This window comes from Danio aesculapii, chromosome 2 (genome assembly GCF_903798145.1).
Source record: "Danio aesculapii chromosome 2, fDanAes4.1, whole genome shotgun sequence".
NCBI classification, from domain to species: domain Eukaryota; kingdom Metazoa; phylum Chordata; class Actinopteri; order Cypriniformes; family Danionidae; genus Danio; species Danio aesculapii.
In genome coordinates, this window is record NC_079436.1 from 26,383,184 (window position 1) to 26,527,362 (window position 144,179).

Consider the following 144,179-nt stretch of genomic DNA (forward strand, 5'->3'; position numbering starts at 1 on the left):
ATACATCTACAATACTGCAATACATAACAAAACTAAAGTGCACCATTAATACTTATGTACCTCAGTGCAATAAATTATTTAACATGTATTAAAGTGGCAGTACTGCATTATAATAGTTGTAGTCTTTCAGTACCATTTCAGTAGTTGTACTACATTAAAGTAGTAGAATCACTCCAGTATTATTGCAGTAGTTGTACTGCAGTTGTACTATAGTAGTTCTTCAGTTGTATTGCAGTTGTTGTACTGCATTTGTACGGCAGTTATATTGCAGTAGATGTACTGCAGTTGGCTGTATTGTAATACTTCAGTTGTATTGCAGTAATACTGCAATATACTTAAATAATGCAGTTTTTTCATGAACTGCATTATTTCAGAACTGCAAAACTAAAACTGAAGTATTCCTTAAAAACTGCAGTATTCTTACTTTTTAAAAACTGCAGTATTTTTTTGTAAGGGATATGTGTTTTCCTCACAGCCTTATTTTAATTTGTATCAAAAAATTGCATCTGGCGCTGCTCTGAGCTCCATAGGAACAAAAACTTGTTTAGTTACAATTTTTTTCAAAATATCAGGAGCATATTTGTCATTCTTTGCTCATTTCATCTTTTGTTGAACACAAATAAAGCAACAGTATTTTGGAGAATGGTAACCAAACGGTTTTGTTATTCACGGTCATTGATATTCATTTGATAATTTGATGTATGCAATGGCTCAATTGAAAAACTGTTTAACTACCAACATTCTACAAAATATCTAAATAATATCTATAATTTTTATAACATTTACTTATGTAAGGACAGAATTTTAACTTTTGAGTTGACTTATTTACTTTAACCCATATCTTTTGCAAAAAAATATATATATATGATCACACTTTTTTCATTAAGATTTCATTATTTACTAACATGTCATTTAAATGCATGTACAGTGGGGAAAATGAGGATTGAACATATCGCCATTTTTCTCAGAAAACATATTTCTAAAGGTGCCGTTGACTTGAAATTTTCCCCAGATGTTGGTAATAACCAAAATCCATATATGCAATGAAAACAAATATAAGTCTACAAATTAAGTTATGCGTAATAAAATGAAATGACGCAGGAAAAAAGTATTGAACACATGAAGAAAGGGAGGTGAAAGCCCAGACAGCAGCTGAAATCTCTCAGTAGTTCTTCAGCAACCCTCTGCCTTTCGTCATTGTAAATTAATATTAGCTGCTTGAGTCCAACATCTACATTACCAGGATGATGAAGATGAAACCAGGGTGGACATTTCAGCAAGACAATGATCCAAAACAGCCAAGGAAACTCTCAAATGCTTTCAGAGAAAGAAAATCAAGCTGTAGAATGGCCCAGCCAATCACCTGACTTGAATCCAATAGGGAATACAAATTAAAAAGATCAGATTTTATTGACGAAACCCACAGAACCATCAAGATTTTTACACTGTTGAAGTATGTGAAAAATCACACCTTTTGTTTTGTTTTGTTTTGTTTTGTTTTTATGTTTGTATTATTTGGGTTTTTACCAAAATCTGGTTCAATTCCATGTCAACAGCTACTTTAGAAACATTATTACCAGGAAAAAACATGACTTGCTCAATACTTATATTCCCCGCTGTAGGTTGAATGAAAATACATGTTGAACTAACCTACTATGTAGAAAATCATTAGTAAATGATTAGTAAACATTAGTAAACAAGCTGTGAGTTAACATGAAGAACTTATTTTTCATTCCCTTACGTTAATAAAAATAAACAAGTACTGTAATATATGTATTGTTCATTGTTTGTTCATGTTAGTGAATACATTAACTAATGGAGCCTTAATGTACCAAAGTGCTACCAAAGATATTTTAAAGACCAAACATTTTTAAGTTCATACAATGGAAGTCAGTTGGAGCCAAAACAAAAAAAAAAAAAATTAAATATTTGAAGATTATCTGTGATCATTTACTCACACAAGGATAAAAGTTAACAACAATAGGATGAACTCTTTTCTTTTCACCTATATCTTGAGTCTTGTGCCTGTATCTCTGTGTACACACAGCCTCCAACAGTTCCCTGAGGTAAAGCTGAGGTACAAACACAAACACATTTGTCTCAAGGCTCAGTACATGTTGAATCAGCCTGAGACATGATCTCTCTGAAAGCAAGAAAAGCGAACACATCACGAGTCCAGCATCTACAGAGAGCGCACTTCAAAAACCATTATGAAATGAAAAGGTTTGTGGATGTGCGAGAGATTCTGCGCCGAGATCACAGGAGAACGGTGTTTTTGATCAACAAAGAAATACAAGAGCTTCAAAAGACCTTGATGGACGTAAACCTGATAAGCGGATATTTTCACCAAGCCAGCGCTTCTCATCTGAGATCAGTGAGTATTGCTTTTTCTACTTGTAACGAATCCAAGAAAGCAAGAAAATGTGGATATATTGACTTGAATTTTGAAAGCGGCAACCCAGTGAAGTCCAAACGCACGTTTAACCAGAAGCATGACGGTTCAGGTGATGAAACCTCTGCTGAATGTGAGAGGAGTCTGTCAGAAGTCAAACTCCATCCGCTCACTCCAGGACTGTATAAAAAATGCAGCTCTAATAACTGTAAGGATGCTTTAAATGCCTCATTGTCTCATACGGAGTTACTCTCAAGTGAATTCAATCAAAAAGATGAAGATGAAAGTGATGGATGTGCTCAGAAGACCTTTGAGCAGCCTTCAATCATCACGGAGACTGATCTGAAGAGCAGCTCTGCACATTTCATCCTTCACAGAAGACCAAAACAAGCACGGCAAAAACTACAGAAAGTAGCTTTTCATGAACATCCTGCACGTCCTGCACCAGGAATGAAGACCCATGATAAACAGCAGCAAGACCAAGACAGCAAGACATTGTCAAGATACTTGAAAAATCAGCATGGCAGAAGTTACATATCGAAGGCCACTATTAAACACGGCATTCATCTACTCATTGGTGAATACAATAACTCTCAAAATACTGATATTTTGAACAACAACAAGCAAAGAGTTTTGCAAGAAAAGGTTTCTGAATTTGTGTCAGAGATTTCAGAGTTTAAATGTGATGTGCAGGAGTTTGGTCTGGCTGTTTTGTCCTAATATTTTACAGACTATCCTCAGAACGAATGCAAATAGACCCTTAACCATCACCCTGAAACAAACTACAAATACGGAACAAAGGAATAATAAACAATAGATAAATAATGCAATAATTTAATAAATTACTGCTTTGTAAACAAAAAAAGCTACAGTATCACTTTATTTTGATGGTCCCTTTAACGCATTTCATTGAATTTAACTTATATTGCATCTACATGCCAACTAATTCTGATTAGATTATAAGTAGACTGTTAGTTCAGGGTTAGGGTTAGTGTAAGTTAGTCTGTTAAATGTGTTGAAGGAGCAGTATCAACAGACATTAAGCAGATAGTTTACTAATACTCAAATGAGAAATAATTGGCAAATACTGTAGTTGCAATGCAACTTTTAGTCAACAAAATGTGCTATAGGGACCATCAAAATAAAGTGTTACCAAATTAAAAAAATTGACTCAAGTCAAAATTATAAGGCAACTTGCTGCACAGCATTTTTGAGTTGACTCAACTTTCAACCCAAGTACTGCATTTGATTTAACTCAACTCAAAAAAGCTCTGCAGCAGTTCAGAGAAGTTTATTTCCACAAAGCTTTAAGTAAAATAGAAAGAGATTAGAAAAATAAAGTGTTAGTACTGGTTGGAGCTGATAACCTCCGACTTATAATGTCATTGGGCTTCAGGTGTCCCAAGATCAAATACGGCCTTGCAGACCTTCTTTGATCCCATCCTCAATAGTCACTTTCACACAGTGATACCGGTTAATATCCGGTAAAATTTCTGGAACAACATTCAAAAAAGTGCTGTTCACACAGGCAAGGACATTATGAATTTTTTCTGGAAAAGACCATTCACACATCCATTCCAAAATACAGGTAAATTCTGACATCATTAACCAGAAATGAGCTCTAAATGGCTGCGCTTGTATTTGTAAACATTTGACGACATTACAAACTCTGTGGATGGTATTGTGAACAACTTCGATGAAAACATATGGAGGAACACTTTCGCATCTCGAGATGTTTATAATATGTGTGTGTGCTGGCGCTCACCGGCTGCTTCACGTGCACACGCGTCAAGAAACTGAAGGAAGCAGAGCTTAAAGGTAAACAAACAACAGCTTATCATAAGCATTTTATTGAAAATGTTTTACACAGTTGGCATTAAGAAGGAACATAGAAACGTTATCTGACTAACATCTAGCTGCTAAATGTGTCTGGAAAAAATATTCAAAGGCTTTATTTTCATAAACAGCACATATGTGAATGTGTATGAATGTTCTGGTTGGCTGGAATAGACTTCTCGCGTCAGCTCGTTCTAATCGTTTCCTTCTGTGTTCACACAGAGCAGCATTCCGGCAAATTACAGGTAATGTTAATGTTCTTTTTCCAGATAAATTGCCAAAACAAATTTAGGGCCTGTTCACACATACAGACCTTTCTGGAAAATTGCCGGTAATTCCCAGTCTTTATGTGTGAAAGGGGCTAGTATCTCTGAATCTTCGCCACCTGTCTAATATCACAATGCAATCTCACATGTAACTATTTTACTTATTGTCACTTGAAAAGAGGTTAATTCATACAAATTTATACAATTTAATTAATATTTTTCATTTCAAAGCATGCCCTTGAGCCCCACCACTAAACAAATCCCTCCCTCATTGGAGAATGTATACAATTATGAGATTGTAGAAATGAATACGAATTAGCAACTAAATCAATTCATAACTTTTTGATTTAGTTTCTAATTCGTAATTTGTATGAATTAACCACTTTTCAAGTGACAATAAGTAAAATAGTTACACTTCCTTGTGAGATTGATAGCAGTGTGAATGTCTCATGCTTCTATTCGGTTTGGTTCTTCTGATTATCATGTCATCGATGTGCATTGACGATGCTTTCCATCCACAAATTTTATTCACAACACAAGAATTCTTGTATTAAAATTTATAAATATATTTAAATGTATTATTCATAATACAATTTTGTAGGGCTGTCACCTCACAGCAAGAAGGTCACTGATTCGAGCCTCGGCTGGGTCAGTTGGCTTTTCTGTGTGGAGTTCGCATGGGTCTCCTCCGGGTGCTCCGGTTTTCCCCACAGTCCAAAGGACATGTGGTATAAGTTAATCGAGTAGGCTAAATTGTCCATAGTGTATGAGTGTGAATGAGTGTGTATGGATGTTTCCCAGTGATTTGTTGCGGCTGGGGCATCCGCTGCGTAAAACATATGCCAGATAAGTTGGCCGTTCATTCCGCAGTGGTGAACCCAGATTTATAAAGGGACTAAGCCTTCAATTAAGCTGAACCGATACCAAATTGTCCACGTCTGCATCACGGTTCATCGAAGAAACAATTAATTTTGACACCCCTACTAAACAAATGCAAAAAATAAATAAATTTTAAAAAATAGCATTAATAAGTCAGAAGATAGAAAATTTAATTTAAAAAAAAGGTCTGACTTGAAAATGTTGTAGTATTGGAACATTATTTTAGAAAACAGAAAAAAGAATAGAAGGTCAAGTGCTGATGAAAAAGATAAACCATTAGACGATTCTTGAGAAAGACTATAAAGACGCAACTAACAACTCAGACAACAGAAGCTATCAAAATCAACTAAAGCGCACTAAATTAATATTATAGCAATAATATGTTTAATAAATTACAGTAAGCCATCATTTTCTCGCATGGGCTATATGGGGTGTTAAATCTTTAAGCAACTGATTTGCAAAGCTTTCTTCACTGTTATATGAAATTCATCATCTTCCAAGGGATTCGGTTGCCTTTTATCTGATTCACAGTTCATGCACAGCTAAACACATTGCCCTACATCCAGATGATCAATCAAACAATCAATACCATTCTACGTTTTCAGGCTTGCAAAAGAAGCACGTACAGACAATGAAAAATGTCTACTTGTTTTTACTTGAACATCAGATAGGAATAGTGTTATTGGGAAGTTTCCCAATATGACTTGCAGATTGTCTTGCTTTAATTTTGTTGAGAATATGTCACTATTCATGCACAAGATGCCAGGGTTGGACTTTTTCAAAGGGTTTTTACAGCAGATGAACAAAATGTCTTTAGAGCATGGTTCAAAATAAATATAAAGACAGTGTAAACTGATTATTTCATGTCTTACTAATAGTAATCACAATCAAGTAAATCTCATGTTAATATAAAGCAAGCTAAACAATGTCAGGTGAGTAAGCATAAGCTGTAAATTACATAGAGAGCAAGGCTAATTCATTTGAAATGCTTGCTTTTCACATCAGCGGATCTTCACATTTTTGACTGTGCAAGACAATGTGAAGACATTTTACTATAAAAAAAAACAGTAAATTGATTGAGGGTTGTCTGCATTTACACTTTTGAATTACATTATGGTGCACTGAACAGTTAAACAAAGCTTTAAATTATGATTTAATAATCGTTTAAATTATGGTACAAGTAGGTGCCAGAAAAATATTTTAACAATATAATACTTTATATTTTCAGCATCAATATATGACGAAGCAAAAGTCAAGGTCCCATGATGCAATTTGAAAGCATAATTAAAAGAAAACCTCTGTGAATAACTTATAGATATTTTTATGCATCTAAGCTGATATTTACTTCTGGTTCTTAAACATAAACACAATATAATGTCAATTTAACATTGTGGGTTTAATGTAATTGCATTTTTATTAATTAGTAATTTTAGTAATTAAGTAACTAATTGGTTAGGACAATAATTCAATTATTGCCCTAATTACAGTTTTTCTTTTTAGGTACTTTAATCATCTGTAACATCAGCAAACCAGTAAACAAATGTACATAATCACTTGTGTAATTGTACTAAAGGACTTGCAATTTGTTAAAAATAAAGAAATTTTATTTTATTGGTGTGGTGTTTTGTACTGTGTTCTGAGAAATGTGCCAAAGCAAGTGATAAAAACAACATCACTACATTTAAATGTTTTTAAAGACTTTTGTGGCCCCCGTGGAAGCTTGCTGGGGCCCCCTAGAGGGCCCCGTCTGCCTTTGAACAAATAAATGACTATTCATTCATTTTCCTTAGTCCCTTGTTTATCAGAGGTCTCCAGCATATGTTTTACGCAGTGGATGCCCTTCGAGCCACAACCCAGCACTGGGAAACACCCATACACTCATTCACACACACACACACACACACACTCAAACAGGGACTCTCCTAACCAAGGACAATCTCCTAACCAGGGACAATCTCCTAATCCAGAAGAAGCACACTCAAACACTACGGTCAATTTAGTTTATCCAATTTCCCTGTACCATGTCTTTAGACTGTGGGGGAAACCAGAGCATCTGGAGAAATCCCACGCCAACACAGGGGAACTTGCAAACTCCACACAGAAATACCAACTGGCCCAGCTGGGACTTGAACCAGCGATCTTCTTGCTGTTAGGCGACAGTGCTGACCACTGAGCCACCGTGCTGCCCCAAAATTGACCATTATTTGACTGCAGACCATTTTCAGATGCAACCTGAGCTGCAAGCAATGCTTTTAATGCACACACTTAACCCCACCCCTAACCCTGCCCCTCATAGTGATGTCAGTAGCTCTGTTCAATGCAATATGTCTAACATTGCATGTCTGAGATATTGCGTGTCAGCTTGCATATGCAAGTCTGCAGTCAGATACTATTGGATCAAACAGATTTCTTAATGCTTGTAAATTTACATGTCAATTGTAGGAATTTCTTTATAAAAATAAATATATTTATCAATACGTTTCAATAGGTTTTGGCATTGTGAAGAAGCATCAAAGCAGCCCAGTAATATGAATATGATTGGTAGTGTATTAATAGGGTTCATTCTGAATCTCATATGAACAAAAATAAAATTAATCTATGGCTAGAGCAAAGCAAACATTACTTCAAGCAATCCTGCAGGATGACACCTGTTACACAAACACAGAGAGTGAATGTGTAAGAGATTGGGTCTCAGTCTTCTCATCTGTCAGTTTTATACCACATAGTGCATGTACAATCAATTTTGTGCCAGACTCCATGGGAAGATACATCTCTGTTTTAAGGGAAAAAGAAGCCTTATAGTGGTACCGTCTGCTTTCTGCATTCTACAAAATAAAACAGATGATTGTTCAAATTTTCCATCACAGTACCTTGTTAAAGAATCTGTTACAGCACTGTGGACTGATTATATCTGTGGATATTAAAGGTTATCAGTCATAAATTTCTATTGCAACCATTTTAATTGATTTCAATATTAAAATTAAATTATTGTGGAAAAATAAAATGTTCCTATATCAGCCTGCATATGCTTACCCTTAAAAAATGGCGTATTGATTACCATTTGTACTATATAACCACATTCACCAACTATGGTGAATGCAGCAAATCCATGATTCATTTATGGTTGGCATAGATTAGCATTTTAAATCTTCATTTAATAAAAAAATGTTCTGTTTGTAACAGAATATGAATGTTTATTGCCCATTGAAACTAAAATGCTGATTTTGTTCCTTACAAAAAAAGAGTGTGGGACAAAGTAAGAACATTCTTGTAGAGTTCTGTAGGTTCTATTTGATAACCACAAATAAATAAATAAACCTTCCAAGAACTTTGCTGGGATGTCTTTTTCTTTTTTTCATCACATCTTAAAAATAACCTCTAGAGAAGGTTCCAGGAACAATCTCCTAACCAAGAAGAAACATTCTATTTATTCATTCCTGGCTATGAACAATCTAAGAACCAAAAATTGCTTGCTGGGCACTAAACATTCACTACACAACCTTCCAAAAGGCTTGTGGCCTATACAAGTTTAGGAACCACAAATAATAACTTGACTTCTAGTTGACTGTTTGGTATCAGAAATGGCTTAAATGAAAGGCAAAGGCTTCTAGCTTACACTTATTTTACCAAAATAAAATATGATCATGCCTTGATTTTTTATTATTTAATTAGGACTGTAAGGTCTGACTTTGCTTGGACAAAAGTCTTGTCACTTAACAGAAATAATGTGCAGTGTCGAATATAAAGTCATGCAGTGCTGAATAATTTGCCCTCTCCTGTGGTTTGTAATGTAATGGGCAACACAAATGTCTTGATACCTCAGGCTGTTGATGTTACAATCTGCTCTGCAGATCTCACGCACACCCTCATACTAAACGTAACCCCAAACCATGATTTTTTCCTTCACCAAACTTCACAAATTTTTTTGTGAGAATTTTGGGTCCATGCGGGTTCCAATAGGGCTTCTGCAGCATTTGTGATGATTGGGATGCAGTTCAACAGATGATTCATTAGAAGAATCTACCTTCTGCCACTTTTCCCAGTGATCAACTCGAAGTCGAGTTATTTTTTATTGCTCTTACACCTGGAATTGACAACAAGAGTAGTGTATTAATGATTATATTATATCAAAAATATTATTGCGCTTACTATATAAGGGCGCATTACTAAATTTTCACTAAGGCAAAATCTGTTTATTGTCAGTAAGGTAATAAATGGAATTTACAAATAATGACTTGAAAAATTACCCTATTGTTATTAAGATAATAAATATTATGAATTCCCTGACCAGCTTGACCATGATCGAGAAACTTTTTTTAGTCATCTTGCAAAACTAAATTTGTTTCAAATAAGCAACATTGACCAAGCAACGGCAGCTTGAGCTGTAAATGGTTGTGTTTGTGCATGTGTGAGGGGCTCATAACAGCAACATAAGTACCAGGAGACAGTGGTGACATGTGGCACATCTACTCTCACACTCTGAACAGGTTGGTAATGAGAGCCAGTGGGGTTTCAGCGGCGTATCCTAACAACCCTCGTGTTTGTTTCTGCAGATCTGTCAGGGGTCTGGAGATCACTGCGGCTCTCCTCATCAATTCACACACTCTGAATTGATTACCTCTTCACTTCTCCAACTCTGCTCTTGTTCTTGAAAGTTTTACTGCTTTTATCCCCTAAGAGATGAATACAAATTTAAAAGCGCAATGTAAAAAGCATATTTTGCATAGAATTTTTGTAAACAAAACACTATCAGGCAATAGAATTGGGAGAAATATCCATACAGCATAGTATTGTACTAATTTCCAAGCCAAAACTACATGAATAATTGCATAATTTGAAGATGGAAAAAGATAATATATTGTAACAGCCAAATTGTAATAGCAATAACCAAATTGTATGGGTCAAAATGTTTGATTTTTCTGTCACACATTTTACATTCATTAGTTAATGTTAGTTAGCGAATTAACTAACATTAACTAATTATAAACAATACTTTTACAGCATTTATTAATCATAGTTCAACATTTACTAATGTATTATTAAAATACAAATTCATGCTCATTACCAGTTGTTAACGCACTGAGAGTTAACATGAACTAATAACGAATTACTGTATTATCATTAACTAACATGAGAAAAAAAACAATTGTTTGTTGATGTTAGCGAATACATTAACTAACATTAATTAATACAACCTTATTGTAAAGTGTTACCGATTTTTCCTCTACGCCAAAAATCATAAAAGTATTAAGCTCCTATTAAAGGCCACCTATGATGAAAATCAACATTTGGAAGCTGTTTGGACACAACTGTGTTTAGGTATAGTGTCCACAGTCATATTAGAGTGATAGAAACACAAGTCTCTTTTTTTATTTATTTATTTATTTATTTTTTTTAAATGTCCTGACGTTAAAATAGGACCCATATGCCAGTGATTTTGAGGCCCCTCCACAACGTGACGTGCGGTTTTCCCCACTAATCGAATTGATTGAAAGGTGCCATGTCTCTATAATAACATGTCCACAGAAAATATTTTGCAAAAAGAAATTGGATTAAAACATGTTACAACTCTCTGTGATCAGCTGCACCTCAATAATCTTATATTAAAAAATGTTAAAACAGCATGTTTGTAAGAAAGAGTCAAACCATTATTTAATTTTTAAACCGATTTAATCACCACGGCTGCATGGTGTCAACAAATGCGCATATGCGTGTGTGTTCAAGTGTACTGAAAAAGGCATTTGTATGAGACTCATCATTTCAGAAAGGCTTGAATAAACTCCACCACAAATACATCAAATAAACTTACTTGGTATTTTTGACTAGTGACCTTATTTCAGCTTTATCCATGTCTGTCTCTATCACTGACTGCTGTTTATCTGACATAAAGCATGATGAGAAGCAGACATGCACGTGGGAGCGGTGGGCTTATTTGGATTTAGAGCCACCAGCAACAAAAACACTGTAGTCAGATTCTACATTATATATTAAATTATCTGATGGGTATTTTGAGCTGAAACTTTACAGACACATTCTGGAGACACCAAAGGCTTATATTACACCTTGTAAAAGGGCTAAAATAGATGTTTGTAAAACTTTTTTGTAAAGTTATTTTTGGTAAGTTTATCAAAACCTATTTTTTTATTAGTAATGTGGGTTGCGAAGCACTTCATTTTGACAATTAAAACTTTTCTTAGTAGATTCTTTTTAACACTCGGATTCCAAATAGTTTTATCTCGTATTCATAAATAGAAAGAAATTCATTACTAATAATAAGTGTCATCTTTGAAGTACGATGCTAATATCACCTCGTGTAGACTCTATATTCCCCACCCCTAACTATACAGTAGGTAATTAATTCAATGTTATTTTAGATTTTATGTACAACCTAAGTGTGCCAAGAAATTATCCCTCGCAGCAATAAAACCTTCACATCCAGCCTGAACTACTGATACAAAACAAGATGTTCCATCTGTTGCTGTTTACACCAAATTCTGACCTTGCATTTTAAATTTTGCAGAAACAAACTATAGGCTCATTAGATCAGGAAAACTTTTTCCAGTTTTCTGTTGACCCTTTTTGTCTAGAGCAGGGGTCACCAAACTTGTTCCTGGAGGCCCGGTGTCCTGCAGACTTTAGCTCCAACCCGAATCAAACATGAACAAGCTAATCAAGGTCTTACTAGGTATACTTGAAACACCCAGGCAGGTGTGTTGAGGCAAGTTGGAGCTAAACCCTGCAGGGACACCGGCCCTCCAGGACAGAGATTGGTGACCCCTGGTCTAGAGCATTCAAAGTCTTGTTTTTCTTTCTATTTGGCAAGAGTGCAACCTCTTGCTCTTCTTCTGCTGCTGTAGCTCATCTGCTTCAAGGTTTGACATGTTGTGCATTCAGTGATGCTCTTCTGCAGACCTCAATTTTATCGAGTGGCTAGTTGAGTTACTGTTGTCTTTCTTGAAGCTCAAACCAGTTTGGTTCTTTTCTTACTCTGGCATAAACAAGGCATTTTACCAACAGACACTCACTGGATATTTTCTCTTTCACGACATTCCTCCATAAACCCTAGATATAATTTTGCGTGAACATCTTAGTTGATCAGCATTTTCTGAAATGCACAGACCAGCCATGATATCAACATATACCCTATTCAACTTCACTTCTGTGTCTTCATTGTGACGACGTCTACATGCCTAAGCATATTCAGCTGCTGCCACGTGATTGGCTGATTAGAACAGACATACCTAACAACAACCAGCGACAGTGAACATATTTGATACAAGCATCTTTAACCTAGATGTGAAGAACATCATGCACCAGCAGGCCATCGAAATCACATCACAATCAGTGTCAAAGCTCTATGGGTGACGAACACTTCATTTGATGGAGGAACATCAACAGATTAACACCTGACAATGAATGATCTGAATTACACAAGTGCAGCAAAAATCACTTGAATTTTTGACATTAACGACACGTTTATTCCATCAACACACAACAGGTGGTATAAATGCCAGAATGAGAGAACTATTCAGCATTCTTAAAGCAAAACTGCCTCCCAAACCTTAAAAATAACAACCGTTCCAAAGCAAATATGGCTTTTAAAACGGCTGCACAAGACTTTTTGTGAATACCACAGACCAACAAAACCTTGATGATTAATGTGTACACACTACAGTGTAAGAAATTGGACGTAAAATTAATCTTATGCATAAGTTTAAAGTGTAACGCAACATGTATTAGTCTCACTTTTGAAAAGCCATCAGAGATGAGTTTGTCACTTCTCTCCTCATTGACTAAATGCTTTTGGTTGATACCAAAAATTCATATAAATAAAGGTTATGATGCACAGTGCGAGCTGTAAATACCAGAATTACCCCTTTGAACAGCCTCTTTAAAGAAAGCAAGCCCACTAACAGAAGCAAGTCCTGTAATTTAGATGAACCAAAGCACACCATGTTAAGGGTGTTTCTAAAGTCCTTGGTCCCTCTAAACGGTGTGCCGATGGGGAGTTGAAGGTGACAGCTTTTTCACGGTTTGCCCGTTTTAAATCGGGGCTGGTGGTGCAGTATAAGGAGAAGCGGGAAATGGTCATGCTGAAAATTTAAGCTCAGCTCAGCAAGTCTGGTTGGAGGCCAATCCTTTGAAGCACATCCTCAGGCATGCAAAACACAGGGTTAACCGGCTTGATCTCCTCATCTCCAAGCAAAGACAGACCGGCTACACCAAACAGAGTGTGGAAAGGATCCACCTTGAAGGAAAGGAAAAAGACGAATGGATAATACTGGTATGAACTGCAGAGACTGATAATGTTTTTAAATAGTTAAGTCCTAGTGAAAAAAATGCATGAAATTTTTGCAGAGGCACACATTTTTTTTGTTTTTGCAACAAACTCCTGCGAGAACTTACCATGTCTCCAGGTCTGTCAGCAAAGCCTCCGGTCTCTTCATCCTGGCAGGCAAGAATAAAATTGCGCAGTTTTGCTTTATCAATCCAGTGAATTCTGCCAATGATTTTCAATGAGGCAAGAACCCACCAGGAATAGCAGACATCAGGCAGCTGAAATCAGGAAAAAAATGTTTACATGTGCTTTTGATCTACAGTTAAGGTCAGAATTATTAGCCCCCCTGAATTATAACCCACACTGATTATTTTTTTCTGCAATATCTTTTTAATGGAGAGAAGATTGTTTCAACATTTCTAAACATAATAGTTTTAATACTTCATTTCTAATAACTGATTTATTTTATCTTTGCCTTGATGACAGTAAATATTATTTTACTAGATATTTTTCAAGACACTTTTATTCAGCTTAAAGTGACATTTAAAGGCTTAACTGGGTTAATTAGGTTGACTAGGCAGGTTAGGGTAATTAGGCAAGTTATTGTAGAATGATGGTTTGTTCTGTAGACTATCGTAAAAATATATAACTTAAAGAGGTTAATAATTTTGACCTTAAAATGTTTTTTTTTTTATTAAAAACTGCTTTTATTCTAACCTTAATAAAAGAAATAAGACTGTCTCCAGAAGAAAAAATATTATGAGACATACTGTGAAAATTTCCTTGCTCTGTTACACATCATTTGAGAAATATTTAAAAAAAAGAAAAAAAAACATTCAAAGGGGGCTAATAATTCTGACTTCAACTGTATATATTATAGATAATATGCACAAGAGGAAGACTAGTTAAGCTTCAAAACTAAATTCTAATGTATTTTAACCCCATACATTAGAATGTGTCCTGTTTAATTGTTTTTTTTTTCTTCCTTTTTTCTATGATGTACAGCAGACTAAACACTAAATGCCAGTCAACGTTCACTTTTTCAGGAATATTTAGAGCAAGATCTCTTGATGATATATTAAGACACTTTAAGGAGCACAGTGGGACACCAAAATACTTTTTGATGCACATATTAAGGCTTAATACTTTTCCACTACGCTTTAAAACACTAGGGTTTTACCTATTTATCAGCAGGACGTTTTAATAATTTAAAATACAATTCAGTATGATTGTTGTTTTTTTTTTACTTCTTACTTTTTAATTAGCACTGTTCAGGGTTTCTGAATGTTTAGTTAAATTTTTATACATGTAACTATGCAACACTGATTATTGATGGAACATTATTTCACCCGCATTTTGACTTTTTATTTCCAATATTAGTATATATAATAAATTTTTCATTTTTGTTCTAGAATTGATCCCGAAAATACACTTGGGATGCAATTATATTATATGATATGATACAGCAGCATCGAAGAACAATATTTGGTCACACTTTATTTTGATGGTCCATTTGTTGAATTTAAATTACAGTAGTTACATGCCAACTAATTCTCATTAGATTATAAGTAGACTGTTAGGTTGGGGTTAGGGTTAGTGTAAGTTGACATATACTTGCAAAGATTGTTATAGTCAGTTAAATGTCTCTTAAAGGAGCAGTATCAACAGATATCAAGCAGACAGTCTACTAATACTCAAATGGACCATCAAAATAAAGTGAAATATTTTAGAAAATCATTTTATTTGTGATACCATTCATTTTGATCAATTCTATATATTTGATTTTACCTTCTCTGGCCTCCCATTCAGCCCCCCTGATGGCAGTTGTCTTTCACAGAGCCACCACCCCAACAGATCTGCATTGACTTGATGAAGCTGCCCAGTGACGGACAAGAAACCTGTGCAGCAGTAAATCTAGAAACACAACGAGACACTTAAATCTAGTCTTCTTTATTTCTATAGCTGGTCATACAATAACGACTGTGTAAGCAGATGAACAAAGCCAACCAGGAAAATAGTAGAATCAATTATGGAAACAACTGAGATTCAGCTCTAAATGCCAACAGTGTCATTATTTAGCTCAAGTCAGTTCAGATAACAGGTGAAATTCATCTATTTAAAATGAGTACAATGGATTAGCAGTCCTACAAAAGCAGAAATATTGTATGAATGACAAACATGTTTGGAAATTAACAGGAGTTTGAGGCTAAAATGCCACCGAAATGAACTAAAGCACCTCACAAATTCAAGATAAGTGAACAAACAGATTAAAGTCATCGGCACCAGTAGCCTAGTGGTTAAATGTGCCGACATACAGTATGGCACCATGGTGCTTACGGTGACCCGAGTTCGATTCCTGGCTCGAGGTCCTATGCCGACCCTTCCCCTCTCTCTGCTTCCAATGCTTTCCTGTCTGTCTTCCACTAACCTATCTCAATAAAAGTTGAAACCCCGCAAAAGATTATTTAAAAAAAGCATTCAAGTAGTACAAACAGATTAAAGTGACATGATAATTTATGAAAAGTGTATAGTCGTCGCTACATTATATTTAGCTTTTTTAAAGTATATTTTTGCAGTGTTGAGTATTATAATCAATCACACATATGCTTCTGTTAAGCTTATGAATAGATTAGCCAATTAATAAATGGATTAGAAACTAAATTAGAAAGTTTTGTTTTTAAAGTATGTTGTAAATAATGTTTAATGTTGTAGGTAATGTTTTAAATGTTAACGTTGTAAGTAATGTTTTAAAGCAATCCAAGTAAGGAATTTTCAGCTTTGTTGTTATAATGTTGTTGCTTTTTTTCCAAAATAATAAGAAATTTAAAGCTATTCCATGCTAATTTCATTTCATAAACTAACATGTTTTGTCTGTAGACAGAATTTGGCATGCTTTTTCTTAAAAATAAAAATGCTTTTATATGCATTAGAATATTCAACATTAATAACCATCATTTCAATAAATCAACAATAAAGTTTTTGTCATAATACTGCGTACTCTGTAATTGCTTCTTTTAAATTTATAATTTAACTTTCTAAAACCTTTTGTTTTTATTGGTAATTTAAAGTGAACAGTTAATTGAAGTACTTCGTTGCGTTAAAGTGTATGCTATGAAAACATAAAATCAGATAATTAACATGTATATATTTTTTTAATTGCCTATATACGGTTAACAAAATTAACCTTGAAATATTTAATGCTGACAAATATCGCTACTTAATAGAAAGGTTTATTTCTGGCACTGCAGGACATCCCAAACACACCAAATAAGGGCACAAAACAGCTCAAATATCTCACCTGACCAGCATGAGACTCTGAACCAGGCCTGCAACCAAAGCCACCGTCAAAGTTCATACAGGACAGCACAAACTCTACGGCCTTGTCTACGTTGATCACATCCAGCTTGCCCTACACAGAAAATTGTCTTGTTAGAAAAATATAAAACAGAAAGACTCCAAGAAACATCATAAAAAGGTCTCTAGAAGAAATATTTGGAAATAAAGTAATGCATACCAGTAGTGCCAACGTTGCAACTGCACAAAAGGAAAAACGTGTATCTATTTCACCTATTAAAGAGAAAAAAATCACTAAGAATTAGGGCAGCATGATATTGCAATAAAACTGGCTTTGCAATATTTTGTTGTTCTACAATATATATTGCGTTATGAATATAATTTCACAAGATAACTCTATAAGCAAAGAATTCATAATTTTACATTGATTGTGATGATTTTGTAGGGGAGTGAATCTGCATTCAAAATAATAAACAAATTCAAAGCATAAATTAGGCAAATAGAACAAAGATATAAATGAAATAAACTGTGATTTATGGTTTGCGGGAGAGTCTAAACTCTCAGAAAAAAAGGTACATGGTGGTACAAATAATGTTTCTTGAGGAACAGTTTTGTACCTTTGTAAAAATTGTACCTTGAATGGTACAGAAAAGACCGCTTATGATACAACTCCTTCTTTATTATAATACATATGAAAATAAATATTACTGGAAATGCAAAGTAATGTAATGAATAATTTCCATATTAAAACATGAATCAACATGTAAAAAAATATGTTTAAAGAAAGGGCGTCACGATGACGCAATGGGTAGCACAATTGCCTCACAGCAAGAAGGTCGAACCGGCTGGGTCAGTTGGCATTTCTGTGTGGAGTTTGCATGTTCTCCCCGTGTTTACGTGGGTTTCTTCCGGGTGCTCCGAATTCCCCGACAAGTTCAAAGACATGCGTTACAGGTGAATTGGGTAAGCTAAAATGGTCCATAGTGTATATGTGTGAATGAGTGTGTATGAATGTTTCCCAGTGATGGGTTGAAGCTGGAAGGGAATCCGCTGTGCATAACATATGCTTGATAAGTTGGCGGTTCATTCCGCTGTGAAAAATTAATGAATACTTAAAGAAACTCATAAACATTAATTATTAAGTTCTATAATAGAAAACAACTGGTAAAACAAAACTATAGGTATTGTAAACTAAACATTTTTAATAAATGTTTGGTAAGTATTTTTGACACTGTTAAGGTACAAAGAGTCTTGTCACTGGCGGTACCTTTATGGATCAGATTTGTACCTTTGATGAAGGTACAATATTGTATCGGCAGGTTTTAAAAACAAAGGTACATTTTGGTTTTCCATGGTACAAATCATGTCCTTAAAGGTACAAACTGCAATGGTACAAATTTGTTTCTTTGTCATAAGGTACAATTCTGTTCCATAAAAAGCTACTGCCCTAGTGACAAGGGTTTGTACCTTCTTTGGTACAACATTGCACCATTTTTTAGAGAGTGTAACAGTATTAAGTTATAAAAATTAAATAATCAAATGTAGAATAACACTGTTTATAGAAGTCAACATTTGAAGTGGATAAATTCATCAAAGATGTTCTAAAACTATTCAACAACATCCATTCTTGTCTAAATACAATTTTAAAAAACTTTTTTGATTAGATTTAAATGTTGACTGCAATAATCTTTGTTATAGAAATAATTGAATACAATTAATCTTTGTTAATTGTTTGTTAACAAATAATTTTTAAAGTGTATTCGCTTGAAATCGTTCATAATCACAAACTTAAAAATGTCACTCTTTTAGGATTAAACTTTGATCTGAATTGTGTTTTCTGGTTATTTATAATTCCAACTTAACTTTGCAGATTTTGCGATGTCACTTCCACATTTGCACATAACCATGCTAAAAAGATACACTGTGCAGCCTTACTAAGATTATAACATTTTTCACACAAACACTGATTAAAAAAACTACTTAAATACCCCATTTGTCCCCTGCAAACGAGCCATCTTCTTGCTGCAGTCCTTTAACATATTCCACCACTTTATCCACATCAATGACATTAACGCTATCATACAAGGACAGAATCTAAACAGAAAAAAAATAAATATATTGCATTTTAATTTTCTGTGAATGGATTTTCTACAGTCGTTTATCAAATATGATTGTTGGTTGTTCTCCAGGTTTAGTAGATTTCCCACTGACCTGTATAGCACTTAAAGTGTAAAGGAGATGAGGGTCATGGCCGATGCTTGCGCTGATGCCTCCGCAGTCATGCTGGCAAGATTTGATGAACTCTATGATCTCCTCTCGGTTCATTCGAGACAGTTGACCCATCAGGTCCATCACTGTCAGACCCCAGTAGATGCCACTCATTCTCAGATACTCAGATAGTGTGTACTCCTAGAGCAAAATAAATGGGAATTATTCAACAAATCATATTATTATTATATATTTTCATTTTTAAGCCATTAACTTACATAATCATCCTTCTTTGAGCCATAGGCTGCAATATAGTCTGCATGCTTGTCTAGGAAGAGAGTGTTTGGAGCATCAGGTTTAATGGTCACGTCTTTCACCTGGGTCCCCTGGAAAACAAAGTAGCTGCACTCAGTTTCAGACATTAAGCTCGAAAAATAAGCCATTTGTTTTAGTCCAGACTAACGTTACTAAACTGCTGAAGTGACTGGGCGGGTGACATGACAGGTTTATGCTGCTTTCGTTATTCTCCTTTAAATGTGCGAAGCTCTTTTCGGTATTATCGCAGATAACCGAATGCTATTTCTTTATGAGGAAAAAAGTACTACACTATTTGACGTATATAAAAACAGTATTGTGTTTACGTACCATTCTGTAGGAGAGGCAAGAGACTGGACTACAGGCTGACTTCAGCCGTCACACACATATTACATCATCATCACACGCTCGTCATTTCTACGGGGGCCCGTAAGGGACACAACGCATTTATCTGGTACGGTAGTTCAACGTTAACGTTTTTAGGCGTTTATTTGTTGACGCAAAGTAGACAAAGCATGACACAATGTATAGTTTCTTGTATAAATACCCGAATTATAATGTGGAAAACTAGTTATGTTTTGTCTAAAATACTATTTTAGGCATTATTACATTATACACATTACTACATTTATTATTTTCTTCACACAATTTTAATACAATAGTCACCTTGGATTAATCTGTTTGTCTTTCCATTTAAATAAATTATTCACGTCAAAATTATATTTCTTTACTCATCCTACACTTGTTCCAAGCTTGTTAGACTGGTTTTGTTAAACACAAAAAAGAAGAATGTTGATAACTTACTAACATTGACTTTCATAGTATTGGTTTTCCCTACTATGGATATCAATGGTTACTGGTTTTCTACATTCTTCAGTATATCTTTTTTTGTTCAACAGAAAAAGTGGATGTTGAATAAATGACTGAATTATTATTATTGGTGAATTATCCCTTTAAATTATATAAAAATCAAATACTGGATTTATTCATAAAATCCCCTGCTCTAAACCCCCCCCCCCCCCCCCCCCCCCCCCACTCATTATTAAAATCTGAAAGATGTCCAAAAAAAAAAAAAAAAAAAAAAAAAAAAAAAAAATTATATATATATAATTTTTTTTTTTTTCAAAAATAATATTTAATACAACTTCAAAAACTTCATTTGTATTTATATATTTTTTTTTAAAAAAAGATTAACAGAATATTTTTTAAAGCAGGTTATTTATTTTTACTTTCAAAGGACGTCATTTGTTACAAAAGGAATCTGAGGAAGAACGGTGTAACTATGTTACTTTGTTCAGCTTAACATTTGATCAACTTAGTTGTTCAACAAACATAAATATGGCAAGGCAAGCTGATATGACAAGGCAACCGCATCTCTGTGTAGGCAATTTACAATCTGTGAAACAATCCTGAGATCTGTTGATCAACCATACAATCATGTACAAAAGATGCTCAAAGTTTTGCTCTCAGTATGGATGGATTGTCCAGGATTTACTGTTTGAATTTCCCAAGGACCTCTCTGGAGATGATGAGCCTTTGTATTTGAGCAGTTCCTTCATAGATCTGTGAATGCAGACAATAAGACATGTCACATTTGGCCATCCTTTACTAATTCAAATAAACATGCTTCATGCATGCTTACCTGGTAAATCTTAGCATCTCTCATCAGCTTCTCTACAGGATATTCGCTATTGAAACCGTTTCCACCAAAGATCTGAACGGCATCAGAAGCACACTGGTTGGCAATGTCTCCAGCAAAGGCCTTGGCGATCGAAGCATAGTAAGTGTTCCTGCGACCCATGTCCACTTCCCAAGCTGCTCTCTGATAGGCCATCCTGGCAAGCTCCACTTTCATGGCCATTTCAGCCAGAAGGAAAGACACTGCCTGGTGCTGAAGGTTGCAACAAACATGGCTTACTCATTTACACTGTAAAAATAGGCAGGTTTATTTATTAACCTTGTGGTACCCATTTACTCTAGGCAGACAAGCATGACTTCTACCTCTGCAATAAACTTTCCAAAGGTCTTCCTTTCCAAAGCATACTTTGTGGCCTCTTCCAGTGCTCTCTGTGCAAGACCTGTAGCACCTGCAGCTACCTGAAAAAAAACATCAAACGTTTATGGGCTAAAAATGCAGTAAAATGGACATCTTCCATTTTATTTGTTCCAATTCCAATATGTTAGCAATAATGCTTACTGGTGGTCTGGTCTTGTCAAATGCACCCATGGCGATCTTAAAGCCGGCTCCTTCTCCAATCAAAACATTCTCCTTCGGGATCACTACATCCTCAAATGTGATCCCTCTGGTGTCTGAGCATCTCTGGCCCATGTTTAATTCCTGTTGAAAAGAAGTAAAATCTCAAATGCTGGTAGTGACAGCTTGAACCAGCGCAAATATTTATTTGGCACCAAAACCCTATAGCCAGGATTAAATAATGAAATGGTACCAAAAGACAAGAATAAACATGGACGCCACCATTTTCCCCCTTCTTTCAGATATAAAATTTAAGAGATAAATTAGAGACATTGCCCACAAAGTCATTTACTAAGCGCAAGGCCCAATCTCAATTCCATTTTTGTACCCCTACCCCTTGGCCCTTGAAACAGAGTGTGAAGAGGAATGTCTTCAAAATTTACCCCTAAGAAATGGGGATCTCTTGCTTCACATGAGCGATGATCGCGACTGCTGTAGTTATTCCAGTTGCATTATTTTTTGGTATTTATCTTGAGGAAATCACGGAAGGCAATGACATCATGTTATCGTAACAATATAATGTGGCAAAAAGATCATAACTGTACATTTACACCGTGGTCATATTCAGCTATGTAAACACACACAAAACAACATTAACATTATAGCAGACACTGTAAGAGAATTGGGATTGGGCCTAACTTTTCCCCCCTGCTTGTAGTTTAACTTTTGTAATTATCAATAAACAAACCCTAATCTTGAATGCTGTATGTTAGCAAATGTTCTGGCATTGGCACCATTCAACACCCTCAAAAAAAAAAAAAAAAAATGCATGTCTTACAGTAGTACCATTATTCACAAAATCTCAGTTAACAGCAGAATGTGTCTAAAGTTTCAGCTCAAAGTTTTCAGATGCCTTTTATATCTGAAAATGCCCCATTTAAGGAAGGAAAAAAAATGGTAGGAAAAAAAAATAAAATGTTTTTGTGAGTTTCTTTAAATGCAAATAAGATGTTAGTTCCCAACCCCTTTCCAGCAGAAAGGTAGGGTCTTTACAGCCCTTGCCTCTTTTACTCCTTAAATAAATAAATAAATAAATAAATAACATTTAAAATAATTAAAAGTGTGATGTTTGGTTTTATTAGCACATAAGCTTGAAGATTACCTATAGAAAGCCAGATATCAGATGACTTTGTACACAAGTACTTGGCTGAAGCTTTCTCCTAAACTGTCAAATACTTAAATAGGTTGTTTCCAAAAAAAAAAAAAAATAAATAAAAAATAACACACAACGCAATAGTAAATGAACTCAAGCAGGCCTCTCGGTCTTGAGTATGCCTTGGGCAGAAATCATTTAAAATAAAATGTGCGGTGTTGTGTACATTTCTGTAAGAAGACTAAGAAATATAATAAAAGGTATACAAGGAATTCAGAATAACTCCCTTTGGATTGGCCTTTGCTAACTTTTTGCAATAAATGTCAGCTTCTTAAGAGTGTCCACATCTTTCCACTGTGTGTACTTTACACTAGCATCTGCACTGATGTAGGATTGGGCTCACACCAATTTGCCCGATTTAGTAAATCTGGCCCATAGGGTTTTAAGGGCGTACTCACACTATGCTATACGAACCGTGCCCAGGCCCATTTGAGAAATGTGCCAGAGTGCAGTTCAGTTTTGGGCTCAGAAATGGTTGAGCCCATGTGAAGACGAGACTTTTACGGGACTGTTTCGTACTGGTTTATTATTCATTCATACGGTTCAATGACCGCAAACTGTTGTAGATTCTTAAAGACGCAAAACCCCTCACTGCACGTCAGCTGCACCTTTGGCAAACCTCCTAATTCCTGCAGTATGAGGACTTTATGATTGTTTATGAGTGTCAAAAGTGGCTGATCTGTTCAGCGAAACATTTGACCGTGTCTGCATCCCTAACGACTACGATAGAACTAAAGAAATCTCCACTGTGCTGAGCGAGAGCGCTTCTTACTAAACAGCGCATAATCGATGACGCAAGCATGCTCATCCGCAAATGCAATGTGAGTGCAGGCCGTCGGGGTAGATGGGAGGGAGGACAAGCGTGCGTCGGCCCAGTTCAAGGCAACTGTACATGGTGCGAGTACGCCCTAATTATCATGGTCACCAGCCTTTACCTTTCTGCCAGGCTGGACTCCTGGGGTATCAGCATCTACAATGAAGCCTGTGAAAGCCTTGCTAGCAGGACATTTGGGATCGGAATCTGTGCGGGCCAGCAGGAAGTACCTTTAAATGCAAAACAAAAGGGTTTATACTTGCCCTAAAACACATTTAAGAATTAATTATAGGAATTTGAAATGCTTCTCCTACCAGTTTGCTTTTCCTCCATTGGTGATCCACATTTTTTGACCATTGATCACATAGTCATCTCCTTTCTTAACAGCCCGGGTCTTTATTCCGGCCACATCAGAGCCTGCTCCTGGCTCAGTTACACAGTACGCCTGTCCACACACAATCTCATGTTAATGAGCAAAAGCGTGCATGTACCAGTATGAGAACACTTCAGAAGTCAAAATTACAGATGGTTAGAAAATTTGACACTTACACACATCAGTGGTTCCTCTGTCATTCTGCCCAAATATTTCTTTCTCTGAACATCATTACCAGCAATGATGACTGGCATTTGCTGCACGGGGAAAATAAATGCATAAACATCACAGTAACAATTTTAGACAAATCAAACACAACTCCTTCTCATGTTTACTACATAATGAATATAATGTGCTACGAATCCCAGCAACAAATGGCCATAGTTCCCAAATATGACATGAATTGCTTGTAAATAAGATTATAAAATTACAGGGACTTACCCCTAGAGAGTTTGCCTCAATGGCTGTCTGCATCCCAGTGCAACCATAGGCCAGCTCTTCTGTGATGAGACAGGCATCAAAAATGCCCAGACCCATTCCACCTAAAATATACAGCAACATCCAGCATAATCTCAATTAAAATAATGATCAGAACTCTTACATCTATGCAGAAAAAATAAAATAAAAACACAGAGAAGCTTAGATTAACGGTGCAATAATGAGTGATATTGAAATGGCGTTGAGATATTTCCAATAGGGATGTCAAGTAAACGGTTTCTTTGGTGCACCGCGATGCAGACACGGACAATTCAGTATCGGTTCAGCAAAAGATCCTAACTGGTAATGAAGTACTGACGTCATTCATCTCATATACACGGTGGAGGAGACTGAGTGCAATTAAAACACTCCAACTATTGAAAAAGCGCAAAAACTCTGCATAATTCACTGCGTGTGTGTTTACTGAACAGTCTTTCACTGAGACTGAAGTTACAGCAGAACCCAGGAGCCCCTATTTCACTGCAACGGGGAAAACGAAAGCTGTAAACTCCATTTCTGCCTCTCTCTCTCTTTCACTGTGGATCTCTGACCTGCTGGGTGAGGTAACCTTTCCTCTCAGCTGTTACAGTGGATCCAGACATGAGAGTGTCTGCAGAGTAAGTTCTCCACAGCATCCATCACGGATCAGCTGTGACTGCCGCTGTAATTTATCCGTGTCACTCATTGGTGAACAGCACCGATGTGTTAGAGCCAATCACAGCCCTTTCTGTTTAGTGCGTGACCAACCATAGGGATGTAAAAACTTGCTTGACAACGCTCAAAAAGCAAGTGGGACATTATTTACTTTCGTTTATTTGCTATAAATGCTCATGCTGTGTTCTGTGCATGTACTGGAGTTTTGTTTAAAACATTCAAAAAAAAGTGTTTTCTTTGAGCAGGTTAAATTAAAGATACAGTTCATATATCTTACTGTATTAAAAAGGACAAAACTGTATTACAAATAATATGTAAATATATTTACAAATTATACATTTTAAAATACAAGAATTCTTGTGCTGTAAAGTAAAATTGTATGGAAAGCACAGAATCAACGGCATGTCATAATCATAACCGAACCGTGAGAGCGGTGTAGGTTCACACCTCTAATTTCCAACTAGCAGAGTATTGAGACCAGAAAGAGTAGCTCAAAATTCACAACATAAGTGGATATTTGTCCTTTGTTGTACCAAACCCAGGACTTTTTCCCTTTTAAATGTAAATATCCTGGACACATTATTACGATCAATCAACTAAAAAGGTACACTAAAAGCACCTAAAAACTATCATAAAAAGATTTAAAGGCTACATGCCTCAGAAATACAGCACAAGCCATATGGACTACATTTATCATACTTTTACAGCGCATTTATGGCATAATTGCATGATAATAGCTATCAGTGGATCATCATTAGAGAAAAAGCCAACTGGTAGTGGAGCAAAGTAAGATTTGCACCAGTAACTCATAACCTTTTCTTGGAAAGCTATAAACAATTCTGTTTGTGAATTGAACTTTTAGTGCAGAAGGAAAGCCATACAGGTTTGGAATGACATGGTGAGTAAACGCTAACTGGAATAGTGGTGTTTTGGCAACAGACTTTAAAATATTTACCACAGTCCTCTGGAATATGTCCATTCATTAGACCCAGCTCCCATGCTCTCTTAATAAGGGGGAATGGATACTGCCAAGAGAAAAATCTGAAATTACACATCTAATAGATAAAAAAATACACATGTAAAACAGTGGACAGGTGGAATGATACAACTTACTTCCCCACTTCTGTCATATGATGGGGCAGCTGGAACAATCTCATCTCGCGCAAACTTTCTTGCCACCTCCTGGAACTCTTTCTGCTGCTCGGTTAGTTCTGTTAAATTAGAAGAATAGCATGTTGGGATGGGATGCTGAACATTTTGACTTAATATACTGAGGAAGAAAAACAATGAGAAGAGGTTAAAGTACATACCAAAGCTGAAGCCTCCATTACCTCCCTTCAATGTGGCGGTAGCTGCTTTTGCACTAGCTTGAGCACTGGTACCCTGAAACCGGAGTCCAGCTTGAACACCTGCCCTCAAAACCTGTTGCACAATGATTAAACAAAGATTGTACACAATATTAAAGACTGACCACAATTCTGATAACGTGTCTCAAGTCATCAAAAGATTATTCAAATGATCCACAAGATAACCTGTTTACAATTTTACAGAATGTAATCATTTTTAATTGAACACATGGAAGATGTACACTAACATACAGCATTCAAGATTAGGGTTTGTTTATTGACATTTACAAAAGTGAAACTACAAGGAGGGGGAACAATTAACTTATCACAATATTGAAATGGTAATGACAACAGTCAAAGGTGTGATGGTTTATAACTGCGTAGACCAGCTAATATAACTAATGTTAATGTTAGCGCCAAGCTAACTATCTTTCAGGTTTAACGATACCAAACTTCATATTCGGCATGCATACGACGACATGCATATGAAAAACAGTTTCTGTTAGCAAGCATGACACAAAAAAAAGCTTATTTACCTTGTTAAAAAGCATCGTCATTTAGTTCCAGATCTCAGATCCTTCAATGTCCTTAGACTGGCCTCCCCGCAGAAGACGTGAAGTAACAACCAATCATCGCCCTCCTTTTTATCATGTGATTAAGCACCGTCGCTCCAGTGACTTTTGGCCTACTTTTATTATATAACGCAGGAGAACAACTAAAAACAATATCTGTTTCATTTAAAACGATAATCGTCATGGTTATTTTAAAAAGATATCACTTTTAATAGATAGTTGATAGATGAATGAATTAACGAATCAATGAAAAGTGCAGCACAAACCAACACTAAATTACCTACATTTAAATATAATGTATTCCTGTTATTCAAAGCAATATTTTCAGCATTATTACCTCAGTCTTTGGTGTCACATTATCCTTAACTTATGTTATTGGGCTGATTTTGTGCTTAAGTAATATTTTTTTATTATTTTCAATGTAAAAATAGTTTATTTATATATCAATGACATAAAATGAATTAAAAGACAGTAAACTCATTTATGCTTATGTGCTGTTTTCAAACTTTCCATTCATAAAAAAGTTTCAACATCACTAACCATCATAGATGTTTATATATCTACCATTATTAATACTGAGCACCAGTAGTAATTCATCACAGTAGAGCAGAACATTTGAAATTTCAGCTTTGACCAAACTCTTCTCAGTTCTATATCAAACAAAGATATTCGCTTAGTTATTAATAGTTCTCAAATCTCTTTACCTGCTTATATAGGTTTTTAGAAAAATATGCTTGGTGACAGACTGGGAACAGTTTTGGCTTCTTCTGAAAAATGTACTTTTCTCTAATAAAGCTGTTGAAGTCTCAATCAAAATCATTCATAATTGCTACCCAATAAATGCCAAACTAGCTAAATTTAATAACAATATTTCCCCTAAATGCTAGTTTTGTACTCAATATGACGAAGCACTAAATCGTTTATTTTGAGAGTGTACTTACTGTAAAGTGTTTTGGTTTGACTTTTTTAAATTCATTAAAAAATTCCTATTTCCAAACTATTGTATTTCATCAAAAATTGCTCAGGTAGCAAAGAATTCTGGCCCAGATTTGGCATTAAGCTGGCACAGCAGACATTCTTTCAGCACTGGCATTCAAAAGGTGGGCCAAACATTGCCCAGGTTTTGGCAGAGGTGGCACCATCTTTAAGATGGCCACAATACTTGGGCCAAATGTGATAAATGGTGGGTCATGTAAGTTGTAAGTTTGGCCTATCTTGACCCCCATTTAAAATACATTTTTATTATTTTCGAATAAAGAAAAAAATTCTAATAATCAAATCGATTCAAGAAAAATGCACAGTGCTTCATAGGTTTATCAATATTTCAATGCATTTGTGATGCACCAACATATCTGGCCCAGTCATGGGTTATCAACTTGGCCCAGATATGGTCCATGTTTGACCATTGTCTGGCATCCAGACTTGGTCCAGTCATGTACCGTTATGTTGTTTGTGTGGGCCAGAAAAATTTTATTATGTGGGTGTATTCTTTGGTTACTCTCTGAACTTAGATCCTTCTCATTGTGAATTTATTATTCATTTATTGCGTTTTCTGGCTAAATTGTAATGCATAAATGTGAATCTTCAAAGAAACACCCTTTTTATTTTCAGAAAGGAATATTTGATTCATATGTAAACTCCATGAAGACTCTAATAATTATATTGGATGTAAAACTCTTTCCTTGTGTAAATCATTTAAACGTGTTTAATTTGCTGGAATTTTGACCAGCACCATTAACACTAAGCAACAGTAATAATTTATTACAATAGAGCAGAAAGTGGCAGCACGGTGGCTCAGTGGGTAGCACAATCACCTCACAGCAAGAAGGTCGCTAATTCGAGCCCCGTAGTTGGCATTTCTGTGTGCAGTTTGCATGTTCTCCTCATGTCTCCGGTTTCTTTCACAGTCCAAAGACATGTGGTACAGGTAATTTGAACAAGCTAAATTGGCCTTAGTGTTTGTGTGTTTCCCAGTGATGGGTTGCAGCTGAAAAGGCATCTGCTGCGTAAAACATGTGCTGGATAAATTGGCGCTCATTCCACTATGGCCACTCCAGATTAATAAAGGGACTAAGCCAAAAAGAAAATTAATGAATGAACGAATAAGAGCAGAAAGTCAACCTAATAGGGTGATTTCAGATTTTTAAGAACGTTTTGAATGCTGAAAAGTCAGCTTTTAATCACAGGAACACATTTCAAAATACAGTCACATCGAAACAAATAGTAATTTCAATTTACAATTTATACTTTCATTCACTTTCTTTTCAGCTTACTCCCTTTATTAATCTGGGGTCACCACAGCGGAATGAACCGTCAACTTATCCAGCCCATGTTTTACGCAGAGGATGCCCTTCCAACTGCAACCCATCACTCTCATGGACTTGTGGGGGAAACCGGAGCACCCGGAGGAAACCCACGCGAACACGGGGAGAGCATGCAAACTCCACACAGAAATGCCAACTGACCCAGCCGAGGCTCGAACCAGCGACCTGTGAGGTGATCGTGCTACCCACTGCGCCACCGTGACGCCTGTAACTTGACTTTTTACTATTTAATTAAAATTTTCTCTGTTGTTTTATCATAGATACAAAGGACAAGGTGCGTTATTAAGCAATAAATAAAACGTATCATTTTAAATCCACATTCATTCAGTTTTAAGGGAAGTGTAACAGGCAGTCTATCCAGCAGGGGGAACGAGTAAAGTAAACACACATGGGCGGATCGCCCTTTAGACCGGTGGTGGAGACACGTAGCTGTCTTGACAGATGCCAGTATCCGCGAGAAAGCTCTGGCGGGAGTAACAAAGCTTCACTGTCTCTAAACCTTTGTTACGCTGCTCTTTCTCTATCACGTCTGATTCCAGTAAAAGCGGACAAACAGGGAAAGAAAGGGAAAGCGGATGAATGAGTGTAATGCTCGCTGACGCTCAGTGTTGTTGACACATACTCGGCTAGCTCACAGGCTAGCGCTCCCAAAACTTGAGGAGGAGAAATGTCTCCGGACGACAACCCTCACACCCTCCTGGGCAGGATACGCTTCTTAAACAGGTGTATAGAGTGTTTCCGAAAAAGTGAGCCTCTGCCGGAGTCCCTGTGTTACGTGCCGAAGGAGGTTTGCTATAAGATCTGTAAGGACTCGTCTTCGGGCTCCGCTTCCGCGTCCTCGTCTACAGCGGGCAACTCGGGTGGCAAGAGTGTGGTGTCGGTGTGGGACAGCCCGCACCAGGCGCCACACAAGAAATCGTGCAGGTGTAACATCGAGCCCAAGAAAGGAACGTGCATACGGACAACAGGGGAAGAGTACTGCAACAGCCACGGCCTGTGGGTCAAAATAAACAAGGTAGAAACTTTATGTGTGTGAAATGCAGTCGAGGATTGGTATTAGAAGCTGTTCTGATTGATCTGCTGTATCATTATTGCTATCAGTGTGGAGTGGACTTCCTGGTTCGTGACGTCAGCAGTGTTGCCAACTTAGCAATTTTTCAGCTTTTAAAACTAACAGCTTTATTGTCAGAAGAGCATCTAGCAACAGATTGAGATATTTTCAGTCTTTTTCTCAACGTTTAGCAACTTTTGAAAGTGACTCAAAAGTAATTTTTTAAAGATGAGACCGTACAGGAGTTTTATTTTTGATATATCGCCTATGCATGGGACGATAATAATGAAGGTATACCGCGGTTTGGAAAGCTTTTAAAAGCGCCAAAACTTCTTGCTATACCGTTTCTATGGTTTACGTGAGTTTTTTTCATGTTTTTTAGGGCAACAGTATCTCCAACAGAAACGATATCCAAAAATGCCGTTTTAAATTGTAAAGAAATCAGTGTTTTTGAAACAAATGAAGACAGCTGAAGTCAATGTTTCATTTGAATTATTTAGCCTGACATGTTTACTGCTCCAAAATATTTTAAATGTCCTTTAACATAAAATATATTGTGTTCAAATGGGAAAAAGGTTTTGTTTTTTACCCAGACGTTTAAAAAACACATATTTTAGAGCAGTATATTTTGAAACTGTGATATATTTATCCAAGGTTATCAGACCATCAGAATCTTATACCGGACCATGCCGAAAATTGGCCTTTTTGGTCTATCAAGAAAATGCAAACTGCACTTTCTTTCTTACAGCAGTTTATCAGTTAGTGTTTCTATTTTAAAAAAGCCTTTTTCTCATAAAGAAGTTTATCCTCTGAACCAAGTCATAACTCTCATCGCCAAACTAGATGGTTTTAATCATATCTGTATTTTAGAGATTTATACAGAAGGATCAAATATAATTTGTCTGATTAAACATAACCTTTTATTTTACAATTTTTTAAAATATTTGTTCTTCTAGGAGTTTGCAGTATTGTCTATAATATGGCGTGATAAAAAAGAGATTCCCCAAATCCCTTCTGTAAAAACATTTGACTTTAATATTCATTCATTAATTTTCCTTCGGCTTAGTCACTTTATTCATCAGGGGTCGCGACAGCGGATAACCGCCAATAATATGTTTTACGCAGCGGATGCCCTTCTGGCTGCAACCCAATACTGGGAAACAACCATACTATCTCACATTCACACACGTATGCTATGGCCTATTTAGTTTAATCAATTCACCTATAGTGCATATCTTTGGACTTGTGGGAGAAACCGGAGCAGCCGGAGGAAACCTTTGCGAACACGGGGAGAACATGCAAACTCCACACAGAAATGCCAACTGACCCAACCGAGGCTCGAACCAGCAATTTTCTTGCTGTGAGGTGACAGTGTTAACAACTGAGCCACTGTGTCGCGACTTTAATATATTTTTTTATATATTTAATTTGAACCTGACTTCATTCATTTACAAATGTATGCAAATTAGCACATGATTTTTAAAAATGTAATTTGCATATTTAAAAACATTTAGAAAACTTGTAATACAAAAGTAATGTTTGCATTATTTGTAGCCAATCAATTGGGGAAGTATGGTGATGATAACTATTTTGTTTGTTTTTTTACATTATTCATCAGCAGTATCTTATCTGAAATTTTAACACAAGGAAATGAATTGGCATGTGTTTGTGTGGCTCTAGAAATTCTACACTCCTCTGCTCAATGGACATTCAAATGAGAGTCGGCGTGTTTTGCTTGTGTGTCGGTCTGATTTGTTTGAGTGCTCTGTCCATCACAGGAGCAACTGGAGGAGTATCGGGCAGGTGTGGACATTGAGGAAGGCTGGATCCTGGTTTGCAAACACACTGAAGGAGGCGACAGACTTGTCCCAGTCGAATCTCCTGACACTATCAGCCGGCAACAGCAGCTCTTTGGATATGACCACAAGCCTTGTAACAGGTTTGTGGCTTCAAAGAGGCCCACCACTCTTTATTTCATTCATTCATTCATTTTTCTTTTCGGCTTAGTCCCTTTATTAATCTGTGTTGCCACAGCGGAATGAACCGACAACTTATCCAGCATATGTTTTTTACGCAGCGGATGCCCTTCCAGCTGATACCCATCACTGTGAAACATCGATACACATTCATTCACACGCATACACTACAGACAATTTAGCTTACCCAATTCACATATAGCGTATGTCTTTGGACTGTGGGGGAAACCGGAGCACCCGGAGGAAACCCACGCGAACACGGAGAGAACATGCAAACTCCAATCAGAAACGCCAAGCCGAGGCTTGAACCAGCGACCTTCTTGCTGTGAGGTGAACGTGCTACCCACTGCGCCACCATGCAGCCCACTCTTTATTTCGATAAGTGTAAATCAAAATTGGGGAAATATTAAAATGATTATATTACAAAAAAATATATATTTTTTATATATATATATATATATATATATATATATATATATATATATATATATATATATATATATATATATATATATATATATATATATATATATATATATAGTGTGTGTGTGTATATACACTCCATTTGTTTTCTTGATAGATAGAAGTAATGTAACTATGATTCAATAGATATAAAGTTCCAATATTGTTTCTAAATGTCTTGTAGGTGGGAGCAGGTGGTGGATGTGGAGAACTCATTACACATGGGTGCCAAACCCAAGGTGGCAGAGGCAGACGAGGCTGCTGTTCGAAAGCTGAGGCGAGTGGAGACTTTGACCTAAACACTGTAATCTGTAATAGAATGTTAAAAAATGTGTCTCCTGTAATATAATTCGCTGTTTTATACGTTTTCTGCATGTAGTCTAGTATTAATAAGCTGTGGGGTGAAAATACATACAGCTTTGGGAACCAAAAAGTCTTAATCTCTGTAGGTTTTACTGGATTTATTACATATTGGTTTGAGTAAAAATTGGTCAAAAACAAAGTTTTTTAGATGTTAGTGTCAGTATTGTTAGTTTTTACAGATATCTATAAGCTAGTGGGCACCAAAACAGTTACAAAATTAGCGTTTAGAAGATATAAAACCAATATAAGCCCGAAACGCTTGTATTTTCTCACACCTAAATGAAACAACGGTTTTATTAACATTACCTCATACTTGACCAATCAAATGCCCTCTAGATCTGACATGCCCCGCCCCCTTCAAGATGCTTCTCATTTGATTCGCTTGAGCTCAAACACTCTTACTGGCAAAGCGATGATAGAACAAAACACTATTGGCTGTTTTTTTTAAGGGGAGGAGCTAAACTATTTCACCCTCTCTTCATGTTTCAGTTAAGATTGTCAAACACTTAATAAAAATATCCCAATTCGCATACTTATACTATGTCGTAAAAATATGTACTTTTTTTTTTTAAAGGAAAAGTATATACTTTTGAGTGTGAAACAGATGAGTATGCAAGATTTGGGACATACTACTTCCTCATTAACAGATCATTATGTTACTTGCTTACGAGTCAATCATCCACACATCATTCACATTTCTTTCATATTTAATTTCCTACCTTAATGGAGAAGCAGCAGCAGGTTAATCTGCCATTCGCAAGTCTTTCATGCAGAGAAATCTCCTCAGGGCTTTGAATAATTATGTATTCAGACATTATTGTCCAAACATATCTTGATATAAGTTCACATTGTTGTTGCAGATGAAATATAACACAGGAAACATGGTTTAAATATGTTCCAGTTGGCTAGATATTAATTAACAGTCATACAAACATCTTTACTGAAGCCTCTCTACTTGACGGTTGGTCTCCCGTGTCCACCATGTTTGTAGTTTATTTACACTTTTCACCCATGTTTGTAGTTTTAAACAAATTTACGTCCAACACGCAATGTATTGTGGGTAATATCAGCGATTAGAATATGGAAGCTTCTACACTTAAAATTTTTACCGGAAATAGTAAACCATCCGGGAAACTTTGGCTTACTCTTTTCAACATAGTACGGTTTGGGACAAAATAATTTTATTTTCAAAATACTATTTAGGACGGACAGTATGCGAATTGGGATGCAGCATCTGTGTTATTTTATAAGGATCTGATAGCAATTCTTTCAAAAATCAAACAAGAATATGGTGAATTTTGAGGGGTTTTTTTTATTTGTTCAGAATAACAAACTTTTTTCATATTGTCTGATTGAAATTCAGAGTTATTCCACAACATATATCTTTTGTATCTAATCGGAAGTTAAACTTTAGTATTGTGTTGTCGTAAAAAATAAATATAAACACTCATAGCTGTATAATTTTGTTTTGCAATATCATTCTATTAATTAGACAATAATTAATCTTCATTTTGATATTAGAATATTAAATCAATAAACCCTGAAATAAATAAATGTCATACTATTGACGTGCATATTTGCTTCTCCAGGTATGTGCCTCCGACATGGACGTTTGAATGTGACGAGGACCTCGTGCACTACTTCTATGACCACATTGGGAAGGAGGATGAAAATCTAGGCAGTGTGAAGCAATGTGTGACCAGCATTGACGTGTCTTCTAGTTCGGTATGTGAGGGTGTAGTATCATTCTGCATAACACTGAATAGCAGAGAGCTGCAAACATATCAGATGTTTTCAACTAGTAAGGGAGTTGCTCTGCTTGAAGGAGGACCCCAGTGGTGGAGCAAGCTGTCTGACAGATGGAGACACGGAGACGTACTGGGAGAGTGATGGCATGCAGGGACAGCACTGGATCCGTCTGCACATGAGGAGAGCCACTGTGGTCAAGTAAGGACGACTGGTCTGCTAGAGACTGTAATTAAAATGGACTTTTTCCACACTGCACTTAAATCCAATTGTTTATAAATCGGAGTCATTTCACAAGTGATGAAAACAGGTCAGTCTGTTCAGACTCTGTGGTGAGGGTTAGTTTTTTATTGTCTATGATAACGTCGTAATTGTTGTTTTAATGATTAACAAGCTGACATTATCAAGTATGACACTTTTTTGTCAAAAACAAACAAGTCAGAAAAGCTTTCACCGCATAAAGAAGCGGCTCAGGGTTGAGTTAGAATGACCCTGTGATTTACTTAACAATATTTGTTCATTCATGACAAGTTTAAAACAGCCACAGACTTCCATTGTAAAAGACTGTCATTGACTTAACATTGGATCAACCCTTGTGAGCTTATAACTGTATCAGACTGTCATACAGACCAGAGTCTGGCTTAATTCAACTCAGTCTAGTGAACAGCCAATCACTGATGACCTTTAAACTTACTGGCCACACCTTAGCAACCACTTACAGCACCCTAGCAGCTGACCCATAGACTGTGACTAGCTGTGATTAGCTAACATGCTAATAGTTTAAACGTCCTACTGACATGCTAATCTTGCTAGAGATATGCAGTAACATGCTAGCACATGCTAATTCATGCTAGAACCATGCTAACATCATGCTAATTCATGTTGGAATCATGTTAACAACATGCTATTTTAAGTTGGATACATGCTAACATGCTAATAAATGCTAGTAACATGTTAACAACATGCTAGAGCAGGGATGGGCAAACTCGATCCTGGAGGGCCGGTGTCCCTGCATAGTTTTGCACCAACCCTAATCAAACACACCTACTTGTAGCTTTCTAGTGATCTTGAAGACACTAATTAGGGTGTTCAGGTGTGTTTAATTAGTGTTGGAGCAAAAGTCTGCAGGGACACCGGCCCTCGAGGATCGAGTTTGCCCATGCCTGTGCTAGAGTCATTCTAACAATATGCTAATTCATGATAGAATCATGCTAACAACATGCTAAATCATGCTAACAACATGCTAATTCATGAAAAAATCATGTTAATTTATGCTAGAATCATGCTAACAACATGCTAAATACATGCTAATTCATGTTGGAACCATGTTAACAACAACATTCATTCCGCTGTGTGTTCATTCACACACATATACGGCCAATTTAGCGTACTCAATGTTTTAGACTTGTGGGGGAAACCCACACGAACACAGGGAGATCATGCAAACTCCACGCACAAACATCAACTGACCCAGCCAAGGCTAGAACCAGCAAGCTTTTTGCTGTGAGGTGATCGTGCTACCCACTGTGCCACCATGCAGCCCTATGTTAACAACATGGTAATCAATATTAGAAACATGCTAATAAAATGCTAATTCATGATAGAATAATTGACTGCAGGGATCTTAAACAGTCTCTTAGCCAACTTGATACTTTTTCAAACTAAATAAACTATTTCTGACAGGCTTTCTCAAGCCACCATAAAGTTTGTCCTCAAACTTTAATATCTAGTTTTATTTAACAATATTTGTGCATTCATGACAAGTTTAAAACAGCCAGGGGACTAGCACAAAAACAAACTCTTGAGCGTCCTTATTGGGAAAAAAAACCTTTTAAAAATTACATACAAGGTAATCAATAAATGTTTAGGAAAAATGTACAAAAATACATATAAATACATACAATTTTTCATTTAAGACATGAAAACATGCAGTATTAAATATTAGCCTGTTGTATTTTTCCCACAAATAAATTCTTAATTAAGTTTATTTATGTTTTTCAGATTTCAAACCTTGTCTTTTTGTTCACATCAGATTTGTTGTTTGCTTGTGAGTGTGTTTGTGTGTGTGCATGTGTGCGTGAGTATGCGCGTACGCATACATCAGTATATCCGTTATCCATTTATGTTTCACCCTAAAACTAACTGGATTAGATTTAGTTTGAAAACATAAAGACAGAAGTATGTTTTCTTCCTTTAGCAAACTGATATTAACAGTGGACTCAACAGATGACAACTACATGCCCAAAAGAGTGACCGTGTACGGTGGAGAGGGGGATAATCTCAAGAAATACAGTGATGTAACCATAGACGAGTAAGTCATTATTATTGAATGATTATTTAAAGCCTTTATATTTTGGACAGTTTTGTTTGGATGATAAATGCAATACAAAAATGCAAAACATTTTCAAGTGTTTTTTAAAGTCCGTTTACTTTTTCAAACCAGTTACTATTTTAAACGGATAAGCTGTAGCAATAACACTTTTTCTATGCTATAAATATGTAGAAGTTATGCAAGGTGCTAAATTTTTCATCAGTATGGCTTCGTTTCTCTATCTCTCTCAGCACCTTAATAGGTGAGGTGTGTGTTTTGGAGGACATGACATCACATTTACCAGTTATAGAGGTCAGGATTGAGGAATGCAGAGGTAAGATTCATCACACATTTCCATCAGAAACTAGCATGCATTCAAATGCATTTATAGTCACCATTTACTTCCCTTCATTAAACATGTACACATAGATATCACCTACCTAAAAAGAAAAATATAAATTATGATTTGAAGGAGAACATTGACGTTTTAAAAAACTAAACTGAACTGAAACTGTATTATTAAAAATAAACTTGCGAGACTTAATTTACGTCCTGCAGCAAAATAATTTTTATTATAACTTTAGTGATGTTTTTGAGGTAGGTCAATTTATTTTTATGCTTTTGATGAAGTAGCATTCAACTTAAGAGCTCTTTAGACTATGCACCAGACTGTTTCTCTGTGTTATATTATTTATTTATTTAGGCCTACCTTATTGTATGTATGTTTGTACTTTCATTTTAGTTGTCTTTTATTTCTTTAATTTTTCTTTCCAAAAAGAATCCTCATTTCACTTAACAAGTTTACATTGATAATAAAGCTTGTTTATAAGTTTTTATTGATTAATGAAGGAATTATAAAGCTTTGTTTCATGTTCATTTACAAGTAGCAGGGTTTTTACAGCTACTGTATATTTCTGTTCGTTCACATCCTGTCCCTTTGTGCCCCCTGGTGGCATAGTCACAAATTGCGGTCATAGCCAAGAACACGTTCTTACTCCTTTAGTGCGGTGGCGGTACAAGGCCTGTCGGTACTGCTCATTTTAAAGCGTCACCCACTGTATATGCTATATAACTGCAGATTAACTATGTTTATACTAACTTTATTCTCTTGAAAGCTATTTGTTATTAGTTAAAGTATTAATAACTGATAAAGTTAATGCTTTTCTGAGTTTGATTGTAATGCAATAATGTGCTCCTTTTTTAAAGCTGCTTTGAAACAATACTTATTGTGAAAAGTGCTATACAAATAAACTTGAAGTGAAACCTTGAATATAACAGCAGTACAGTCAAAGCATTTTGTGCTACTACAGCAAGTGGATGGGCTCAAAATGTTTTAGTTTACACTTGTATTTAGCATCATTCACTTTTAATCATATTAAAACTCTTACATCAGATGTAATTTAGGCATTTGCTGTCAAAGAGAAAGCCACACATAATTAGTAATCTGTATTCATAATATATTCTTTTGCTGTAGATGAGGGAATCGACGTACGGATCAGGGGTCTAAAGATCAAATCGTCCTGCGAACGTGACCTGGGCCTGAATGCAGATGTGTTCCAATCTCCAAATCTAGTGCGCTATCCGAGATTGGAGGGCACACCACCTGATGTCCTCTACCGCCGTGCACTGGTGATTCAGAGGTAACAACCGGCAATATATCAATTTCTAAGGGATTTATTTGAGCTTTTAGTGGCACTCAGTGTTTTTTGTGTGTGTGTCTGTAGGTTCATCACACTTCTGGACAGTCTATTGCCTCATATGGTGCCTGCATGGGACTACAGTCTGGGAACATTCAACCAGATCAAAGTTAGTACTCTTGTCTAGAGCAAATTTGTCCTGTGCCATTCTTTATACTTTCAGTAAGTAGTTTGTGTTCACTGTTCATGTCTATATGTTATCCTCCATCATTCATATCAGTTTATTTAATTATTATTATTATTGGTGAACTTTCTGCCTCATTTAATTTCATAATAAAATATAATCAGGGTAGCTGCTGGTCATTAAAAAGTCTTAAAATGCATTAAAAGGCCTTGAATTCAAATTTGATAAGTGTTACCTAAAAAAAAGTCTTCAGTCTGATGGAACCAATAACATTTTACGATCATTGAACAGATAGATGAAGTTTTTCCCTGTGGTAGTAATTGTATTATTGAGATAACTAAGGTAGCAGATCAAAGCACATTTGAGTTAATAGTGTATTTATACAACTAGATTTGGCTTATTTTGACACATTGTTAAAAAGATAAAGCTAAGAAATAAGTATTTTACTTCTTTGGTGGGGACTGAGAAAGTTTTGGCATGGCAATTAAAAACGTACCGACCATGCCAGTGAAAAAAAAAAGTGTTGATGCCACGTTTGCAACATTTTGATGGTTATTTACAATATAGTATTACTGCAGGATACTATATATATATATATATATATATATATATATATATATATATATATATATATATATATATATATATATATATATATATATATATATATATATATATATATATATATATATATATATATGTGTGTGTATATATATATGTATATAGATATGTCAGGAATTAAGATTATTGTTCAATTATTTTTTTTTTGTTTTTCTTTGATCTCTGTGCTGGTGTTTAGAGCATAAAGCAGTTCCTGCTGTTGTCCAAGCGTCGCTCTGCGCTCATCACCCAGTGCCTGAAGGACTCCGAGACCAGTAAGCCTAACTTCATGCCCCGCCTTTACATCAACCGTCGCCTTGCCATGGAGCACCGGGACAATCCCACTCTGGACCTCACATGCAAAAATGCTGTTTTAACTCAGGTAGTCCACAAAACACATACAGTGCGTTTGTGTTAAACCAGCTTAATTTGTGCCTCCTCCCCCGTCCGCTGTTCACTTTCACTATCTTCCGCGACTCCCCAACCCTCTTTATGTTTGTCTGCGACAACCTCTCCGCCATCCAACGCCATCACCGCTCTTCACTTTCGTCTGTGACGACAACACCCCATCCCCATTCCCCAACCCCCCCGGCTCTCGTGCGCGGCTCTTCTACATCCTCGGGTAACATGCTGGATCCGTTACCCCGATCTGTCCTGGGATCTCACAATTAAGCACTGTGTTAAACATACACTAACTTTCCCAGACTCTTTTGTTTTGTGAAAGCTTGTTAAGAAAGAATCTTTCCTCCTTCATTTGAAAGTGATGGCTAAGATGCAAAGTATTCTAAAAGATATCTATTCAGATAAATCCAAATATCTTTTTATCAAAGAATACAGAAAAACAATCATTAAGCACAACATTAAGACTTCTATAATAATGCATAAAGACTTGGAGTAATGTCTGAAAATGAATTTTCCAGGAATAAATTAAATTTTAAAACACATTAAAATACGAAACATTTTTTCGAAATCTGTTAAATAGTTAGATTCAGGGGGCATCGCTAGACCCAATTCACTGAGGCACGTGCCCCAGTAAAAATCTCCAGTGCCCCAGTAAATGCATTGAGATATGATTTACTTCATATGCAAGTGTATTTAATAAGAGTGGTTATTCCGAAATAAAGACCTTATTCTCTATGCGCAACCGAACCAACGCTGGTGAAAGCAGTGTAATCAAAAAGCAAACTGACGCATCTCCGCGTGTGCGCAGATAACCCGCGCGCCTTTCGCTCACGCTGCTCTCGCTGCTCTTCTGCCGGTGCGAGTCGCGGTAGTAAACATGTGCGCCAAAAAAGCAGGCTACCTGCTTGTTACGCGCCGCTCATGCGTTGTAAAACCAGCGTAACAGCCTTTTTTCTTTTGCAAATCGACAAAACTAAACTTTAAACAATATGATGGTGATCTTACTAAGCATGCCTCCTGATTTTTTTTTTGTGATGACGAGTCAGAGAGGTAAGCTGCCTAATTAGCTGTCAAGTCTACTAAAGATAATTCTATAACACATCTTTTTTTTGTATTTTATTGAATTGTCTATAGAATTTCATTCAAATGAAATTAATATTTATGCAAAAGTAATTTCTTAAATGATCTTAGCATCACTCCAGTTGTCTTAACATTGTTTTCCAGTTACATTTAAGATTATTTAGAAGAATAATTGTATAATAAAAAGAATCCTTTTATATATATATATTTATTGTTTTTTTTTAAGGGGGTGTGGGGGTGGGGGGGTGAGTTGAAGGAGGTACGTGCCCCAGTAGAGCTTTATGTCTAGCAACGCCCCTGGTTTGATTAATATTTTGCAAGCAAAATGTAGTCTTGGTTAACATAAAGAACTTCTTTCCAAAAACTGACAGAAAAGGTAATCAAACAGACCCCAAACATTTAATATTTACTGTGCTGTTTATTTTTCTCTTATGTAGGTTTATGAGGGTCTGAAACCATCTGACAAATATGAAAAGACTCTGGACTACAGGTATTCTTTCTCTCTGGTGAAATCACAAGAATTGCACTAAGCTTTATTTAACTTCAAATGGTCTAAATTCTCCATAACGCATTAGACATGATTGAGAAAATTTAATGCACACGCATATATTTTTCACTTTTGTACAGGTGGTCCGCGAGATATGACCAGTGGTGGGAGTGTAAATTCATTGCAGAAGGCATAATCGATCAAGGTCATAAGCTTCTCACACACCCACATAAATTCGCAAATCTGCAATCAAATAAAACACAGTATCCTCATGTGTGAGTTCTGTCTTGAAGGCGGAGGGTTTCGAGACAGCCTGGCAGACATGTCTGAAGAGCTCTGTCCCAGTTCGTCAGAGTGTCCCATGCCTCTACCATTCTTCACTCGCACATCTAACCAGGTAACAACTATGCTTTTAAATCGACTTTTCAATCCAGGATCCTGGGATATCCAAATGTTTATTCTGCTGAGACACTTTGACCTAAAATATTTACATGAAGTATCCCCTGAGATTTTAAGTTTACAATTTAACACCTTGATAATATGTTCACTAGTTCACGGATCTCAGATATCAGTTAATGTTCACATGACATGCAGGTCAACAAATGAATGCATTGTTGATTTTCTGACTATAAGCCATATCAGATGTCTTAAGATAAAAAATAATCAATTTATAGTTTCATTCTTAAAAAGCTCTAAGTAATACAGAATCTTTATAAGCATTATAATGTATTTTAGTTATCCTCATTCCACATCCTCTAAATTTCACAGTATAGGGAAAATATTGTGTAGTGTAAAGTAATGTGAATAGTAAAAATGTTGTAAAAACAATGATTATTTTTAACGTGAAAGCTAATTAAATGTTTTTCAAGCAAAACTGAAACGAGTAGCTCTTTTTTTTGATGATAATAAAATATACAACTTCTATTCTGTAAATTATTTTATTTTATTTTATTATGTATATTTTTATTTTATTTATTTTTTATAAACCCTGTTTTGGAACCCCTCTTGTAGTCCATTCAGTTGGGGCTCACTGTATGAACTTGGAGGTGGTAGTTATGAATATATTATTAAATAATTTTTCAACTGTTTTGGGACAGGGAGCTGGAGAAGCCAGAGACTTCTATGTGCCAAATCCTTCATGCAGAGAATTCCACAAGTTTGAGTGGATTGGGCAGCTAATGGGCGCAGCTCTTCGTGGAAAAGACTTTCTGGTCAGTGCCAGAATTTCCAATAGTACCTTATTATTCATTTACATTTCGCTTTAAGTTAGCTGTAAATGAGATTTCATAATATTTATCCTTCAGGTTCTGGCTTTACCAGGGCTGGTGTGGAAGCAGCTGATTGGAGAAGCGGTCAGCTGGACTAAAGACTTTCCTGCTGTTGATTCAGTTTTAGTAAGAAGCCCAAATATCTCTTCCTCTGTCTTTTCTTTTATGCAACTTTAACCAACTGCTGGACTGTAATGTGATTCCTCAGGTGAAGCTGCTGGAGGCAATGGAGCACATGGACAGGGAGACGTTTGACTTTAAGTTTGGCCAGGAGCTGGTGTACACCACACCCCTGAGCGACGGGCGACTTGTGGAGCTCATTCCTGGAGGAAGCGGAGTGGTGGTTCGATATGAGGATCGCGTGGAGTTCATTCGCCTCGTACAGAAAGCAAGACTAGAAGAGAACCGAGAACAGGTAATATAACACTAAAAAAAGACTTAGGGTTAGTTCACCCAAAAATTAAAATATTGTTATTAATTACTCACCCTTCAGAACACAAATTAAAGTATTTTAGATTAAATCTGAGAGCTCCCTCGTTCTCTATAGGCAGCTACTTTCCAGAGACGTTTAAACTCTAGAAAAAAAAAAAAAAATATATATATATATATATATATATATATATATATATATATATATATATATATATATATATATATTCCGTATGACTTCAGTGGTTCAGCTGTAATCATAATGTAATCAAGCTCCAAGAACATACATTCACCGGCTACTTTATTAGGTACACCTTACTAGTACCGGGTTGGACCCCCTTTTGCTTTCAGAACTGCCTTAATCCTTTGTGCCATAGATTTAACACGGTACTGGAAATATTTATTTTTTGGTCCATATTGACATGATGATTTGTCGGCTACACATCCTTGATGCGAATCTCCCGTTCCACCACATACCGATGGTGCTCTATTGGATTGAGATCTGGTGATTGTGGAGGCCATTTGAGCACAGTGAACTCATTGTCATGTTTAAGAAACCAGTCTGAGATGATTCACGCTTTATGACATGGCACATCATCCTGCTGGAAGTAGCCATCAGAAGATGGGTACACTGTGGTCATAAAGGGATGGACATGGTCAGCAACAATATTCAGGTAGGCTGTGGTGTTGAGACTATGCTCAATTGGTACTAATGGGTCCAAACTGTGCCAAGAAAATATCCCCCACACATTACACCACCACCACCAGCCTGAACTGTTGACCCAGTTGACCCTACTGTCCATTTTCTGTCGCAGCAGAAATCGAAACTCATCAGACCAGGCAACATTTTTCCAGTCTTCCATTGTCCAATTGTGGTGAGCCTTTGAAAATTGTAGCCTCAGATTCTTGTTCTTAGCTGAGAGGAGTGGCACCCGGTGTGGTCTTCTGCTGCTGTAGCTCATGCGCCTCAAGGGTTGACGTGTTGTGTGTTCAGAGACACTCTTCTGCATACCTTGGTTGTAACGAGTGATTATTTGAGTTACTGTTTCCTTTTTATGAGCTCAAACCAGTCTGGCCATTCTCCTCTGACCTCTGGCATCATCAAGGCATTTGCACCCACAGAACTGCCGCTCACTGTATATTTTCTTTTTAAGACCATACTCTGTAAATCCTAGAGATGGTTGTGTGTGAAAATCCCAGTAGATCAGCCGTTTCTGAAATACTCAGACCAGCCCATCTGGCACCAACAACCAGGTTACGTTCAAAGTCACTTAAATCACCTTTCTTCCCCATTCTGATGCTCTGTTTGAACTGCAGCAGAAAATTCCCCTAAATGCATTGAATTGCTGCCATGTGGTTGGCTGATAAGAAATTTGCATTAACAAGCAGTTGGACAGGTGTACCTAATAAAGTGGCCGGTGAGTGTATTTGTGTTAAAAAAACTGAAAAAAAAACCCTACTTTTTTGCCTTGTATCACATCAGGCTACACATTTACTCCTTTAAAAATGTTCCTTTAAAAAGATACTTTGCCCCAAAAATAAAATGTAACATTTACGATTACATTCAACCTGCAAGGAACATTAAAAGTAAAAGTCCTTGAAAGTGATGGTACCACAAAGCAATGTTCGTTAGCAGAATGCAAAGTCCTGCTAGGCACATTAGCCTGAAATAATGGCTTCAGGTAGAGGGGTACAGGCCCAGTGATTTGTTTTGGCAGCACCTTAAATTTGATGCGAGCAGCAATTAGCAGCCAGTGTAGATTGAGGAGTAAAGGTGGACGTGTGCTCCTTTCAGTTCGTTTAAGACCGCTCTCACTGCCTCATTCTTAATAGTGTTTGGAGGCCAGCCAGATGAACAATGCAATAGTCCAGCCTGGACAGAAAAAAAGCCTAGATAAGCAGTTGGTTTTATAGGAAGAGTCTGATCTTCCTGATGTTATACAGCGGAAATCTGAAAGATCCAGTTACAGTAATATCATCGGTAAACTTCTAAACTTTCTTTATTCTGCTGAACACAAAGGAAGACGTATTGAAGAATGTTGGTAGCCCTTGACTTCTTTTGTAGGGTGGAAGTTTATGCAAGACAATGGCTACCGGTGGAGGGTGAGTAAACAATTACAATTTAGATCTTTGGGTGAGCTAGCATTTCAACACTCGTATTTTTATTTCAAACTTCTTTTAGAGGACATTGTATGTTTCTCAGATCCATCTACAAATCCTGTTCTTAATCCATGCTGTGTTCCTGCACTACAGATATCTGCCATGCAGGCAGGATTGGTGAAAGTGGTGCCACAAGCTGTGCTTGATCTCCTGACATGGCAGGAAGTGGAGAAGAAAGTGTGTGGAGACCCAGAGATCACAGTGGAGGCCCTTAAACGCCTCAGTGAGTCATACAGCAGCCAGCATGAGCATTAAATAATTCACATTCTCTGCCTCAGCATGAATTCTCGAAGGCACTGAACCAAATAGTAGATGAAACTAGGAGCATTGCAGCCCTGAACAGCAGTGCTTCTCGGCTGCTTCTGTTTCAGGACAAATATGTTGTGTTGGATTTCAAGTATCACGTTGACAGAATTGATTGTTTTGCTAGAATGATTGCTAATGTAATGCAAATTCTCAAATATATTAGAGGGTTCCCGCACTTCTTGAAAGTACTTGAATTCATATGTCTGATGTTCAAGCACCTTCAAGGCCTGGGAAGTACTTAAAAACAAATGTAGTTTCTTTATAGTGCTTGAATTTATAGTTTATGGTATTATTTCAACAGTTGTACTGCTCTGCTTTCAAAAACTGAATGAAAAAATACAGAATTTCTTCATTTACAATCTTAAATTTAAATCTTGTACAAGAACTATGACAAATAACGCCCATTTAAACAATATTTCACAAGCCCCATTTTAATATTACCAGTACTGAATTCAACAAATGGAAAATGAATGGTGCTTAAAGTTCTTGAATTTGCTGCTCATTAAAGAGTGATGAACCCTGATATTAATATTAATATTTTTTTGTTTTTACTTTCTATCAGCACGATATGAAGACTTGGAGCAAACAGATGTCAGAGTGCAGTACTTATGGGAAGCGCTGATGAACTTCACTAATGGTTAGTGAGGTTACTTGTTATACACAAAACAACCATTTCTAGTCATTTGCAAAGGGACGTGCTTCAGTTTCCAATGTTGTTATCTTTTCATTACCACCAGAGGATCGTAGCAGGTTTTTGAGGTTTGTGACCGGCAGAAGTCGACTTCCTGCACCCATCTACATCTTCCCAGACAAACAAGGGTAAGATTTGCACAAAATAACATCATATTCATTTAGGTTGTGGTTAGTAAATTATTGAGCAATAGCTCTTTTTATTTGTAGGTCTGAAACCGAAGATGCACTTCCTCAATCTTCCACATGTTCCAGCACCCTTTATCTGCCCAAATACCCAAGGTATGTTTATTGCTAATGTTTTATTCCCCGTATTAAGTGAATAAAAATGCACCACTTTTTTTTGGCTGCATGTTAAACGGTGTGCTTCCTCCACAGTGCTAAAGTTTGTGAAGAGAAGCTTCGCTATGCTGCATATAACTGTGTGGCCATTGACACAGACATGAGCCCATGGGAGGAGTGATTGCAACTGATTTTGCCATGTTTACTAATTTTACACACAGGATTTTGGCATAAATGAACTGTAGCCTTCAGCATCGTGCACATGACCATGTCTACACTGTTGCCAATTACATCTGTACAGTATAAATAAATATGTTATACACAATTCCTGGTTTGCTGATTTTCCATGTATATTAAATCGTTGTTTTTTTTATTTAGTATTTTAGTTTAATTTAATTTAAGGTTACAAATGAACCGGAATTATTTTTAGAAACTCAAGCAGTATAAACTTAAAGTGATAGTTCACACAAAATTAAGTTTCTTTATTCTGTTGAACACAAAAGAAGATATTTTGAAGAAAGCTGAAAACTTGTAAACATTGAGTTTCATAATAGGAAAAACAAAGCTTTCTTCAAAATATCTTCTTTTGTATTTAACAGATGAAAGAAAGTCAAACCGGTTTGGAACAAGTAAAGGGTGAGGGTGAACTATCCCTTTAAGGAACTTGATTGGTGAAATGGTAACACATAACTCTACATTTTTTGACATAACATTCATTAATTATGGGTTTAATTTAGATAAAAATCAGAATTAGAAATATACTTATAAAACATAATCGTCCGCAGTGTTTAGCAATGATTGTTCTCATAAGAGAATGTTATTTCTTCAGGCTCAATATTAACAGACATATTTTTGTGCTGTTGTTTTTTTTTTTTTTTTTTTTTTGCTTGTGGTAATGAGTAATATGAGGTAACATGACTGACAGGTTAATGTCCTTTTGGGAATGTTTTAGACTAGAGAGTGAAATATAGGTTTTGTGTATTTAACAATTATTATAATTATATTAATTATTGTTAATATAAAAGCCTTTGGGTGATGAAAATTTGTGATAAGAAGATCCAGCTTTTTTTTTTATTCTATTTCAATGCATATTTTACTGTCGTCAGTTCAACATAAATACATTTATTTATATATATATATATATATATATATATATATATATATATATATATATATATATATATATATATATATATATATATATATATATATATATATATATATATATAACTCATTTAAGTTAGTTATTTATCAGATAGTTTAAATCAATTTCCAGTGCATTTACACTACCAGTAAAAGGTTTGGAAACATTATTGAAAGAAGTCTTGTCAACCAAGGTTGCATTTATTTTGCCAAACAATAAGTAAATAAAAACAAAAACATACAAAAGTATTGTGAAATATTATTTTAGTTAAAAATAGCTGTATCATTTAGTATCATTTATTTAGAAACCATGGTACATTTTAATTTTCAGAATTCTTTGATCAGTTAAGTGTTTTACTCTGTGCATTTATTTAAACCAATTTTGTAACATTATATTATTCATTCATTTACTTTTCGGCTTAGTCCTTTTATTAATCTGGGGTCGCCACAGCGGAATGAACCGCCAACTTATCCAGCATATGTTTTAAGCCGCAGATGCCCTGCCAGCTGCAACCCATCACTGGGAAACATCCATACACACTCATTCACGCACATACACTACAGATTTAGCTTACCCAATTCACTTATAGCACATGTCTTTGGACTGTGGGGGAAACCCGAGCACCCGGAGAAAACCCATGCCAACATGGGGAGAACATGCAAACTCCATACAGAAATGCCAACTGACCCAGCCGAGGCTCGAACCATTTACTTTCTTGTTGTGAGGCGACAGTTCTACCCACTGTGTCACCATGCAGCCTAGTACTTTTTTATATTACATTATATTTTATTTTGTTATATTGTATTATATTATATTTGAACAACTGTTTTTGTAGGTGTTAATATTCCGAATCAGCTTTTAAATGACAGGATCATGACAATAAAGACTCAAGAATCTGAAAACATAAAATACTGTTAACAAAATTATATTTAGTAATATTAGCCTATAGACCATTTTGAGGGATGTAAACAAAAACAATGGTCTCGATGTATTTCCTGCTGTACATGTTTCATTTCTGTAGCTCCCAAGAATCCAAAAAGAGTAAGTAGGTAAAGTTTATTTATAAAGCACATTTAACTTCAGTTTGGCACTGACCAAAGTGCTGAACAAAACCGTAGCACACATTCTAAAACAGTAAAATAACAATAAAATTAATAATAAGAATAATAGTATTACAGCAACAATTGTCCATTCATAACAATCAGCTTGCATTTTAACTAAATGAATGATACTTTTTCTGATTTATATTGTTTTTAGACACCATGATTCATTTTACTTTCCAGAATTCTTTGATCAGTTATCAGTTAATCCAAAAAGAGCCACATACGCTATTGATAGATAATGCTATGATAGCTGTTTTAACATGAAGTTCTGATTAAATTGCCTCTTGTTACAGTTATGAATTAGTTTGATAAGCAGGAAGTGTTCATGGGCCAATGACATCACCACATTGAAATGGTCTATACTGTTGTGAATATTTTTTAAGGCTGACAGTTGCATAACTTTTACTGCATAAGTATGCATATATATATTTCTATGACTGCAAAACACCGGAAGGGCTCGTGGTGGCAGTCCCAGGTTCTCCCACTGACTGAACAAACTGAAGTCGCGACTTCAGCATGTATTCTCGCGATATGTGTTTGCTTGAAACCCGCCCATGAGCCTCAGCGAGCCCTCTTTCTAGCCGGCGCCTGAGAATGGGTATGTGTCTTCCGATTCTGATCGCTGGAACAATCCGTCTTCATCTGCTCTATCCGACGAGGTTTATAGTTAATCTCACTTAATTTTATATCACATAAGTAATATTTAAACACTTTAGGGGAAAATTGTACGATTAGGTGCTTTTTAAAACAGTTTACGTACAGAAATGGCAAAGTGACTGGATACGGTGCTCAAGATGGCTGCGCGCATGCGAGAGTACATTTTCACAGCGTGTAGAGAACAGACGAAGATGTAGTTTACACAGACGAGTACAAGGCGAGATGTAAATGTAAACATACACTGCATGTAAGTTATCTAAGAAAGAGTTTGTTTCGTGAGTGTTGTGTATGGGAAGTAGCTAGCACAACTAGCTAAACGAGTGAGATGCATGTCAACTTCAGATGTTGCATGGCCAGCTAACGTGACCCGAGGACTAACGTTCAATTTATGTAACTAAATTTGTAAACTTAGTCAACGTTCGCTTTATATTTCTAGTCAGAAATGCGATTGCAGCATGATCCGTTCGTTATTGGTGGAAGCGCGTGATAGCAAGAGTTCACGACGTTGTAGCTAATTGCTAACGTTAACGTAAACTGAATTTATTTGCGAGTCTGCTTTCAAAATGACGACTCATCCAAACCCAAAACCTTAAGTTTAAAGTACTGTTTTGTTTTTCTGTCTGTGGAGCTCACAATAGATTTTATGTGGCTGGTGTTTTTTTCTTTTAAAGTCATCGGTTTGACACGATGAGTGGAGTTATTTTGTGGGTTAATACTAAAGCTTGAGTGTACATGATGAATCCAAATTGCGGAATCCGATTTTCAATGCGGATAAACACCTTGGAGAACTGAACACTCAAGCATGCGTTGAGCTTACACCCTAACAGCATTCACATTAGTTTGGTAAATCTAACGCATTTCAACCTCTACACTACAGGTATCTCAAGGGATAACTGGCACAAACGCCGCAGGACCGGTGGCAAACGCAAGCCCGTCCACAAGAAAAGGAAGTATGAGCTCGGGCGTCCTGCTGCAAACACCAAGGTGAACCACTCTTCAGTGTATTTTGCCATCAGTAAGGGTAAATGATAATGTGGGTGATGTAAAAACGTCCTTAGGTTGGTCCTATTTGGCCGTTTTGGTCGAAGTCTGTGACCTTCCAATGTTAGGATTTGTCATAGTTACACTGACACATGGCTCAACTCGCATGGTCTCCTCACATGTCTTTGTTGTGTTGTCTAAAGGTATATTTTTGTGGCTCTTCTCCTTAGATTGGACCTCGCCGCATCCACACAATAAGAGTCCGTGGTGGAAACAAGAAATACCGTGCTTTAAGGCTCGATGTGGGAAACTTCTCATGGGGGTCAGAATGTAAGTTTGTATTTGTTTAGTGATAGCCATTTAGGTGTACAGGGGTTTCTGCAGGTTTTAATACACCATTACATGACTCAGTTCTTAAGTTAGGCATTTTCACACATTTGCATTGGAAATTCTTTGTATTCATACTTAAAGCACTTGGTATTTGAAACTGACATAGAAACTGTAAATAAAGCATCAGAGAGAACTCTTAAATTGAGCAAAGTTATGTAAAGGGACCATTAGGTTGTATTAACTAGATGCTGGATTGATTTTAGACAGATGTACGTAAAACTTTCAGGAAGTCTTCAATTAAGTTACAAGTTTACTAAGTTACTAATCTTATATAGGATATGTTGGACGTTTTGGAAGGGTTCTTGAATATTAGACAAGGTATCATGTAAATGACTATGTAGTTGTTTTTTTTACTTTGTATATTAAAAAAAAAAAAAAAAAAATATATATATATATATATATATATATATATATATATATATATATATATATATATATATATATATATATATATATTTTTTTTTTATATATATATAATTATGTATGCATGTATATAATATAGGGCCAAAATGTAGATGTCCTACAATCTGCGTTAAATCTAAATTTAAAAATACCCTTTAAATTAGGCAAATTAAGGTCTTAGCAATGCATATTTTAAATCTAAGTTTTGGCATTTACAAAAGGACGTTTAAGTTGTCTTCATAGATCTTAGATTAACTGTAATTCTTTGGCTTAAAAGATAAATCAATTCTAACTCATGCAATCTGTTAAATACAGCTGTGACAAATGGTTTGGTTTCCTTCAAAAAAAAAACATTTGCGTACTTTTATGAGGTCTAAAATGTACTTCCCAAAAACCTGCAGAAACCCTGCCTGAAGTTCTTTCGGTGAAGATAATCTGACCAGTTCTGCTACTGAATGTTCATGATGGATATCTATGTTCCAACTCTGAGAAAGACTTTAAAAATTGATATATTTTTTTCTAACTTTGGTTGCTTTCAGGATGTTTTAAATACATTGTTACTGTTTCAGGCTGTACCCGCAAGACCAGGATCATTGATGTGGTCTACAATGCTTCAAACAATGAGCTGGTGAGAACCAAGACCCTGGTGAAGAACTGTGTTGTTCTGGTGGACAGCACTCCTTACAGACAGTGGTATGAGTCTCACTATGCCCTTCCACTTGGCAGGAAGAAGGGAGCCAAACTGGTAAGTGCAGTCAAGTGTATTGGTTCGTTTTATAGTCTTTCTGTGACGATAACTTTGTCCAGTTCTGCTACTGAAATATAAGTGATGCAGTTTAAGACTCTGAGAAGACTTAAGTAAATCATGTCAGTCCTAAAATATACACATTGTCAGTTTCTAATTGTTGCATTTTAATTCATCAATCCAGACTCCTGAGGAAGAGGAAATCCTGAACAAGAAGAGGTCCAAAAAGGTCCAAAAGAAGTTTACTTTGCGCAGAAAAACAGCCAAGATCAGTCCTCTGCTGGAGGAGCAGTTCCTGCAGGGCAAGCTTCTGGGTAAGACTAGTTATGAGGTCTGAGTGTGGCTTTTTAACGTGTTCATGATGAAACTTTTAACCAGTTCTGCTACTGATAAAATGGTGCTGAGCTTTTAACCTTTCTGACATGCACTGAAATGCTGTCTGTAGTCTCGTTTGGCTTCAGTGCAAATGTTTAAATGAGTGTTGTTTGTTCCCAGCCTGCATTTCATCCAGACCAGGACAGTGTGGCAGGGCTGATGGCTACGTCCTCGAGGGCAAAGAACTGGAGTTCTACCTGAGGAAGATTAAAGCCAAGAAAGGCAAATAGATGTACAGCGCTCTTTGATACGACCATTAAAGAAAACACCCCAACTCATGTCATTGTCTTCATTTCATACATTGAAAAGTTTATTTTATGTTTTGGCTAAGATGATGCCCTGTCTTTATGCTTTAAGTATAACAGCTCAATGAACTACATTCAATTCTAAAAGGAGGATTGAGAAAGTTAGGCAGCTGTTTTAGTACTGCATTAACTGGTTATAACCTCCTAGAAAAAACCCACAAGTGCTCAAAGTGCTCTTTCATTTTGTATGTAGAAGTAGTAGAGTTCTTGTGTACATTTTCTGAAAATTGTACAGTTTATAGTTCTATCTGAGGGCTTGGAGAAAATTCCAATGGAAAAGTTTTTTTTAGGTCTTTCACTCCGTTTGTAATTGAGTCAATTAAGTATTTAACGGATGTTTTTTTTTTTTTTTTTTAACATTGAAAGTCTGTATAAATGTCAATGAACTCTAATAATTATTGAGTTAAGTGCTGTTCATTGTCAGTTAAATAACTGGGTAAAGTCAAGCAAGTACATTTTAATCAAAGCGGTGGGGGGAGCAACTGCGAGGCTGCATTTATTTAAGATAACTTGTTTTTATTCATTCTAGTGACAGCAAAAGTATCCTCAGAAGCCTTTGCTCCATTGTGAAGTAAATTTACAAATTTTTATTTTTTATCAATGATGTTTTGTTTGATATTTTATATGTAACATTTTCCATTGTTAATTATTTAGAAGAAAGTTTCTTTGAAAACAGGAATCTTTCATTTAAAATGTATTTACTGACACTAAACATTTAAAACAGGTGCTCAATCCTGTACCTGGAGATCTTTTTTCCTATCTGCATCCTTGATCAAACACACCTGTATTTAATTACTACCCTGTGATCCATTAAGCTACGGTCACACCGGGCTTTGTGTGTGCGAAATTCTGTCGTGCGGCGCTGCGAAAAGGGACGGGATTAACATGATGATTAGACATTAAAAAAGCGAGCGATAGCTCCATGTTTTAAATTTCTGTCCAGAGAGGTCATGTTTTGATCCTCAAGTGGTCTCATGCAGTCAAGTGATGCGATTTCGCAGGTCAGAGTTCACCAAGCTTGAACTTTGCACAGCAGCAACCTGCGAAACTCGACGCATGACTCCGCGTTTCCGGTCTGACGCATTCGCGTGCGTATGAATGGAAGTCTATGGGAAGAAAAGTCAAGTGTGACCGCACCTTTAGATCTTAGCTGTTTAATCGGGGTTGGAGCTGAACTCTGCAGGAAGGTATATCTCCAGGAACAGGATTGGGCACCTCTAATTTAAACAGTAGTTTGAAATGATGAGTATCCTTACAAATGCAAGTAAAATCTGACAGGACATTTACACATTTGCCTTTTAGGTCTCAGTTTGCTGGTCCTGTAGTTTCCAGTGACCCCAAGAGTTTTTCTTGGCAGCTGTGTTGAGCAGTCTTGTTTTGTTGTGTTGAATGGACGCTGCTCTTGGAAGGTTCAAGTCTAGAGCACTCATCCTCACCTTTAGCTCTGCAGCAAATACATAATTGTTGCAAACTCCTTTTCGACTTTTTAGCTTTGTGTGTAGTCGGCCACACGTTAATGGCAAGCATCTGTGTCTTTGGGGTTGACACACATTCCTCAAGATCATCCTCAAGTATCCTAATAAAGACAGAACCACAGTTATACCACAACATATTACTGTTGAACAAGGATAAACATTGGAAATGTAACTATTGACATTTATAGTCGAAAGTACAAATACTATGGTAGTGCAACATTCTTCAAACAATTTTTTAACTGGTTTGAAACATCAAACATGAGTAAATGTTGGTAGTTTTCATTTTTGAGTGAAATATCCCATTAAATCCGCAGCAGCTGTTTGATTTAATTTGACAAAAAATACACAAAAACTAAAACTCCACCATAACCATCAAAATCAAGAAGATTTTAACCAGGCCAAAAATTTGCCCACCCTGTTTAGCCCAATTCCACATCATTTTGATAATCACTTTTATATATTATTTAATCCCCCCTGCATATATACCATTTGTACCTTTATTTAAATGAACACAAATCCAATTATTAAATCACACTGCAAATAGCAACTAACTGAATGTCCCAGTTTGACAGTCGTATCTCTTCATCCACACATTCCTTTAATAATATCCTTTTATACAACTGTTTACTGTCTGGACACTTTTCATATCTGTTCCAGACTATTCCATCATTTCACCCCACAATAAGACTAGCACACACTTTTTGATGTTGTCATTTTCAAGATCTTAACATTTAGTTATTTTCTCAAATTACACTCAAAAATGTTGATATGATTTCAATGTTTGAATCATACAATTACAATGTTCGTATTATTTAAGCTGTTGTTGACTCACTGAATACCTCCTCAATTGTGTCACTTTGGACATAATCATCTGCTAAATGACTGAACTTATGTTTTTCAGAGTAACTTTTCACTGGCTTTAAACATCACCTACGCCATTTTAAATTGATCAAAAACTGCTTTCAACTTTAAAAATTATGGATTTACATGTTCCAAATATTTCTAGAATACTATCTGCTTTATTATAAATAAGGAGTATAAATTATATTTACATATATTCCCTCAATTTTTCACACAACAACTTAAATATGGCAATATAAGTGCATTATACAATAAACACATTTATTGTCCAAGATATTTCTTGTTTAATACAGTATTGCGGCAGTTTTTATACACATGGTTTTCTTTGCAGTTAAATATTATGTTCTAATAGAACACGATCATCATCACACACTAAATAAAGCGGTTCTGAAGACATTTGGTGCTCCAACCTGGTAAAAGCAAGGTGAAGAGTGTATTTAGAAATAATAAATAATTGTTAAAGTTGAGGATCTCACCTCATGTCATGTGTAGAACCCATAAAAACAGGTTTCATAGAAGCTGAAGGATATGAAGGACCTTTATCCACCCAGTATTTGTCCTTCTCGAGAGGGGGGAGATTTTGGTGCATGTCATCTACAGCTAGCATAGAAACCTGCATAAATGTGAATGCAATGCTATGAAACATGCTTTCTTTAAAATGAAGATGTTATTTTTCTATCTACAAACCTGAATGTTTCGATCTATGAGTTGGTTGGTTTCAAAATCATCGTCATCTTCTCCAAACGGGTTGATGATAAGTTCCCCCACCTTTAAGAATCAATGCACACTCAGTTTCCAAAATCAGCAGTCCAAAATTTGCACTTCAATGCTACCATCATACCTTTAACCAGCCCGCGTAAAAGAAGAACTCCAGTAAAGTGAAAATGGGGATGTACAGGTCTAGGTGTTCCTCAGAAGACGCAGGCTTCACAAACTGCCTCCCAATAAGGCAAAATGTAAAGAAGGAGTACACGGCCACTGTCACCACCTGCATCACAGAGAATTGGAGAGGCATACAGTGAATTATTACACTCATGAGAGAGATAATCAGATGAGCTTTACCTGTGTGTACACCAAGGGAATGCTGATCCAGTCATAGTGGAAGAGCATGCTGCATTTTGATCTATAGTTATTTAACTCCTGACAAAGAGGAAGAAAGAAATGAATTTAGTGTGCTTTTATAACAGAGATGTATCATCTTGACATGTTTACACACTTACATCCATTAGCAGACGCAAGGCTATGTCATCTTTCACGCGCCCTTCTTTTCTGGCCTGAGACGCCAGGTTGGCAAACCATGCGAGCGGCATCCAGTATTTGTTGAAATCAGAGTACAGATGGTTTAGTTTCCTGAGCTCATCTGTGGTCATGAATCCTGCAAAACAATACGCGTCAAGATAAATGCATTCCACATTAATTCTTCAGCTATTATCATTTGACAAATTCACTATTTAAGATGTTCACATGCTGATTGACATTCTCTTTCTTTAAAATGAAATGAAAATCGCAGGAAATATTTCAAATTTCTTGCTACAGTGCCTTTTCTCAAAATTTGCAGCAATATTTATGACAAATAAAGACAGATTATATTTATATGGATTCTAGTTTGTACACTGTAAAACCCACCTGTCAACTTTATCAAATTAAATGAGTGTCGTTAACTCAAAATTTACTGAAAGTTAATTCTACTAATTTGAAAAGAGTTTTGAGTTCAGTGTTGAAGGTAATGAGTTAAATAAATACTTCATTGCGTCAGCTTAAATGGAGGAAGTTCATAGTACTCATATAGATTAGTTTTTTAACTCAAATAGTTTGTTGCAATTGGTTTCCTCAATCGGTTTGAGTTGACCTAACTTATTGGGTTTTACAGTACTCGGTTGTTTTGAGTTCTCTTCATTTATTGGGTTTTACTGTGCTCAAATTGCTTTGTTTACTCAAATGGATTCACGGATTCACAGAACTCAGGATTAGGTTTTGATCAAATGGTTTGTTGCAATTGGTTACCTCAACTTTTTGAGTTTTACCTTTGCAATCATTCTCCAAGTTTCTATGTAAGTAAAACTGCTTCTTTTAATTTTGTATTCTCACTATGGGTCATTGAATGTGTGATATATCAAGTAGCCTAACATAATAAAACATCAGTCATGTTTAGTCTAGTGTTTAGTTTTGTTTAGTGTTTAATTGAAACCAATGTTAGAAAATAAATATTAATCCTTTGTGTCCTTAGACACTTATTTGAACACTTTTATGGGAATTATGCCACTCAGTGCGTCCATGTGTGTGTGTGTGTGTGTGAGAGAGAGAGAGAGAGTACACGTTTGACGACAGATGTGCAGATGTAGCATCTGTTAGAATTTCACAATTGATCTGATGCATCCCAGAAAACAATTGTTTTTGATAGAGGTCTAATAGACATCTAAATGTAGAGAGCTTGGCTAAAACAAGGCTAAACTTCATTGAGCTGTCATTGAAAATCTAATAGACATCTAAGAGTAGCCCAAAACTAGACTAGTTGTCGAATAGACAGATTAGACAGATTTTATATGTGTAGTCATTAATTTCAGTTTATTTGATGATTAGTCTAGTTTTGGCCTATTCTTAGACGTCTATTAGATTTTTGCTGACAGCCCAAATTTAGCTTTGTTTTAGCCAAGACGACTAGGTTTAGACATCTATTAGACATCTTTTAAAACAAAAAAAAAGCTTGCTGGGATATAGCCCATAGTTCAAACAGACTTTGGCTGAATGTGCTTTTCGAATAATGCCACATGACACAGGCCACATACTGGATGTGAATCTCAGCACCATGCATAAATAGAGGGTATATTTACTTTTGCTTTGTGCAGCAAACATTTTTTTCTGATTTTGATCTGGTCAATGCAACATATTCTTCGAAACATGCTCTGTCACCACTGCCGCTATATTCAGAGAGAAGATGTAACCATGTAGAGACAGAAATTACATGCCATCATGTAAATAAGATAAATATGTTCTGAAGGAAAGGAACCTAAAATGATTTCTGTTGAGATCTGCCGTCATATTGAAAATACAAATAAAGAACTTGATCTTCAAGAGGTGTGGGGATTGCCCCCCAAAAATAACGGGAAACACTGAATGATGCCAATAAAGAACTGTATATTTTTAACTGTAATAATTAATTAGTGAATCAAAAGCATACCCTGCATTACCAGAGAACATCCAATTGACAGATGAATGACTCTTATAGGCTGGTTCTTTTAGTGAAAATGAAAACTGAGTTGTCTAACAAGTTGTCCAGCACTAACAGAATCCTTCATTTAGTTTGGCTGCTCATTTAGTTGTAAACAAACTTGGCATTATGTCCTTGAAGGAGTAAAGAAATCCAGTGCTCCAGTATCTAAATGTCTCCCAAAGCATTTTAGATGTTTTTTGGAAAGTTTCGATCTTACCTGCCTCCACAATGTCCTCCAGAGTTGTGAACCTCTTGCGCACTCGTGTGCTGATGGAACGCAGTATGAGGACAGATGACAGGTTAGCGTATCTCATCAGAGTTCTCCTCAACAGACGACCTCTTTCATCTGTACCATGGACGTTTCCAGAGACAACCATCATCAGGTTATCAGGCAGAGGAAAGCTGGTGTACTGACCCCACCAGCGCTGAAATGCCTGAGTGACGTAGAACCCTAACAAGACCAGTTTTGCTTAGTACAAGAAACCTGAGGAGTTGGTAATGTCAAGTTGCATTGATAAGACTCTTACCAAGAACAAATGACATAGGGATGAGTTTGGCAAACTTGTTACAATGGCGTGCTAGTCTCCCGAATATCTCCTGTTGATTGTTATTGAGCACACACCTGTGAGAGGCAAAAAGAGTTGAATCATTGTTGAAGGACAACAGATCTATTTACACTTGGATAACTGTGTCGAAGCTGAAAAACACAAATTTTTTTGAAACATTTTTTCTAAATGTGGTATCATCACCCCACATTTGTGTCAGATGAAGCAAATTCATAGGATTTTGTGCTTGCTGATGCATTGAGATGGTCAAACTGTGAATCCTGACACAATAAAATTTCATGTTTTGTTTAAAGACTTCCCAGCAGGCATAGGTCGTCAACCTGACATCAGATTGACGTTGTACCCCAACGTCGAGGCACATTGCAGTTTGATTGGAAATGAAAATCGGAATGACGTCAGAGCCCAAAGTTAGACCAACATCAATGTCCAACGTTAGACAGATGTTGCATTTTGGTTACTTTTCAACGCAACCTAAAAACAACAAAACGTCTAATGATGTAACAGCTTGACGTTGTGTGGACGTTACCACTATGACGTCTATCAGACGTTGGATTCTGATCGCCATACCTGACAAATAAGTGTCAGTATGTGATGTCAATCTGACGTTAGTTTAAGATGTTGGCTCGACGTTGGATTTTGGTCACTTTCCAACACAACCTAAAATCAACCAAATATCAACATCATGTCATTATTGGACATCAAAATAACATTGTCCTTAGATGCCGGTGACCTAAATCTAACCTAATATTAACGTCTTATGACCTTGCGCGTCTGCTGGGTTGTCACCGATTGCCTTCCATATTAAATCACATTTAGAATACATTTTCCAGGTTACAAGTGCTAAAAACATCAACAGATGATGAAAACCCATCCTGCTTAAAAGAGCACAAGCATATAAACTGGCAGATCTTTATAGTTACAGGCCTTAAACTTTTACTCTCTATTGGTTTGTATTTCCGCTAAATTTGAAATTTTGACTTTGCAGAAATATTATTGATCACATTTCATTTGATAACCACGAATACCTGCCAAAGGAATGTGTAACTGTCAAAAAGACAAAAGGGGATAATTAGAGCGTTCGGAAATATCACAGTACCTGTACAGAATACTGATGAAGGTGTAAAGTAAGCAGAAAACCAGAAATTCTCTGTAGAGAAGCTTGTAAATGCTTCCTTTCCATCTGAAGAGCAGCTTCGAGAAACCTCCAAACTTAGCGTTGGCAACCTTGAGCGTGTAGGAGACCGTCATGGTGGAATCCTAGGAAAACCCTAAATAAGTTTTCACGATTCCATCACGCATTTACACTTGAACATTTGTTCTTACCTTAGATTTCCAAGCCTGACTCCTTTTAGAGGGAAAACACACCTGTTGATTAGCCTTTATATCTCTGTCTGTAATGTGGACCAGTCAATCCTTCTTGTGATTTATGGTTTGGGAACTCAGTAGAAATATTCATGGTCAGTGTCAGTTTCACACAGGTCTCAACATTATGAATGATTACTCTGGAAAACATGCAGTAAAAGTCCAATTTATGACAAGGTAGCTATAAATTGATTATGTATTCGCCAAATTATCTTTTGATTGGGATTTTTTTATTATTTCGGAAAGGGATAGAGTGAGTGAAGGGTTTGAAGTGTGTTATATAAAGTGGAGATCAAAATGTTAAAGATCAATGGGATGACCTTAAGCTAACATAATGCTAATGCATGAAAGATAAATGCATAGGAGGACAGAATAAATCAGTCAACCTTAGTCGGCTATCTGTTCAACACGGCAGATGGAATTGCTTGTCAGTTTAGCACTTCACATGTCAGTCCAGTAGTGACTCAACATTTAAGAGATTTCAGACTGAAACCTCTGCAGTGACAAAATCTTGAACAAACAACTAACCTTTGCTGAGCATGTTGTGTTAACTGGTGTAGCGTTTTGATTTTGATTTGGTTCCAATGGGAAATATTAAGCTGGGGAAAGATGTGTAATGAAGTCTGTAAAAGGTGGAGCAGGAAGTATCATGGTTGGATGATGTTTTATGCAGCAGGAGTCTCTTGTACAGCTACAGGACTGCATATGTTTATCAAAATTGGATTATTCATTGCCCAGGCAACCAGCAATATCCATTTAGGACACTGAGCCCCATAACACAGTAAAATGGGGATAGCAGTTCACTGAAGCTGAAAAGTTTAAATAATGAAATGGCTAGTCCAGAGCCCTGAAGTAAAACTGATTGAAACTGATTGAAAATCAGACAAAGACATGGCTAAGAAACATACAATGAACTGTGGAAAAGACTTTTCAAAAGCTGATCAAGATCACAGCAGAGCAAAGTGTGAGACTAGTGATGTCTGTGAGTGACTAATGAGAAACTACTCGTGAGAAACTAGTGATGTCTGGCTGCAGATGTGGGCAACAAACAAGGGCCTGAATATTTTTGACTGCTGTAACCTTCAGAATTTTTAAAACAAGTATAGTGCCCCTGGTTATTTTGAAAAACACTGTTCTACTACCATGGTATAACCACAATTCAAATGTCTTTTAAATTTGAACGATGAAGATTACATTGCTTCTGTTTTTAAAGTTCATAAATAGTTATTTAATAATAAACTGTTCTCTGATTTTATTTAACTATGTTTTAACATGTTAAAGAAATGTGTTGATACAGCAGGCGTTAGTAAGTATGATGTGATATTTACATAACTGCTAAATACAACTGAGTTATAAATTCTCTTTCATGTCAGTGTTGTAAAAGCATTCTCGTGTGAACTGCTCAGCGACAAACACCAATAAAAGCAGGAATTTGAAAACCAACAGGACTAGAGGGATCATTTGCTAACTGTTAGCTTAGCATATATCCTATTTCAGTAGTTTAGTTTAAAAACTACAGAACTAATGTAATTGGATTTAAGGGTATAACATGTTGAGACGTTTCCCTACTGATAATAAAGAAGTTCAAAATGTTCTTAAGGCTTAAAAACGAGAAGGAAAAATATAGGCTATAAGCCTGATGGTCCTCAGAAACATATTCATTAGTTTTTAACAACTTTCTAAGCTTTTCAGCCAGTTTCTTCCTGTAGATGTAATCCTCACAGTTTAAATTACAATCTCAGTTTAATAAAAGCCGTCAATAAACGCTTTATGCTGCTGACATTAAATGCAGCTACTAAATGCGTTTTAGAGAGATTGTTTATACAGTATTTTGATTAGCTAATGTGCTGAATGTGAGGACTAGAACACTAGCACTAGGGGGCGGTATATACTAATGGAAACAACACTATATAGGGTTACTAAAGTTTAGGAGAACAACATGCAGCATTTGCGAAATTATTTCTTTCCTCCGTTATAGAAGCATAACATAAGCTTAATCACATTTTTTCCGCAAAACTTGTATAGATCCCATTTTCAGCTAAATTCAATAAGGTGAGTAAGAGGTATGTTGCCGAGCTATTTTTATTCTTATTTTGAGATTATTCTGCATTATTATTCATGTGATTCAAAACTCACCTTTCTTAAAGGGTCATCTAAATTTGAGGCTGTTTTAGAAAACGTTTTTTTGTTAAGTACTGCAGCTTACTGTTTGAAGATAAAAGGGATTTTAAGAGTCAAAATGACTAATGATTAATTATTCCCCACACATTAGTAAGTATCCTGTTTAATTAAATCTTTTCTGAGCCCAAAAAATGACCCTCATGCAATTTTAACCCATGATTCACAGAAAACACCTAGGATGTCATTCAGTATAACAATAGTTTACATACCAAGACACCTTGTCAGGGATATTTAAAGCAAGAATCATTTAGTAAAATACTCTCAGTTTAAATATTACAGTATAGCCCAGAAACTCTTATTTATTGTCATTTATAAATCTGTATACTTTGCCACAAGGCACTGAAGTGTAACAATTTGTCAGTTTTGAATCATTTAAAATATATAAAATATAACATGATAAATTATTATTTTACAAATTATTATTTTTTACGAGTAAAAGTTTAGATCATAAACTAATTTTTTTTGGATAAATATGCTGTATCAGTTAAGATCAATAAGGATAGATTCCCCCCCAAAAATGTGTAAAGCGCTTTGAGTGTTCAGAAAAGTGCTACATAAATGTAAGGGATTATTATTATTATTATTTTAGCCATATTTTCATATTTTATAACCACAAAAGTTACTTGAAACATTAAAGTAGCCACTTTTCTTGATTTTGACATGCTTTTTGTGTAAATGCGATGGAAAATCAAAATCTATACTTGTGTTTTGTATTTTGAATGAGGGAAAAAAATATGCATTTTATAAAAGATTTTAGGATACAGAATTGAAATTCTGAAAAACAATCCACAAGCCTGAAGAAATAATACTGACCAAAAGGGTAAGGGTTGTCTCTCAATAGAACATAATTATTTTATTTTGTATTTTTGCTCAGAAAATTCCCCCAAAAAATAAAATTAAAACCTAGCAGTTAGCATCACCCGACACAACACACCAGCAGGGCAGGTATAGATGCCTAGGCTATTATAGCACTGAAGGTTTTGCTGGGCCTCAGTAACCCAATGCTATAATTACAAACTCCCACACAGGAGGAAATCAGAGCTAGCTTTTTATTACTGCTGAGTGATTTCAGCCACTAATGAATGGAGTGGCTCATTATGGGGATACAGAAGCAGATAAATGGTGTGTTGTGAAGGTCAGTGTGAGACTCTGGATCGGCTAGATTCACTTCAAAACTGCTCCCCGAGGAGGACTGAGTATAATTAACAAATTTGAAATGTTTTCTTCTTCAGTTAGTAAGTCTACACTCCAATTAATTAAGTCAGGAAAAGCTTGAATCAGTCTTAAAATAAATATGCAATAAAACAAACATTATGTGAAAAAGCTTTTATTTAAAGCCAAGAATGAAATGCATTTATTGCTGCAATCAAGCTCTCATTAAATTCATACAAAAATTCATATCCAGTGTATCCAGTGATTATAAAAACTGTGTTTTGTTCAAATTACATGTCAATATCTCTGTTTTATCATTGTCAGCTTCATCATTGTTTTTCTAATAAATCACTTTTATATTTGTCATTTTATTTTAACATAATATATTATATATTTTAAATAAAATTTAGTGTAAGTGTTATGCAATTTGATCATTTTCCCTTAATATTTCTATTTTATTTATTTCATTATTACTATTTATTACATCAGTTACTTCAGCTTCAGTTAACCATGAAGGCTACATTTCTAATTATGCTCAGTAATATTTATGTTTTATTTTTTTTATGTAATTTCAGCCTTATATCACTGAAGACAGTAGTCATTTTTATCAGTAAACTCTGAATGTTATTTGTTCTCTGTGGTGTATGTACATGACCTCTCTTCCTTTATTTAGTTTTTCTACTGAAATCTGCTTATCTTAAATTTGACTTGCTAAGTCAGCCTAATCTTATCTGAGAGCCAGTTCATTTGACTACAGCTGTTCTGTTGATTTGATTATACAAGTTTTTAAACTAAATTAATTATTAACAAAGCCAAAATAATGATTACATCAGCTGTGGCCAACTGCCGATACAGGCTAGATCCTATTGACAAAACAGTCACTGTTCTCAACAGCATTTGGTTCTAATAACGGTGTAGAACAATGTCAGTACATCAAACTCTTGCAAATCACTGCTTTAAACTGTAGTTACAACTGCAAATTTGATTACTTATAATGGCTGGACTGTGGTTCTCTGTCGATTTTTCTTTCGGTAACACTTTATTTTGATGGTCCATTTGAGTATCAGTAGACTGTCTGCTTAATATCTGTTGATACTACTCCTTCAACAGACATTTAACCCTCTACTGCATGGTGTAGCCATATGGCAACATGGTATTTATGTTCATTTCCCTGCCACTGTTTCTTAAAGACCAACATTATTATTATTTTTTATTGGAAAGAAAAGACCTAAGTGTAGCCAATGGTGTGCTTTGGTTAAGTCACATTACTTGCTGTGTTATTTTTTGTAGCGCGATTTCTGACAGACTGGCTTTTATTGTAAGTAGTTGCTGAATGCAAATGTAAACGGCAATAAAAACAAAGGATCAAATTATTTCAGATACACAAAAAAATCTGAAACCACCTCCAGTAAGTTATGATGACGTATTCACAACTCAAATTTAAAAAAAAAATCAAGTTTTTTGTAAATCGATCAAATTATGTGTTGCCAAATGGCAGCACTGTGCAATAGTGGAACGTGCAATATTGCAATGGGTTAGCTAGCTAGCAAGGTTAGATGTGAACTTTAAAGTTGTAACAATAACAACATGAATGCTAGTAATATAATGTTGATTACTTATATGTTAATGACATTTGCATTATGGATAAAATCTAGTTTTAATGGCAATACTACTTTTGAATATGAATACAGGGAACAGTGTATTAGCGAGCACCACCATGTTCTATGGTCAGTGAAAGAAGAAAAGGACAGAACTGGCTCTTCCTGCAGATGAAAGTGAGGATGAGATGGGTTTTAGTGACCATAAGAATGATGCTGACTGGACATTTGATAGAGACAGTTCAGGTAAGTTAGCTCTGAGGCAGATAAAACAGGTGTAGTATAGTATATAGTATAATATATAAATATTGTTAGCTAGTAGCTGCATTATTCTGATGCATCTGGATATATAGGAGTTGTTTTTTATTTATTCTAATATTTACTGGAGAAAATATTAATATTTACTGTATGTTGTTTACATGATAATACGATATTAGGTTTGTTTTTAATATTCAGCAAAAAAGAATGGAATGAATGAAAGCTGTTGGAATATGAGTTGTTGGAAAGTATGTAGAAGGTGTCATTTATAAATTCTGTGTTAAAGCTTATAATACTGCAACACCAATTAAATCATTTCCAACAACAACATTATTAATTCTAAGGAAAGTTTTAAATTTAAAATTTCTAAGTTAGATCCACTGTTGGACGTTGTTGCCATATGGCAACAAATCATAAAGTACCTTAAAAAATATATATTTTTAATAGATTTATCATAATGCGTGCAGAAGAGGGTTAATTGACTTTAAGACACTTTGCAAGTACATGTCAACTTACACTAACCCTAACCCCAACCTAACAGTCTACTTGTATTCTATTGAGAATTAGTTGGCATGCAGATGCAATGTAACCTAAATTCAACAAACGGACCATCAAAATAAAGTGTGACCTTTCTTTCTTTCTACTAGCGCTTCAGAAATTGCTATTTGAGATATTTGACACCAAATACACCATACATCGACACTAAACACTGTAAATGAATGTGAAACACAAAGTAATCTTACAATAGTAAAAACATCCGGTCTGTCTATAAATCAGTAGATGGAGAGGATATAAAAATCTTAATATTATGAAAATATCCAGGCGACAGCTATATGATAGCTTATCTTGGCAACAGACTGTTTGAGTCTGCAAACAGTTCTGTTTGACACTTTATCAGTACAATATTTCATTTATGTTGTATGCAAAGGTAAAGGCTTCACACTGGCGCATTGACTTCCTCTATTACCAGCATCATGGAAAACATCATGGCCAGTGGTCCAGTTCAACATAGGCGTAAAACTCCAGTGTACTTATTAGCATCTTTGGGTACACTCTTAAAAATAAAGGTTCTTTACCAGCATCTGGGGTTTCAAGCAGAACATGTGAGTGTCTAGTTCTTAAAAGAACCAATTTTTTAAGGGCTTTTGTAACTAACTGAACTATTGATGGAAGCCAATTTTGGTGTGCTCGGAACTGAGACTGGTTAGTTATAGAAACAACTTTTGGGGGAACTAAATTAGCTCCTACTTCAGAGTAGGGTATAATCAAATTTCAGGAATCAGTCTCATGCTCTCCACTCCTCCACGACCACCACAGCATCTGCTCAGGATACGGCCTGGTCTAGGATTATGGAGACCTCGGGATAATGAAATACAGACTAACATAAGTGTAGATCCCGTTCCGAAAATACATTATATAATCCATGATTCAGATAAATAGGAACTATACAGTGATGTAAGCTCACAAAACACTGGCACAGTATTTTAGTGTTACAGGATATATACATATTTGGGAAAACAAATGTTTGCTGTGTTTAAATGTTTCCTTTGTCTGTGGTGTTTTCTGTGCATTTTTTCTTTTTTCTTGACCACTCATTTTTGCTCTCTGTTGCATAATTTATAGATCTACATTCCATCTCTGTTATCTTGACACATGATGAAAACACAGCTCTGATTACTGCATCCTCCATCCTGCAGTAGTTAATTCTGTTGAATGCAGGGCTTGATGTTATTGTTGGGGACCTTTTGTTACTTTACAGTTCCTATTAATGCCATGAATGCAACCAGGAAAATAGCCAGAGGAAAAAAAAATGTTCTCTCTATATCTGAGTTCCTATGAGGCCTGCACTCACATTGCATTTTTACCAACCGAGCTAATAGTATATGGATGCAGACCTGGATTTGCAAACTGACAGATGCAACGTCAGGCACAATGCACTCAATGGAGCTGGTTAGGTGTGCCCATTAAAAGCATTGGATACAGCTCACCTTGCAACTCCACCAATTCTGCATCCAGACCCCTCTCAACCGAGCCTGAGTGTGCTGTGTTATTTTGAGATGTTTGGGACGCAGTGACACCACTTTTTGACACTCATAATTTTTCATAAATGTCATTGTCCTGCATGTATTAGGAGGTTTGCTGAAGGTGGCAGCTGAAGTGCAGCGAGGGGGGTTGATCTTTGATAAACCATAGTTCATGTACATTGAAAAGTAAGAATGCGTAATAAATTCATATGAAACAGTCCTTTAAATGTGATGTCACCTCTTCGTTTTGCACTCGTGCACACTTACAATGTCCAAACCTACTCTGGCCCACCTCTTCCGACTGGGACAGGGCTGGCCAACTGAACACGCCGGGGCGCGATACAGAGCATTCACGAATTGGGAAATGGGGGTCAAACATGCTCAGGCATTGACGGATAGCCTAGTGTGAGTACACTCTTACTCACCAGAGTAAGGTTGCACCAGATGATCATAAGTTCTTTCTTAAACTGGAACGTAAAGTCCACACTATGGGCTTAGTAACTACAAGCTAGTTTGTAACTAAATTTGTTCTCACTTAAGTTGCACCACATATTCCTAAGACAAACCGTAGTTAGTAGGTCACGAGCTCTCCGTAAAGTCCGGAGTAGTCGCATTGAATGACGCAATATCCAATAAAAAGCATTTAATCTTTTAAAACGGCTTCATAATTCTGCAACTAATGCATCTATATATAACTGTCCTATGAAAATGAAATGATAAATCACATTTTTATAGCACATTAAATTACAGTCAGTCAATAATAACAGATGCATATATCTGCATCACGAGCTGTGAATGCTTGCCAAATACAAGTGAAGTTATCAAAGCAATAAACGAGAATTTTTTTATGTCCTACACCTGAAAAAGAAAAGAGCAGTGAGAATAACTCAGCCATGAAGAAATTCTCACTTTATCTGATGGATAAAACAATTAAACTCTCTTCTTTCATTAACCAATAAAAAAGAATGCGATATTTGAAAGGTAGTTAAGTCTGTGAGTAGAGGGATATTCTTCATTATCATCTCGAGCTCCTCAATTTAAATTAATCTTGCTGTCGTCTCTTTTCTACCGTTATACATGGGGGGATGCGGCTGTAAAATTTTTAGTTGGAACGTAAAAGTTGGTGCAAGAAAAAATATTTAGTAGTGCGTAAATTGTAAATAAGTGTCCCTTTAAGTCACAACTAGGCTACATTTTAACTTACGCACTGCTGGTGCAACCAGCCCCAGGTCATTTTTCAGAACCAGCCATTAAGTCAGTTCCCTGAGAACTTTTTTTCCCCATAGGCCATATTCCTGGTTGCCTTGCAACTCTTAAGTGACATATGCTGACTATGACACTTAGTAACATCAACAACTAGAGGATGGAGGACATCATTGTGATGTGGTTTTCATTATAATAGGGATGAAATGTAGACCTACAGGATTAAGGTCCATCTGTTTACACTTTCTGCACTATTAGTTCCTTAGTTCCTATCATACTGGATTAGACCCTAATCTGAATTCCTGTAACTAAACTTATTCCCAGTCCCTGCCGTGCAATTGCATCAAATATCTACATCTGCCATTATTTCTAGAAAGAATGAAAACATTTCTCCAGTTTGAAAACCCCTCAAGTCATTTCTGTGAAACCACCCAATGGAACCTTTATTTTAAGAGTGTATATTCACCCACCATTTTCTGCAGTGTCACGAGAGGTCCACGCTCTCATATTCTCCATGATCTGAGTCTTCAATTTCAATCCCGGGAACCAGGCTGTAGTATTCAGTGGACTGGGTCAGGTACACCTTCTCCCGATCTGCAGAGTCCTTCATCACCTCGCTTACACTCACAGCGTCCAGGTCCTGCTTTCCTGGAGTTCCTTCAGTGGAACAAGTGGATGGCGGAGGAGCAAGCGAGTCCACAGAGCCCAGTTTGATCTCCACCTCCTCATAAATATCCCGAGTGCTGCCTAGCAAGTTGGACGAGGGCTGAAGCATCAGCTGGTTCCTCAGTATAACCTCCTTTCCACTGTTCACTGACACTGCAGAGTCCCCGGTGGGCAGTTTGGCATGTGGCCACCGTCCGTTGCAGTGGGAGTTGTTATGTCTTTTGCGAGTCGGACTGAAGGATGAGGTCTCTTTCTTCTTCTTCCTGCCACAGCACCAGCAGAGCACCAAGCTGAAGAGGAGGAACAGGGGAAGCAGGATGAAGAGAGCAGTCAGGTTGGCCAAGTGGCACACATCACTGGTCGTCAAAGACCAAAGAGTCCGCCCTGCTAGAATGTGAGGAGAGGCACAGGTCAGATTACCTACAAGGTCCTGAAAGCTGCTGGAGTTGTCATGAAGATGACCTCGAAGACCTTCCCACAGCGAACACGTGCAGGCCAAGGGGTTTCCAATGAGCTCTAGGTGTTGTAGTGAAGGCTTTAGTGATGAATGAGGAAGAGCGCTCAGCTGGTTCCAGCCCAGGATCAGCTCTCGTAGTTTATGCGAGCTTTGGAGAAATCGCTTGGGTAAATCCTTCAAATTATTCACTCCCAAATCCAGCACTTCCAAACTATACGCTTTAGTGAGGAAGCCATTTGGGAGAGATGTGAGTCTGTTCTGGCTGAGGTACAGCTCTCTCAATGAACCCACAGCATCACCGCCTTCAATCTGACTGATATTACAGTTAGACAAGTCTAAAACTTGCAGATTTGTCTGCGATGAGAAAGCTGCCCAGGGCACTTGGCTGAATGTGGATCCTGAGTAGTTTAAGCAGCAAGTGTCATTGGGTATCAGGGGTGGAAACGTAGACAAAATGCTGGCCGCTGGACACTTGCATCCTCCAGTGCTTCCTTCAGTCACACGCAGCATTTGGAGAAACCCAAACCCACATAAAAAGACAAGTCCTACAAGAAAGAAGCAGAAGGATTAAGCAAAACTTCAGTAATCTTATTTAACCAGTTAAAGGGATGGTCCACTACGATATCATATTTTAAACTTTAGTTGATGTGTGTAGCTGTGTGAACATAAACAACATCTCTGACTGTAATATGCTCAAAGTTCAATGCAAAGGGAGACATAGGCTTTTACAGAGTTAGCTTAGCAAAGCCTACAGCGAACAAAGTTTGAGGACTACAAAAAAATACATCCGGGCTAATGAAACCATAAACCCTTCAGGTTATGCGCTTTCACCCTGCGCAGCAAAGGGGCGTGGCCAGAGGCGCTGTAATGTTATAGCAGAGAAAGCTAAAATGCATATGTTAAAAGTCATATGTTTTATACAACGGATATCCTTCCAGCTGCAACCCATCACTGGGAAACATCCATACACACTCATACACTACGGAAAATTTTAGCTTACCCAATTTACCTGTACCGCATGTCTTTGGACTTGTGGGGGAAACCAGAGCACCCGGAGGAAACCCACACAAACACAGGGAGAAAACGCAAACGCCACACAGAAATGCCAACTGACCCAGCTAAGACTCAAACCAGCGACCTTCTTGCTGAAAGGCGATCATGATACCCACTGTGCCACCATGACACCCATTAATTAAAATTGTATAATTTTTCCCCCAACATATTAATTTGGGTGTACTCATTTTGGACTGTGATCTTAATTTATTTTGTTTGATTAGTTCCAGTTTTGGCTTTGGTACTGACTAATCCAATGTATTTGCACAAATATATTACTGCAATTACCTAAAAAAAAAATTATATATATATATACACACATTACACAATTATATTTGTATGTATACAGCCACAAATCACAAATAACTTACACATTCATCATCTTAAGAGTGATCTAATGCGTGTACACCTATTATATTCTGTCTCTTTCTGTTATGTTTTAGCTTGACCTCCAGAGATCTGCTTGTTCAGGTTGAGCAGAGGTAGAGATCCCGTGTGCACAGCAACACTGCACTGTTGTCAGTAGTGTGGAAGTTGGCATGGAGATGAGGTGAGTCTGGGATCAGGAGTCCACACTTCACAAAGAAACATCTAATCTGGCAACGATGCAGCTCACGGTTGGTTGGGAACTGAACAAATATAGCTCACACACAAACTTCCATTGATGGCTGAAGTGTAAGACAATAAGGTCTTTTCTGTTCACGTACATCAATCAGAAGTAATATAACCAGGGTCCCGAAAAAAATTGGAACATTTTGTAAATCGCAATCAAATCAAGAATCTGTGTTTTGTTCTCTTTAAATCTGATTTATGACAATAGTACAACAAACTTAAAGGTATTTTGTAAATAAACTAATTTTCAATGTGATAGCTGCGTCACACCCCAAAAAAAGTTTGGGACAGAGGCAAAATAAAAGTACAAGATCAATGAATATCTTAATTAAACTGTAATGCATGAGGGAGTCAGGTTTGGGCATAAAAACAGCACCTCAGTCCTTGCAAGCAAAATACTGTGCTAAAAGTTTTAAAAGAATTGTGAAACAAATCTAAAATCACATATCTAAAAGGAAAAATTACAAAGAATTGAAGTCTTTTAATGTTTTAAAGACCAACGTGACCATGCAGACATTCATGAGCGGTGGATGTAAAAAGCAAACATCTGTCCTGAGATGTTAAGCAGCAGAGCAGATGGCATGGTTGAACGTAAGATACCATTGACATGATTTTTGAGATTGTATAGACATACTACCATCAAAATGTTTTTCATGGACCGTCTAAGATCATTAAATCATTCAAGTTCATCGGTATGCACTGAAAGTATTTGTCTGGTGTTCAGTCCAGAACTCCAGATCTGTATAACCTACATGTATCAAGAAAAGGAGAATCAAACAACAATTACCACAGACTGCTGAGCAGCTAAATTGCACTTGTAAAACTTTAAAGTCTGTATAAAATCTAAAAAATTACTAGGTTTGTTTTCCTAGTGCATGATGCTAGTCTTAATGTGAACAATTAATCTGTGTAAATTCAATCAAAATCTATCCTCTGGAATGTAGTCCTCCTCTGATCATGTAAGTTTGATGGCTCTGGCCAATAAATGCTTAGCCAGCTGTTACATTTTACATTTAGAAGATTAAAGGAGGAGCAGAAAAAACAATGCCCCTAATCAATATTTAAATTCAGTTGGAAATGCATCATCATGGTGAAATAAAAAGCTTCCGGTTCACACAGACCTTAACAAACTATTTTTAAACATTGTAAAGAACAGTTGATGCAACACCATGTGTGATGCAGTCATCCAAAAATTGTTGATATTTATCAAATTAATTTGATTTGGTCAGTGAAAACATTGCAAATATTTGTATTGTATTTTTGTCAATTAAATATTAGAATCAAATCACATATTCTTGATTTTACTGAAGTTCACAAGAGGTTTCTTTTACTATAAACCCAAAAAAATGTTTGAGATAGCGATCACTGCCTGTATAATATTCATCAGAAACAATGCACCCATTTTATTTAATTAAAAAATGTATTACTTTTAAAGGTACAGTTCTCCCGAAATGAAAATATCCTCACATTTACTAACACTAAAGTGGTTCCTAGACTTTTATAAATTTCTTTCTTCTGTTGAACACAAAATAAAATATAATATATAATAAAATAGTTGGTAAAAAATGGGGAAGTCAATGGCTGTTTTTCAATACATCTTCTTTTGTGTTGAACAGAAGAAAGAAACTCAAACAGGTTTGGAACCAGTGGAGGATGAGTAAATTATGACAGAATTTAACTCCTTGGGTGAACAATCCCATTAAGTTATATATGACTTATTTGCTCACACGTTTCTTCAATTAGTTTCTTGACAAAAAAGCATATTCTTTGTTATCTTTAAAAGAACTTTGCTCTGATATCTTTCCCCTGCTGTGTTGAGGACATGTTTTGATTCCCCCCACAAGTACAGGCCTGGCATCAGACTTTTCTGATGTAAACAATGGGAGAGGAATGTGCAAACCCCCCCGACAACACAGACGATCCACATCAGGAACGAGAGCTGAGAAACTGCATTCAGTACAGTTGAAGCGCTCACTTTACAGCAGATATCATCAGCCACTGTTTACCCAACACCCGTTTGAGGATTTTCTGTCATCAAAATTATAAGGCTGTCATCTGAACAAATGACCAGCATCATAAATACTGATGTAACTAATACAGAAACTCAGCTAGTAAATCTTATAATTATATATGTAATAGAGTAGCACCATTTAGAGATTAGATTTAATATGAGATGTCCAAACCCACATTAAGTCCTTCGTAATGTGCTCTAATGGCTATTAAGCACCATTTAAAAGAAAAAAAGGAAAGAAAAGGGAAAAAACTTGGCTCATGTTGAGCAATCAAGCCCTAAAAAAAATCACCTACATTTTAAACTCAACACCCATCTTTCTCTTATATGTTTTGTTATTTCTATAATGCTGGGGACTTTCCGTTGACTACTATTGTTTTATACTGAGCTGATGATATTTTAAATCCTGTAAGTCGAAACCGAACCATAATAGAAACTTTTTAGTGATGTGCTCATTCACACAATGAGGGAAAACTTGACCTGAGAATACACACAGAAGCAACAAGATCCTTTCAGCTATGAATGTATGTTTTTTTTTTTACTAAACGTGACTAAACAAATCCAACCGTTGAGTTTTCTTTCATGTTCTAACAGACGGAATATATGTCATCTAACATTGAAGTATTGACTTATTTTTATCCAGTGCTGTATACTGTACAATAGATTAGACATCAATAACAAGTTAAGTAAAAGTCTCCAGAGTTTTTCCTTTCTTGCTAATCACTGGAGTTTTGGCCATTGAATGTTTTTTCTGTGGTAAATCTAACACTATTGTTTACACGCTGTTTTATTGAAGCGCTGATTGAGGATATATGAGATTAAATACACGAAATGAGAGTAAAATGTACTGCTTCTGCTGTTTGTGTTTTTTTCTTGTGCTATAACTAGCAGTAAAGGAGCTTCATGTTTGACGTCACTCATTGAAGTTGAATGCCAGATTCCCCACTTCAGCTAAATGGATGGATTTGATTTTGTTTCTTTTCAAAATGTGTCTTTTATATTATTAGTTATCTTTGACTGAACTATTTATTGTGTGACGGAAGACTACATCGACAGAAATGTAAGAAAGGATGATATACAGGACAAACCATGTTTTTATTCATAATACAGTTGAAGTCAGAATTATTAGCCCCTCTTTGATTTATTTTTCTTTTTTAAATATTTCCCAAATGATGTTTAACAGAGCAAGGGAATTATCACAGTATGTCTGATAATATTTTTTCTTCTGGAGAAAGTCTTAATTGTTTTATTTTAGCTGGAATAAAAGCAGTTTAAATTTTTTTATGAACCATTTTAAGGTCAAAATTATTAGCCCCTTTAAGCTAATTTTTTCCTATTGTCTACAGAACAAACCATCATTATACAATAACTTGCCTAATTACCCTAACCTACCTAGTTAAGCCTATAAATGTCACTTTAAGCTGTATAGAAGTGTCTTGAAAAATATGTAGTCAAATATTATTTACTGTCATCATGGCAAAGATCAAATAAATCAGTTATTAGAAATGAGTTATTAAAACAATTATGACTAGAAATGTGTTGAAACAATCTTCTCTCCGTTAAACAGAAATTGAGGAAAAATAAATGGGGGTGGGGGTAATAATTCAGGGGGGCTAATAATTCTGACTTCAACTGTAAGTCACAAAAGTAAAAGTTAGCCAAAGGGTTAGGTTTATTACAACGACTTAACATTAACGATGGCCAGTTGACACACTTGCAATAGTTAACAGAATGGTTAAAGGAAAAGATCAAAACATCCAGATAACAATGATATTCTGTGGACTGAATGTCGACTGCTTTTCTTTAAAATCATTTTAGTCGTTGTGACTGATTAAATTGTCAATATATTGTGCAAAGGAGATCAGGACTGAGAGGTTAAAGGTAGCAGCATTTGTATCGCAAGGTTTAAACAGTGATAAAGGGCATGTTACCTAATAGATGCATAGGCTACTTAAAGTTTTTATTCCAAACTGTGAATTGATGATGGGTATATTCAAACCAATCCTCCATGATCTCATGGCTGAACAATGTGCGCAGTTACACCCAGTCCAGCAGTTTCCTCTCAGATAGCGGATCTTTTATTTCACTCGAGCGCAGCTTTACAGTGCGTCTGCATGAGCAACGACGATAAATAACAATGAAGCAAATGCAAAACTAAGCCCCATTTTAAATGCAAGGCCTATTTGAAAGTTTCTAATAAATACAGTAACTTTATTTGTTGATCAAAACAACCCTTATTGTGTGCATGGAACTTTACCGAGTTTTTTAAAAATAATTTCTTCCTCCAAAACATTCACTCGGGGAAACATGAGTGTAAATGCAACAGAATAGTGTTAAAATTGACGCTTACCTCCACGGTTCATCGTTGTGAACTGTTGGTAGAGTTGTCATTCATTCAGATGACCACAACACAGAGAAGCAGCAGCTCCTCCATCTGTCTCTACTGTACTGTATGTGTGTGTGTGTGAGTGTGCGCGCGCGTGCGATGGGTGTGTCCTGACTCCTGATCAACACAACACCGGCGGGAATGTGGAAATTCTGCTTCCTGTGCTCTGTGCGCGTGTGTGTGTGTGTGTGTGTGTGTGTGATGCGGAGGGAAATTGTTAACTCAACGAGAGGAAAAGTTACCGGGTAGAGCAGACTTGCATCATATCGTCTGACAGACACCCTTATTAAATGCTGCTTTGACGGCGAAAAGACCCTTAAATCGGTATGTTCGTTTGAGATGTGTTATACATTATTCATGTGAAGCACTAAAAACCTTATTACCCACCCCCCGAAAAAAGAAAGATGCTCGCTAACAAAAGCTAGCGATGAATTGCGTTCGTCTGAGGTTACCACATCAACACCACGCCGCTCGTGCTCTTTTCCAGTATAAATCTGACGCAATTCGACCAAACATAAGAGTCATTCATAGATTTATACATCTATGAGAGTCATTCATCACTTTATAACATATATTAAATTATACAGTTATAGCAGTTTGTCCGTTCTGTCTTATTTAACTGTGTTAAAGCAGTCTTCTCTTACATGTATACTGGTTTGGTTTTCATAATTTCAGGTGTTAAACTAAAGCAAAAACAAACTTGTTTAGTTTGAAGACCCTAGTCAAAAAGTCAAGACAACGAGAAAACATCGTTTAAAAATGTTAAACAACAGCTGGAGTAAAAGAAAAAACCTTTCAGGCGTTATGTTTAAGTTGACCACGAGATGGGAGCATTCGACAGGTAGTTAGTCTGACTGGCAAATGCACTCGAAACTCGAAAGAAAAGACAGACAGACAGACAGACAGACAGACAGACAGACAGACAGATAGATAGATAGATAAGATAGATAGATAGATAGATAGATAGATAGATAGATAGATAGATAGATAGATAGATAGATAGATAGATAGATAGATAGATAGATAGATAGATAGATAGATAGATAGATAGATAGATAGATAGATAGATAGATAGATAGATATACAATTCAATTGTGTCATGACCTTTTGGTGTCATTTATTTGAAAAAGAAGGCACATTGTACACCACATGATGGTACACTGGCATCTCATATATGAGACAAATCACAATATTTAAAAGTACAGTAAGACATTATATTAAAAACTGTGTCATGTTATCCACTCAACGTCAACTGATTCTCTCCTCTACATTCTCTGTGGCCACAAAAAAAAATTGTGTCTATTTTGCAGCAAAACAAGGCTGCATCAACATCATCATCATCATCATCATCATCATTATCAGTGCCCAGGTTAGACGTGTTTCTCAGACACAGACTCTTTGCTTGAGCAATCTTTCAGAGGATGTTGATCCACACACTGAAAAAAATGATTCAAAGATGATTCCTTGTATTTACAAAAAAAAAAATTTTAAGTTAAGGGGGTTGTACACAATTTATTTGGGCTGAATTAAAACAAACGAATTAAGTTGAACATTACTCAATTTAATTTGTTTGTTTAAATTCAACCCAATTAAATTGTTTGCAACAGTTTTGCAGACATAATTTCTTTCAGTCCACAGTCCTTCATTCTGAACTGAGTTCCTCAAATTCAATGCTTTCGTGTACTTTTTTTTCTGTTGCTCTTAGGTGCAAAGCTGCATCTACAGAGAGCAGATCTGACTGAGGCAGCGCTCATAGATCCCAACCGGATGAGGACAGTTAGCAGGACAATTCCCACTCCTCGTCTGCATGTCTTGGGTTTGGCTGAAGCCTACTGATAAAGAGAGAGATGCTGCAGAACTGAAGCAGAGATGAAGGTGAGGAGACACTGACATAAACTAACACTTACCAGTGGATCTCACACACGCCAAAGGAAACCCATTTAGCTCAAAGCTTTGCAGATCATCTCGTCCATCATTGAAAATCTGCTCAACGTGATTAAAAGTGGCCTGAAAAACTAGACAAGGACACGGAATCACCTAAACACATATTATTTGCATTGTTTTCTTCATAATTAAAAAAAGAAACTTGTTTTTTACAATTAATCACCTCAATATTTAATTAAGGGATTTATAGAGCATCCTAAAAAATTCACATTTTGTTTACAAAAGGGTCTAATCATCTTCTTTCCTGCCTCGTCCTGCTGTTAACGCACATGGATCTGATTAAAGGATCTAATTTAGTGGTTTTCGAGCTGTCGCTAAACACTGATTTAACAGAGCCAGATTTAAATCATTACCACTTGTTATTATAAACTAACCACGCAGACAATGGGAAACAAGCAAATGCAGCTATAAATCTTTAACAGCAACAAAAAAAAAACGCACTTCATGAAATGCTCTGTGTTCCCGTAAATGAAGGCCTTCCTGAAACAGGCTGTAAAATCAGATGAAGGCGATATTTGTCCCAGAATTACTTTGCTGACTAACGCTGCTGCGTTCGGTAAAGTTAATGCATATTCCAGCATTAGTGCCAACAAGTTGTCAGTTTGCGGAAATATTGGGAGTATAAAACCAGCAGATTGACGAATATCAGTTACCATTTTTCACAGTAATGAACGTGAAACAGAACAAGCTTTCTTACCGTTGGGATTTATTGGCACTTCATTAAACTGGTTGAGATTTTGATGTGGGTTAAGGAAGGAGCTGTGTTTTTCAGGGACAGACGGGACTTCATTGGTACCACTGACCAGGTTGATTCCACAAACAAGTGGAGAAAGTCTGAAAAACCCAAAAGTAATTATTAAATTATTCCAAAATAAATAAACGTAGGTAGGTTGTGAATGAAAAACTTAATGGGATAGTTCACCACCCTTCCAAAAAATTCTGTCATTAATTAATCATGTCAATCTGTTCCAAAACTCTAAGACCTTTGTTCAACTTCAGAACATAAATTACAATATTTTTGATGAAATTCGAGAGCTCTCTGACCCTAAGAGTCCTAAACCTTTCAAAGCCCACAAAGATAACAAGCATATCATCAAAACACTTCATTTGTCTTCAGTGGTCTTCAATCATACATTCATTAATTTTCCTTCAGGTTAGTCTATTATATATCAGGGGTCGCCACAGCGGAATGAACCTCCAACTATTCTATTATAAAAATATATTATAAGAATATATTTTATAAGACTTGATTAAGCAGTTTCTTCTCTTCAGCTTCAGTTCAGGGTGTGCATCTATGAGAGAAGAGAACGAATGGTGAAGAGAAAAGAAGAGAAGACAAGACAAGACAAGACAAGACAAGACAAGAGAAGAGAAGAGAAGAGAAGAGAAGAGAAGAGAAGACAAGAGAAGACAAAAGAAGACAAGAGAAAATGTTGTTTTTACGGTTTTATTTTGTGCACAAAAGCATTAATATAGCTTCATAAAATGACAATTAAACCAGAACCACTGAAGACACATGGACTGTTTATCTTTCTGAGCTTTGAAATTGAAAGTTTCAGAACCCTTGTTGTCAATTCAGGAGAGCTATTCTGAGAGCTCATCCAAAATATCTTAATTTGTGTTGCAATGATGAGCAAAGGTCTTATAGGTTTGGAAGGGCATGAGTTGGATTGATTAATGAGAATCTAGATTTTTGGGAGCACTAATCCGGTAATTACATACTGACGTTTTCTTCGGGACCATTCACATGTAATGTAATGTGTATTTATATAGTACATTTATCGTGTATGTTCATTTGCTCAAAGCGCTTCACAATCATGAGGGGGGTCTCTCCACACCACCACCAGTGTGCAGCATCCACTTGGATTATGTGATGGCAGCCACAGGACAATGGCGCTAGTGTGCTCACCACATACCAGCTATTGGTGCAGTGAAGAGACAGTGATAGAGCCAGTTTGGTGGATGGGGGTGATTGGGAGGCCAGGATGCGTAAGGGCCGATGGAGGGAATTTGGCCAGGACAACGCTACTCTTTACGATAAGTGCCATGAGATTTTTAATGACCACAGATAGTTAGGATATCGGTTTAACATCTCGTCCGAAATACAGTGATCACTGACAGTATAGTGTCCCCTTCACTTTACTGGGGCATTAGGACTCACACAGACTGCAGAATGAGCGCCCCCTGCTGGGCTCACTAACACCACTTCCAACAGCAACCTAGTTTTCCCATGTGGACTCCCATCCAGGTACTAACCAGGCTCAGCCCTGCTTAGCTTCAGTGAGTAACTGGTCTTGTGTGACACATATCATGTCTTTCAAGTGCTCAAGTACTTTTAGACAAGATATGTGAACAAGAAAATGAGAAAATGTTGAATGTTTTCACACCTGTTTTTCAGTATGAATTTCCAATCAAATGAACCCTGCACGCCCCATTCAATATAGTCGTATCACCCATCAGTTGAGAAAAGCTACGACATGGGCATGTGATAGGATTAGGAAAGGTTTGTGAGCTGGGATTCACACTCAGGATACCCAAAGTGCAATGACTATACTGGCACATAGCCCACAAAGATATCCCGCAGACCATGCTGTTGTTAGTTTTATCCTGAGAAAACACATTTATACTTTATGGTGTACTTTCTTACATGAGCTTGTTTTTGCTGAAACATGCTGAACTGGAGCTGCTGTGGTCGTAGCATGTCTGAAAAGTGATGTGTTGTAATATGGTGGTGGGTGTGAATTGGGCTTATGTTTTGGGCAGATTTGGATGACCAGATTTCTCAGAGTGGATTATGGGACAGATATTATTTAAAGTGGATATACTCTGCAAAATGCTCCTCTTTATATTACTATTTTTTTCTGCTAACTAAGTTTTGTATATTAAAGGGCTTTCCTGTGGTAAATATAACAGGTTGGGTTTTTATTTGTTTTTTTTTTACATTTGAAACACAGGTTCAGTAATTATAAGAGTAGTCAGAAAGATCCTGTTTCGTTCAATACTTTTTAATGTTAATTCATGTTTAAAATATCACACAATATTAAACTTACTGAACTGTTGCTGACAATAGCTAAAAAATGCATTGCTTTGAAATGGAAAACAGACAGTGATGTACCGATTGGACTGTGGATCTCAGAAGTTTGCAACTGTATACCATTGGAGAAGATCACATACTCTTTGAGAGGAAAGGGTGAATTATTTAAAAAGATTTGGAATCCATTTTTGAATTATATTAAAACAGTACCACATGATTTGATTTGACAAAATAGTTTTTTCCACTGATTTATACTGTATCTCCTCCCTTTTTATTTATTTGTTTTTATTTTACTTATTTATTTTATACACTGTTTGTGTTTTGCTTTAGCTTGTTTGTTGCTTAGTTTTGATGTTCTGTATTGTTAACTTTTGAAAAACAAATAAAAAATATACAATCAAAAAAATATCACACAAGATAAGAAATTTGAACTGAAGTTGAGAATGTCTGAAGTGGAAAAGGGAACTTCTCAGAGCTGCAAATTGGTCGTGCTATATAAAACTAATATTTGGTGTTTTTTAAAGTGGCATGAATGTCTCCTGTAAATCATCACTGTTTGGTTTGGTAATGGCTTATAACGCTTCAACAAAAACTATTTAAAAATACCAAAAGGTAGAACATTTAATTAAAACATTTCTTACAGAACCAGCACTGTTTAAAAAAAGTGGACATGCACTAATGGTCTTCATAAAAACATTTGAAAATATGGTCTAACATAAAACAAATAGTTCACATGAAGTACCTAAGAGTTATGGACAAGTGCAATTTCAGAGATCAAAACTGATGAACAAATATTTTTGACTCATTCACTTTCAAGTCCAGCAAAGGATGTAACTGCAAAAAAAAAAAAAAACCATCATGATGCACTTTAATGTGAACACAGTGTTCACTGAAATGAAATTGTCCCTGAGGGTGTTCGGTCTCTTTTGGATGTTCTTCAGTTTTATTCATCAAAAAAAGATGCTTTCGCCATGTATAACTACACCCCAGTGTCACCCAACCACTCTGTACTAAGATAGTGCATGGTTAAGAAATAGGATACAAAAAAGATTTAATGATCAATCTAAAATTCTATCGTAGTCTATTCTATTGGAATTCAGCTAAATTTGATCACCTTAACAAAATGTTAAGTTTAAATTCTAACACTTTATTTTAAGCTGTTCTTGATACTGTGTAATTGTTCATATAAGTACTGATTGTTATTAAGAAAGCTTACAATTGAGCTATTGCATACAATTACGTATAATTTACTGCTGTTACTACAGTGATTACGTTATTAAAATGTTTCACCAAATAAAACATTGATTTTTAAAATATTTTTCATTTAAATGTTTTCATTACATAAAGCCACAACTTTACACACAAAAATTGAGATTGGATGTTTTTGAATATTCATTTGACATGTTTTGAATGTAACTCCAATATACCTATCATGACATCACATGATGGTTGGTCAAATGAACAAAAAATATGAAACATCCATAAATCATGTCACTGTGTCCTATCCAGTGGGGAAAAGAGTACTGAAGAAATCATACTCCAGTATAAGTACTATTACTTGCCCAAAAATGTAGTAGTAATGTCATGATCATTGCTTGCCTGACTACCCAAAAAAAGCTGATGCTCAAGTACTGATTACACACACATATACACAGCTCACATTGAGACACTCATGGCCGAGTCTTGTTATCTGCTATGTGACATTACAACGTGTTTTCTTTGTCTGCCTTTGCCGTGTTTGTGATCCTTTGCCTTGTTTATTTGTTTCATCCTGTTCACTGCCTGCCTTCTGACCATCTGCCTGCCTTTTGACTACGACTCTGGATTGCCCTTATACATCTGTTTGCTCCTGTATACGCTTATTTCACGCGGCCGCCATTTTAAAGAACCAAAGCGAGGCTGTGGTGGGAAGAAACGCGGAAGTATAGGACCAGCACTGTAAACATTGCAGTGACATGCTGTGGACTACAAACCTCCAGCTGTTGCCGAGATTTCAAAATACAGATATGGTGTAAACATCACTTTAATATCAGTCAGTACGTTTAATTTAAACAATTAAAAGCAATTTAGCATCAAACAACATCACAAGCTCTGTAAGAGTAATATGCTCAAGTGTCCTAGGCTTCAGTTCATGGCAGCAGGTAAACAGAGGGGACGCTTCCCTGCTTCAGCCTATGTAACTTGGTGAGCGATAAACACTGCAGTCCTCTGTAGCACACCCTCGTGTTGTCCCGGTACTGAAGTTTTAAAACAGTCTAATTCCCGCTAAGTTAAAATTGAAGCGCCGCTGAGCGCGGATGACTCGACTGATCTTCACGGCTGCTTCGCGATCCAGTCTCCATGTATCTTGTGTTTGCACTCAGTTTACCGCTCTTCACCCAGTGCAAACACAGATACACGGAGACTGGAGCGCAAGCGCGAAACAGCCATAAGGATCAGTAGAGTCATCAAGCAGATCGCTCGGCTGTGTTTGTGCTCAGTAAACAGCGGAGGGTGAACTGATGACCTTCTCGGCCAATCACAAGCATATCTGTTGAGCACGTGAACACAATGGCCAATCAGCGCTGTTTTAAGAAAGCCATCAACAGTGCTTTAAATGTTAGCGGGAAATTGACAAATTTTCTTTTAATTCAGTATTGTGACAAGTCTAATATAGTGAAAGAATCAGTTCATTAACTTGAGTTTGATAAATGGCATCTAAAACGTGTGTTTGGGAAAGAAAACGTTAGCTAACTAGTGCCGTTTCCCTTTACTTAGCTGAAAATGAGCTCTGATATCCCTTTATATTTTCACCATTCATTCAGAACGGACTTTCGGGTCACTCAGAAGGCGGTGAAATGATAAATTTGTGTCTCTTTCTATTCGCTGATAAGATATACAGCCAAGTACACAACGTTTTAATGTAACTCCCAACGATACTTCCGGGTTTCTTCCCACCGCAGCCTCGATTTCGCTTTTAAAAATGGCAGCCGCGTGAAATCAGTCTATTGACCACTGCTTGTCTGACCGTTCTAATAAACCTGCATGTGGACCCTCACCTCGGTTGTCAGTGTCACTCCCCTGGTTACAGAAGACTCAGCCAGGAGTGTCTTAATGTGAGCTGTATATATGCGTGTGTAATCAGTACTTGAGCAGCATCAGCTTGTTTTGGGTAGTCAGGCAAGCAATGATCATGACAGGTAAAGTAAAAGCATTTTTTTTGTTAATATTACCTAAATTATGAGTAAAAAGTAGCCCTTTTAAAAGTACTCAAGAGTAGTGAGTAAATATTACACTTTGAAAAGTTGATGCACTTACATGCAGTTTGTGAAGGGATGTGTAAACGTAACATTCTGTAGTGCATTCAGTTATCTTCCTATATTCATTCCTTCCATTGTTTATTCGTTCTGTTCTTGCTTCATCCATTCATTTGTTCGTTTTTTTCCGTCAATCATTTGTTCCTTCCTTCGTTCTTTCTCTCATTCATTCATTCTTTTGTTCCTTCCTTCATTAGGTCCTTTGTTGGTTCATCCATTTGTTCGTTCAGTCCTTCCTTGAATCCTTTCTTTATTCATTTGGTCCTTCCTTTCCTTATTAGTTCAGTCCTTCCTGCCTTCATTCGGTCCTTCCTTCCATTCCTTGTCCGGCCCTTCCTTTATTCTGCCCTTTCTTCCATTCTTCTTTCATTCCATTTAGTGATTGTTTAAGGCTGTTTAGTGATTTCAATCATCATACAGTCGACATTCTTCATTTTCTCATCAGTGATATGCAGTCTATAAACAGTCTCTGGGTTGTGTGTAAAGATTTTGGACATCTTCTTGGACAATTTTTTTTTTTAAATATTTCTTTCAGGATTTTCACCTTTATTGGATAGGACAGTAGAAAGAATTGACAGGAAAGTGTGAGAAGCAGAGAGAGGGGAAGGATCGGCATAGGACCGCGAGGCGGAATCGAACTCGGGTCGCCGTGAGCACCAGAGCGCATGTGTCGACGCACTAACCACTACACCACTGGCGCCGCCTTCTTGGACATTTTTAATGCTTCCAAAAAGTTTGGTGCATTTATAAAGCGCCCATGTCTTGAGGTTGCTCAGTATGATGCAATTACCTTTCTATGTGTGATTTGATTGGCCGGGAATCGCAGGACTGATTTTTTAACTTTAGCCAATCACCATAGACAAGAAAGAAATAAAGTAGTGAATGCAGGTTGAAGGAAAATAGTGGAGTAAAAGTACCGATACAGCACTAAAAAAAGTACTCAAGGAGAAGTAAAAGTACACATCTTTAGTAAATTACAATTCCTGAGAAAAACTACTCACAGTAATTGGAGTATTTGTAATTTGTTACTTTACACCACTGTGTCCCATGGCTAAGTGTGAGTGTGTTTGAAAGCCCTGCAGTGGTGCCATGTATGTGTTGAGCAAAGGGCCGAGTCCCAGCAGAGCTGCTGTCAGCACAAAACTCTGAAAACAGCTCCACTCTTCATATTTTTCCACCAAGTCTCTCTATACGCAGTAATGGCAGCCAGCTGCTGAACGCACCCTTAGGCTGGAATGAGAGGAATCTTTCATGCAGCGTTTCAAAATCCCAATTTGCCCATCACACTGATCCTGCTCTTGGTTGACAGTGTGTTATTTTTCAGTCAGTACACTTTAGTGAAAGACTTACTCAAAGACGTTTTGGTAAGACATCCTGACATGTTTGAGAAGGTGATTAAATTAGTGAATGAAATGACTTAATTTCACAGCGCAGGAACTTTCATGTCGGAAAATATTTGATGGATGCAACAGTCCTCTTTTTAGAGACGCATGTGGAGGAGAAGTTCTTACTGCTACTGAAGGAGCTCTAAAAGCAAATCAGTGTCTTGTTAAGAGAATGTTATTTATTAAACCAGCAGGTGTAAGCAATGAGAGTGTATGTGAATTGGGTTAATGGGTTGGTAAATGAAATATCATGCATCAAGCTACGGTCACATTGGGCTTTTCCTCCCATAGACTTTCATTCATACGCACGCGAATGCGTCAGACCGGAAACGCAGGGTCATGCGTCCAGTTTCGCAGATTGCTGCAGTGCATAGTTCAAGCTTGGTGAACTCTAACCTGCGAAATCGCATCACTTGACTGCATGAGACCAATCGAGGATCAAAACACGACCTCTCTGGGCAGAAATTTAAAACATGGAGCAATCGCTCGCTTTTTTAAATGTCTAATAAGCTTGTTTAATCCCGCCCCTTTTCGCAGCGCCGCACGACAGAATTTTGCACACACAAAGCCCAGTGTGACCGCAGCTTAACTTGTCCATCAAGATTTTCGAACACTGCCAATCAAACCTGTTGGGTCATTAATAAAAATTCTACAAGTCTCTTACAAAGCCTGCATTGGTTTCATTCAAAATATAGTAGTATTGTGAAAAATTACAGCTACATCCTTCTCTCAAACAATTTTGGTTTCCAAAGTGTCCCACGCAGGTCAAAATGAAAGGCATAAGTGTTCATTTTTGCTTTTTTGTTCTGTAAATCATACATCAGCCAATTTTACGAATTAATATTTGTTTACTCTCAGAAATAATGGTACATTCATTCATTTTCTTTTCGGATTAGTCACTTTATTAATCCGGGATCGCCACAGCAGAATGAATCGTCACTTATACAGCATATGTTTTACGCAGCGGATGCCCTTCCATCTACAACCCATCACTGGGAAACATCCACACACACTCATTCACACACATACACTACGGACAATTGCGTAAAACATGTGCTGGATAAGTTAGCGGTTCATTACCACAAGATTAATAAAGGGACTAAGCCGAAAAAGAGAATGAATGAATAAATGAAAAACATGAATGAACATTAGAAGGTATTGAAAGAAACCTGCCCTTCATATTTGCTGCATCTTCGTTTTAACTATAATACAGCATAAACGAAAAAGCCAACCTGTTACATTTAACAAGCCATTGAATAAACAAAACCCTTAGTTAGCAGGCAAAAAAATTATAATAATATAGAGAGGGGCAATTTGCAGAGTATATCCAGTATAAATAATATCCGTCACATAATCCACTATGAGAAATCTGGTCACCCAAATCCGCAAGCAAACTCACACAAAAATGAACCACAAGTCACTTAAAATCTCACATTTCATAACAGGGTTTGAAATGACAACAATGCTCAGTAAGCAAAGTCTCCCAAATGCTTAGTTTCAGCCAAACAAAATATTTAGCAATGGGCTCAAATTCTGATGAAATGAGTTAGGAAAGATAATTCGGTTAAAAATGTATAATAAACCCATTTGGGGTAAAAAAAAAAAAAAAAGGGAGAGAGTTTTCGGTTTTGGGACCACAAGCCCAGGCCTTCATTATTTCTGACTCACAATCAGTCTGGTGGGATATCTGGCAACCGCTAGTGTGCGTGAAGTGTTAAGTAGGTTCTGCTGATATGCTTTGTTATTTGATAAAAACACATTTCCTGTTTACGGCCGACAGAGTTTGTTGCAGTTTCATTCATTTTTTCTCGCATCACCTCAAGAATGATTGTTGTTTATACAAGGCGCGTCATGGCATGTGTTCCTTTTCCGGACACGTCTGAATAAGCAAACGTTCAGAAACAAACACCGCCTGTTTGCGGCGGGCGACAGCATAACAAAATGCTTCTTTAACAACAGCAATAAATTCAAATGAAATAATGAGAACAGCCATTGCTAAAGTTGCGCAACACCTAGTAGTGACCACAACTTCAATCCCTATGATCTCCAAATTGTCCATATGGCATACGATTGGATAAACATCATAATGCAAGACATCCAGATCTGATCTGATTCGCATATTTGCGTGACAGAGCAACAGTAATCCTGAGAGAACAGGTCATGGTTTTTCTTTTCTTTTTAAAAAACACGTGTCGTCGCACTTCATAATGGCTTAGTTCTCAGAGTAGAGATGATTCGCTGCCATCTCGTCGGCTGTGCTGTTTTAATGTTTCACATCATAAGCACATGTTGCTAACTGCTGTGGTTGACGCACATACAGTATATGTGCTGCAGATGGAGTCCTCCAGTTAGTGACAAATAGCCAATTAGACTCAAGTAAAACTGTTCCCATATGGGTCATAGAAGTAAACTGGATGTGTCCATGCTTTCTTTGCTAAAAATTAAGGTTATGCTACATTTTGAAGCAGTGGCATTAATACAATGGTATCCTGGGGAAGATCAGTAATACATTTTATCTTACTTTCTTTTTTTTTTTTTGTGAAAAAGTAGTCAATGAATGTTGACTTTATTCCTGTACTTGAGAGTTCTTATGTCAGAATTGAAACAGTGACTATTTCTTACCATTGGGAGTATATAGGTGACTTTATTTATCAAAATTCAGAGTTTATATCTTGTAATTATGACTTTTTAAAATCGTTAAACGTTATTTCCCACAATGGACATTTTAAATGCAAACACACAATTCTGAATTCACATTTTGTCTTTCTGAGTTTATATCTTATATTTTTATATATATTTATATCTATATCTTATATCTGTATATACCTTCAATTCTGAGGTTATATCTTGGATTTCAGATTTTATTTCTTTAAAAAAGTCCCAGAACTTTAAATGTACATCTCAAAATTCTATATTTAGATCTTGTAATTCTAAATCTACATCATCCTATTATTTTTCTGGGTTTTCACTGTATTCTCAAATTGTAAGTTTATGACTTGGAATTCTGTTTATCTCTTGTTATCAGATCAGTTCATTATATTTATTTCTTGCATTTGCTAGCTTACAGGTGATCTCACAATCCCACATTTGGTTTTGTGTTTTTGCTTTTCTAATTGTAACTGCAAGTTTATGTCACAATTCTGCCCTTTTCCCCCTTAAAACTATGATATAAATCCAGCTGCAGGAAACATAAAGAGATAAAACATCACAAATACCTTTTTAATTATTTTATTCTCTGGTGGAAACAAGCTTCCATAGCAACTAATGTCAAAAATTATTATTTTAAGAAGTCATCTCTGAAAGGGAAGCCAAAAATGAATGGTTCCTTTACGGCTTTGTTTTGCTCTGACCTTTCCCAGCAAGCATTTTTTGTTTTTAAAGATGTCTAATAGACGTCTAAACAGAGTCATCTTGGCTAAAACAAGGCTAAACTTGGGCTATCAGTGAAAATCTAATAGACGTCTAAGAATAGGCCAAAACTAGACTAGTCATCAAATAAACAAAAATGAATATAAAGTCTGTCTAATCTGTCTATTTGACGACTAGTCTAGTTTTGGGCTATTCTTAGATGCCTATTAAATTTTCACTGACAGCCCAAGTTTAACCTTGTTTTAGCCAAGCTGCTACATTTAGATGTCTATTAGACGTCTATTAAACACAAAATAGTTTGCTGGGTTATTTTTTTCTTTATTTTAAATACAGTAAAAAGACTGTTATAATTAAATAGTCGGCACAAATGTATGCTTGTAACACAGTATTTCTGTCATGTATGATCAGACTGCTGACCCTCACCTCGGCTGGCTGTTGATGTTGTTATTGTGCAGGCGGTTGTGAGGACTGATGCTGCTGGGTCTGCTCAGTCGCTCCAGAGTCACACTAGAGGATCCTGATAAGACTCTGCTGCAGGATTCATCCTCCTCTGAGTATACTGTAAAAAAACAAAAACAGAGAAATTAGATCCTCTCCCAGACAACAATGCAATTGGAGAGCTAATTAAGATTTTAAGTCTCTTACCATGTAAGATTTAATCTAAAATACATCACGATAAATTCAATTATTGTTATGGAAATGTTTTTTTAAGAGAATTTTTACTCAGTCAGTCACTCACTTTTCTAATTCCTTTAAGGTTTTTTTCACCTTTATTGTATAGGACAGTAAGGTTGAAACAGGAAAGTGTGGGGAGCAGAGATAGGGGAATAAGATCAGCGAGGAACCTCAAGCCGGTAATCAAACTCTATATGTCAACACGCTTAACCACTAGGCTTTTGATGACGGCTTATTCCCTTTATTTATCAGTGGTCACCACAGCAGAATGAACCATCAGTTACTCTGGCACGTTTTATCGCCGTATACTGAATTTTTAATGAAATTATATTTTTATCAATAAAAACTTGACCTGGGAAAGATCAAATACCCAGCCTAAAATATTAAACATGTACTGTAAACAATATTTGTGACCCTGGACCATAAAACAACCATGAGGGTAAGTGAATACATAAGCTTCCCATTTATGTATGGTTTGTTAGGACGGAAATGTGAGTTTTTGTCTAAAAACAAAACAAAAAACTATCACAGAAAATCTTAATATTTTGAAAATCACATCAGTAATGAAAAATGTTTTGACATTTCATAAAAGAATTGCAAGGTGAATATTTCTACAATGTATTTTTTAAATTATTTCCACAAATATTGGCCAAGCGTTGGCAAAAGTGTTGCAGAAAGATAAAATCATTTGGTTCATAAGGAGAATTTCAACTAGTTAATTTGCTTTAAAATGTAAGGTAAATTAGCGTAAAATGAACGTACCCCAGGGCGGGATGGTGGCTCAGCGGTTAGCACTGTCACCTCACAGCAGGAAGGTCACTGATTCGAGTTTTCTGTGTGGAGTTTGCATGTTCTCCCCGTTTTGGCATGGGTTACCCTGGGTGTTCCGGTTTCCCCCACAGTCCAAGGACATGCGCTATAGGTGAATTGAATAAACTAAATTGGTCGTAGTGTATAAACGTGTGTGAGAATGTGAGAGTGTATTGGTGTTTCCTAGTACTAGGTTGTGGCTGGAAGGGCATCCGCTTGCTAAAACATATGCTGGAATAGTTGGCGGTTCATTCCACTGTGCACTCAGAAATAAATGTATGCGAGTTGTCACTGGGATGGTACCTTTTCAAAGGGTACAAATTTGTACCGAATGAATGAACCCATAGATTTCTTCTCCTGCTAAGGATACCCAATGGCTACTGATTACTAAAAAAACTTCTTTTGTGTTCAACTGGAACTCGCATCCACTTGAAGGCGAGTAGTAAATTTTCATTTTGGTGTGAACTATCTCTATAATTTCACATTTTTCTGATCAAAGTCAGATTAATCCTGCATGTAGTCTGATGTTCAACATCTCTTAAAGTCAACCTTCACTCAAAACACAGACGTATTTCTTTCATGCTCATCAGAACGAGACGACAGAAATCTCTGCGGCTTCTGTGCGCCTGCCACTTCTCTTAGTGAGCAGTCTCGGTCAATTAGCGCAGACTGGCCTCGTGGATTTTCACTTCAGGTGTTGACTAAAGCAGCCGTGTGCTCTCTGACAGCTTCTTGACTCTGTCTCAAGCATCTGAAGGAAAGGCAGCTGGAATGGAAAAGGCTGAGGAGTGTGAGAGACATGCGTGAGGTGGCCGTTTGCCCAGTGACTGAGCAAACACTGCTCTTTTGAGGCCATCGGAGGAGCTGATGTCAGAAATAGTGCGTAGTGTAAATGATGGGTACAGGGACATGAGGAAGGGAGTGGACACATCTGTAATGCTAAATGGCATGAGCATATAAACATTTTTCCTTTCTTCTGTGCACTGGTTAAAATAGACAGTGGGTGGAATTATGCAGACTGTGTGTGTGGGGAGTTATATAGATTCATCTTTCATTTGCATTGGGTTAGTTTATATACTGCTGTTAAAAGATATTGGGTCAGTACAATATTTGCATTCAGTGAGGATGCATTAAGTTGATCAGTAAAGATGTTTATAATGTCGCAATAGATTTCTTTTTCTAGCAAATGCTTTGTTTTTCAAAGAAAGTATCCAAGTGTACACAAAAAATATATATAGTTCTACTTAAATTAATGATGTAAGAAGTATTTAAACAGCACAACAATTCTGAAAATTCAGCTTTGACATCACAGAACATCAAATGTTAAAATATATTAAGATATAAAACAGTTATTGTAAAAAAAAAAAAAAATTATATATATATATATACAGCGACAAGAAACGGACACTCCACAGTTTGATAAATATTGCAGCTGTTGGACAACATAATGTACTTTTGAGGCTTTTTTTAGTCTATAATGTAGTTGTTTAGATTGCAACTATGCAGTTTATTTATAAGGATAGTGGCTATTTTAAATATTTAGAATTTCTGAGAGACTGCGGTTCGGCATCCATCAGCCTGTCATGGAGCAGAGCAAAGACGGTTGTTGTTGTTCATTCACAAGATGGCAACAGAGACCACATAATAAACCCTCAGAGGAGAAAAACAGGGCAATTTCTAACTACAGCTAATCAAATTATTATTAAACTGGTTATTGACTTTCTGAGTTGATCTCTCTCTTTTGTATGTTGTAGTGCTGTATTTATACCATAGTAATTGTAGTGTATTGAGTGTGAGATGGGACTCGCACATCAGGAATGTGAGTATTTTGTGTTGGCCACTCTTTGTGTAACCCTGAGTTACTTTTTGGTTGGTTATCTGTTTGTTTCTAATGAGTCTCCTGTTTTCGTTACCGCAGACTAGTTCAGTATACAAAAAGAAAGAAGAAATGCCCGCATGTGTTTAGCGTTTTTCCTTAATGCAAACACAACCGTAAACTGGTAGTGATTGCGCTGCTCTGGCTTTTTCTGGGTTAATTATTGTGATATCCTGAATGCAACAGAGAAATACTGGGAGATCTCTGTAGACTGATGGCATTTCATGCTGTTAAGCCTTCTAATCTAAAAATGTGAGCAAAATCACCTGTTTTGTCATCACTTTAGAATATAAACTAGAGAATCATTCAAACACTTGCTCTTAAGTGACATTTGTGAAGTAGCAACGGTTTCTGCTGTTTTGACTGTCATCTGCAGATGTGAATGAATGGCGGAAGAAAGTAGTTCCTCAAACAAAAAAAAAAAAACAGGATTTTTAGACTCTCCAAATTTGATTTTCTTTTTTATACACACTATTATGCAGTCGAACCGTTGTATGAACGCAATATCACATATGTAGCATATACCAGTGTCGATATATAGCTGCAATGCACTGCTACTCGTGTGATATTGCTCATATATCCTTTTTATTACAAATAAAATGTTTCACGCTTCTTAGAGTTCTTAATTAGGCAGATATGGAATCTGTGCAAGAAATCCCAGCAGATTTCAAACCATCATTATATAAAATTATTTCCTTATGTTAACATGTAAATATATATATTTAGTTAGTTGTAATATTATTTTCGGTAATAATAATATTGCCAAATATGCAAATGTTTAGAAGATTTTTGTACAATGCAATTTGTAAAGTAATATTTTCTGTATTTTCAGATGTATTATATGAGAGACTTGCTATAGCTTTGTTTACCAAACAAGTGATTCAAATTGGAATAAAAGTTGAGAAGTTATTTTATTTTTATTTTATGTGTTAAGTTTTCAGCTTCTAAATCATTCCACATTAATCTGCAATTTTTATCTACAAAATTCTGCAAAGAAATAGCAGAAAACTGTCAGATTCTGTCTGGCCCTAAAATGGTATTTATATTTAAATGGCAGTGTATATTATGCTGTACATTTAGCTTATTTTGCCTGATATGATTCATTTTAAACTAAATTGGAAAATGTATTTCAATGGTAATTTTGTATTATGACTATTTTGTACAGATTTAAATTTGTATTGTATTTTATTTCTAAATCTCTTTTTGAGGTGAAATTAACTATTCAAATAACAGAATTATAGCAAGTTTTTAGAAAAAAAATCATCAAACTGAACAAAAACTAGGCAATAATTATAGTTTTTTTTGTTCAACAGAAAGGCTCAAAATCGGATCAAATAATTGTGTTAACAATCAAATAATTGTGTTAAAAGAAAAACATAGAATCTTTACAAAAACATTTCCATGCATAAAAGAGCTGCTAAGACCTGTGTGAATTTCCAACCACATGCTGGACTCTTTCTGATGAAGCTGGTTAAGATGCCAAGAAGATGCAGCATCAAAAACACAACAAGCTGGTTATTTCCATCTGGCCCACATTCCTTCCTCCAATTATACAGCAGAAACTGGCAAATATCTCTCATGCCTTTCATAGTCAATAACTCAGTTTAGGATAGACACCAAGATGTCAGGAAAACACATACCACTGAAGCCGTCCTGATGGATCTCAGTGAGAGAGACGGGACACCTGTGCTCAGGACTGCGCACTGAAGGACTAGAGCCTTGAAGATGCTGCAAGTCCACAACATCCTGCTCCACTGGACTGTGCAGCTGGACCTGACAAGTTGCAGAAAACATGCCGATTTCTCACTGTTAATAACTAAACACTGTAGAATATTTTTATTGATCAATATTAATAAGTTATCCTCAATTTAAAGAACTTTTGCTTGTGTATTGCTTGTGTATTGATCTCCACAACTCTGGTTTGCACTCATCACTATATGCCCTTAATGTCAGTGTATTGTATCGTATCGTATCGTATTGTTTATTCTTTTTTAATTATTATTCTTTAGACTACATTTTATGTATATTTTTAGATTACATTTATGTATAATTGTATTTATTGTAAATTCTTTCTTAAAACTCTACTTTTTGTATTAATATTATATGTTAGGCACCTGGGGTCTGAGAGTAACGTAATTTCAATTCTCTATATGTCCTGTACATGTGCTTGAATTGACAATAAAGCTGACTTTGACTTTGACTGGGTTTAACAATTGGGTGCTTAGAATATTTACAGAGCTAAAACAGATCCTCATACTAAATGTATAGTATGAGCAAATGTATTTATGTATATATGTACACAAATGTATATTACAAATGTATATATGCACAAGAAAACTGAAGAGGAAACGGGCAGCCATCATAAGTAGGGGAGAACCATGTTTTGGAGTGGTTGCTTCAGCAAGCACATCTTGGCTTTGTTGTGCACAATAAAATCATCACCTTTTCTGAGCAAGTTATTTTCATCAAGAATTATCCACAACAACATTAGAAGGTTATTGACCAAATTTAGTTTTTTCTTCTATAAAACTATAATCTGTCCTGTGACAGAATTTGGAACTAAAGTCAAAAATGTGCATTAGGCAACATGAACACAGATGAATTTCACAGGTGAGTTCTCTCAGCCTTCCAACAGAGTTTGTTCTTCTGAAGTAGTCTGGGAACAAGTTCAGTGCTGCGAACACATTGAAAAAGCATTTCCTGCTTTATCAAATTTGTCATTAATAGTGAAAATAGTTTAATATAGGCTTCTCTGAAACTAAATATTTCACTTAAATTTTATTAAGGCTAGATTATTATTTTATTTAACAAACCAACACAATCTCACTGCAATTCGTGTTTTAGCGCATATAATGGACTTTTGAAGCACATCACCTCAAATGTATTCTTGTTTATAGATAACTGACCAACAAAAGATACATTAAAATTAGGTTAAAAAATACAGCAAACGAAATTCATTTCAAAAAGATATTGTTTCCAAGAAAAATATACAAATTATATTTTTGTTAGTGCCCCTCCACTGCTCAACTTTACAGGTGGATGATTTGTTTCACTCTGAGAAAAATAAGGATTTAACGAATGTTTCACTGTAATTTTATCACAAATCTCAGTTATATTTTGCTAATTTTGTAATATATCATTATTTTAAAGATTATGTCTTGAGCATCTGATTTTTCCTTGCTGCTGCTAATGCGCTTTCATTTTCTCCATCTCACTCACAGCAAGTTCATGTGAGGCAGTATTTAATAAGAAACCATGGCAGGAAAAAAAATTGAAAGAAAATATCTTAATATTAAAAAGGAATAATACGTTTGATCCTATCCATGTTGTAAGGAATGCCCTTAAATAATGTAGTTATTAGTTGTCTGCAAGCATCAGTGTTTATTAAGATTGAAATAATTTATTTTTTTTGAAGAAAAAATAAATAAATTAATTAATGTTAAGAAATTTTGTTATAGCATCACTTGTGACTGCTTTGGGAAATAACGCTCATTGTAGACATTGCGGGATGACTGATCTGGCACATTTGTTACCCACGACAAGACAAGATTATATCAAGAAAAAAAAAATCACATTATTTGACAGGGTGACTTTCGTAACCGACAATAAAAATAGTGTGTTCTGACTGGGGCTTAAGTCTATACAAACTTACTCATACTCATAAAAGTAATGTAAACATAAACAGTGACATTTCTGTTTTTGGGAGTCCCTTATTTACTTTCTTATTTACTGTTGAATAACAGAAATAAAAAAGAAATGGTTGGCTTCTGCTAAGCCAGCTATAGAAAACCTGGCAGCCAGGAAACAGAGTGGCTACATCATAATCACATGCATGGCCCAGTTGTCTAACAGTGACTAGAAGTCAGAGCCGAGAACGAGCTGTAATCTTGCCTCGCAATTGAACTGGAAGCCTACCTGACTGTTCTTAGTGGCTTCAAAGCAAACAATTAAGTCAAACATGCAAAATTACACAGGAAATCGTATTTCCTTAGTTAGAGCAACAAAAATACATTTAAAAAAACATTTAATCTCACTGGTTGGTTCAAGGTGCATTATGGGATAGCTGGCCATTTCAAGTAACACTTTGTAATTAACAAAATTTAGATTTAAAAAAACTAAGAAATGTTTTATCAATTATTGTGTCACCACCTACTGGTGAAATGTTATAACTGATGGTCACACTTTATTTTGATGGTCCTTTTGTTGAATTTAAGTTACATTGCATCTACATGCCAACTACTTCTCATTAGATTATAAGTAGACTGTTAGGTTAGGGTTGGGGTTAGGGTTAGTGTAAGTTCAGATTTAATTGCTAAGTTTCTTATCGTCAGTTAAATGTCTGTTGAAGGAGCAGTATCAGCAGATATTAAGCAGACAGTCTACTAATACTCAAATGGGCCATAAAAAAGTGTTGCCTAATTGATAATGCATCTGTATCTCTTGAGGAAAAGTGTGTTCCTGTACAACTGGAGAAGCTGCAGTTTCAGCCCTACCCCATCCCTCCTCTAAACCCAACCACTCTCTACTGGACGGATCAGGAACAACAGGGTCCTAGAAATGTGCTTCAGCCTCTCCGGTTGTGGATTAACATACTATTGCTTTATTTTGACTGCAACTGTAGACCTCAGTATTTAGATCCCCACTATAAACCTTCATCCCAGTGCATCTGTAGTACTTTAGCTTAGAAATATCAAATCGCATGTATGATAAGGCTAAAGATTGCAGCAGTTTCTAAACATACATGGTTCAGCGGCAATGCAAACACCAACTTTAAAGAATTTGTTCACCCAACAATGAAAATTTAGTTTTTAATTACTCATTTTCAAGTCATTTCAAACCCGCTGAGACCTTCGTTCATCTTTTGAACACAAATTCAGATATTTTAGATGAAAGCTGAGAGCTCCCTCATCCTCCATAAACATTCAATGATCACGACACTTTCAAAGTCCACAAAAGGAACCAAAGACATTGTCAAAGCTGTCTGTGTCACTTCAGTGGATCAACTGTAACCGTACAACTCTTCTGTGCACCAAAAATTTGGTAAATATGATTTTCTTTGCCTATATCTTCCACAACAAGTCAGAGCATACCTGTCAACATTGGGATCTGAAAATAAGGGATATGCCATAAAAAAATAAGGCATATGCCACCATAATAAGGGATATGCCCCTCCCCCTTTTAACAATCCCCAAATGACTAAATATGTTCATTTTGTAGCTGTTTCATTGTAAATAAACAGTTAAATGGTCAGTAGTCTGTTTTATTGTTATTATTTACAAAAGAAAAATTAAATGGTATACATTAGCAGCAAATACATTAGCAAACAGTTCAGCTTATTAAAATTAAAAGCTATTATAATGAAATAGATTCAAGCTATCAAATCTCAGTAGCCGCTTCTTCACTATATAAGTTACATTCTGATTAAAGAGCAGCGAATGAATCTCTTATTTATTTAGATTTTTTTCTTTTCATTCCATTCAATAACAGCTGTCACTTTAAAAATGCACAGATCTAACGTTATAATGAAAGCTGTCGATTGCTCTCCTAACTTTTCATGCTCATTTAGGACGAAATTAGTTGTGTTTGAAAAAACCTACCAAGATCAACATCTTTAGATATTATTATTATTAATTATGTGTATGTCTGTTCAAACACGCACCCAAAACCCGCCATAAACAAAGCGAAAGCACAGAACAGACTCGCATATAAGAGCAAGGGGCGGCCCCTGGTGGTATGGGCTGCGTATAGGAAGGCTCGGCTCTTTAATATTTATTTGCCACTCTTCAGAGAAAGACTTACAGGATGATAGTGGGATAGAACTGTAAAATACCGAAGAATCTCTGTAAAAACGAGAGGGTTGACAGCTATGAGTCAGAGTTGACCACATATTGCCATAAGAGTAAGCATTCACATAATGGAGGAGATATAGGGGTATTGTAAGTCATATTTACAGTTTTTTGGTGAACGAAAGTGTTCTTGGGGATTCATATGATTACAATTGAGTCACAAAAGTAAAATGGGAAGTTTTGACAAGGTTTTAATTCCTTTTCTCCATCTTGAACGTCTTGTGATCACTGCTGTCTATGGAGGGTCAGAGAGCTCCTGGATTTCATCTAAAATATCTTCATTTGTGATCTAAAAATGAACGAAGGTCTCAGGGGATTGAAAAACCATGTCGATGAGGCTGCTTTAGTCATCTTTTAATGTTACACTGATCATCGAGATTACGTTTATGGTAATAGGTGCAGCTCAGAACAACTTTTCTTCACTGAGGCTGACTCAACATTCTGATGTTGACTCATCTGAGCATCAGCAGAGCTGGTGAGCATGTTTGTTATTTGCATGTCACATCTGGCCTCTTGAGGAATAGCACTGCACCGCTTATTAACTGTATTACGGGAACACATGTGTTCTTGCTTAGAATGCCAAAACCATGGGAATACACAAAGATCTCCTTCATTCTCCTTTGTTTGGAGAGCAGGAACAGCCCATAAAACAATAGGCCTTTTCATCAAAGATCTCCGGGATGTAGATTACCGATGGAGTTACTGCACTAAATGATATGACTTCATTTATCAGGTCATTAAGATCATTTAATTAGGTGCACGTTGTGTGTGGGTTAGTTTAGATTATTATGTTATGGAGTGAGGCTGAGCTTGTTATAAGAGTCTCAAAACTAACCAACAGTAGAAAGTGTTACCTTGTCTTGTGCCTGCAGGGCTTTGCTGGAGTGGACTTTGACGTGTTTGCGCAGTGAGCTGGGATCAGTGTAACGTTTGGTGCATCCTGGGAGCTGACAGGCATACGGTTTCTACAAAAAGTGTTGAATAAAATAATAAAGCAAGAGACAAAGAAGAAGTGACGAGGGAAATTAGTAATTCAAATGCATAGGTAATGATTTAGAAACAATGGACTAATGATGAATGACAATGTAAATACACAAGAAATACTATTAAAATATTATTTTGTATATAAATATATTTTTTAAAAAGTTGGAGTGGTCAAACATGACATGTTACAACCTGAACTAACCAAAAGTAAAAGCACTAATTATTAAAACCTCAGAAGATCAAAAAAATCTAAGTTAAACTACTAATGTAGGACTTAATTAAGGATACATATTATATTGAGTACTTTAACTAAAACCTATATTCAAAGTGTTCACTGGCTAATAATAAACACAAATCCAGCCAATGTTATATCTTTTTAAAATAAGTGTAAAGATTTAGCCATATGAAAAATTATATTGTAAACTGCTGACTAAACACACTGTAGGAAAATCTGTATTTCCTCGGGTCCCTTCACTCTAGTATTTTGTATCACCAGTGAGTGTCTGCATCAAGACCGTCTAAGCTTGGAAAAGATGAGAAGAAAATCAGCTGAAGGGTTCAGTATGGTTTTATTCTGACACAAGGGAGGGAAGAGCAATCTTATATACACATTGAGGGTCCGCCTGCAGCTGAGCCCTAACACAAAAGAATATTATCATAGAAGGAGGGAAACAGCGATACAAAGACAGCTTACAGCAACCAGAATACGTGAGAATGTGTGCGTGAAGGTATGCGCGCATATGTGAGCGAGTCAGATAGTGACTTTTGCGCAGGGACGGAATGTTCCGGCCACACCGAGATAAGATGAACAGAATATGCATACCCACACACATTTCTGCAGTGTAAAGACACAGTAGAGAGAACAAGAAAAACAGTCTGTAAAAACAGTAGAATACACACACATAATAATCAAATCCTTCACACACTTTATTTATTTTTTTACAGTGAGCATATAAAAATTATTTCTTTTGCATTCTTTGAATTGCATTTAACTGTTTTATATTAATTAGTTTTTAACCTGCATCACATTTAATTTGATGAAAACATTTCAAACATATATGTTTTTCAACAACAAACACTTCAGATCTGGTTTTACAAACAGGGCTGAGACTGAAGCTGCGGTCACACTGGACCTTTCTCCCCATAGACTTCCATTCATACGCAAGTGAATGCGGCAGACCGGAAATGCAAGCTCGTGCGACAAGTTTCGCAGTTCGCTGCATTGCAAAGTTCAAGCTTAGTGAAATCTGACCAGTAAAATCGCATCACTTGACTTCGTAAGACCAATCGAGGATCAAAACTTGACCTCTCTGGACAGAGATGTAAAATATGGAGCAATCGCTTGCTTTTTTAAATGTCTAATCATCTTGTTTAATCCCGCCCCTATTCACAGCGCCGTACAACAGAATTTCGCAAGCTCAAACTCTAGTGTGACCGCAGCTTAAACCTGAATTAGGCCACAATTCATTTGGGACATTTAAGTAATTATGAGAAGTTTCACAAACTAAAGCTGCGGTCACACTGGACTTTTCTCCCCATAGACTTCCATTCATGCGCACGCAAATGCGTCAGACCGGAAACGCAAGCTTGTGCGTCAAGTTTCGGAGATTGCTGCATTGGAAAGTTCAAGCTTGGTGAACTCTGACCTGCGAAATCGCATCACTTGACTTGAATCGAGGATCAAAACATGAATTTAAAACATGGACCAATCGCTTGCTCTTTTAAATGTCTAATTTTCTTGTTTAATACCGCCCCTTTTCACAGTGCCATATAACAGAATTTTGCATGCTCAAACTCTAGTGTGACCGCAGCTTACTTTCGAGAGAAGCATGTGATATAATTGATCGCAGCTGCACTGTAAAAAATAAATCCGTAAAACTTATGGTAAAAAAACGGCAGCTGTGGTTGCCAGCATTTTACTGTTAAAAATACAGTACAAAAATTTTTCATTTTTACAGTAAAATACCTTATTTCATTTAATATACAGTTTACATTTAATATACCAGTATGGTAACACGCATAACACGCATAAAATTCATGAAATAAAACATTGTTATCAACATTAGATGTAACAAAAATCTCTAATGTTCATAACTGATGAGGAAACAACTAAAAAGATCCATAGTAATGTCAGCAAAAAGCATAAAAAGTGATGTGTCATGCAGGAAATTCTGGGAAAGTCAATTTAGGGTCATTCGCCGTATATATTTAGGAAACATACTGTTGACCAGGTTACAGATTTTACTGTAGCATTTTTACTGTTTTTTTACCATTGAAATCACGGCCATTTTTTACAGTGTGGTCTCTCATCTTTAATCATTAGTAAGCCAATCAGATCATTTCAAACTCACGATAAATAGCCCGACTACCATTACTCCCTCATCTTCGTTTTTTTTGACGAATCCCCCCATCCGCACCATCTCCCCCTGTCCGCCTTTACCAGAGGGAGCTCTCGAGAACTACCTGATCTCTGACCTCCTTACATGCTCATTGACCAGGTGGGAGCCCTGGGTTCTCTCCTAGGACAACATGCCAAACGTGCTATTATTATCAAGCAACATTTGAACTCTTGAATATGCATTTGCTTTAAAAAACACTGTTGGTCATCTTGAGGCAAAACTAAGGCAGTGATATATTTTAAGATCAATCAGTACAAGTTCCTTTTAGCTGAAACAACTCAGACTTTTATTTTTGAGTTTGGGTAGATTGGGAAGATTATTTGTTTTTAAAATAAATAAATGCTTTATTCGCAGTGGATGATTATATTGAGACAGTAAATTATTATTATGTTATTTATTAAATTACAAAATATTTCTTTAAAATAAATGCTGTTCTTTAAAAAGATTTGGTCATTAAAGAATTTTAAAAAATGCATATGGTTTTGAGACAAAATATAAAGTATGTGCATTTATATAACACATTTATCAAGTATAGTCATACACCCAAAGTGCTTTACAATCATGAAGGGGGTCTCTCCACACCACCACCAGTGTGCAGCATCAACTTGGATAAAGCAGAACATTACTGGTAATAAGAAATTAAGAGTTTATTTGTAAAATAATAATAAACAGATAAATCCAATAGCCAAAAAATATACATATTTTATGCAAATGACTAAAACTGGAGTTCTTTTTTTAGTTTAATGTGTTAAATTCTGAAGAGTACAATTGTTAAAAAAAGTTCTAAAACAGTTGGTCATCTGATTTCGCAAATGTACTCTTCAAATGATTGTTCATCATCAAATCAGCATAATAGAGTTAGTTCTGAATGATAACAATGACACTGATGATGACTACAGGATATTCAGCTTTGCCGTCACAGGAATAAATTTTACTTTAAAATATATTCAAACATAAGAAAACAATTGTTTTCAATTACAGTCTTAAAATATCTTAAAATCTCAAAATAATTAAGGTTTACTTTAAGATTTGTTTTAAACAAGGTGTTTTTGTTCATTACAATAACAGTTCAACCACATGTTGTTCTTGTTTTTAGTTTTATATGCCAAAGAACATCTAAATAATCTTAATTCCAAAATGAAAAACATCCTTGAAACATGTTACGAAGATGAAGAAATATTTAACCTTTTAAACTGAAAGTCTTTAACTTTTCAGAGGAATCACATGGCAGCATTACACAAACCCCTTCAGCGGATGTTCTGCAGGTGCAGAGTGATACACACACAAAGAGACTCTGTAAATATTTTGACACCGTCGCATCTGTCCACTTCTAATATTAATCCCACGTGTCACCCTGAGCTGCACAACTCTGAAAACAGCACGGACTAATCAATAATGTCATCTCTCCAGCTATGCGCTCCTTACATCACACGTTTCAGCTGCGCGTTTAAAGAGGGCGAGATGGAAAAGTCACTGCTTTATTGGATAATTTTCCCAGGGACTGCATTAAAAACACAGAGGGACACAATGATATCACTTACACAGATGTGCTCCAAACATCTACATGATGAATTATGATATTTGCATGGTTAACAATTAGAAGTGCTAAAGAATTTGCAGATTGGGTACAATAGTTATGCTGGTTTAGCTGGATTTAGCAATTAAATGCAACAACTTTGATTGCATACTACAATTATTTCATTATCATGCTACTATTTTTACAAGATGTAAAATAGGTTTCTGATGTCCTTAGATGTGTATGTGAAGTTTCAGCTCAAAATACCACACAAATATGTTTTTATAACCCTGTCAAACTGACCCTTTTAGTCTTTGATCCAAATTATGTCGTTTTGGTGACTGTCGCTTTAAATTCAAATGAGATTGTGCTCGCAGACCTCTTTTAAAAAAAAAAGCTAGAGCTACAAATACCTGTGTGTCAGCATAGTGGCAGATTCAAAACAAGACTAACACTTTCTCTATGAAAAGCTCAAATTGTCAAAAGAAGGTCGTCTACGGAGAATAAAGTGTTGATTTGTGGATCCTAATACTCAACAGTTATAATGCCTCTTAGTCACTGACATTACCTTCGGCAGGTATTGTGTGAAAACTTGGATGGCTCGGATGGTGGATGGCTGCTTCTCACTCAGGGCTGTTTATGCTAATGAGGAAGAGATCATCAATAATAGGCGGGGCCTTCCCCCTTCAATGACACGTACAAAGGAAGAATGTTAATCAAAGTGTGTCTACACACACTTCTTTGTAATAAAATATGAAGTCATTTTTACAAATAGAGGCTGGCTATATTCACGCACTGTTGCCACACAACTGTTTAAACAGTGTAGTGTGAAACCAAAGCGATCTAACGAACTAACCAGGCTATATCACAGTGTTTTATGGTTGTGTAATAGCCATATTGTCACGATCACCAGCGATCTCACACACAAACACACATGGACTACAATTCCGCCATTAATGGACTACATATTCAGTCATGACACACACATACTTACACCTGCTACAAGTCTCTACTGATTACACTCGCACCACCTGAGGATCGTCAAGGACTTATTACAAACACCATTTAAGCAGCACACACACTTATTCACACTGTCGAGTCTTGTTATCTGTATAGTGACATTACAACGCGGTTCCGTTAGACTTGTTCCTCCGTGTTTTGATCTTTGCCTGGTTTCCCTTTCTCCTTGTCTGCCACCTGTCTACCGACCTCTCGCCTGATTCATTTGACCACGATTCTGGACTGCCTTTATACATCTGTTTGCACCTGTGTTGACCTTTGCTTGCCTGACTTTGAATAAACCTCCAAGTGGATCCTAAATTTCAGTTGTCTGTGTCACTCCCCGTGTTACACATACACTGTATATGGCTATATGATGAGAGAATTATAAGCAGGGCGGGATGTCATTTCTACTGGTAAATGTGTTTCATTTTGATTACGAAAGTGAAAGCATGCTGAAAATATTACCAAGAGCTGCTTTAATTATTAGGAAAATTGACAGAAATTACCATCTGAGAATTTGTCCATATTTTATTCTTATAATATGTTGTATTATGCCTATTGTTTTGTTTATTTCTGCACTGACACCTCGAAAGAAAGATCAAAGATCATTGATCTGCTTCATGATCAGACTGCAGTCCCAGTGTTGTGTTGAGAAATGCACCCCCGCGATATAATGCACAAACCCCTTCACTTTCATTTGATTAAAAGGTAGGCTAATACGATTATTATTTAAATGGATCAGGCAGGAACAAGAAGTGAAATGCATTTTAAAACTAGGTTCACAAATAAAAGGAAAATAAAAATATTGACAGCAGTATAGACTAATGTAATGAGCCTGTTTCTTAAATTAGGCATTTTGTAAGTTTTAAACAAACGAAAAACATAAAATCGTTGTAGTTTTCAACGAAAACACATTAAACATTTTATTTTTAGTTATCTAATCAGTATTGTATTTAAATTAAATCTATTTATTTATTTCAATATATATCTTCTGTAAGGTAAGGGCTCCATTCATGTAACTCACCTCAGTCACTGTCATTGGTTATCATTAAATCAATTTAAGTTAGTATATGCATATTTCAGATGTTGTGCTTTTTTTTTTTAAGTTTAGTTACATCAATGTAAATTGTATGCATGTAAAGAAAAGTAATGCTGAATAAAAAGTGTATGTGTACAATTATGTTTGGCTTTTGACACATTTTTTATAATATGTGGCTGAGAAACAGCTATTGACCTCTTTTTTGGCAGGGCATGTAAAAATCTGAACCACTGGCCCGATCAGGCCAGTAGAAAAAATCCTTAGCGTTGAACCCTGCTTACACTGAATTCTCATGTTTAATTGTTTTGTATATCCAAAAGCTCTGTGTAACACATCTGTAAGTAAATGAGGACATTTATGCTATAAAAACTCTAAATGAAAGAGACAGTTGTTACGCCTGCCATCAGTTATTGAAACCACTTTAAAGAATACATAATTAGTATTCTACTTCACTGGAAATCAAATAAGCCTCCAACTACATCCCTATAGCTTGTAGATGCCATGCATTTTCTAAAGTTGGAAAAGATTAGATGCTCTGGGAAAACAAATTTCTTTAAAAATTGTCAATGTTTTATAACTTACTTTAACTCTCTTAAGGTCTTGCCTTCCATTTAATAGACGCACTCTCCTTCCTTTTTAATTCATTTATTTCATAGTAATTAAATTTTTGTCTGTTTTTAAAGATTTATACTGCTTAATTGTAATTATTTACTTTCAACATTGAAGCATTTGATAGTGATAGTTGGTTGTAATTTTCTGTACACTTATTACTCTTGCTTCCATTTTTCTTTTCCATTTTTATTCCTACTATCATTATTTTTTTATTGGTTTTTTTTCTTCTGTTCTCTTTTGTAAAAAAAAAGCAACAAAGATGTAACTTTGTTCTGATTTAGTGTTTGTTATTTCACAATAAAAATTAGAACATAAAGAATACATAATTAAAATGATTTTTTACACATTCAAATGCTTTTGATTAAATACATTAGTTATTTCATCATTTTTACTTTTGCTACTAATATGCTCATTTTTACAACATGTAAAATAAGTTTCTGATGTCCCTAGAGCGTGTGTGTGAAGTCTCAGCTTAAAATACCACACAAATAGGTTTTATATCTATTTGAAACTGCCCCTTTTACACTGTAAAAAATAAATCCGTAAAATTTACGGTAAAAAAGTGGCAGCTGTGGTTGCCAGTATTTTACCGTTAAAAATACGGAACAAACCGTAAAAGTAATTTCTTGTTTTTACAGTAAACTACAGTATTTCATTAATTTATAGAGGTAATATGTCTGTATTTTGAATTACCAACATCTACACATCTTTTGTTACACAGTTAGACACGTTAATCAAAGCCATAAGCAGGTGGTAATGAGAAAGCTACATAATGAACCAATGCTCATTCTGTTAAACACCAGTATGGTAACATGCATAACATAAAGTCATGAAATAAACATTGTTTATCAATATTAGATGTAACATAAATCTCTAATGTACATAACTGATGGGGAAACAACTAAACTGATCCACAGTAACGTCAACAAAAAGCATAAAAAGTGATGTGCCATGCAGGGAATTCTGGGAAAGTCAATTTACGGTTATTCGCTGTATATATTAAGGAAACATACCGTTAACCAGGTTACGGACTTTTACTGTAGCATTTTTACAGTTTTTTACCGTTCAAATCACGGCCATTTTTTTACAGTGTAGGCTTTGATCCAAATTGTGCTGTTTTGGTGGCTGTCAGTTTAAATTCAAACGAGATTGTGCTCCCAGCTCTCTTTTCAAAAGAAGGTGGAGCAACAAATGTCTGTGTGATTCAAAACAGGACTAACGTTATCTGAAAAACTGAAAATGTCAAAACACGTGGCTAAGAGGAAGGTCGTCTATGGAGGATGAAGTGTTTGTTTTTGCATCCTTATACTCAACATTTATAATGCATCTTAGTTGCTGATATTACCTTCGGCAGGTACTATGTGAAAACCCTAATGGTGGACGGCTGCTTCTCAGGCCCCGTTTACACTAATACGTTTTAGTTTTAAAACGCATAAGTTTTGCTATGGTTACGCCATCCGTCCACACTACGCCGGAGGTTTCGAGCACCGAAAACTGAGTGTTTTGAAAAGGCTAGAGAGGCCGCTTTAAACACTGCTGCTCGTCTAAGTGTGGATGGGGGAAAACGGAGGCGGGGCTGCAGACATTCGCCTATCTGATTGGAGCTTTTCCCTCAATAATTAGGTAGTCTACACAGAATTCAGTCCTTCATCCTCTCCCTGTAAGTTCAGACTTCACAAGTTTGATATGGAAAACAAACTCCCGAGGACATGTCAGGTAAATCTTCAAAGGGAACAGTGTACTTTATAACTTCATTCACATCATCCTGGCTACGTTGTTTCACTGTCTTAACAATAAAACGAAGACATGATATAAGTCACTGTCAATTTTCATTTTGAGCAACTTAACAGACAGCAGAAATGTTGAGGCGTCGTGTAGCTGCATAATATGACCGTCATCTTCACTGTATGCATATTTATAACAAAACGGAGCCTTTAGCATAACTGCCTCCTTTCATTTTCATTGAAAATTCGAAACATTCCCTCTCTTTTGCTGAATATCAGTTTTAATAATCAGTGATAGCCATAATAAAAGTATAGCGTACAATTAGTTTATACATTATAGGAAATAAAGGCAGGCAATCAGTCAATATAGAGATTGTACGTGGTTATATTAATTATTAACTTATCTTTGCGCTCAGCCAAAACACGTTACCTGAGAACAAGTAATAGATTCAAAAGACCAAAGTCTGGGAATATGTCATTAGATGTAGACAACAAGATGAATTAAACATCACGTTTAACAAATACAGTGAGATTAGATCCAGCAGTAGATCCTTGATGAACAGTCTGACGAGCACAGCTGTCATCAGGGTATATATTTTGCAGCACATGCTAGAGTGTGTGTGTGGTCACGTGATGTGCGTTTTCAGTGGTGTGGTGTAGACGGAGAGTTGTTCAGAAACACTGGGTGAAATGCCAGTGTGGACGCGGATCGTTTTCATACTAAAAGCCATTTAAAACTAAAACGTACTAGTGTAAACGGGGCCTCACTCAGGGCTGTTTATGCTAATGAGGGAAAGATCATCACTAATGGGCAGGGCTTTCAACCTTCAATGACATGTACAAAGTGAGAATGTCAATCAAAGTGTTTCTGCAGACGAAAAAAAAAATTATTACATTTGTACCATTAGAGACTGGCTGTATTTACACAATGTTGCCACACAACTGTTTAAACCCCTTGTAAAAGCGATTTTTGCATAATAGGTCCCCTTTAATGCCATATTGCCATAATATCTTCAAATCTTTAATGTTATTTACTTTTTTATTTACTCCCCCCCCCCCCCCCCCCCCCCCCCCCCCCCCTACACTTTCTGAATTCTCATGTTTAATTGTTTAGTATGTATATAAAAAGCTCTGTGTAACACATCTGTAAGTAAATGTAGAAATGTATGCAATAAAATTCTAAATGAAAAAGACAATTAGAAATGTTATGCCTGCCATCAGTGAATCAAACTACTTTAAAGAATACATATAATGAAAATCCGAATTTATTTTACAAGTTTAAATGCTATCATCGGGTCCTTGTGCATTTCTTAAACCAGAAAATATGAAAAAGGGCAATCCAGTAACTTTGCTTTCCAAGAGTATCTTTGCATGCATGTGGAAAGACAAGCTGTTCAGATTTTGCTCTCATAGTCACATAGGAAGGGGATTTTAATATATATTACCAGCCTTTAATCTGGTGGTTGTTGCTTCACAGGTTGGCATCAGGGAAAAGCCGCTGCGGGCAGAGCTTGTGAGCACTGAACTGCTTCTCTTTTTTTCTGAGGTCATTAAAGTGAAAGGAGATCTCCAGACAGACTCAGACTATAATTCCTTACTCTCAATTTAGTGTAAATAAAACCATGTTATTGTGAAGGACCACAATGTCTGGGAAAAAATGACAAGTAAGCTTCCACTGCCTTGTTTGTTTTTATTAGTGGTGCACCAGTAAAAAAAATCTATGAGTCTATTTAAAGGGATTGTTCACCCAAAAATGAAAATTCTGTCATCATGTATTCACCCTTTACTTGTTAACCTTCATGAGTTACTTTCTTTTCTTTTTTAAACACAAGAGAAGATACTTTGAAGAAAGCTGGAAACCTGTGAACATTGACTTTCATCACTGTAAAATGTTGGGTTCCATACAATTGATTTGTGTTGGGACAACATAAAGGAATTAAGTTAGCTTTTTAGTGTTTACAAATTTAAGTGGGTTAACCACAAAACAATTAAGTTGCCTAAAAAATCAAGAATTGTGTTGTTTCAGCTCATTTTAGTAGTAAGTAGTTTGAATATACAGCAAACTTTTTTGAGTGGTTGTAGGAAAAACAAATATTATGGAAGTCAATGGTTATTAGTTTTCAGCTTTCTTCAGAAGAAAGAAAGAAAGAAAGAAGAAAGAAACTCATAAAGGTTTATGAGGAGGAGTAAATAGTGAGTAAATTTAAAATTTTGGGTGAACTGTTTTCCCTTTTAATATTATATGTAATATATAATATTTTAGGAATATAAACCAATAGTGTATTGTAAATATTGACCCACTTTTAAAAAAAATAATTTCATACGTCGCACATTTCTATACTATAAAATAATAATAAATTAAATTAAAACATATGTTCTTTTCTCAATCCTTTTGATCCACTGTATATATATATATATATATATATATATATATATATATATATATATATATATATATATATATATATATATATATATATTCTTTAAATGAAAGTATATTAAAATATGTGTGCGTGTGCATAAATAATTGTTACATTTTATACTGTGAATGTTATTGTTGTTATATTTTAATATTACACACATATATATATATATATATATATATATATATATATATATATATATATATATATATATATATATATATATATATATATATATATATATATACATACATTCCCAGTTACATTCAGAATAGATTCAGAATAGATTTTAAAGTATTATAAATCACTCTAAATCTATAAATCACTAAATGGCCTAGGACCGCAATACATTACAGATATGCTCACTGAATACAAACCTAACAGATCACTCAGATCTTTAGGATCAAATAGATTAGAAATTCCAAGAGTTCAGTCAAAGCAGGGTGAATCGGCTTTCAGCTACTACGCCCCTCGCTGCTCGAATCAGCTTCCAGAAATGATCAGATGTGCTCCAACATTAGGCACATTCAAATCAAGACTGAAAACACATCTGTTTAGCTGTGCCTTTACTGAGCGAGCACTGTGCTACGTCCGACAGATCGCACTATTATGTTTTTCTCTTCTTTTTCATTCTTTTATAACACATTTTATCTGTTTTTATGCTTATTTATTTTATTTTATTTTATTTTTTTTACCATTTTTATTATTTGTTTTTATTTTTCTTATACTTGTTTCTTTTATTCCTGTTTATGTAAAGCACTTTGAATTGCCACTGTGTATGAAATGTGCTATATAAATAAACTTGCCTTGCCTATATATATATATATATATATATATATATATATATATATATATATATATATATATATATATATATATATATATATATACATACACACACACACACATATACAGTACAGCTGCATACTACGGAGACCCGGAAGAGACGTGATGGTTGGAAAAAAACGGGTGGAAGAGAAAATACTGGGTGGGAGAAAAAAAACAGAGTGATAGGAAGATTTTTTTTTTTTTAAGTTTAAGCATTCCGTCGCAAAACTGTTCTTCCACAAACACTTCCCGCTCACTTCATACATGTCAACCCTTCCGTTTATGCCGGGATTCTCCCGTATTTTACCAGTCTATCCTGCTATCATCGTATCATTAATTATTTTCCCATATTTCTCATGTTTTTGTTATATTGAAAGCATGCTGAAATCTATATAAAAATGTCTTCATTCGCTTTCGTTCCATGAAAGCTGTGCGTCGATCATCGCCATTCTAATGCAATGTGACTGACAGACGCGCTCCGTATGATAAACTAATCCCAGATAAGCTTCTGTACACCCAGCGGTACACCCCATCAGGAAAAGTGCAGGATACTTTAGGATTAAGGTGTGTTTAAACAGACAAATACACTTAATAATGTGTAAACATGTCCATCCTGTGTGTTTTATTTTAAACACAACTAATTTTCTCTTAAATGAGCACAGACAGTTACTAAAGTAATGGAATCCTTTCATTATAGATCTGTGCATTCCTAAAGTGATACCTCTGTTATCAATCAAAACAAAACGAGAGACTCATTTGCTGCTCTTTACTAGTTTGATAACAGAGGTGTCACTTTAAATGGTGTCCAGAAGCTGATCTAGGGTCAGTTTATCATACGGAGCGCATCCGTCAGTCAGCGCTTATACATTTTTTTTTACTGTTGCAAAATGTTTACTCAGCGCTTATACATGCACTCGCTGATTCAGAGGTTGCATAAGAATGGGGATGATCGACGCACAGCTTTAATGTAAAGAAAGTGAATGCAGACACTTTTATATTAATTTCAGCATGCTTTCAAGATTACAAATATAGGAGAAATATGGGAAAATATTTATAGGATGATAGCAGAATAGAGTGGTAAAATACGGGAGAATGCCAGCAAAAGTGAAGTTTCATAAACTAATTTTGAGAGGAGCACGTGATATGATTGAGCACGTCTGGCCACTCATCTGTAATCAGTAATAATCCAATCAGAGTGATCCTAGTTTACTATAAATGGATCATTTTCTCCCTACTGTTTCTATCTTCGTTTGGAAGAATCCCCCCTTCCACCCCATCTCCTCCTTTTCCTCCCTTTTCTAAAGGGGAAGCTCTCGAGGCCTACCTGATCTCGGATCTCCTGATATGCTTATCGACCGGGCGGGAGCCCTGGGCTCAAATATCTCCGAGCTCAGGGTTCTCTCCCGGGACAGCATGCCAAACCTGCTTTATACGCCAAGCATATCTAAGTGGGAACTCTTGAAACGGGAGGGTTGACATGTTACAGGTATGAAGCGAACAGGAAGTGTTTGTGGAAAAACAGTTTTGTGAGGGAATGCAAAACATCTTTGCGAGGGAATACAAAAACGTAAAAAAAATATATCTTCCTATCACTCTGTTTTTTTTCTCCCACACATTCTTTGTTTTACACCCAGTTTTTTTTTCTTTCACCCGATTTTTCCCCACCACCACGTCCCTTCCGCTGTATACACCTACCTCTATTATTCATTACTGATCTAAACATATGCAATTTTTAAATATATATTTAATGATTAAAATAATTAACTTAATAAATTGTATATATATATATATATATATATATATATATATATATATATATATATATATATATATATATATATATATATATATATATATATATATGTATATATATATATATAAATATATATATATATATATATAGGATCAAACCAACAATATCTCCCAAATATATATATATATATATATATATATATATATATATATATATATATATATATATATATATATATATATATATATATATATATATATATAACATCTTTTTTTTACATATTTTTTTTAATCTTATTATAGAGAAATTATACACAATATTGTTTTTCAGATTTTTTTGAGAATGGTCCTACCGTGTCCAAATGTGTACGCTGGTGTTTAGCTCGATCGCTAGAATTGCTGAAGGCCTTCAGACAGCCGGGATGCTGACAAATGTAGGGCTTCTCTCCGGTGTGGCTGCGCAGGTGGATCTTCAGGTTCTCCAGACGTGAAAATGCCTTATTGCAGCCTTCAAACTACAAGACATCATCCCAACACATGGGAATATGTAGACAAGTAATCACAAAATTGTTCCAGTTATTGTCAAGTACACATATGCATGCAAATAATGTCTTCTGCTCTTGTGCCAGAGAGCACAGCTTTGCAGTGTAAGCAGAGATTAATACATGCCATTCCAGTTAATATGAAGATTTTAAAGAGAAAGCACATGGACTTGCTTAAACTATTTGGTTAAATTACTACTTACTGTCACTTGATCTCTGAAGTCATTTCTTGTAGAGAATGTAAAAAAATGGTAGCATGGAAATTGTCCATAGCTCATTTTTAATGCAAAAAAATGACACTAGCTATGAAACATGATTGTTATTATACTTTAACAGCTTTAATGGGTTAATTCACCCATAAAATGTTATTAGTTAGTTAATCACCCTTATGTCAATCTAATTCTCTGAGACCTCCTTTCATCTTCAGAACACAAATGAACATATTTTAGATGACATCCGAGAGCTCTCAGAACCTCCATAGACAACAATGAAATGTTCAAGGTCCAAAAAAGGAACCAAAAACATTGTCCAAACGTTCCACGTGACTTCTGAGGTTCAACTAAGCATACAAATCGCCAAAAACACCAAGAAACCTCCAAAAAACCCTGTAAAAACGAATTTATGTTATGTTATTATGTTATGTTATGTTATGATGTTATGTTATTATGTTATGTTATGATGTTATGTTATGTTATGTTATTATGTTATGTTATGTTATTATGTTATGTTATTATGTTATGTTATTATGTTATGTTATGTTATTATGTTATGTTATTATGTTATGTTATTATGTTATGTTATGTTATTATGTTATGTTATGTTATTATGTTATGTTATGTTATTATGTTATGTTATGTTGTTATGTTATGTTATGTTATGTTATGTTATGTTATGTTATGTTGTTATGTTATGTTATTATGTTATGTTATTATGTTATGTTATGTTATGTTATTATGTTATGTTATGTTATGTTATTATGTTATGTTATGTTATTATGTTATGTTATTATGTTATGTTATGTTATTATGTTATGTTATGTTATTATTTTATGTTATGTTATGTTATTATTTTATGTTATGTTATGTTATGTTATGTTATGTTATTATGTTATGTTATGTTATTATGTTATGTTATTATGTTATGTTATGTTATGTTATGTTATGTTATGTTATGTTATGTTATGTTATTATGTTATGGTATGTTATTATGTTATGTTATGTTATTATGTTATATTATTATTTTATGTTATGTTATGTTATGTTATTATGTTATGTTATTATGATATGTTATGTTATTATGTTATGTTATGTTATTATTTTATGTTATGTTATGTTATGTTATTATGTTATGTTATTATGATATGTTATGTTATTATGTTATGTTATGTTATTATTTTATGTTATGTTATGTTATGATTTTATGTTATGTTATGTTATTATGTTATGTTATTATGATATGTTATGTTATGTTATTATGTTATGTTATTATGTTATGTTATGTTATTATGTTATGTTATGTTATGTTATTATGTTATGTTATGTTATGTTATTATGTTATGTTTACTTGTTATGTTATGTTATGTTGTTATGTTATGTTATGTTATTATGTTATGTTATGTTATGTTATGTTATGTTGTTATGTTATGTTGTTATGTTATGTTATGTTATGGTATGTTGTTATGTTATGTTATGTTGTTATGTTATGTTATTATGCTATGTTATGTTATGTTATGTTATGTTATGTTATGTGCTTATGAGTTCCACGTCAAATTAGAGTGCACGCTTATGCAGACAATACTAGCTTGCACACAGTAAATGCGCACCCTGACCTGACAGGAGACGTGGGTGGAAAAAGTTTTTTGGTGTACAAAAGTGTTCTTGGAGCTTCATATGATTACAGCTGACACATAAAATGTTTTGACAATATTTTTCATTCCTTTTCTGGACTTCTCAAGACCGTTGGTGTCTATGGATGGCCAGAGAACTCTAGGATTTTATCTAAGATATCTTCAATTGTATAACAAAAACCAATGTCTAAAAAGATTGGAAGGACATGAGGGTGAGTATTTAATATCTGTATTTTGATTTATGGGTGAACTAACCCTTTAAGCTAAAAAAAAGTTAGTAAATTACAGATATCAAACCAAGTAAAACTGTTAAAGCTCCTTTAGCTGTAAACTGTAAGTGCTGTTTGTGCTGTCAGTTCATGCACAATTATACGAGGCCTGTTGTGAAGATCTGCGCAGACAAACATGCCACCCGGCGGAGTTTATTAAACAGACATGTTCAAAGCTGGTTCCTGTTAGAACAAGGCTCTGCTAAGATGTTTGAGTTGGAGAAAGGCCAGCGAGGGAGTCAGTAACAAGCCCAGCTGATTCAAGCTGGCAGCCGCAGTCATGCAGACTTTTGGTTGGAGCAATTCTGCAAAATTATAAAACACATTTTGGCCGTCACAGGTGTGATGTCATGATGAGGTTATATGAAAAATAAATTGGGTTTCAGTAAGCATCATTACAAATAGGGATTTATGACTGTAAGCTTTAAATTAAGTATGATGATGTTTACTTTTGTTCATTTAGCAGACATATTCATCCAAATTAAATATAATGTCAAAGTACCTTCAAATCAGTTATGAATGTGAATGAATAAATAAACAAATAACATCCATATTAGTCTGTATATAATATAATATAATATAATATAATATAATATAATATAATATAATATAATATAATATAATATAATATAATAATCTTAAAGAATATTTATAAGAACTTTAATATTTAAAAGCTTTTTATAAAATCGATTTAAAGTTAAAAATTATACTAATACACATAATTGAGTGTACATTAAAGGATCAAACCAACAATATCTCCCAAATAATACTCTACCACAAGTAAAAAAAATAATAAATAAAACCAGCAAATACACTCACCGACCACTTTATTAGGTACACCTCACCAACTGCTTGTTAATGCAAATTTCTAATCAGCCAATCACATGACAGCAATTCAATGTATTTAGGCATGTAGACATGATGATCTGCTGCAGATCAAAGCGAGCATCAGAATGGGGAAGAAAGGTAATTTAAGTGACTGAACATGGCATGTTTGTTGGTACTTGACGGGCTAGTCCGAGTATTTCAGAAACTGCTAATCTACTGGGATCTTCACGTACAGCCATCACTAGGGTTTACAGAGAATGGTCTGAAAAAGAAAATATACAGTGAGTGACAGTTCTGTGGGTGCAAATGCCTTGTTGATGCCAGAGGTCAGAGGAGAATGGCCAGATTGGTTCGAGCTCATAAAAAGGCAACAGTAACTCAAATAACCAATCGTTACAACTGAGGTATGCAGAGAGCATGTCTGAATGCACAACAAGTCACACCTTCAGGCGGATGGGCTTCAGAAGCAGAAGACCACACTGGGTGCCACTCCTGTTACCTAAGAACAGGAAACTGAGGCTACAATTCGCACAGCCTCACCAAATTGGACAATAGAAGATTTGAATAATGTTGCTGGTCTGATTAGTCTCGATTTCTGCAGCAACATTCGGATGGTTGGGTCAGAATTTGGCATCAACAACATGAAAGCATGGATCCATCCTGCCTTGTATTAACGGTTCAGGCTGGTGGTAGTGTAATGGTGTGGGGGATATTTTCTTGGCACACTTAGGGCCCATTAGCACCAATTGAGCATCGTGTCAAGGCAAAAGCCTACCTGAATATTTTTGCTGACCATGTCCATCCCTTCATGACCACAGTTTATCCATCTTCTGTCGGCTACTTCCAGCAGGGTAATGTGCCATATGATAAAGTGCGAATCATCTCAGACTGGTTTCTTAAACATGACAATGAGTTCACTGTACTCCAACGGCCTCCACAGTCACCAGATTTCAATCCAGTAGAGCACCTTTGGAATGTGGTGGTATGAGAGGTTCACATCATGGATGTGCAGCTGATAAATCTGCAGCAACTGCATGATGCTATCATGTCAATATTGACCAAAATATTGGAAATATTTCCAGTACCTTGTTGAACCTATGCCACGAAGGATTAAGGCAGTTCTGAAGACAAAAGAGGGCCCAACTCGGTACTAGTAAGGTGTACCTAATAAAGTGGCCAGTGAGTGTAAATCAAACAATATATTGCATCACTAAAAAGAAACACATTTCTTATGTGGCTTTTTGTAAGGGAAATGAAACACAGCTCCATCAAAGTATTAAATGATTATAGTTGTAAAACACGATTATCTCTCCCTACAATAATATCTTTGAGCGTGTTATGGTAATAAGTGCTGACAGATTTTGTATTCTGCATTATATTATTATTATTATTATTATTAAATAATGTTTGCCTTTCCTTTACATTGCACAAGGGCACTTAAAATCATACTTGTTGAATACCTAAAAAACTAAAAATCTAATTGTCTTGGAAGGAGTTGACGAAATTTATCGTTGCATAATATCGGTTTCCAAGCAACTCTCACGAAGGCAATTTGTAACGCAACTATAAACAACTCAAAAGTCTAAATCTCTCAAATCTGCAATTGATCAATCTCTGGAGGTGAAGAGAGATTGAGTCCACATGTCAGTCTTTCTCTACTTTCCCATGTTTTACTTCAAAGAATTGGCATGGGTTAAAAGAAAAATCTTGTGTTTTACTGATTAATACCTACTACATGTACTAGCAAAACAACAGCTCAGGGTCTGGTTGTTGTGCAGCTCAGGAAAAAAAATTCTGGTTAAAAGTACTAGCTATTTTGTAAAAAAAGTCCATACTTAGATTAGATGTAAAAATGTGGCACTGAATCTAAAAATTGTGTTTGACACTGTGATTTTCATTAGCTATGTTTCCATCCAAACACGTGTGCAAAACTGGAATATAGGATCTTTTCAAACAAAGAACCTTTTCCATCCTATGAGTCAAAGAGAACAAAATCAACACTTCCTGATAAACTGGTAGCAAATATCAAAAAGAAAAATGGAATTTTCTATGAAAGGAGAAGCCACTGTCAATCTTTTTTCTTAAATAATAAATTACCTGTGCCTTAGAAGTCAAAATGTGGTGAAGTGGCTTTTTTCCGAGGTTTGAGACCATTCTTTGGACAAACATTTTCACAACAGTGGAATTTTGAGAATGCTGAATTTTATGAAAACCATATCAATATTGTTTTCATGTCAACTATAAAAAATGTGATATTGTGCATATAACATGTTCAGTCTATAGACACATGTACTCGTCCTCGAACACCAAAACAACAATTTTAAACTATAGGATCATATGTGCACAGCGTGTAGCGTTTCACTACTGGCCTGACATGCAAGGTACATAATTTTAATCATTTTTTTTAGTCAAATTTTTGTGAAATAGGATTGATTTTATAACGCTGATATCTAAATCTTGGTTGTGTTTGTTAAACCTGTGCTGTACATGTTGAGGTGTAAACATTACATTAATTTGTAGTTGATTATACATTCAGATTTTCCATGTTCATTCTTTGTATTTGTTTCTTTACAATAACAAACTGTAGTTTTTACCTCATTTTTCAATGTAGAATATTTATCCCTTTTATATAGAATAGGGTTAGACAATCTAAATAGACAACATTTACATTTAGTCATTTAGCCAGCAGATGCTTTTGTCCAAAGCGACTCACAATTGAGCAAACATTCAGCGATTCAACAAGACAAGATCATCTGTGCAAATACTGAATTAACGGAATTAGTTTATTTACTCATATTTCTCTGATATCCCACCAAGCAATTGTGTTTTAAAAAATGACTAATAGATGTATAAACATAGATGTCTTGATTAAAACAGGACTACATTTGGGGTGTGAGTGGAAGTCTAATGCCCGTCTAACAATAGTCCAAAACAACAAGATTAAACAGAGTTCACATGTATAGTCAGGAATTCTTGACTAGTCTATTTTTTGACTATCGTTAGATGTCTATTAGGTTTTCACCGACAGCCCTAATTTAGCCTTTTTTCTTTAGCAAAGACATCTATGTTTGGATGTCTATTAGACGTCTTTTAAACGCACACACAAAAAAATGCTTACTGAAATGTGTCAAATGATAACACATGTGTGAGAAACTTTGTTTGACCTGTTTTTGCAATAACACCCTATACAAAAAAATGCCTAAAGATGACATCATGATGCCAGAGATGACAGCTTTGTGTTTACAATAACACACACACACACACACACAAATTGAACTCACCATGCATTTGTTGGGCTTCTCACCAGAATGCACTCTCATGTGAATGAGCAGTTTGTACCGAGCATTAAAGGGCTTGTGTCGACGAACACATCCTGCCCAAAAGCAGGTAAATTCCTCCCCTTTCCGCTGATCTATGTGGATCTTCTCTATGTGCCTCACCAGTTCTTCTTTCTGCCCATAGGTAGCCCTACAATCCATCCATTTGCAGGGCTGCTGTTCACTTAGATGCCCGTTCATTCCCTCGACTCCGCTTAATGCCAAACCATTCTTGAACTGCTCTTTTGTCTGAAAATGCTGAAAGTTAAGATGCTGCTTGGAGTCACTGCAGGGATACTGGAAACGTTCTTGCTTGTCCAGAAGCTTCTTGCTACAAAGATGAAATTCAGCAGTTGGTTCTTGCTTAGGAGATTTTGGATACAGGCGTTGCTCTGGAGTCTGTGGTGTGCAACTGTAGAGAAGCTCCTGGGTCTCAGGTGGACCACAGAGAGCTGAAAGTGATGGAGAAGCCAAACACTGCTCCGACATGGAGCCTGAAGAGTGACTGGAGGAAGGGGATGAGAAGGATGGAGAAAAGGCACTGAAAAATGAGGTGGACAGGGAAGAGGAGAACAAGCTAGGGGACAGTGTTTCACCAGTCTGCGATATCTCTCCAGCAGAGAGATTATAGGATGAGTCGGTCTTTATGCCACTGATATACGAGAAAATGGCTCTTTCTGCGGAACAGGCCAAATCCAGGTCATCTGTCGCTATTGATGCTGGAGATTCAGACGAGCTGCACATCTTCAGGCCTTCCCTATGAATGCTTTGGGTTAAGGAGGACAGGTATTTTTCATTGTAGCTGGACTGTTCAGGTTGTGCAACCGCTGGGCTGAGAACAGCAGACCTCATCACATCGCTCCAGCTGCTTCTGTCTCTCTGAATGTGGATCATCAGACAGCCACAAATTTATTTAGGGGTATCGCAGACACTTGCAGTAGTGATACAGCTCTGATTATTCCCAAAGTACCTGGAAAATATGTTTTTAAAGGGTTGAAGCATTAGGACAGTGAATTCAAACGAAAGCTATCAGATGGAGTGTGTTTGCAGGTGACCTCATGAAGAACTGATCGACTGAGGAGCTGGTGTTTGCTGGCTTCATCATCTAAATTGTCCCAGACTGCAAATTGTTCTTTCTCCCATAGCTGTTTGCTACAAAAGGAATAAAAAATAAATAAATAGGCTAATAATTATAACTATAGATTAATGATAAAAGTAGAACAAGACAATGAAAAAGCCTCATACACAATTTTTTAAAAATGTTACATTATATTATTTATTTTATTCATCAAGCAATCGTGGACTTGCTAAACATGTGACAGTGAAATACTATTACAGTTTCACAACCAAAATACTGTTTGGTCGAACATTCTATTCATCAAATAATCATAAAAATATAAGGATTGAGAACAAATGGATTAAACAGAGACAAAAACATAAGTTTATTTGAATAGCAGAATGGGGGCTAATTTTGGGGGATTGGGTATTTACACCATTCTGTATAAAGTGCAGATAAAATCAATGATTGGGACCGGTTCTATTGTCTTTAGTCAATTCGTTCCACTTGTTTCCTGTGTTAAATTTGGTAAGAATCTTACAGATCATTAAGAAACAGAAAGACACTGTTTGTTCACTATATTTTTTAATCAAGACCCTGTTTGACGCAGACTTTTCTATTTGTATCAGGATGCAGCTTTTATGATGCTAGCTGAGATTGCTCTCAGAGATGCAATGTGAGACGCAAAGCACTCAGTGGAGCTAGTGACATCCCTGTGAGGGGTAGGGTTAGTTAAGCCCATTAAAAAGCATTGCACGCACCAGGTCTGCATCCAGACCCCTTTCAAATTTTCGGAGAAACTGAAAATAAAAAAGGCAGTGCCAACTCGATTGGATTTGACAGCCGCAACACAGAATCCTCAGTAAACAAGGTTTTAACCTGTCACTATTGTTTTGTCAGTTGTAAATATTTTGGTAATGTGAATGTTTACACAATTTTCTATTCAAACTCAGTGGGTGTATACCCTTAAGCCTTGAATGTGGCAAGCCCACCTAAACAGAACGTCAAATCTTGCCAACGCTACAGTAATGTCATGTTCATACTTGATTGATTTGCATGATTTTGAAAGTTGGCCGATCACAGTTGTTTCCACACTGCACAATGGATTGGTGACAAGAGGTTACACACTATACTTGACTTTACCATAGGAAGAATCAAAGACATACACAAGCAAACGCACACGAGATGTGATAAGGAAATAACAAAAGATCACATGTAAAAATTCTTACAGTTCTTGAGAGTACAGTACAGACTTACAGTACATGAGACAGGAAATTGTACCCTGTTGTGGTGGGCTAAATCAAAGGTACTCCTGCCAAAGTTTTTCCAAACTTTTCTCTAATTCTTTGGTAAAAAAAAAGAATAAGAAACAGCCTTTCTTTATTATCGTAGACAGTTAACTCCTCCCTAAACTCCTCTGCTGACCTGTATCTTGATTTCTCATTAGCTGTAGGTTATCACTGATGTGTTTTTTTCAGTCAGAACTCATTTCACACTGCATGATTTTGAATCACAGACAGGTCCAGATATTTTGTATGCCAAATATTTCTTTCTTTGTTCATTATTTGTTTATTTATTCAAACTGCTTTGATAATTCACACTGCATGGCTGTCACTCATGAGAATGAGTTGCCTCTTTTCAGAGTGAAAATCGTGGCTAAAATCGTGCAGTGTGAACTCAGCATAAGAGAACCTCAGATAACATTTAAATTTTTTAAAGGCAATTCACAAACCTTTCAAAATATGTTAAAGAGACAACAGTTATTTGAAACAGTATTTCCCAATAGTACTGATTTTGTTGTATTCATTATCAAACATCCATATCACCCAAGGCCAGTCGCGTTTCCACTATCACTTCCGGGGCGTAATCGGGCCAAAGCGGGGCTTCCTTGGGGCCAGCGTCCGGCCTTTTTCGGCCCGCCGAATACCTTGGGCCAAGAAGGGCCAACTGGGGCTTCGGGGCGGGGTTACATACAAAGGCGGAGTTTTCCTGTCAGGTAAAGAGGAGACAAGATGCTTTCTTCCCTTACATTTGTTTTGCTATCGCGCTTGATCAACTCACTAAGAAGAAAAAATGGATAGCAGACAGTACTGGTCAGTTGAGGACACCAGGGCTCTTCTGAACATTTGGGCCAAGGAAAATGTTCAGAGGCAAATAGACGGCGTTTGCAGAAATGAGGACGTCTGGCCTTACACCAACAGACCACAAACAGTAAAAAAGCAATCGCTTCGGTGTTCTCCATCTTCCAGCTCACGTAGTGATGCCAGGTTGTGTTTGTGGTTATAATTTGAGTTTTTTGTTCCCGCTGAAGTGGGCGGGTTGTGTGACGGGTTGTGTGACGTTTAATTTGGGGGACGTTCTGGGGCGGTGTTTGCGTGACGCGCTGCGAGCAACTAGCCCGACAGTGGAAACGCGACATGATTTCGGCCTCATTTCTCAACCTCCCGGGCTATTGGCCCGGCCTGGCCCGATTAAAGCCCTGGCTCGCACTGGCCCGATAGTGGAAATGCGGCTACTGAAGCTAAGCAGGGCTGAGCCTGGTCAGTACCTGGATGGGAGACCACATGGAAAAACTGGATTGTTGTTGGAAGTGGTGTTAGTGAGGCCAGCAGGGAGCCCTTAACCTGTGGTCTGTGTGAGTCCTAATGCCCCAGTATAGTGAAGGGGACGCTATGCTGTCAGTGGGCGCAGTCTTTCAGATAAGTCGTTAAACCAAGGTCCTGACTCTCTGTGGTCATTAAAAAAATCCCATTGCACTTCTTGTAAACAGTAGGGGTGTAACCCTGGTGTCCTGGCCAAATTCCATCCATCGGCCCTTACAGATTATGGCCTCCCAATCATCCCCATCCTCTGAATTGGCTGTATCACCATCTCTCTACTCCACCTATAGCTGATTTGTGGTGAGCGCACTTGCACCATTGTCCTGTGGCTGCCGTCGCATCATCCAAGTGGATGCTGCACACTGGTGGTGGTGTGGAGAGGCCCCCCTCGTGATTGTGAAGTGCTTTGGGTGTATGGTCATACACAATAAATGCGCTATATAAATACACATTACATTACATTATAAACATGTGCAGTTATTGTTGCGCATTAGATACTAAAAAAAATGACAATACAGTACCACCATGTCTTCTCAGAATAAATGTTTTCTAAAAATGTAAACAGACTTTGTAATCAGTCGCAATGTTTTTGTTTTTTGTTCTTATGGAAAAAGTGGTGAGGAATCTAATTTGCTAATCACAAATGACTGATCATCTGTCGAAATACACGAAAAAATCCGAAATACTGATAACCCAACTCTGTGTAACGGATCCTAATTTAACTAAATGCATCATGCTAATACTGTCCAACTTGTCCATCACAAGCTGATTACAGCTATGTTCACAATAACTGCATCTTCATCTGTCAGTTTCCAGTCCAGTGATCCTGCTTGGTCTCACATAAAACATGTCAAAGCATCAGCAGTATGTGTGGCTCCAGACTGTGCAAAATACAACAACATACTCCAAAAGCAAAACTATTATATATACTAATATACTATTAGCAATGTTGACAATAAATACGTAAAAGACAATATATACACGAAAGACAATAAATAACATTTTTTTAAAGGTCTGACAGAAATATCCTTAGTCTGTATAACAAAATCACTGCTACTGCGACTTGCCTTCTTTTAAAGACCAAATTTTAACCTTAAATTCAGTCCACTCATGAACTGAAATGTATGATGTGGTGTATTTTGCTTCCCTTTGTGTCTACAGGTTGTTCAGACACAGTAAAGATGTACATTTGTGAGAGACTGGTTGAAAGCTCTAGCAATGAAGGATGTAGAGATTTGGTACCAAAACCAGTGAGTCTAATGTAGCACATCCCTCAGCTAATGGGAAGCAGGTGTGGAGCAGTGGGGAAGGGTCTTTAAAAGTGCCTTGCGCATCAATCACACTAGAGTCCTGACTTCACGCACACTACACTACACACTCATTCACTCCAGTGACGTGCTGCCATGACTGCGCTGGCAGGTGAAGTTAAATGAGTCACTTTGCCACTCTACTAATTGGACTAAATGGGACTTAGAATATGGCAAGCTATTTTAACATATAACATCCATCAGGTTTTGCTAGTGCACATTGTTATTCTTTAGGTGAACATTTAATTAATCCGTGAAAGTTAATCTACTGAAAATAAGTTTGTTTTGGTAATCTTCAATCAAAATCTGTACATTTGCTTTGGCATTTGGAGTGGTGGTGCTTTAACAATGATGTCCGTTTGACAGCTTCCATAGATATATACACTAGATATGGCATACAGACCCTGAGCATGCGTCAAAAGCGCCGCCACATTTGTACAGTGCTCCCAGGACAAATGTCATTCAACTGCACTAGTCAAGACCAAAGCCATTGTGAAGATGCTGGACTTTAGCGCTGTGTACGGATGTAATAATGAGCAAACAAAGAAAACAAAGCACAACGTCAGAACATTTCATAGGTAGGATTTCGTTTTTTACGTTTTTGTATGTTACGAACTTTTGTGCTCATCAAGTAACGTTATTGATGATAGTTAATTGACCACAAGGCTTCATGCTAGTTTTGTTGAATAAAACTAGCAAGCAATGTAAATGAAATATGCCAACAAGATGCTGCAGTGCTACAAGTAACTTGTATTATTGTCGGCTAAGTAAACGAGTCATTCATAACAGGGATTCATTCACAAACAAATCGCTCTCTCCGTTAGAATGAGAAGTGAGAGCAGGAGAGGCGGTGTGTTTGAGGACATGGATAAGATCAAGTTTAACAGGTAGAGAGGATAATACATTTCCATGGTCACTGATCCATCAATGTAGAAAAGTGATGTAACATTTAAAGAAATATTTGCATACTGAACACCTGGAAACTCCCGATCATAGATATAGGTATATATGTGTATATATATCTCTGGCTCTGGATGGCCAGTCCTCCACTGCACCTTGGTCCTGCATTCATTTCAAAGGAGCGCTACCCTGTACTAAAATGGCGGCTCTATTGACGCATTCCTTCCAATAGCAAAAACAGGGTAGGTGACATCTAATGTAAATATCTATGGACAGCTTCAGCCACAATATTCTTAACCACGCCCCTCTTACCGTTAGTTCGCGATGAGAAAATGATGCACAAAAACAAACCCTCTTCAATATTCCATTGGAGTTGGAAGTACATCAACTGAAATAAAAGTCTCAGTAATGTCTAGTTCACACAGACTTTAAGCAATATTAGTATCTGTTTGATTTACTTTTAGCTATTATATATTTAAAGAAGTACCAGTACTTATTCATTACACACTATTAATTAAATAAATTAAATCTTATTAGATACTAATACTTATTTAGTAGATTCTCTTATACATTAAATAGATACAAGCTTTTATTGAATATTAAAATTTATTCATTAGATAACACTTTAAAATAATGGTCAGTTGAAATGTTGAACAAACAATAAACAACACATTCACTGCAGTATTAATTCATCTTTGTTAACATTACCTAATGAAAATAGTCACCTACAGTGAATTGACTATTGTTAACGAGCACAATTTTGTATTTTAATAATGCATTAAATGTTTGTTAGGGGGGTTTCCACCTTCTATTGGGATAGGATAGTGGAGGACAGGCAGGAAACCACTGGGGGCAGAGAGAGGGGTAGAATCAGCATAGGATCTCAATCCGGTAATCGAACTCAGGTCACCGTGAGCACCCTGGTGCTCTATGTTAGCGCACTTAACCACTAGGTTATTGGCGCAGACAATAGCGTATTAAATGTTGAACTATGATTAATAAATGCTGTAAAAGATTGTTCATACATTGTAAATACTAACATTAACTAATGGACCATTGTTTTAGCAATATTGTTTTATTTATATAACATTCTTATTTTTACTAGTACTTATTCACTAGCTACCATCCCTTATCCCATTGGAATCTTTTTTTGCTATAGACTTCCAGTCTCAACTTTCATTGACTTTAGATGTTAAATACGGCTCGTTACGCTGCTTGATGTTGCAAACTGATCTTTTGTTATTATATTATTCTACTTTTTATGTATAGTAATAAATACACTTGTTTGTAGAGCAAGTAGTTTGACTGTCTTCTGCTGTTACTATTCCTAGTCATTTCTCCCATAGGCAACTGAATCATAAGTTATAAAGTGCACTCCCGCATTGCAGAAAAAGGTCAATAGTAATTGAATTTGAACTTGCATGGATTTATTAGATGCTATCTAATAATTAATTAGTAAATGTGTAATTTGGGGCGACACAGTTGCGCAGTAGGTAGTGCTGTCACCTCACAGCAAGAAGGTCGCTGGTTCGAGCTCGGTCAGTTGGCATTTCTGTGTGGCGTTTGCATGTTCTCTCTGCGTTTGCGTGGGTTTCCTCCGGGTGCTCCGGTTTACCCCACATTGCAAAGACATGCGATACAGGTGAATTGGGAAGGCTAAATTGTCTGTAGTGTATGAGTGTGAGTGAGTGTTTATGGATGTTTTTCAAAGAAAGGGCTGAAAGGGCATCTGCTGCGTAAAACATGTGCTGGATAAGTTGGCAGTTCATTCCGCTGTGGTGACCCCGGATTAATAAAGGGACTAAGCCTAAAAGAAAATGAATGAATGTGTAATTTGCAAACAAACATATTTAGTGATGTGTCACTGTGGTTTTCAATTGCTGAGTGAGTAGTAGTGAGGAATGTAATAACCTAACCATAATAACTAAATATTTGACAAATAAATAAAAAAAACATGCAATAAAAATATATTTAACTTTTGGGATTCATTAAGCAAGTGCCTCTTTTATTGTAAACATCTTCATGGTTCATAAATCCATCAGTGACTCAGAGAAAATCTCTATTATTCATAACAGGACATAAGTTACCCCATAGCATGACTAATGGATTGATGCAGTTAAACTGACTTTATAAGATTCACTGAACACACACATCTGCACCTTTTGCACACAACAAACCTTTTTATCAGACTGCTTTCTCAAGTGGTTGTGCCTCAGCCTCTCTCAAGAGCTCAATGAAGAAACTATCCTCTTCAAACTTTACCACAGTTCTATATATATATTTTTTTTCACAGTTTTATATATACTTTAACAGTTTCAGGTTTTTCCAAATGCTGCCTGACAAATGATATTAAAATCACTTCAAGTTGATACAAGATGAAAATGGCTCTTTCAAATAGCATCTTTTTATCATGAAATAATGTTTTGTCATTACACATGAATGGCTGCCGCCATTATAATAGAAAACTCAATGGTCTATTGTTCAAATGAGCTGACTATTCTATTCAGGGGCTCTCAACCAATAATGTGCTGAAGCTACATAAGAACCGCCTCCCTCATTTCCATCTTACAGACTGAAAAGTAAAATGAAATCCAAGCAAAAATAAATGCATACGGAGATAAATAAACGCTGTGATAAATAAATAAATATAAAAATAAACAAACATATAAATAGAAAATAAATAAATAAACAAACAAACAAATAAACAAACAAACAAATAAAATAATGAATATAAAAATAAACAAACACATAAATAGAAAATAAATAAATAAATAAATAAAATACTAAATATAAAAATTAACAAACACATAAACAGAAAATAAATAAATAAATAAATAAACAAACAAACAAATAAATAAATACAGTGTTTCCTCTAGGATTTTTTCCAGCTGCGGCAGGCCTTTTTTTACACAGATCTACCAACTACCTGTGGCGTTATTTCAATGACAAATGCCGTGAGCGCAGTATTAGAAGTCGAGATCGCATTTATGTAATAGCCTACAAGCATGCGATCTCTTTGCTTGCGCGCCGATTTCCTCTGCTCGTGCACAAAACTTCTTGCATGCCCCCTCAAATATAAGCCGCTTCAAGTTTGTGCAGATTTTCTTGTGTGCTCTCAAATAAACGCTGCTGAAGTGCGATTTAGTTTGTTTATGTAAAGAGTATGTCTCCAGCATTTATTAGATTTGCTAGAAATATTTATGAATATCTCCAATAGACCCGCAAAGCGGTATTAATGCGTCCTGAAGTAAAGTGAAACGGCTATACGTTTGCTGGCCTCACGCCTCAATGCTGCTGAAGTGCGATTTAGTGCGTTTATGTAACGAGTATGTCGTGTTTGCTGGGCTCATGCATCACGCACCTGTCAAGTCAGCCAGTCAGTCAGTCAGCACGTCACCTTAAAGCAGGGGTCGCCAAACTTGTTCCTGGAGGGCCGGTGTCCTGCAGATTTTAGCTCCAACCCTAATCAAACACACCTGAACAAGCTAATCAAGGTCTTATTTGGTATTCTTGAAACAAACAAGCAGGTGTGTTGAGGCAAGTTGGACCTAAACCCTGCAGGGACACCGGCCCTTCAGGACCGTGATTGGTGACCCCTGCCTTAAAGGGTTAAACAAATGACGCACAGCACTACTACGGTTACAGATAAGTTCGCGCTGTTATAATTCACTTACTCTTTAATACGTTTTGGTGCGATTATAACCCGCTATTAAAAAAAATTTAATGTTTTGAATGAGAAGCTGTAATGTAGCCGTGGCGCCCCGCCATGGAAGAATGAATGTAGCAGAAACCATGAAATAAATAAATTGGACAAACAAATATTAGTTAAAGTTTAAAATAATAAAATATAAATTAAAATGTACAATCCAATAATAATAAACAAAGGAAAAAAAATTGAATCAATCAATTTAGAATTAAAGTCAATTAAAATACGATATACAGCTGAAGTCAGAATTATCAGCCCCCCTTTGAATTTATTTTTCTTTTTTAAATATTTCCCAAATGATGTTTAACAGAGCAAGGAAATTTTCACAGTATGTCTGATAATACTTTTTCTTCTGGAGAAAGTCTTATTTGTTGTATTTTGGCTGGAGTAAAAGCAGTTTTTAATTTTTTTAAAACCATTTTATTGTGAAAATTATTAGCCCCTTTAAGCTATATTTTTTTATATATATTTTTTATACAATAACTTGCCTAATTACCCCGACCTGCCTAGTTAACCTAATTAACCCAGTTAAGCATTTAAATGTCACGTTGAGCTGTATAGAAGTGTCTTGAAAAATATCTAGTCCAATATTATTTACTGTCATCATGGCAAAGATAAAATAAATCAGTTATTAGAGATGAGTTATCAAAACTATTATGTTTAGAAATGTGTTGAAAAAAAATCTCTCTGTTAAACAGAAATTGGGGGAAAAAGTAAACAGGGGGCTAAAAATTCAGGGGGGCTAATAATTCTGACTTCAACTGTATATTTTTTAAATAAATTATATATTACTTTACTTTTCTGTGTTATTTTTTAATTTATTCATACATTTATTTATTTATTTATTTATTTATTTATTTGCAGGTTTGGACCTTTAAACAGGACCAAAAGAAAAACTAAATTGATACTATTAAATGAATTTCATAAGCATGAGAAACCCATATGATTTCATTTAAGATTGTTTTTTTTCGTTTTAATATCACCACAGACTGCCAAACACAGCTCTGTAATCTGACTGGGAAATGAGTACTTATTTAGTAATAAATATACTTGTCTTCATTTCCAGGGCACTTCTATTCATTATAAACACATTATGGTCATATTATGAAATCCTCCATGGCGAGACACTAAGAAAAAAAAGATGTCTTCATATGTTTATGTGTGTGTGCATGAATTAAGCTGCGTAATGCTGTGGGCCAGACTTGTGGCTGGCATGTTTATTGTCTCCAGAACGGGTATGAAAAGGTGACATAAACGAATCTGCTTTGTAACTGAACTGATTTATTAGCTCGCAGCAGGTGTCTGGCAGCTGTTAACCGAGCAGAGGGAAAATATGTAATTAACTGTGATGTTTAGGTTGACAAAGTCTTGTGTCATTTTCAACTCTGCCACTTTCAACAAGCCAGACATCTTTGAAGTGCGTTCAAGCTAAACTAGCAGGACTATCCATCTCTCCTTACTGCTCATAAAATAATGAATTATGAGACACGTGGCCTTGAAAAGGGAGAAATAGTATCGCTAACAAAATGTACATGTGGTCATACAGCAGATGCTTTTATTCAGAGAGACTTACAAATGATGAATGGGAGTACTAGTTAAAGATACAAGAGCCAACAACGATGACAAGAGCCAATAAAATATGACAAATAAGATTATGCTACAGCAACATATAAAAATTATAAGATAGTAATAAGAGGACAGGCCTTTTACTCTACACTTAAATATTTTGTATTGAAGGGGGTGTTCTTAAGACTGTCATGAAACCTTTATAGTTACCAAGACAAAAAAAAACTTGTCATAAATCTGTCATAAACATAATTGTCATTATGCCATTATATCAAGTTTAAATATGTCATGATTTTATGACAGTGCCATTGGAGGTATATTTTTACCTCGCTACAGTGGTACAAGCTAAATTTGTCATTAAAATGTAATTAAATATTGATGATGCTCTTAAAACTATATTTGTTATAATTCCAATTTTTTGTTTTTACCAAATCAGTTATATCATTTTAAATGCAAAGATGACATTGTTTGTTATGACAACTTGATATAAACTAACACATCACAACCTATTTTTTTCTTTGTCATGACAACTTGATTTTATCAAGACAAAAAACTTGTCATAAATCTGTCATAAACATAATTGTCATTATGCCATGATATCAAGTTTAAATGTCATGATTTTATGACAGTGCCATTAATATATATGTTTACCCTCAACTACAGTGGTACAAGCTAAATTTGTCATTAAAATGTAATTAAATATTGATGATGCTCTTAAAATATATTTGTTATAATTCAATTTTTTTTTACCAAAACTTGTCATAAATCTGTCATAAACATGATTGTCATGTAGCCATTATATCAAGTTTATATGAAATTTAAATGTCATGATTTTATGACAGTGCCATTAATATATATTTTTACCCTCAACTACAGTGGTACAAGCTAAATTTCTCATTAAAATGTCATTAAATATTGATGACGCTCTTAAAAAAATATTTGTTATAATTATAATTTTTTTTAGCAAAACTTGTTTTGTTGGCTTGGTAATGTCAGTTTGTCACGACATTGGCAAAAACAGGTTGTAATGTATTAGCTGTCATTAGTTGTCATCAAGTCATCCTTGCACCAAATATGACACTTAATGACAGGTTGTTATAGGCATGCATAACATCTTATTCAGATTCATAACACGTGTCAGTCTTATGAACACCCCCTTTAAAAAAAGGGTTACCATATATTTATATAACTTTTTACTTGAACAACAATGGCGTGAAGTTCAAACTCCTCACTAACAACATTTTCTAATCTAGCACTGCAAAACATATTGAGTAAAAACTAAATAAATACTGAATCTGCACATAAACACTGGAGGATACTAAAAACTAAAGGTAATCCTGGCAATGTGAAATCTATGGCTGATAACGGAAATACAAATAACAAAGTATTAATCTAGTTTTGTTATAAATACAGTTCTTGTCGATCCGGTTCCTTTAATTCAGTATTTACTTAGCGTTATGTTCTCTCTGTTAAAATACTAGTAAAATGGAAAAGCCATTTTATGACAGCATGCAAGTGTTCATTATGTGAAATTACCTACACCGTATGTTTAAACTGATTAAATTGAGACAGCTATTTTGTTCAATATAAAGTATCAGTTACCCTTTCTCACCCCTGGAAATTGTCATGATATTCTAGCAAAGCATTAGTTACACCAAGTAGTATTGCTATAAAACAGGATACACAAAATTGGCACCTCCATCGCCAAGTGAAAATGGAAATCACAACTTTGACATGGTAAAAAAAAAAACATGTAGAAACTGATGTTTATAACATTGGTTTATAAATGCTGCAATTGGCATTGGTTATTATACAGCCCCAAATAAGAAGTTGGGATGGTATGGAAAATGCAATAAAAAAAAAAAAATAAAAAAAATTCGAAAGTAGTGAATTCTAGATTTACTTTGACTTGTAATCATTGCAGAGAATATAATAAACATTATTTAATGTGTTCCTCATGATTTTTATTGAGTTTTTTTTTTTTTTTCAAAATAAATATGGATTCCAATTTTAGTTCTTGCAACCCATTTCAAGAAAAGTTGGGACAGAAGCGATTTAGGACTAATAATCAGGTAAATTGGTTAAATAATTATGTAATTTGAAACAGGTGATGTCAACAGGTGATTGTAGTTATGATTTGGTACAAAAGCGGCATCCAAGAAAGGTCTAGTCTGACCAGAAGCATAAATCAGAGCACATCACACCTGTCCCCAGGTCTTTACACTGGCTCCCAGTTACATTCAGAAAAGATTTTAATACTTTAAAGTATTACTAATTGTCTATAAATCGCTAAATGGCCTAGGACTTCAATACATTACAGATATGCTGACTGAATACAAACCTAACAGATCACTCAGATCTTTAGGATCATATAAACTAGAAATTCCAGTCAAAGCAGGGTGAATCAGCCTTCAGCTACTACTCCCCCCGTTGCTCGAATCACTTTTTCGAAAAATGATCAGATGTGCTCCAACATTAGATACATTCAAATCAAGACTGAAAACACATCTGTTTAGCTGTGCCTTTACTTAATGAGCACTGTGCTACCTCCGACAGATCGCACTATTGTGGCTTTCTTTTCTTTTTCATTCTTTTATAACCTTCTTAACACATTTTAATCTGTTTTTTATTATTTGTTTTTTATTTTCTTATACTTGTCTTTTTTTATTCTTGTTTTTGTAAAACACTTTAATTCCCAAATTAAAACCCCGGCTCGAGGACATTTCCCAACCCTAAAAGGAAGCCCTATGTTAACAGTGTCCAGAGGCACCATCTCTGGACTTGGAGGTATCTAGGATGTACTATCACACAGTGGAAATGTGTGATCAGTTGAATCAGTATTTCAGGTATTTTTGGGAGAAATGGACATTGTGTATTTACAACCAAAGAAGAAAAGGATCGTCCAAATATTTCCAGCAACAAGTCCAAAAGCCAGGGTCTGTCATGGTCAAGTGCCCTTGGCGAAGGTAACTTGGCACCATTATTCCTGAAAAGTACATAGAGATTTTGGAGCACAATTTTGGATCCTTCTTTTCCAGGGACGCCAATGCATATTTCAACAAGACAATGCAAAACAACATTCTGCACACATTACAAAGACCTGACTGCAGAGGAAGAGGATACAGGTACTTGACTGGCCTGCCTGCAGTCCTGACCTGTCTCCAATTGAGAATGTGTGGTGCATTTTGAAGTGCAAAATGCGATAATGAAGTTCCCAGTTGGTCATTTTGGTGTCAACATCATCCATGTAAAAAGCTAATTAAAGGTAAGTGTCCTTTATTGTTTCAAATATGGGTGACTCCATTACCATAGATGAGATGTCTTCAGAGCGCATCTTCAGAACGCAGCAGCACGAGTGGTCTTTGATGAACCGAAAAGAGCATGTCACTCTGCTACTCACCCGTTTGCACTGGCTGCCAGTTGCTGCTCACATCAAATTAAAAGCTCTGATGTTTGCTTACAAAGTGACCTCTGGCTTTGCTCCTTCTTATCTGCTCTCACTTCTGCAGATCTTTGTGCCCTCCAGAAACTTGCATTCTGTGAATGAACGTCACCTCGTGGTTCCATCCCGAAGAGGGAAGAAATCACTTTCCCGAACTCTCGCATTCAATCTGCCCAGTTGGTGGAATGAACTCCCTAACTACATCAGAACGGCAGAGTCACTTACAGTCTTCAAGAAACGACTAAAAACTCAACTATTTAGTCTCCACTTTCCTTCCTAATCTGCAACTGCCTCTCTGGCTATACCACTAACTATACTCTCTCTCTCAAAAAAAAAAGATTACATTACTAATGCTTTGTTTCTTAGACTTTACACACCTGAAACTTGCCTATAGCACTTATTCACTGCTGCTCTTATAGTTGTGTAAATTGCTTCCTTGTCCTCATTTGTAAGTCACTTTGGATAAAAGCGTCTGCTAAATGACTAAATGTAAATGTAGATGTCATATAGACAATTGTGGCATATTGGTGTTGTTGGTTTTTTGTATAAAGATTAAAGATGTCTGGTTGTGTGGACTACTGTGTGAACATAAACAAACAAAATAAAAAGAGCCTGGTGCCTTAGTGGCTGTTATTAAAACGCTGACAGAAAGATGCAACATTGGAGAACTGAATCGACCGCATCGCCACCCCGTCAGTCCAAACATTTACAAGCAAGTGCAAATCTGTGAGAAAACTCAGCTGAACTCTGAAGCCAGGAAATTCCACTAAAATGACAGTGGTTGAATCCAAACCACCAGACATGGACATCCAGCTTGTCTGCTGACGATGGAGGACGGACAGACGGACGGTACATGGAGCCAGTACTTCCACACTGCTCACATCTGCCAACGGACCAGACCAGACCTCTCTAAATTAAACGCAGTTAATTGGCTTTGACTCTCATTCCTTGTTCCAATAAAACTATTCTGGTTCTGGTCGAGTAAATGGCTGTGATTATGGATTTACAAAAGGAAACGGTTTCAGTGAGAAGGAACTTGAGATCTGATGAGAAAAAAATTAAATAAAATAAAACTGACTTAATGTAAAGCAATAATCCAGGGCAAATATGAGTTAAACTGTATAAAAATGTATGGAGGGACTTGTCTGCAATTGAAATGATGTCTGCGAAATTTACAATTGACAGAGTGGCAGAATTCTGAAGTGGAGGAACTCAAACTCATCTGTGGCTCATTTTTAAAAAAGTGTTTGTGCGCTCAGATTTGTGTGTTCACTTAAATGAGCAGGACAGGTGTACACAATTTTTCACTTGGCAAAATTGTAGTACTGCAACATCTAATAAAAGTGCTGTATATGCACCGAATCCATCATAAAAACAAAGATGGAGTGTGAGAAATTAACTGTGCAATGTAGTCAGATTTTTTTAATAATGAGTGTATTTGCAAGATTAAATTGACATTTTTATAGCCTAATGTTGACAGAGTGCTACTGTCCACTGATTCTATAAACTGACACTACACTAACTGACAAAAGTCTTGTCGTTGATCCCAGTTGTAAGAGCAACAAAAAGTAACTTGACTTCTAGTTGATCATTTGGAAAAGTGGCAGAAGGAATCTGTTGAACTGCATCCCAATCATCACAAATCCTGCAGAAGACCTACTGAAACCCACGTAGACCCAAGATTCTCACAGAAATCAGTCAAGTTTGGTGAAGGAAAAGTCATGGTTTGGGATTACAGTCAGTATGGTGGTGTGCAAGATATCTGCAGAATGGATGACAACATCAACAGTCTGAGGTATCAAGACATTTGTGCTACCCTTTACATTACAAACCACAGGAGAGGGCAAATTCTTCAGCAGGATAGTGCTCCTCATACTTTAGCCTCCACATCAAAGTTCCTAAGAGCAAAGAAGGTAAAAGTGCTCCAGGATTGGCCAGCCCAGTCACCAGACATGAACCTTATTGAGAATGTCTGGGGTAAGATGAAGGAGAAGGTACTGAAGGTGAATCCAAAGAATCTTGATGAACTCTGGGAGTCCTGCAAGAACACTTTCTTTACCATTCCAGATGACTTTATTAATTTGCTCGGGGCTTTATTATTTGAGTCATTGCAGAAATGTATGTATGCAGTCCTCTAAGCTCATGGGAGTCACACACAATATTAATTCTGTTTCCACTGCATCATGACTTTATATTCTATACTGTACATTATTTCTATTAAGTGACAAGACTTTTGCCTACGCAAAGTCAGATCTTACGGTCCAAATTCAATAATTAAAAATCAAGGCATGATCATGTTTTATTTTGCTAAAATAAATGTAATCTAGAGGCCTTTGCCTTTTATATAAGCCATTTCTGTTTCCAAATGATTAACTAGAAGTCAAGTTATTATTTGCTGTTCCTAAAACTTGGATAGGCAACAAGACTTTTGTCAGGTAGTGTATAAATTCAAGGTACATAATCATCTGCAGCTTCTGTGAAAATTAATAAAGGCATCAGCCTTAAATTTATTGTGATCTAATCAGTTTGTATGCACTTCACATCACATTTACACACTTTTGCAAAATTATCTGAGACCATATTTGGAATGGTTTCTAAGCAACATTTTTATAAATGAGACCCCTGGCCACTAGACCACCATATTACCCTGCCCTCAAGCTAACACTTTATGCTCATGCTTATGTTATGCTTTTGTTGTTGTTAAGTGATTCTTATTATCTTTTTTTTACAGATGTAATGTGCGTAGCAGGTGTCCACAGAAGATGGTGCTTCATCTCCAAGTCAAAGAGAAATTATGCATATATCATAACGTATTAAAACACTTTTTATAGAGATTTATACGTCTTGTATGACACAATGCATTATTAATAATAATAATAATAATACAAACACTAGTGCTCTATAAAGAACTGGGTGTAGAAAATTTAATAAAAACTTCCAAATTGTTTCCACCAACACAAATTGCTGTTTGTTTTTCATCTGATCAATTGTCAGTCACAGCATCTACTCATACTGTAGCTGTTTTTCTAGTTACTTGAAGTACTAATATTATGATCGTTTGTACATCGTTTTGGATAAAAGTGTCTGCACTTCAATAACTGTCTGGTTTATCTCATCTACCAAATCCGACCTTCAAAGACTACGTCAAATAGTTCGGACTGCTGAGCGAATAATTGGTACAACACTCCCTACCCTCCAAGAACTGTACTTATCCAGAGCGAGTAGAAGGGCTGCCAAAATCACTCTGGACCCCTCACACCCAGCACACTGCCTCTTTGAACATTTACCTTCTGGTCGACGCTACAGAGCACTGCGCACCAGAACAGCCCAAAACAGAAACAGTTTCTTCCCTCAGGCAATCCATTTCAAGAAAACTTGATGATAATAATTGTGGAACAAACATCACCACTTGCTACACACTTTTATACACATATACACATATTTAACAACATACTTTACATGCCAATTTGCACATAACAGCTGCACTTACAACGTTGTAAATAGTAATATACCTGTACATACACTTGTCAATTTGTATATTTGCATTCACTACATACTTCTATTTTTTTTTTAATATATTTATTATCTGTTTTTTGTCCTGTCTCTGTAATCCTGTTGCCCTGTAGAAGCTCTGTCACAAAAACAAATTCCTCATATGTGTGAACAAATGTAGCAATATATACACACACACAACCAAAATCTACACATTACCTTAGTATGTACTGATAATCAAAAACAAAACACTATGTGGTTAACACACCACACTAATATAACACAATAAGAAGATGCAGTCCAAAATACTATATACCTGTCACCGCCAATAGCCTAGAGGTCAAATGCGTTGACATATAGCTTTGTTCGTTTTCTGGCACAAGGTCAATTGCAGATCCTTCCCCTGTCTAAGCTCCCCATGAGTTAAGTTAATCAATCAAATTTTTAGTTTTTTTTTCCTGTGAATTGTAACTGTAAAAATACTGCAATTTTATTTTGTTTTTCTCCTCTTCTGTAGTCTTGCCTCTGCATTTAAGCCCCACAGCCATATAAAACCTCCTCCTGTGTTTCCAAACCTCAGTTCCTTTAACTCTGCTTAATGTAAATAATTCTTTGAAATATGATATGCTTTTCCCAATAGAGTGAACGAAGAAAATTGAATAAAAAAAGACAAAACTGTTTAAAATACACCATGCAAATAAAACTGTTCAGAAAAACAGGCATTTTTGGGCTTGTTGCTGTGAAAAGATCCAATGGTCCCCCTCAGTGCTCTTGTTGGGCCCAGATCCTATTTCCCAACATTCCATAAAAGTTTATGGAATTTTGGTTTATGCATGATGGCCCAATATGTGAGGTCGGCTCTTTTTAAACGGTTTAAGCCGCAGTCAGCGGGAACGCTAAAGTCCTGTTTTACGGTCCCTGTCAACACGATCGTGATCACATTCAATTAAGTTTAAGAGCGAACCCAAACCACAGCAATACAAATAGCATGGAATAATGCTTTAAATATATTTACATGAACATGAAAATGAATTGGACAGTCACTGCAGTGCTTGTTAAAGACAACTTTTTGGAGTATTAAATGGCCAACAAATATAACATGTCACTGTAGTGATTTACAGCACTGTAACAATACTTGAGTACCACAAAATCACCACAGAAAATAGAGATTTTGACACGGGATCCGTTATGTATGAGGCACAAAATATTTTTGTCAGATAAACTTATCACCTAATACAAGTCTCTAAAGTTGTGTTCAAGTAAATTATTCTGTTGCCATTAGAGAAAAGTTTACTTTTAAGAGATTAGTATTCTATGTTCTATAGCACACAGGTTAGGAAAATACAAAACTTCTGTTAAATGACAGGTTATTATATCACTGCGCAGTGCTCATGAATATGTGCCCTGTATGGACACTGCTGTCACTAATTTAGTTTTATGTACAAACAAATGTATATGTTCATTGCTTGATAATTACAATTGAACAACCTAATGCATGTGGTCTCAGATTTCACCTAAAATATCTTACAAAAAAAAAAGATGACCAAAGCTCTCAGGGGTTTGGAATGACATGAGGTTTCGTAATACATAAAAGAATCTTAATTTTTGGGTGAACTTCCCTTTAATTAATTCCCCGGTAATCATTGCTGTCCCAAGCATCATGCTCATAAGCCAAAAAATATTATTCAGAAACCCAGGATCGTCTTGATATGGGGGAAAAAAACATGTTTTTCTTTTCATTTGTAGTTTTGACTCACTTCACTGTCCAAGTGAAGAAGAATGATTTTATTATTAATTTTTTGCTGTTATGTAATTAAGCGCAACAGTGTAAAAATCAATCTGTTTTTGTCCATTTTATATCATGACATGTCAATTTAAAGCTCAGTAGATATTCAACAATAAATCAAATCCTGTAATAAATTAATGTACAGTGAAAGAAAAAAACCAAGAGGAAAAACTTAATTGCAGAAAATGGCAATTGCATTTACATTTAGTTCTGCTTAAACTGCAACGCATACAGGTGGAACAGAAACTAAACCCATTCACAAACTAATTGACATTAGGACTTCCATTTTAAGGTCATATGATTGTTCACAGATTATAATTATACTGGATTAACTGGCATTATGAAGTGACCTCGTATTTTCTCGAGGAAACCTCAAGTTTTCTACTTTTCTCAAACACCTTTCCAGCAGCAACACAATTAATACAACTTTTTTTTACTTATTTAAACTTTCATATAAAAATTATCCAACAGCTAATGATAGGCTATTTAACACAAAACACGACTTTAATTCAATATAATAGCCAACATGGACAAGAACAAGTATGAAGTTATTTCAACAGAATTATTTGAAAAGTGTAATGTTAACATCACTTCAATGAACGAACAAAACAAATGTTAAGAAACAATGTTAAGAAACATTTTAAAAATCACCTTGCTAGTGATATATCTGTTCTAAAGCACAACCACATTTCTTCACAATGCTGGATCAAATACCATGTACCAAAATAAATGAAAAATATTTTTGAATGGTATGATACGAAGGGGGAAAAAAATCATACTTAACAATTTGCATCTGTCAAACACTGAGCCAAGCTATTTTTTGTCGAAATATCATTGAAATGATTCCCCTTGCATTCATACGACAAATATAATGTGGCAAAATATGGATGTCTGCTACTGAGGGAGCACAACAAATAAATTACGTTACAAGTTCAGAGATATATCAATCTTGTATCCTTTGGTAAATGCTCATTATAAACTCACCCGTTAGGAGCACCGTTAGTCCATTGGTGTAACTTCGAAACAGCACTGGAGTAACTCATCCATCCTTCTGTTCTCCTCAGAGTGATGAAGACCAAACTCATCATCCAACTGCTCCATCTCTTCCTCTTAAAAATCGACAGGGAAACATTACCGCCTTCTCTTGCAAACCGGTACCGTTAATGTACTAACGTTAGTGAATAAACAGTGACGCGCGCTCGTCATCAGTCGAATGATTTCAACGTTGAACTCGACACAAAAAGTGTAATGTCATGCATTTACAAGGCCATTTAGACTACTGTCGACTTTATACACAACACGTTACGAACTGTATTACGAAGCTACAAGTCTCTAAAATATTTCATCCTTTCCTAATAAGATAAAAAAAAATAAGCACACTGAATTCATAATAAACGTTCAAACATAGCTTTAGCGCAGAGCCGTGTGAGAAAGCAAACGGCGACATCTGTCGTAAATAATAGGAATTGTAAACTTCGCACCTCATTTTTTTTGCAAACGTTTGTTTGACATTTACAAAAGTTTATTAAAGTGTATAAAGGTATCTGATCATTTAAAATTTCATCTGGACAAAATAACCTAATTGATGCTCTTTTGGCAAAATGTCACAAATACATTCATATTGGCATTTTGCAACCAGATGAACAAACAGATGATATTGGGAATAAAGATCTAACTATGAAAATGAACAATCCAACCAGGATACTAATACAAACATCACAAATACAAAACAAAGACAAACAATTAATGATGGAAGACCAACACTGACAAAAGGCAAGTGGTCTCTCTTTTTTTTAAAGGGATCATACAATTTAAATATAACGAAAACAGTGACAATATTTTCACATCATCTCAATCCCCAGCATGTCTTTGAAGGCCACCAGACACATAGACAAAAAGACCCAGATTGTGGAATTGTGTACAAAAGATGTAAAGTTCAATAGAATGTGAATAGAATTTCAATGAGAAATACTGAGCCTCACGTGAATGTGAAGTTCAACACTTTTGTAAGGCTTTTAGTGATGTATGGTGCCGAAATCCCATTAATCAGACCTTTGAGTGAAACATATTGTCTTTGCATCCTCACATACACACACAAGTCTGAAATAAAGATGCTGTGTTGCTCTATTCCTTGAATTCCAAGAACTGCTGAAGCCGTTTTCTATGTTCTGTTGAAATATTCACAGCACTGTAAACAAAAAATAAACAGCAAGATTGAGCATAAACATCCGCTGTCGAGTTGTGAAATAGAATGCTCGGGACTTTAAAAATTCTTAAATGTTTTTTACTACAAGACACAGAGACTTACTTCAAGTGTTCCCCAAAAGTGGTAGTAATCTTGTAGATGGCCGTCTTTAGTGCAGCTCTCAGTGCAAACCTTAGAGTTTTGTAAGTGGAGTCACCCATACTGCAGACGGACCTCGCTGGTTTGCTGGAGGCATGAGGCAGCTTAAAGTGTCTGTCAACAGCCTACAATTAACAACACAGGATAACTGATCAGTGTGTCCATTTAAGCTTAGTCTCAGTTTTATCACCTTAAATAAATACGTTTCAACTAATTTTTGGAGAATTATTCAGATTGTTAATTAAATAAAACAGAAATTAAAATGACTAAATACATATTTTGTTGTTAGAAAACTTATATAAAAGAAATAAAATGGATTATAATGTTTTAATACTTACAAAATATCCTACAAAATGATTCAAGGAAAGTCAAATAAATAAAATTAATAAATATTGGTTTACAATAATTAAATAAACAAATAAATAAGTGTATGAGTAAAGCAAAAACAACGACGTAATCATGTATTCATTCATTCATTCTCTTTTCGGCTTAGTCCCTTTATTAATCTGGGGTGGCCACAGCGGAATGAACCGCCAACTTATCCAGCACATGTTTTACGCAGCAGATGCTGCAACCAATCTCTGGGAAACATCCATACACAAACACTACGGACAATTTAGCCTACCCAATTCACCTGTACCGCATGTCTTTGTACTGTGGGGGAAACCGGAGCACCCGGAGGAAACCCACGCAAACGCCAGGAGAACACGCAAACTCCACACAGAAACGCCAATTTAATGTATACTTCCAAATAATATTTTAAACTGATTTTTACCATTCATTTTACACAGTATTGACCTTTTTCTACATGTACAAGTGAGCGCAGCCATTGGAATCTTTTACGCTCTAGTCTCATTCACTTCCCTTGATTTCTAGATGTTAAAAACAGCTCATAATGCTGCTTAATGTTGCAAACTGATATCTGATTGTGTTATTCTACTCGTATATATTCATGAACACACTTGTTTGTACAGCATGTAGTTTGACCATTTTCTGCTGTTCATATTCTTACTCACACTTCCGCATGGCAAAATACAATCAATAAAAAAGGTCTTTATACATACTATAGATACTTTTTTATATTTTTCAGGATGGTGGGCCTTTGTACAATGACCTTATTTGAGGGGTTTTGTAGTATTCTAAAAGATTAAAGACCCCAGCTTTAACATTCGTTAAATTACCCACATTTTACCTCCAGTAAGACTACCAAGCTGCTGAGAATATTTGGTAAAGTAGTCTGCACCACTCCAAACTGATCCTCAGAGAAAGACGCTGCCACCAGATGAGATAGTCCTATAAAAATCAGTTAAAGAAATGAAAAACAACAATAATCAAAAACAAGAATGCAAGGAATCTGTAAAATGTTCTAATTTCTAACCTTGGAGAGCCCAGATATGAGCCTGGCTGTCAGCAAACAGAGCTTGGCTTGAGGCTTCTGGAAGCTGTTCAATAGAACCGAATGATTATGAAATGCAACATGATTCAGAAATTAAACATTTCAGGAATCTAAAATAAATATTCAAATAAACGTGCTCTGACTCTATAAACACTTGACTTGATGGACAGACAGACATGGGTAAAATATTTCTGGAATATAAAGCCCTATTCAGACAGTTATCATTTATTATGGGGTAAAATCTACACGGTTCCTCAGTGATGAAATGCATTCTGATGATTCAATAAGCTTAAAATATTTTGGTATTAACACTGATAATAGAAACCATCATATACAGTGCTAAGCTTTGGGAGTGATGTCTGCTTACAAATGCATTATTGAAAACCATAATAGACTAAACCAAAAATACCATGTCAGACAGATGTAGATTAATGCTAGAGCACCCACAATATCAGATTTCCTCGTGAGAGTGAGCCATGTGCGCTGTCCTTCATTATACTCTTTACACATGCCCCAATAACAAGCAATCAAGGTCTGAATTGGACTGACACATTATGCTACTTATCCTTCAACTTGCGAATTATAAGCCACTTTTAATAATAATGAAATTAATAAGCTTTTGCCTTATCCTGCTCCATTTCGAACCGGCTAAATTCAATTGTTATTTTAAGTATATATGGACAAGTAAACATTTTTGTCGATTACGATGAAATGTATTTTTGCTGAATTGTTTTAGGTGTATGATATTCTGTTTGAAATAAATTAAAACAAATGTCAAGTACGCAAAAGTGTGTAAAGTGTACAGATTTAAAGCACAGGTGTCAAAGCCAGTTCCTGGAAGGCTGCAGCCCTGCAGTTTAGTTCCAACCCTGCTTCAGCACACTTAAACTGCGGTCACACTAGACTTTTCCCCCCATAGACTTCCGTTCATACACACACGAATGCGTCAGATCGGAAACACAAGCTCGTGCGACAAGTTTCGCAGCTTAGCTCGGGTTGCAAAGTTCAAGTCTGGTGAACCTGTGAAAAAAAAAAAAAAAAAAAAAAAAAAAAAAAAAAAAAAAAAAAAAAATCGCATCATGTGACTGAGACCAATCGAGGATCAAAACATGACCTCTCTGGACAGAAATTTTACATATGGAGCAATCGCTTGCTTTTTTTAAATGTCTAATCGTCTTGTTTAATCCCACCCCTGTTCACAGAATTTCACAAGCTCAAAC

The 144,179-nt window shown here is 36.0% G+C and overlaps 8 protein-coding genes and 3 non-coding genes across 14 annotated transcripts in view; 5 read left to right on the forward strand and 6 right to left on the reverse strand.

Moving 5' to 3' along the window:
* Positions 1 to 12,823: 12,823 nt before the first annotated feature.
* On the reverse strand, positions 12,824 to 19,940 carry rabggtb (Rab geranylgeranyltransferase subunit beta). The gene is made up of 9 exons (XM_056476172.1): positions 19,799 to 19,940; positions 19,432 to 19,539; positions 19,157 to 19,354; positions 18,934 to 19,039; positions 17,166 to 17,218; positions 16,950 to 17,060; positions 15,440 to 15,565; positions 13,780 to 13,929; positions 12,824 to 13,621 (listed from the first exon to the last, which is right to left on the reverse strand). The coding sequence occupies exons 1-9, from the start codon at positions 19,799 to 19,801 to the stop codon at positions 13,481 to 13,483; spliced, it is 996 nt and encodes a 331-aa protein (XP_056332147.1). The 5' UTR covers positions 19,802 to 19,940; the 3' UTR covers positions 12,824 to 13,480.
* Positions 19,941 to 20,667: 727 nt separating this feature from the next.
* On the reverse strand, positions 20,668 to 27,183 carry acadm (acyl-CoA dehydrogenase medium chain). Its single transcript, XM_056476183.1, has 12 exons — positions 27,076 to 27,183; positions 26,504 to 26,615; positions 26,307 to 26,404; positions 26,149 to 26,218; positions 24,504 to 24,604; positions 24,239 to 24,319; positions 24,004 to 24,134; positions 23,811 to 23,919; positions 21,666 to 21,806; positions 21,470 to 21,565; positions 21,111 to 21,359; positions 20,668 to 21,031 (listed from the first exon to the last, which is right to left on the reverse strand). The coding sequence occupies exons 1-12, from the start codon at positions 27,094 to 27,096 to the stop codon at positions 20,960 to 20,962; spliced, it is 1,281 nt and encodes a 426-aa protein (XP_056332158.1). The 5' UTR covers positions 27,097 to 27,183; the 3' UTR covers positions 20,668 to 20,959.
* Positions 27,184 to 29,831: 2,648 nt separating this feature from the next.
* On the forward strand, positions 29,832 to 47,194 carry hectd3 (HECT domain containing 3). 2 transcript variants are annotated; one of them, XM_056476193.1, is made up of 21 exons: positions 29,832 to 30,450; positions 32,265 to 32,425; positions 33,109 to 33,201; positions 34,877 to 35,012; positions 35,113 to 35,234; positions 37,231 to 37,344; positions 37,596 to 37,678; positions 38,819 to 38,984; positions 39,069 to 39,150; positions 39,965 to 40,147; positions 41,685 to 41,737; positions 41,875 to 41,939; positions 42,028 to 42,131; positions 42,832 to 42,945; positions 43,039 to 43,128; positions 43,211 to 43,417; positions 45,685 to 45,814; positions 46,460 to 46,534; positions 46,635 to 46,716; positions 46,798 to 46,869; positions 46,966 to 47,194. In XM_056476193.1, the coding sequence occupies exons 1-21, from the start codon at positions 30,103 to 30,105 to the stop codon at positions 47,048 to 47,050; spliced, it is 2,565 nt and encodes an 854-aa protein (XP_056332168.1). In that variant the 5' UTR covers positions 29,832 to 30,102; the 3' UTR covers positions 47,051 to 47,194. The 2 variants fall into 2 exon arrangements, with proteins under 2 accessions (XP_056332168.1, XP_056332176.1); XM_056476201.1 differs by having other exon boundaries at positions 35,116 to 35,234.
* A 2,422-nt stretch (positions 47,195 to 49,616) lies between these two features.
* On the forward strand, positions 49,617 to 52,944 carry rps8a (ribosomal protein S8a). Its single transcript, XM_056476232.1, has 6 exons — positions 49,617 to 49,714; positions 50,651 to 50,757; positions 50,985 to 51,084; positions 52,116 to 52,291; positions 52,476 to 52,605; positions 52,787 to 52,944. The coding sequence occupies exons 1-6, from the start codon at positions 49,711 to 49,713 to the stop codon at positions 52,894 to 52,896; spliced, it is 627 nt and encodes a 208-aa protein (XP_056332207.1). The 5' UTR covers positions 49,617 to 49,710; the 3' UTR covers positions 52,897 to 52,944.
* Positions 50,804 to 50,909, forward strand: LOC130215104 (small nucleolar RNA SNORD46). Its single transcript, XR_008835660.1, has one exon. It is a non-coding gene; the product is annotated as a small nucleolar RNA SNORD46 (small nucleolar RNA).
* Positions 52,329 to 52,399, forward strand: LOC130215099 (small nucleolar RNA SNORD38). The gene has a single exon (XR_008835659.1). It is a non-coding gene; the product is annotated as a small nucleolar RNA SNORD38 (small nucleolar RNA).
* A 60-nt stretch (positions 52,945 to 53,004) lies between the features above and the next one.
* best4 (bestrophin 4) lies at positions 53,005 to 60,473 on the reverse strand. 2 transcript variants are annotated; one of them, XM_056476211.1, is made up of 10 exons: positions 60,408 to 60,473; positions 60,181 to 60,341; positions 59,046 to 59,140; positions 58,736 to 58,969; positions 56,528 to 56,682; positions 56,370 to 56,447; positions 56,149 to 56,295; positions 55,995 to 56,075; positions 55,784 to 55,920; positions 53,005 to 54,547 (listed from the first exon to the last, which is right to left on the reverse strand). In XM_056476211.1, exons 2-10 carry the CDS (start codon positions 60,330 to 60,332, stop codon positions 54,277 to 54,279), a joined length of 1,350 nt encoding a protein of 449 aa, XP_056332186.1. In that variant the 5' UTR covers positions 60,333 to 60,341; positions 60,408 to 60,473; the 3' UTR covers positions 53,005 to 54,276. The 2 variants fall into 2 exon arrangements, with proteins under 2 accessions (XP_056332186.1, XP_056332195.1); XM_056476220.1 differs by lacking the exon at positions 60,408 to 60,473 and having other exon boundaries at positions 60,181 to 60,384.
* LOC130215132 (small nucleolar RNA SNORA47) lies at positions 53,058 to 53,191 on the forward strand. Its single transcript, XR_008835667.1, has one exon. It is a non-coding gene; the product is annotated as a small nucleolar RNA SNORA47 (small nucleolar RNA).
* A 5,545-nt stretch (positions 60,474 to 66,018) lies between the features above and the next one.
* On the reverse strand, positions 66,019 to 76,100 carry si:ch211-106k21.5 (toll-like receptor 3). The gene is made up of 2 exons (XM_056476244.1): positions 76,012 to 76,100; positions 66,019 to 70,530 (listed from the first exon to the last, which is right to left on the reverse strand). The coding sequence occupies exons 1-2, from the start codon at positions 76,022 to 76,024 to the stop codon at positions 69,347 to 69,349; spliced, it is 1,197 nt and encodes a 398-aa protein (XP_056332219.1). The 5' UTR covers positions 76,025 to 76,100; the 3' UTR covers positions 66,019 to 69,346.
* A 1,582-nt stretch (positions 76,101 to 77,682) lies between these two features.
* Positions 77,683 to 120,508, reverse strand: LOC130243936 (zinc finger protein GLIS1). 2 transcript variants are annotated; one of them, XM_056476260.1, is made up of 9 exons: positions 120,419 to 120,508; positions 119,328 to 120,333; positions 112,915 to 113,076; positions 99,137 to 99,247; positions 94,077 to 94,209; positions 89,499 to 89,634; positions 78,689 to 78,825; positions 77,955 to 78,062; positions 77,683 to 77,876 (listed from the first exon to the last, which is right to left on the reverse strand). In XM_056476260.1, exons 2-9 carry the CDS (start codon positions 120,255 to 120,257, stop codon positions 77,767 to 77,769), a joined length of 1,827 nt encoding a protein of 608 aa, XP_056332235.1. In that variant the 5' UTR covers positions 120,258 to 120,333; positions 120,419 to 120,508; the 3' UTR covers positions 77,683 to 77,766. The 2 variants fall into 2 exon arrangements, with proteins under 2 accessions (XP_056332235.1, XP_056332228.1); XM_056476253.1 differs by having other exon boundaries at positions 77,683 to 77,879.
* A 20,700-nt stretch (positions 120,509 to 141,208) lies between these two features.
* The window catches only part of ndc1 (NDC1 transmembrane nucleoporin), a 13,688-nt gene continuing 10,717 nt past the window's right edge, over positions 141,209 to 144,179 (reverse strand). The window contains exons 15-18 of the mRNA XM_056476272.1: positions 142,942 to 143,005; positions 142,756 to 142,856; positions 141,528 to 141,688; positions 141,209 to 141,407 (exon numbers count right to left, since the gene is read on the reverse strand). Of these exons, the coding sequence (XP_056332247.1) occupies positions 141,344 to 141,407; positions 141,528 to 141,688; positions 142,756 to 142,856; positions 142,942 to 143,005 (390 nt within the window). The 3' untranslated portion in view covers positions 141,209 to 141,343. The remainder of the gene's footprint in view (positions 141,408 to 141,527; positions 141,689 to 142,755; positions 142,857 to 142,941; positions 143,006 to 144,179) is intronic.

Coding starts and splice junctions, on each gene's coding strand:
- rabggtb (XM_056476172.1), bottom strand. Junction 19,355..19,431: donor GCTCAAAGAAGGATGATTAT/GTAAGTTAATGG, acceptor ATTTTGCTCTAG/GAGTACACACTATCTGAGTA. Junction 13,930..15,439: donor TGAATGGGAGGCCAGAGAAG/GTAAAATCAAAT, acceptor TCCTGATTTCAG/CTGCCTGATGTCTGCTATTC.
- acadm (XM_056476183.1), bottom strand. CDS start 27,096: ATGACGATGCTTTTTAACAAG. Junction 26,405..26,503: donor TAATGGAGGCTTCAGCTTTG/GTATGTACTTTA, acceptor CTAATTTAACAG/AACTAACCGAGCAGCAGAAA. Junction 26,219..26,306: donor CATATGACAGAAGTGGGGAA/GTAAGTTGTATC, acceptor TTCTCTTGGCAG/TATCCATTCCCCCTTATTAA.
- hectd3 (XM_056476193.1), top strand. CDS start 30,103: ATGTCTCCGGACGACAACCCTCACACCCTCCTGGGCAGGATACGCTTC. Junction 37,345..37,595: donor AGTGATGTAACCATAGACGA/GTAAGTCATTAT, acceptor TATCTCTCTCAG/CACCTTAATAGGTGAGGTGT. Junction 43,129..43,210: donor CTGCTGTTGATTCAGTTTTA/GTAAGAAGCCCA, acceptor GTGATTCCTCAG/GTGAAGCTGCTGGAGGCAAT.
- rps8a (XM_056476232.1), top strand. Junction 51,085..52,115: donor CTTCTCATGGGGGTCAGAAT/GTAAGTTTGTAT, acceptor TTACTGTTTCAG/GCTGTACCCGCAAGACCAGG. Junction 52,292..52,475: donor GGAAGAAGGGAGCCAAACTG/GTAAGTGCAGTC, acceptor TCATCAATCCAG/ACTCCTGAGGAAGAGGAAAT.
- best4 (XM_056476211.1), bottom strand. CDS start 60,332: ATGACGGTCTCCTACACGCTCAAGGTTGCCAACGCTAAGTTTGGAGGT. Junction 56,448..56,527: donor CCTTGCGTCTGCTAATGGAT/GTAAGTGTGTAA, acceptor CCTCTTTGTCAG/GAGTTAAATAACTATAGATC. Junction 56,076..56,148: donor TTTACGCGGGCTGGTTAAAG/GTATGATGGTAG, acceptor TGATTCTTAAAG/GTGGGGGAACTTATCATCAA.
- LOC130243936 (XM_056476253.1), bottom strand. CDS start 120,257: ATGATCCACATTCAGAGAGACAGAAGCAGCTGGAGCGATGTGATGAGG. Junction 113,077..119,327: donor AGAAGCCCAACAAATGCATG/GTGAGTTCAATT, acceptor GATGTCTTGTAG/TTTGAAGGCTGCAATAAGGC. Junction 89,635..94,076: donor CCATCAGGACGGCTTCAGTG/GTATGTGTTTTC, acceptor GTTTTTTTACAG/TATACTCAGAGGAGGATGAA.